The sequence below is a fragment of the Phyllobates terribilis genome, unplaced genomic scaffold, assembly GCF_046119375.1.
Source record: "Phyllobates terribilis strain yellow unplaced genomic scaffold, ASM4611937v1 Scaffold_3__8_contigs__length_932513732, whole genome shotgun sequence".
Lineage (NCBI taxonomy): Eukaryota > Metazoa > Chordata > Amphibia > Anura > Dendrobatidae > Phyllobates > Phyllobates terribilis.
The window spans coordinates 744,890,389-745,034,567 of NW_027362763.1; the positions used below are offsets into that span (position 1 = coordinate 744,890,389).

Below are 144,179 nucleotides of genomic sequence, written 5' to 3' on the forward strand. Positions count from 1 at the left end.
AACAAGAAAGAGGCGAAAATGCAATAATGAATCAGGCCGTTTATTTTTACAATTAGATGAGTTTATGGAACGTGTTTGTGGTCAGTGAAAAGGAAACCTATTTATTGTGCCCTCCTTCCAGTTTAAAAAAAATTACATTGATGTTAACTTTTCTGCTGTAAACTTAGCAATTCTGTCATTTTATAGATGTCTTAAAAAATAAACTTACTACGTATACATATCTCCGTCGGGTGTCCAATGAAACCCAAAAAGAGCCCCAATCTATATAAGGACCAGATAAACGATTCTGGACAGCTGGCGCTCACACTTGACCATCCGAAATGAAATAGAAAATCTAAATATGCGAACAGTCAGGGCGAGCCACAGCCAGTTATGCTTAAATTAGATGGATTTATATAGAATTGTACAAGCCCAACACATCAACAGGTTATTGTGATTTCCGTCGGGGAATCAGTCACAGGATTTCACACCCCAAACTATTTATGGGGGCATGTACATCTTTTAAAGACAAGTCCAGCAATACCTTCACATGGCTAGTCTGTTTCTGTTACTCAGAAATCAGCTTTTGATTTGATATGCAGATGGATATGGTAGAGCTAAAGCCTCAGTCACTCCAGCTCTATTACCTGCCCAGATTTCCTTTAAGGCTGCGTGCCCACTATGCGTTTTTCAAGCGTTTTTGCCACGGAATTTCCGCAACGAAAACGCTTAAACACTTAGCAACACGTGCCCCATGGTCCCCAATGATAATCCGCATGTGCTGTGCACATGCTGCGGAAATTTCCGCTGCGGATTATCATTGCGGAAAAATCCGCAGCATGTCCATTATTTTTGCTGTGACATTGGCTGCAACACAACCCCAAAGCATGATTGGTCCACCCCCATGCTTAATGGTTGGCGAGATGTTCCTTTCCTGAAATTCTGTGCCCTTTTTCTCCACACATACCTTTAATCATTGTGGCCAAAGAGTTCTATTTTAACTTCATCGGTCCACAGGACTTGTTTCAAAAATGCATCAGGCTTGTTTAGATGTTCTTTTATAAACTTCTGAAGCTGAATTTAAGGCCACAGCCCCGCTACCAGTATTTGGTCAGTATTTTTTCTCAGGAGTGGGAGCCAAAACCAGGTGAGGAACAATCAGAGAAAAGGTATAATAGAAACAAGTCACCAATTCTGCATTTATCACCCACTCCTGGTTTTGGCTCCTGTGAAAAAATACTGATTGAATACTGACCAAATACTGATAGTGCGGCTGTGGCCTTTGGGTGAGGACGCAGGAGAGGTTTTCTTCTGATGACTCTTCCATGAAGGCCATACTTGTGCAGGTGGAAAATAAAAACATACAGAGAGGCGGCCTTTTATGTAACCGATGGTCTAATGGGGACTAATTTGGGGGGAGGGGGTTCATGAGATCATCACCTTTCGTGGTTGTGCACCTCTGCACAACCACAGTGAGGGCCTCCGGTGTATAGTCACACAACACACGATACTCTGGCGTTCAGGCTTAACCGGTCACGGGGGGTGACGTCACCTCAGGTCCTTCACTCACTGTGCTCCAGCGCTGTAAGATGCAGCACTTACCGCTCCCAAAGGGATATGATTGATGAAGTTGGTAAATTTGCGGTTTTAGTGTGGCGCATGAATCCAGCATCCAGGTACAGATTATCCTTTAGGTCAGGGTTCCCCAACTCCAGTCCTCAAGGCCCACCAACAGGTCATGTTTTCAGGATTTCCTTAGTATTGCACAGGTGATGTAACTATTGCCTGTGCTGATGATGGAATTATCACCTGTGCAATACTAAGGAAATCCTGAAAACATGACCTGTTGGTGGGCCTTGAGGACTGGAGTTGGGGAACCCTGCTTTAGGTATTACGTCTTTATTTAACAAATGTGGCACTCACAACATGTTTTGGCGGGTCAACTGAAAAAACTGAAATTTTGCTTGGTCTTCTAGACTTTATCTTGACCTCCACTGTTCCTGTTAACTGCCGTTTCTTAATTACATTTCGAACTGAGGGAAGGGCAACTTGAAAATGCTTTGCCATCTTCTTTTAGGCTTCTGCTTTGTGGGCCTCGACCATTTTCAGAGTGCTAAGCAGCTGCTTAGAAGAACCCATGGCTACAGTTTTTTGGCACAAGGTTAGAGGAGGCTAGGTTTTTATAAAGCTGGGAAATTTGCATCACCTGGCGTTTCCTAACGATGATAGTGAATGAGCCATAACCCTAACAGACTAATTAAAGTCTGAAACCTTGGTCAAAGGTATCTCAGCACACACAGCTCCAAGGGTGCCCAAACTTTCGCATTGGCCCATTTCCCTTTTTTTTTACATTTTAAAAATTACAAAAAGAATATATATGGACCCATGCATTATTGCATGAGATCGGTATTTCTGTAGTACAATGTAGTCTACATGAATGATTGGGTAAAAATAAAAAAAAATATTGTGGAGAAAATACATTTCAAATTTATAAGAAGTCGGCATATAAAAAAAAAAAATCCAGTGCACCATTGTGACTGTGGTTATATATTTAATGAGTAACTGTCATTTTAAATTTTATATAAATCTATAATGCAATAAAACAAGAAACTCTGTAATATATCTTATTCGAGAAATCTGCTTCTTTATCCTCCTGGACTGATCAGTCATTCTCAAAATTCTCAATTCAGGGTGTAAAATGCATCTTCCATTCATACAGATTTTCCCATTACTGAGATAGGAGATGACGGTTGGTGCTCAAAGTTATCTCCTTATACTCACCTTCTGATGGCCCCCGCTCTGCTCCTGGCGTCGCTGCTGGCTCTGTGGCGGGCATCGGTAATGTAAAAGGACCTTCCATGACGTCAGCGGTCATGTGACAGGTCACGCTACCCGGGTACCATCCGCGCATTAATCGCACAAGATACGCATGGCTACATGTAGTCATGCGGATCTTATGCGATCCAATGCAAGTCAATGGCGGCGATTTCGCAGTGAAATGGCACTAGAGTTGGTCTTGCTGTGGGTTTTACCGCAATGCGAATTCGCAGCAGAAATTTCCGCATGATGTGCACTGCACATGCGGATTTGCATTGCAGTAAATGGCAGACCAATTACAAGCGATTTTTCTGCGTTTTCGCGGCAAAAATAAACCGCAAAAACGCATTAAAATCGCTTTGTGTGCACTCAGCCAAATGCTGAAATAAGCGAGTATTTTACGCAGCGTTTTCCCTGCCAGCACATCAGGATTTGCAGCAGAATTTTCTGCTGCAAATCCTGACCGTGTGCACAAAGCCTTAGGGTCTGTGCACACATTAAGTATTTGGTGCAAAAATTTCTGCACCATTTCTGCATCTCTTGGCGGTAAACACCAAGGTTACTTACCGGTAGCCGGTTTTTCCAGAACCCATGACAGCACACCTGAGAGAGGATCCGCCCTTCAAGGACAGGAAACCATCTGAAATAAAAGGGCGGCACCTCTCCCCTGCTTCAGTTGGTTACAGAGCATTGAGAGGACCTCCATAAAAAAGAGTTATATGCAAATCCAACACCACATCAAATAACACCCAACACACGTGCACACCCATATGGTGAGAAAGAAGGGGGGGCATATACGGGTGCTGTCATGGGTTCTGGAAAAACAGGCTACCGGTAAGTAACCTTGGTGTTTTCCCTTCACCCACGCCAGCACACCTGAGAGAATTTTGGAGAAAGAAACACCTTAGGGAGGGACCACCGCTTGTAGCACCCTTCTACCAAAGGTTAAGTCAGATAGGCAGGATTGATCCAAACGGTAGTGTTTGAAAAAGGTAGATGGTGATGACCATGTAGCGGCCTTACTGATTTGATCTATCGATACCTCTGCCTTCTCTGCCCAGGAGGTAGCCACGGCCCTGGCGGAGTGAGCTTTGATGCAGTCAGGGATCGGGGTGTTACTTGTAGAGAAGGCTAAGAAAATGGCCTCCCTAATCCATCTGGCTATAGTTGCTTTCGTCACCCCATACCCCTTCCTACTCCCCTGGAAGGCTGCGAACAGGGATTGGCTACGCCTCCACTGGCTAGTTACTTTTATGTATTGTAATAGAGCCCTTCTAACATCAAGGTTTTGAAACGTTTGCTCCCCTGGGTTCTTTGGGCTATTACAAAAGGAGGGCAGAACAATTTTCTGAGATCTATGAAACTTGAGTGCAACCTTAGGAAGGTAGGCTGGATCAGGCCTCAATACTATTCTATCCTCAAATATTTGCGTATATGGAGGATTTATGGATAGGGCCTGTAAATTGTGGCGCCCCTGAGGGTTCGACCGCCACAGGGATGCTGCACCTCTTCAATGGGGTGTGGTGTTCCTCCTTCGAGGTAAGAACGGTGCAATGGTCAGGACCCCACCTCCACATCCAACACCACACTTCTACCACCAGAGGGGGCTATTAGGCACTAGTGTGCTGTCCCTACTGGGAAAATGGGAGACTGGGGAACCAAGAGATAGGGGGAACCATGTAGTGGGTGAGGGTGGAGGACGCACATTTAGTTACACTAAAGTTGTTATGTATATATTAATGTTTGCCATGTTTTCCTCCCGGTTTTTCTAGAGACATTTGTCCCTGCGGACTTGCAGTAGACAGACTATTTAACTGTAAATAGTTTGCATCTCTTTAGGTGCTCCTTATTGGTTTTATGTAAAACCGCGGCTATTTCTCCCTCAGACCTCGGAAGAAAAACCTGTCTGGAGTGGCTCTCTTGGAGGTCCAACTCGGGATCTTCATGCCCTGCAACCACCCCCGGGCCTATGTTGGGGGTTTGGGACAGGTCCCTCGCGCTTCTGAACGGACTCTTCGTCCTTGCACTTTTACCTGTCTGTCTATGCATAATGTCTCTGGATGGTTTTATACTTTTATAATTTGTGCAGTTTGTAAAGCTAAAGGAGAAGTGCCTCCCATATGGGGAAGATTGTTTACGGTTATCAAAAATATAAAAAGACTGTACCAGGTTTTGCTCTCTTTGCAACCCGCGGACGTGCTGTGTTTCACCAGGGGTGAATGTGGTGCCCCTGAGGGTTCGACCGCCACAGGGATGCTGCACCTCTTCAATGGGGTGTGGTGTTCCTCCTTCGAGGTAAGAACGGTGCAATGGTCAGGACCCCACCTCCACATCCAACACCACACTTCTACCACCAGAGGGGGCTATTAGGCACTAGTGTGCTGTCCCTACTGGGAAAATGGGAGACTGGGGAACCAAGAGATAGGGGGAACCATGTAGTGGGTGAGGGTGGAGGACGCACATTTAGTTACACTTAATATTTCATATTTAATAAACAGCCATCTTGGGCTCATGTGTTCTTTGATAGTGATCTCCATCCCTGAACGTGGCTTCTGGGTGAACCTGCAGCGGATGGAGACACGGCCCTCGTACTCCGGCCTTGAGTCGAGGGGCAGGTTGGAGTTAACGTATGTCTCAACCCGGTCAAGGACCATACCCAAGAAGGCCTGGAGCTTAGGAGTGTAGCTCCACCGCAAAAGAATCCCAGGGGGGTGCAGACGGAGCGGTATACGCCACCTGTCCTCGCTATTCTGGCCTAGTCAGAGGGATTCCGGCTGCAAGAGGGGTACCGGCCCCCGACACCTGACTTTGCTACTCTACATCCTAGTCAGGGAAGCCCGGCAGGCCCAGAGGATCCCACCGGGTAACGGAAGGAGCAGAGCTGCCACCCATACCCTTTTTCTGAGCGTAGTCCAGAGGGAGACCCGGCCTATCTACACACACAGACAGGAGAGGACTCAGTCTGAAGTCTAGGAACACTCTGGTGTGGGGTCCTGATTAAGCACTTGAATTACTCGGAGGTTGTCAGACCCCCGTCCCTGGTGACTGCAGAACTCCGTGAGGAGCAGGGAGAAGCCTTGCAGCTGTACTCTCCACCGTGAGTAAAAACCCTGGAAGTCAACCCCTATGGCCTCCGAACTCTTTATTTCTGCACTGCACCGCACCACGCAGCACCAGACCTCCTACACTACAACTCCCTCCATCCTCGTCTCTGCCCTGAGGCCCTGCTCTGCCTGTGGGGAGTAGTGTCAACAACGGCTGCCACAACATCCCGCCTCAGAGGACTGCAGCAGCGCTGGTGGCCTTCACCAGGTACCACAGGTGGCGTAGTCGATAAGAACCACTCAACCCTGTAAGCCCATTACTTTTATGTGACGGCCCTGGGCACGGAGCGGGTCCAGGCCACGACTGCTCCCCCAACATCTGACCCAGCTCCGAGTTCCGAATCTCCCAGGGAGGGCTGTGAGCGTCACAAAATCACTTACTCTACGGGCCGATGTTAAGGCTACCAAAATAATTGTTTTGAGAGTTATGTATTTTGTGGACAACTCCTGAACTGGTTCAAAGGGTTCCATAGTTAGTGCGTCAAGCAGGGCTGTGGAGTCGGTAAGCCACAGTTGCGACTCCGACTCCTGGATTTTATCAGGTTCCGACTCCGACTCCTTCATAAATGGCCAATTCGTAACAATAAATTTACTGTTGTAAAATATTAACATCGTGCTTATTCAGTTTCTCACCATCATATAAGTAATCAGACCACTTAGAGCAAAAACTATATTTATTAGAATACAATTAGAATATAGCAAATAACTTTTATAAACTTTTCTAAACTCTTGTAAGTAAATATGCAATAAACACTGTTATGCAGTTAATAAGAAGAAATCTATACATTTGTCCTCAGAAAAAGTATTGCCTCTGTCAGATCCTCTTTCATGGATGCCCTCAAATCTGATCTAATTATTTTGAGAGCAGAGAACAACCTCTCTACACTAACTTGGGTTGGTGGCAAAGCAGTAACCACTCGGGCAACATCTCTGACAATGTCAGGATACAGAGGAATCGCTTGTTGCACTGTTATTTTTGATGAACGGTCAAATTTCTCAATTTCTTTTAGTGCACATGAAAAATTCTGCTGAAATGTACTGGCTGTGTTCTTTGATGGGGATGACTCTTCTTCTATGCAGGAACACTTTGCACGTTCCTAGTGATCCAAATATTTTTCGAAATTAAATTCTTCATCAGTTGATGATGAGGGTGAAGATGTGGCAGGACGACCAAATTCTTCTTGTTCCTCCTGACTGTTCTGCAACCCTTTCATCCTTACTGTTATTTCAAACAGAGCTTCTTTTCCGTTAGTTAGCTGTTGATCATCTAGAAGAATCCGATGCATTGGGTCTACATAAACAGCTGCCAAAAGATTGCTATTTTGTAATAGTAGCTCCTCTCTCCGTTTCATTGATGTAGCAATGCCACTTGCAATTAACCCTCCTCTTTGGGACAGGTGAAACATCAGGTTCTTCCACTCCTTTAAGAAAATACCTGGAGTTAATTCCTCTGCTTGTAATTTTTTAGTCCCTGTAAATGGGTGCTCTAGCAATTTTTCCAGCTCAGTCACCTGATTCCACTGACTTTCATTTAGCGTCAGTTGAGGGTTAGCCATGTCTACAAGAAAGGTTTTCAGTTCAACCAAGCGCTGAATCATTAAGTAAGTACTGCCCCATCGTGTGGCTTGATCAATAATTGCCCCTTTTCCAGCACGTCAATTCAAAATTGAGTCAACTTTAGGGGTTCTGGTAACAGTAGCCAATTTTCTCACCTTGCCAATCAGTGCAGCAGCCTGTCCTTCTTGCAGACTGTCTCTTATAGCCAGCTGTAGCGTATGCACAACACAGCGCATGTGATGAATGAAAGAACGTATTGACACAGTTTCAACAAGATCATCTAAACTATCATGTTGCTGTTCATCTGAAGCAACTTCAGTTTGCTCCTCAGTTACAATACTGTGTTCCTCTATTTCAAACATTTCTGTGTCTGTGGACCCAGAATGTTCTTCTAGCTGCTGGTCACCATCATTACTCTCATTCATTAGCTTAATAGTACTCATCATATTTGAAGCATTGTCAGTTACGACAGAAAGAACTTTCTCTTTAAGTTCATAGTCTTGCAGAACCTTTTCCACCAAGACCTGGAGAAACTCACTGGTGTGATGAGCTTTGGTGTCTTTTACTGCCAATGTCTTGGTAACTATTTCATTTTTGTCACAAACAAATCGGACCTTGATGGCAAAATAGTTCACTCTGTGACGTGTGCAGGCATCCATTTTAAGAAACAAAGCATCCCTTGAGAGTTTTTTTTTAAGTTCTTCCTTTTGTTTAAAAGCTTCTTCGATTACTAATTTTCTAATACTCTCTCTCTCCAGAGAAACACCAAGCTTGAGGGCCATTTCCCCATTCAGACACATAAAAGCTGGACGTGAAAATAATGAAATAGGCACACTATCCTTTACAACAAGCTCTATGATCTGTTTTTTAAATGTATCTACTGTCATTGTCACAGTAACTTTGTCACTGACAAAATATCTTGCAACTGATGGCTGCAAAGTTCTCTGCTCCTTTGTTTGGCTGGAAGAGCTGGGCACTGGTTCATTGGTTTGGATGCAGTCTTTCTCATCCACTGCTTTCAGTACTTCTGGATGAAAGCGCTGTAAATGTCTCTTTAGATTAGAAGCTCTGGTAGGAGCATTTTTATCTTTGCCTGAATATGCACTGATCTTGGCTTCACAGCATTTGTTTTCGTCTGGATCATTTGTCATACACTGACAGACATAATGTTTTCTATCTTGAGTGATGGTGAAATGTTCAAATACAGCTGATTTAATGTGACGCTTCTTTGACATTCTCAGGTTTTTAATTCTGCATTCACAATCCAAATGACAATTGTTTTTCCTAAAAACAATTGTACAAAATTATTGCCAGGTCGTACAACTGATATAGTGGTCAGTAATACTGTTATTCCTCATGTACTCACAGTTAACTGATGCAAAGTTTGTTGAAAGGATAATACTTCTTACAGTCTTCCTCTTCTGAGTAGCAGCTGTGAGATGCTTGGAAGACGCACACCTAGTAAACATCTAGTCTAGAGGAGGAGCTTTACTACTAAGAATTTGCAACACATTTTCACTTTCAGTTTCATACATTGTAAGTAGGGGGGTTGGGGCAGCATGAGGTTAACCAAGTATAAGATTACATAATGGGCAGTGGAGAACAGTGACATACAAGAAGTAAGAAATGTCTATCTCCAGCAGAACTGCTTATCACTGTTGTTCATAGTTTGATAGAACATATATATTTGAGTAACATTTATAAAATTCATATGAAAGTTCAATTACAAAATATTAATAATTTTTTTTTTAAAGCTGGAGTCGGAGTCGGTACATTTCTACCGACTCAGACTCCGACTCCAACCAAAACTAATTCAGAATCCACGACTCCGACTCCACAGCTCTGGCGTCAAGTCCTAAATTTAGGTTCCATGGAGGAACTTTGGGTATTGAGATTGGCCTAGATCTACCGCAGGATTTAATGAACCTTGTAATCCATTTATTGGCTGCAAGGTTATGGTTATATAGCGCACCCAAGGCAGAAACATGGACCTTAAGTGTACTGGTAGCTAGACCTAACTCAAACCCCTTCTGTAAGAACTCCAGGATGGATTTAATTGGAGGTTTCTGGCTTAATGGCTTTCCTAGAAAATGTAAAAATTTTCTCCATGTTCTACCATAGATTTTGGTGGTTATGGGCTTTCTACTTTTTAATAGAGTAGACACTAAACCTGGTGAAAATCCTTTGACCATCAATATTGCCCTCTCAAATTCCATGCTGCTAGGTGCAAACCCTTCACTTGAGAATGGAATATTGGTCCCTGAGCTAGAAGGTCCGGGGTCTCTGGTAGGATCCATGGGTCTGATTGTGACATTATCCTCAAAAGGGTCTCTTTGGCCAGAAGAGGGCTATGACAATCACTCTCACTTGATCCTTTCTCATCTTCCTCACCACCAGAGGTATCATAGCTATTGGCGGGAATGCATAGGCCAACTTGAAGCTCCAAGGAATCTAGAGAGCATCTATTGCAAAAGGGTTTCCCCTTGGGTCTAGTGAGCAGAATTTCTCCACTTTCCTGTTGTTTTTGTCGGCGAACAAATCTATCTCTGGTAGACCCCACAGCTGTACTATCTGATGGAATACTCTGGGATACTCAACTTGTTGCGGCTTAGGAAGTCTGCTTTCGCGTTGTCTATGCCTCGTATGTGTAGCGCTGTGAGAGATAGAAGATTTTTCTCTGCTATTTGAAAAAGCCTGCCTACTGCTTCCAGAAGAGAATAAGATCTTGTTCCACCCTGGTGGTTTATGTAGGCCACAGTGGTTCTGTTTTCCGACATAACCTGAACATGGCGACCCTGGAGTAAAGGGAGGAAGCCTTCTAAAGCGTTTCTCACCGACCATAGTTCTTTTAGATTTGATGACCCCTTTTTCTCTAGGAATGACCAAGGGCCTTGAATCATGTGATTTTCTAGGTGTGCGCCCCACCCTGAGTTGCTTGCATCGGTCGTGATGATGTCTTGTACTGGTGTGTCCCACTGGACCCCCCGAGATAAATTTGACCTGTCTGTCCACCACAAGAGGGCGTCCCTGGTTCGCAAGGAGAGATGTACCTTTCCTTCTAAATACCCTTTTAACAATCTTTGTGCTGACAAGATTTCCCACTGAAGGTTTCTTGTGTGAAATTGGGCCCACTTGACCGCCGGAATGCAAGATGTTAGAGTACCTAGCAGGGACATAGTCTTCCTTAAGGACATGTCTGGGGTGTGTATGGCTGCTGACACCAAATTTGTGACTTTGTCTATTTTGCTGTCGGGTAGAAGACAAGTCTGACACTCTGAGTTTAGGGTAAACCCCAGAAAGGCCTGGATCCTTGCGGGCTCTAGCCTTGATTTTTGGGCATTGATCATCCAGCCTAAGTTCTGCAAGACAGCCATGACTTGATTCAGTTGTGAAATACAGTGGCTCTCTGAATTCCCCACTATAAGGAAGTCATCCAGATATGGTATTATAACTGTATTCTGAATGTGGAGAAAGGCTGTTACCTCGGCTATCAGCTTGGTGAATACCCTTGGAGCAATCGACAACCCGAAGGGAAGAGCTGGAAGTGTCTGAGACTTCCTTGAATGTAAAGAGCAACCCTTAGATACTTTTGATGACCTGGGTGAATTGGGACGTGATAGTACGCGTCTTTGAGATCTATCACTGCCATAAAGCAATTGTGAAAAAGAAGCTTTATTGTTGAGTTTATTGATTCCATTTTGAACGTATGGTTGTTTACAAACCGGTTGAGGCCCTTTAGATTTATAATAGTTCTGAATGAACCGTCCGTTTTTTTTATTGAAAAGAGAGGGGAATAAAATCCCCTTCCTTTTTGACTGACCGGTACCTCGCATAGCACTTGCTTGTTCAACAGGTTCAAGATCTCTGATTCTAGGGCCAATTGTTCGTCTGGGGATTTTCTTACCGGAGTTATCACAAACGAGCGGCATGGCTGCTGAAGGAATTGAATCCTTAGTCCATCTCTCACTATGTTGAGGACCCAGGGACTGGAGGAAATGTTTTCCCAGGCATGAAAAAAATGAGAAAGTCTCCCTCCAACTTGTGGCCTGGCGTCATTGTGGAGGCTTTTTGGAGGCAGCGGAGGGACCCCCGAACATATATCCGGACTCTTTTTTGTTCTTAAAATCCCACTTTCTTTTTTCTCCCAGGGGGCGACCTCTACTAAATTTCCCCCTCCGAAAATAGGTCTTTCTGGCATCCGCCGAAAACCCAGGGAACCTTCCTTTTCTGTCACTTGCTTTCTCAAGGACATCGTCAAATTTTTTGCCAAAGAGAAATTGGCTGTCACAGGGGTTAGAACACAGTCTAGACTTTGATTGTAAGTCCCCAGGACATCCCTTGAGCCACAGAGCTCGCCTAGCCGCGTTTGATAACCCAGCCGACCTAGCTGCCAGTTTTACTGAGTCAGCAGAGGTATCTGCTAGGAAGGCAGCTGCACCCTGCAACAGGGGGAGGCTGGCTAGAATTTTTTCCCTTGAGGTCTTTTTATTTTTCAGCTGATCTTCCAACTGCTGTAACCATATCATAAGGGAACGAGCGGTACATGTTCCTGCAATGGCCGGTTTTAGACCTCCTGCTGCGGATTCCCGGGCATGTTTTAAAAAGGTATCCGCCTTCTTGTCTAAGGGGTCTCTAAGTACCCCTGAGTCTTCAAGAGGGAGTGCTGATCTTTTTGATGATCTAGACACCGCAGCCTCAATTTTTGGCACCTTGTCCAAGTTCTCAGAGTCCTTTAGGTCAAAGGGATACTTTCTCTTTGAGGATGAAGGCAAGGCTCCTACTTTCTCAGGTTTCCTCCATTCTCTATTGATAAGTACCTGGACCTTAGCGTTCACCGGGAAGGTGCGTTTTTTCTTTTCTTCTAACCCTGCAAACATGATATCCTCTAGGGACTTAACGGATTTATCTTCCTTTAGCCCCATAGTGGTTCTGACGGCCTTTACCAATTTGTCTGTGTCTTCTATAGGGAAGCATGGTCTCCCCCCTCTATCGCTGTCTGAAGAGGAAGAGTATGAGGATGAGGCCCCACTATGACACTGTACATCCGATAATACAGAGGAGTCAGAGTCAGAAGAAGGATCAGATATGATTTTCCTTTTTTTCAAAATTGTTTTAAAGGGAACCCTCTACCTCCGATCTGATAACCGATCTGAGGCTGGCTGCAAAATCCGGGGTGCCCTCACAAATAGTTTTCTGAATGCAGTCCGAGCAGAGCTCCTTCTGCCAGTCAATCGCTAGCGGGCATTTGCATATCGCATATTCCCTGTTCCGCTTCTTGGCGGTAACTTTCCTGGGTTACTCCTGGTGATTTAAACACACAGTAGGAGCCCATTAGCAAATATATCTAGTGACATTCACGAAGATCACTCACCCCGCCACTGCGGATACCGGAATTGAAGGCTTTTTCAGGATACGCGACGCATCCCTCCTGGAGACTGTGGAGTCCTTATAAGCTTTACCCCTCTGACTCGGACGACTGCTGCTCCTTCCGCTGGACCCTCTAGATCGGCGAGCAGACAGAGGTGGCGATGAAGGTGGTAGCGACTGTGGCCATGGTGACAGCTGCTGTTGCTCCATGTCAGACATAGCAGCGTTCTGACCCCAGGTGCTCCTCTTTATAGGGAGACGGGCGAAATCAGCCACCTCCTGGTCCCTGCGGTCTCCTTCCGGTAATTAGGCCCCTCCCCTGGCGCCATTCCTCGCAAACGCCGCCAGCGTTTTTGCCATGCCGGCCGGCATTATACAGGGCGCCGCCATGTTTCCTTTGGCGCCGCCCCCGACGTCATCGGGCACGCCCTACCCAGCGTACCCCGCACCATGACGTCAGAGGCACATGACCGCGTTCACATGGGCGGCGTGGCGGTGTACGGAAGTCCAGGACCTCTGCACTGCCTGCGCCAGCACGTGCGACAGGTCCCCGGGGAACCTGCGGACGGCTCTACCAGCACCTGAAGGCCGGCGCCACGGATAAAACAGCCCGCTCTTCCAGCGCCGGGACAGGCCTGGGTAAGTCTTCTTCAGCATAACAGCCGCCTGATTATTTCGTGAGGATTCCCATCAAGGACAGGAAACCAACTGAAGCGGGGGAGAGGTGCCGCACTTTTATTTCAGATGGTTTCCTGTCCTGAAGGGCGGATCCTCTCTCAGGTGTGCTGTCATGGGTGAAGGGAAAAAAAGCAGTGCATAACTCGCATTTTGGCAGTGCACTTGGTGCAGATTTTTTCCCACACATTAGTATGAGTGAAATCTGCAGCAAAAAATGCTGGAAGAACTGACATGCTCAGATTTAAATCTGCAAGGAAAAAATAAGCAACGTGTGCATGAGACTTCAGGATTCTCATTCACTTTCCTGGCATCAGTAAACCCTTCAGGTCTTGTGACAAATCTGTGCAGAGAAAAAGCAACAAATCTGCAACATGTGCACAGGCCCTAACTCCAGTTTCAAAACTTGCAGCAAAATGTCTGTCTGCCTCTAGCTCCTCCATAGAATCATATGAGCACCAACTGTCGTCTCCTAACTCAATAATAGGAAAATCTGTCTTCACTGAGTACAGATTTTACTCATGAAATGAGAATGAATCATCAGTCCAGGATGAGAAAGAAGCAGATTTCTCTTATAATATCTATTACAAAGTTTATTGTCCTGTGTACTATTGATTTGTGAAATTAAAACAACGGTTACTCTTTAAGGCTAGGCTTACACAATAACTTTGATAACGTTGCAACAATTTGCATTGATGTTACATAACTTTATTTTTGTCTTTAATCTGTTTTGAAACTTCTTAATGCAAAAAAGGTTGCATGTTCCACAAAAATATCACAAAAATTGAGCCAAAATTTTATTTTAAGCATACATAACATCACTGCAGCAGAGGGGAACTGGAGGACATTTGCCATAATTCTCACTTTTTCAAAAAACTGCAAATGATGAATCAGGCAAAAACATCGAGTTGGAAGGGACCTCCAGGGTCATCTGGTCCAACCCCCTGCTCAATGCAGGATTCACTAAACCATCTCAGGCATCTGTCTGAGATGGTTTAGTGACTCATGCATTGAGCAGGATGTTGGACCAGATGACCCTAGAGGTCCCTTCCAACTCTAACATTCTATGATTCTTATCTCTGCCCGCAGTTTTGAACTAAAAAAAACAATGACAAAACACACAAAAAGTGACTTTAAAAAAGGGGCAAGTGAAAAGATGAAAATGGCGCAAACATAAAAAAGGCGCAAAACATTAAAAACGCAACAAGAAAGAGGCGAAAATGCAATAATGAATCAGGCCATTTATTTTTACAATTAAATGAGTTTATGGAACGTGTTTGTGGTCAGTGAAAAGGAAACCTATTTATTGCGCTCTCCTTCCAGTTTAAAAAAATTACATTGATGTTAACTTTTCTGCTGTAAACTTAGCAATTCTGTCATTTTATAGATGTCTTAAAAAATCCACTTACTACATATACAAATCTCCGTCGGGTGTCCAATGAAACCCCAAAAGAGCCCCAATCTATATAAGGACCAGATAAACGATTCTGGACAGCTGGCGCTCACACTTGACCGTCCGAAATGAAATAGAAAATCTAAATATGCGAACAGTCGGGGCGAGCCACAGCCAGTTATGCTTAAATTAGATGGATTTATATAGAATTGTACAAGCCCAACACATCAACAGGTTATTGTGATTTCCGTCGGGGAATCAGTCACAGGATTTCACACCCCAAACTATTTATGGGGGCATATGCATCTTTTAAAGACAAGTCCAGCAATACCTTCACATGGCTAGTCTGTTTCTGTTACTCAGAAATCAGCTTTTGATTTGATATGCAGATGGATATGGTAGAGCTAAAGCCTCAGTCACTTTAGCTCTATTACCTGCCCAGATTTCCTTTAAGGCTGTGTGCCCACTATGCGTTTTTCAAGCATTTTTGCCACCGAATTTCCGCAACGAAAACGCTTAAACACTTAGTAATACGTGCCCCATGGTCCCCAATGATAGTCCGCATGTGCTGTGCACATGCTGCGGAAATTTCCGCTGCGGATTATCATTGCGGAAAAATCCGCAGCATGTCCATTATTTTTGCGGAAACGCGGAGTAATTGCCGCTATTGACTTGCATTGAATCGCATAATATCCGCATGACCAAATGCGGACATTATGCGATTCAATATGTGGATGGTACCCGGGTCTGGAGAAGAGGAGACTCTCATCCAGACCCGGGTACCATAGTACCTGTAAAAAAAAAGAAAATAAAAAAAAAACAAACATTATACTCACCTTCTGATGGTCCGCGGTCTTCTCTCCGATGCGTCCTAGCTCCCTGGTGGCTCGCGATGGTGTAAAAGGACCTTCCATGACGTCACTTAGTCATGTGACAGGTCACGCGACCGCTGACGTCGGCGGTTGCGTGACATGTCACATGACTAAATGACATCATGGAAGGTCCTTTTACACCACTGCGAGCCGCCCAACACACCGGACGCACCAGAGAAGATGACCGGGGGCCATCGGAAGGTGAGTATAATGTTTTTTTTTTTTTTTCATTTTTTACCATTTTTATTCTTTTTTTTTAAACTATTAACTTGGTCACACTATATAAAATCCATGCCAGTTGTATGAATTTATATAGTGTGACCAAGTTGACAAGCACTTTTCCAAGTGATGCTAAAATCGCTTTTCTGCATCGTGGGCACTTAGCCTAATTGTGCCTAGGTAGTTTTGTTACACACATTTCAGCTGGAAGGCAACAGAAACTATTATGAAAATAGACTCCAAAAGCTTAAAGGGGGTTTCCACCTTTTGAGACTTTTTTATTATTACTTACATGCATGTATCGGTCTGGAGACTATTTGGGCTATGACATTAAGAGGCCTTCAAGAGGGATCATCAAACTTGTCCTACTCTTGAGGATTATGGTGTGCGGTGGTGTAATGTACAGCAGCAGGACCCCTCTATTCTTCATTCCAGGTACACTAATAGCATATTACATTGATTTAGTCATGGAACCAGAGGTTAGGCCATTTTTCTAAGGTGCCCCAGGGGCAGTTTTGCAACACAATACCACCAGGCCACATGTTGCTTGTGTGAACAACCTGCATGGACTAAATGTGCTACCATGACCTACAGCATCTCCAGACTTGTCTCCCATATTCAGGACCTCTTTGGTCTGCAATTGCAAAGGGAGCTGGAAGCAACGGATCTTTCTGATTTGCGTGCCAAGTGCATTCATTCAGCGTAGCCGGAACATCCCTCAGACAAGTACTTTTATACTGATGGCCTATCCTTAGGATAGTCAGAGAATATGAATAGCGGTACCAGAGCGCCAATAACAGGGCAAAAATATTAAAAGGACAGATTTATTAATACACACACAACGCGTTTCGGTGGACACAGCCACCTTCATCAGGTGTGACAAGCAGCAAACAATTGATCCTTATATACATTTGACTAGGTATACAATTACTTAAAAGGGGCGGGGCCAGATACAGAGTAATACCTCTATATTAACCCCTTGAGTTCATATATGCTCAATAGAGTAAAAAGGATGGTTATAAAATAATGCCTAATGAAGCATATAGGGTTCTTATAAAAAGGATTCGCTGTAAAAAAAAAAAAAAAAAAAAACTTGTGAATCCTATAATCTTAATACTTCATAGGATATGTTGTCATCTACCACCCTATATTTTAGATTATATAAAAAAATAATAATAATAATAATTTTTACATACAACATAAAACAATGCATAAATATAAAGTTATAAAATTACAATCAGTTTCTATCATTGTAATTAAGAAAAGTAGACGAAGAAAGGAAAGAGAAAAAAAAAAAAAAAAAATTCCCAAAAATTAAAAAAAATAAAAAAATTCCCAAATTTTTTTATTTTTTTTTTTGGAATTTTTTTATTTTTTGGAATTTTTTTTTTTCTTTCCTTTCTTCGTCTACTTTTCCTAATTACAATGATAGAAACCCTATATGCTTCATTAGGCATTATTTTATAACAATCCTTTTTACTCTATTGAGCATATATGAACTCAAGGGGTTAATATAGAGGTATTACTCTGTATCTGGCCCCGCCCCTTTTAAGTAATTGTATACCTAGTCAAATGTATATAAGGATCAATTGTTTGCTGCTTGTCACACCTGATGAAGGTGGCTGTGTCCACCGAAACGCGTTGTGTGTGTATTAATAAATCTGTCCTTTTAATATTTTTGCCCTGTTATTGGCGCTCTGATACCGCTATTCATATTCTCTGATTGTCCTTTTCCCCCTGTTGGGGTGCGGTAGAGCTGCCTTTAATCTATTGTTTTTTCACCTGTGGGAGCAATTTAATTAAAATTACTACCCTGGTTTTCCAAGCTGCGCTGCCTTAACCCCTCCGGAACGCTGCCGGGGGTGTTGGTGAAGCTGGGCGTCTATCTCGGCATTACATGCTACTAACCTGACCACGTGATATACCACCAAGAGATCAGGATCTGTGAACGCCGCTGGAAATAGATGACAGCCACCAACAGAGCGGAGCTTGTGGAGCTTTACGCTGGGGTTGTGCAGAGGTGCACAACTTCATAAGGTTAGTAGCCATCCCCACACCCCTCTACAAATTGCAATACTGAGTCACCCATTGCGCCTTGTTCTCTCCTCTCTTTACATATCCTTAGGATAGGTCATCAATATCACAGCAGTGGAGGTCCAACATCTGGCACCCCGGGGAATCAGATGTTCTTGGTGCCAGTTGTGGAGCTGCACAGCTTTGTCAACTGTTTAGTAGCCATGGCCGGGGACTGGACTGAGGTGGCTACCACACAGTTGACAAAGATTTAATGTTTCGCAACTGTTCATATCTGGTTGCCGCCAGCATTGAGAACAGCTGACTGACTGGGGTGCTGGATGTCGCACCACCACCTATCTGATATTGATGACCTATCCTAGAAATAGTCCATCAATATAAAAGCACTGGAAACCCCATTAATAACCTCACTGATGGCAGCCAAGGTGAATAAGTATGTTGAGCTCATACTCTATACTGACTAAATTGAGATGCTTTGAAAATTTGGTTTCCATTTTTTCACCATTTCCAGATCATTAACAAATCTATCGATACTGTGAAATTGCAACACCAAGAAGGAAAAATCCTGGAGTTATGGCAGTCAATGTTGAGGAGTGTATATACACCAGACAAACAGAACAAGCACAAGCTGACTATGGCCTCGAATCATAAGGCAGTTTTTGCTAGAATTCTAGTGTAAAACGTCATGAAGCATCAGAAATTTTTTGTGCTCCTTGAGGTTCAGCAAAAAATTTGTGCCTTCTGGCAATTTTTTTTTTTTTTTTTACGCCAGTCCCAACCAGTTTCACCATCAACTTTTTGAAAAATGGACGGAGCTCGGGCAGGACAGGGGATGACCAAGAGAGAGGGGGGAGAGAGCCCAATTTAAAACACCAAAGTTTGGATCCCCATTGACTTCTATGGGGTTTGGGTTCTGGTTAAAGTTCATGTAGAGTTCTGGTAACCATACTTTGGACTAAAGTTCAGTCGAACGAGAACTTCTACTGGTCCACTCATTCCTACTTACTACACCTAGAAAATGACCCTACCTCAATGGCTTGATGTGGACGCACTGCAAATCAAAGAAACATCATTTCGGTTGGAGTGCTTACACTTTATTGCAACTTCAATACACGTTGCCAATAGAAGAGGCACCTAAAATTACTATACATTTGTACATAAACTTAATGTTCACCAAACTTGAGATTTGTCAATAAAAAGTAACTTAAGACAAACATTTGTCATATTATGTATTTATATTTACATGGTAAAGCAGTAACTATGTTGATCATACATATTAGAAACAATTAAAAAAAGTTAACTAAAAATGTACATCATTACACTTGTATAGATTTTTGTTTGCTTTTTTTGTTTTCTTTTTTTTTTTCTCTTTTTTTCTTACACAGAGGTAAAAAGGCATATAAAAATTACTACAACAGGTTTGACTTTTTTTTTTTTTTTTTAAGAATACAGATACATAGTGAATATACTTTAGGCACTTTAATTTGTTAATGTAAGCAATAGCTGAAGGAGAAAACAAAAACACAAAAAACAAAACAAAAAAAACAACAACACATAACCCCTACCGCCACCTTCACCCCAAAACCACATCCCCCCCCCCCCAAAAAAAAGCATTTTCAAGACACCAACTGTGAATGAAACTGGTTAATCCCTTACCACAGATACAAAAGAAAATCAAATGGTTCTGGAAAGTGCAGGAAAGCAGATGAAAGTCAAAGATATTATGATTTACACTTCTTTTTGCGGAACATGATAAAAAAAGGGAATGACAAATTAAATCCCACATTAATGTAGAGGAACAACTCCACTCATTGTAATATATTAGTAGTGACCTTCTGTCCTCTCACGGAGCACCGGGGGTCTCAGGTCTGCAACCTTTGCAAGGAAAATAACTTTTTTATCAAACATTTTGTTCTTTTTTTTTTTTTTACCTTGATGGTCGAAGCATTTGCCAAGTAACAACTGTTGCCATAAGAGATGCAGAAACCAAAAACACTCCTAGTTTTTAAGTAGCCGACCCTTGTGCCTCACTAGGAGTGCCTTCACTTCTCCTTTATGGAGATTTGTTAGTAAAGTCTTACCATGAGTGGAGTTTATAAATGGGTCGTCCAATTTACAAAAAAAAAAAATATATTGAAGTATGCTTATAATTCTAAGCTGTACAATTTCAAAAACAATTTACTTATCCAAGAAGCCCCGATCTTGGCACATCCCTAACAATCGAAGGAGCGCTTGAGTTTTTTTTTTTGCGTCGGCATGTTATTAGTGTGGTGTGGGAAGTTGGCCAATTTCAATAGCTAAGCCAACCCCCCTCTCGGACTCATTTCCATGGGCAAGTCTGGCCCTTTAATGTGTCAATCAGCCAGCCTCCTTCCTTCCTTCACAGCAGCCGAGCAGCCAGGGTTCGTACAGGATATCTGAAGAACTGGCAACATTGGATAAGTAGAGGATTAAAGGGAATATCTGCAGGTTTTTGCTATTAATCTGCGAGTAGCATGATGTAGAGGCAGAGAGACTGATTCCAGCGATGTGTCACTTGCTCAGCAATTTGCTACAGTTTCAATCCAAGTGTGTTATCAGCAGGAGATCATCATTAGAGGACTAGGTGTCGCGTGTCAGGTAGTCCCGATGTTTAATCCCGCCCCCACCACTGATTGGTAAATTGCTGTGGCTGCAAGCTGCCAATCAGTGGTGTGGGCGGGGTTGTACATGGCTCAGCAGTCATAGTACTGCTAAATCTACAGAAGAGAAAACAGGGATTTTATCAAAACTTCACCAAGCAGCCCAGTAAGTGACACATCGCTGGAATCTAGTTCTCCGCTCCTACATCATGCTGCTCGCGGATTCCACAGCAAAAAACTACTGACAGCTTCCCTTTAAGTTGCACACCTTAATATATTAAGCACATTTCAGTATAACTTTTTTTTTTTTTTACTGGACAACAGCTTTAAGTTAAGGCTAAGTTCACATTTCCATATGGGATCAGTTTGTAACGGATCCAGTTCGGCATAAAAATGGAAGGAACAAAAACACAAAACTTTGTTATCCATGGGAATTGGTTTTTATTGTTTTGACGGGATTAGTTTTTACAAGAGGTGTCTCAGTTTCCTATAGACTAATTTTTTTTTTCCCAAGTGTCCCTTTTTTAGTCAAAAAAATGGATCGAAGACAGTACAGATACAGAATGAAGGCATTTTAAAGGGAAAAAAGGCAGATAAATGGGTCCTATAACAAATTTTATTTCCATTATTCTGCCAATCAAAAAGGATCATAAAAACAAAAAATACAAATGGAAATGGAAACAGCCTAAGCTGAGGATAGGTAACCAGTGACCGGCAGAAGAGGAAGCAGAGGGTAATTTGACAACAATTGTAGTGCAAAAGATAGCCTACCCCTTCCGGTAAGCCTTGTGAAACCATCACTGCAATATGATCAGCACAGCTTTCCTTACACTGTATGTAGAAGACATCAGACTAGTCAGAACAAATATTCTGTACTGAGATATGAAGAAGGGATACAGACAAACCCAACTGGCTTAGTGTTGTTCCCCTTAAATTTAAGGGGTTGTACAAGATCAAAAAATAATCTCTTCTCCCAAAAAGAGCACCACTGTTACCAATTGGTCGAGTCTGAGCTGCAATACCAGCACCGCCCTTATGATGAGTGGCGCCGTTTTTTAAACAGAGGTTGGCCCTTAAAGGGGTATTCCTATCTCCAAGATCCTATCCCAATATGTAGTAGGTGTAATAATAATATTAGCAAATCCCTCCAATTAGGAATGTAGTATAGCTTTTACGATTCACTATGTCGCTTACCCCATGTGCAGGGCACTGTAGTACCTTAGGTATTCAAGGTCACGACCCCTCCTAGTGACAGTTAGCTAGTTGTTAGTGGTGGTAACCATGGATACCTAAGCTACTGCAATGCCCTGCACAAGGGGTAAGCGACATAGCGAATCAGAAGAACTATACTACATTTCTAATTGGAGTTATTTGCTAATATTATTATTATTATACCTATTATATAATGGGATAGGATCTCTGAGACGGGAATCTTGCATAACTCCACAGCTTAGTTCAGGACTCACAGAGTGAAATTAAAACTCAAGGACATTTAAGAAGTTGTCCAATATATATAAAAAAAAAAATCGGGAGTCTTTAACATTCGCAAGCTCCATCCGACACCCATAAACATTTCCAGGAGGAAGCAAAGAGGAAATTTGCATTTCAAGATGGAATTACAAAGCTGATCATTCTGGCAGTGAAAGTGTAAAAGAGGATCGAGAAGCTCCGACCTGTTTTGGAAATATTCGTATTCCCTGTGAAAGAATTTTGGAGTGTCATAAAACTTTACGCTGTGTCTCAGTTATTGCTCCTGGAAATGTATGAATAAACGGATAACCATTAGCATATCCCGCCTAAAATTCCCTATAGACTCTGATAGCATCACACTACCCTAGTAGAGTCCAGGATGCCGACATTTGAGTGCCGGCCGAGAAAGTCTGACTGCTCTGATCCTGCTAGCGAGTGGATGCCGGACGGGGGTAGTGCGAGTCTTTTTTGCTCATCTTTACCAAATGGCAATTCATTGATAGATTTTCAGGCGGAATAACAGGAACTGCGGCAGAACTCACAGAATACAAGTATTTGCTAAACAGATATTTCCGGGGAGCTTTTAGGTGTAGGCTAAGCTCCAGCCAGGCACCATGGTCATGTTGGGTAAAGGAGTTTAGTTCTCTAAATTTAGGCTGGGGCGACATGAAGATCATGATGATACATTGCGACATCGCATTTAATGATTGTCAATGGGGTTGCAGGATTTTGCCCCCTGTAGACTTTATTGGAAGTCACTAAGACATGCATCCAACCTGTCTAAAATACGAGATCGTTGCATGAATATATTGGATCACGCAACCAATGTCTCCATGTAACCCTAGCCTAATTAAAAAATAAAAAATCAAAAAAAAAAATCAAGGCAATCACATTTCAGATTTTGCAAAAAATAAATAAAAATAAAATAAAGCAACATACTGCAGTCAGTGACGAATGGGTTAAAAGCGGACCACTTATCTTATACAGATCTTTCTAATGGGAAATCAAATCTACTTGGCATAAAACAAAAAAAAACAAAACAAAAACATCTCTTTAATAATAATGTCAATGTGCAATCAGAGGATGGGGAAAGGCATGCACCCGCTGGCAATTTACTGCAAAGAGAAGTTTATGGCAGGAACAGAAATGCCAACTTTAGGAAGCCAGTCCCCAGCTGCCTCGTAATATTCAGATTGTACTATGCTAGTAAGCTAGAGCCGTCTCACGATATATAGATTTATATATATTTATAGGTATAGTTATACTTTCAAAGATACAAAAATTATTTGGCTAATCTTGCAATATAATTTCATTTAATAAAAAAAGTCACTTTTCCACTTTTTTTTTACCCCTCCCCTGTGTCCGTTATATACAGGCCTCAAAGAAATTGGACTGACATGGGTTAAATCACAACAACATTAGTCTACGTGCGCCATTGTTCTCATCCTCATGGACAGTATTACCGCCAGATACATTGTGCACAGCTGACCATCACTGCGGATCCCGGCAGTCTGGCAGGACCTGCTGGTATTTGTAGTTCCTTAATAGCTGGAGAGCCATAGCTTGCCCAGATCAATGAATTTGCTGCACTGAAGAAATCTCGCACCACAATTAAAAGGGGTAGTAAACCTAAAGTTGGAAGATTAACATACAAGCTCCATGGAAAGGTCTCAGAATAAGTAGTGATGATGGGGGCAGATATTTTTCTGGCCTTCACTAACCCTACTAAAGGCCGTTGCAGTCAGCTTTTCCCTTACCTTATAGATTGAATACAAATGTGGAATAATTCCAGGCTAGGTTTAGTGTCCCTTTAAATGGCAAAGAGCAGATTGAAAGGCGGCCAGAGCCGCCCTAATGCCTACAGATTGCAATGTCTGTCTGCATGTGGAAACGTCAGCGACATTGGAGGTGCTCGGCAAAATAGCCATGGCCAGCGATATTAGTGTTTAAAATAATTTTCAAATTTAATCTAAGGCCTCCCACACTGTGTGAGGTCTGAGGGAAATACCTTAAAAAGGGATATTCCCATCTCGGCCATTTATGATCTATGCACAGGGAGTGGCAGTTCTAAAATTGCTGATCGAGTCTACGTGTTTATGGCCAGTCCGCCTGTCATGCAAAGAACATCGGGATCTTAAAGAGGCTGGATGAGAATACAACATAGGGCTTGGTTGCTTTCCAGGAACAGCACCACTCTCGCCTATAGGTTGTGTCTGGTATCGCAGTTCAACCTCATTCGATTGGATGAACTGAAATACCAGACCAGGCCGATTGACAAGAGTAGCATTGTCAACCAGTATCTATTCTCATGTAACCCCACAAAGGACAATACAGAGCATTTGTGGGGTCACCATCGGGAGCCAATAATAAGTGGTTAACTTAAGCCACCATATATAGGGGTTTACATCACACAGTAAGGGATTGCTCGTTTGCATTTCCTGCACACTGGCAATAACTATTGGGCAATTGAATTACTGGAGTGTGCATGGGCGGATATGAAGGTACTCTCTGCTTGCCCACAATATAAGCCGGGGTATGCCCATATTATCCACTGCATTGTCTAACCTGTTCTTTCAGAGCAAAACCTGGCACTTATCTTGTGGAGCTGAAGTTACGTGTCCTGTATACTGGCTACACACAAGTCACAATTGGCTATCCAAGAAGAAATTGTGGCTCTTCAAAAATGTCCAAAATTGTTTTGTATCTGTTGGCCACAAGGTAATAAAAATTTGTCAATTTAGTTCTGGTACTTTAGAATATTGAATCCTGATCTCCTTTATTAAAAATTAATAAGAGCATCAAGAAGGTGGCTACTGTTTTAGTCAGTGGCAACTTTGGAGCGAAATAAGGTAAAAAATTGCAGTACATTGCAACATGATGGTCGAGTTTGACATAATGTGACCCAACAAGTTGGCATGATGAAAGAATCCAGTGACATGCGTGTTACAAAGCGACTGCAATCACTTATTACATTGTAATGTGGCAATCTACGACATCGCGCCCAAAGTTGCAGTGTAGCCACCGGCCATAAAGTTTTATTGTTACCAACAGGTTCTGGCAAAGTGCACAGGAAAAATCACAAGTGAACTGCGGCACAGGGATCTCAGAAAAACAGAGTCTCCCTTTGGGTGTTCTTTAAAGTGTGCCTCCATTTTTTTGGGATCATTGAGACAAAACAAGATGAAATCATGCGCGAGGACTCTCATCAATTAGTAGAAAGTAGGAGCCGGTGGTGCCGTATTTGGCTGACAGATTTACAAATATCCAGTCTATGCCAATTGCAGCTGGTGTGGTCCCATCCATCATGTCTCAGTAGAATGAAGGCACACATTAAATCACTCTAGAACGTAATATTATTGTAGACCTAATGTCCGGTCCACGTAGGTGAGAACGTTGAACAAGAGGGCACAAATTCTTTCACCAAACCCTCTCCTTTATTTAAGGAGAAGACACTATGTTGATAGAGCAGACAGCTCGGCACACCTTCACCGTCCTCTTTCACCATCAGTCCATTTGTCAGGGTTCAGGCCGCCATGCAACCCAAGGCAGATTATAAAAGTGCTATACTGCGCTATAACGTGAGGGCCGAAGGTAAACCCGGAAAGCCAGGAAAAAAGTCTTAGTATAAAATTTTGCAGCAAAAACCCAGGAGCAGTGCAAAGCAAACCCACTGTATCATCATATGCTGGACTGTTATCGTAAGGCAATTATTTACAAGTTAGTGTCTTAAACTACAAGAAGCTCGTCTAGAATAGAAAGTTGGGACCTAAGAAGCGGGGAAAACTCCCAATACAATAGACTGGATATTACAAAAAAAAAAAAGGCACCTTGTGCCGTCAACACTTCTTTGTGGCGTATTACTAGATAATAAAAAGAAGAGCACTAGAATCGAGGTGCATAAAAATGGCGGACGCAAGTGGAAATTGGAGCCAACAGCAGCCAATGGGACTCCAGCTTTCATTTATCTATCAATCAAAGAAAGCAGAGATTTGATTGGCCGCTACATGCCAGGTCCTCTTTGCGCTATTTATCATAAACCTTCCCCATAGTGTACAGGAAGGGGGGTAAAAAGAATTGCAAAATGAAGCAGGAGAAAGGAAAAACTGTAAAAAAAAAAAAAAAAGCAGAAAGAAATATTTAAGCTCTTACAGGTCGTTGATAGAAGTACATTTTTTTTTTACATAAAGGACTGTGAACAGTAACACATTCTCTTAATATAAGAACAAATAATTTGGCTACACCAGCAAAGGTTCTTCCTTAATTCTGGCCTGCCTCACGAGTCTTCAGGAAGTGTGGGGGGAGGGTAGGGATGAGAAAAGTCTATTATACAAACTGCAGAATACAGGTTTTATCTACAATAGCTTTTTTTTTGCAAATGCAGCTGCCATTTCATCTTTCTGCAACATAACTTATACTACTATATTGAAATTGTAGTGTCTGGTAGGAAAAAAAGAAAAAAAAAAACAACAGACACACAGACCCCTATACAGATTGGAAACAAATGCAAAAGGACAAAAAAAAATAAAAAAAGAAAATAAATGGGTAATTGGTTTAGAAAAATATTAGGATATTCCATTCCCTTTCCAAAATAACCTAGAAAACAAGAAACACAAGTTTTGGTTGAACCATAAGAAAACCCCCTATGGAGTCACCATGATTATGAAACTAAAAAGGGGAAACATTTAATTACTAATAGTAACAGGGAATAAAAGTCAAATATGTATGACAAAACCAACTATATCCAAAACCCCTAAATAATCAAAAGGGGTTTTCCAGGATTTTACAAAAATTTGGCCAAAAATTAGAGAATGCTGACCGCCCTGCCGCTCCGGTAGTCATTGCCGGTCCTGCAGTGATCAGAAGTTGTACATCATTTTTTGACCTCAGCGGTGAAGTTTTCATGTACGGCATGTGAAAGCCAAAGCCAGTTGATTGGCTGCAGGGGTCAGGAGCATGAAGGACAAGATGTGATTATTCAATGACCAATGCGGGGCAGAGGAATGGTGGAGGCCCATAAGAAATAAAGAAATGAGCATTATATTAACATTCCCTACTCGTGGCCAGGATTTGCAAAATCCCCAGAAACAACCCTTAAAAGGAACCAGTAAGGATAATTTCACTACTAAATCTATTGGTATGGCTGTATGGATCCTAGTCCACACGTTTCGTAGTAATACGATGTGTCAGTGCAGAGAAATCAAGCATTTAAGTCAATGGAAATTAGCCTAGAAGTGCATTGGGGGTGTGTTGATGCACTGACATACCGCCAATGAGGGGGTGCACAGATACACCCCCAATGCACATCCAGGCAAATTTACAAGTGGCTTTAAAACTTGATTGCTCAGAGCTGGCACTTCGGATTACAACAAAGACCGCTTAATTTGATTAAGAAAATCGTCCTGACACTTTACCTTTAAATGAGTGCTAAGGTTCTTCCAATTCACCAACACATCCTGTATAAATGGAGAAAATCTGGGATTTTAAATTAACGTAAAGTATTGGGGAAAAAAAAGGAAATGGTAATGGACATCAAATAATACATATGCATAAATAAATTGGTTTTGGCATAATAGAGAAATAGCAATACTGCAAGATGGTACTCCGGTGACTCTCGGTTATAAGCACAGAATACCTAGCTGCAGATTAAAATACTCAATAGTTCAACATTAACCATTTTCCTTCCAGGACTCTACAATCCTCCCCTCTGGTATATGGCGTTTGGATACCACATCTCTGGAAGTGCCAAAACTATTTACAGGTGACGTTACCCTGCCAAAAATGGCTTGACAGAATTAACATGTCCGCATTTCGGTCACACAGCTTAGTTCCCACTACAGGTTTAGTAATGCAGCTTTTCAAGCTCAAAGAGAGTTCGCTAAAAGCCTCCACTGAAATGTTTTGAGGCTCAGTGCATCCGGCCTAGAAGCTTGGGCCCCTGGCACCCAAAATTGTTGGGAGTGTTTGGTGCCAAAACGCTTCCTAGCAAACAGCTACCGGAAACACATGGTAGAATGTCCCGGTCTTGCGTTCGGTCACCCCACCGCTTTGTGTTTGCCACCACAGCACCCACACATGACACCACAGTTATAGCAAGCTCGTAGTGGGAGGTAACAGCACATGCAGGGAGCAATGATTGACAAGGGAATGAGCAGCATCCACCGGAGGCAAAACTTTTCATCACTGGTATCACATGAACAAGCATCTGTGTAATCCCCTTCTGAGTCTGACATGCAGTGGTAAAGGACACAGTCTGCAAATCCCATGCAGCTGACGCGGCGGATGCAGTTTCGGACAGAGTCGGGAGCATCCTGACATTTTCCCCGGCCGTTCTCGTCATGGTTAAACATGTCTCTGCAATATACACATCTGGACCTTTCACCCTCTTTTCTCCTGGGCTTACATCGGCTAGGTTGTGTATTTATAACGGGGCCTTTAAGGTCCTTGCACGTGCCAAAGTCTGTGTGATCTACGTAAGGATAGTTGTAGTCGTGTTTCGAGGATTCGTTTTTGGCAAACCGAACGTATGAGTCCGCGTTCTCTGTCTCCAGGTATTTGCGTTGGACTGGTGCCTGGCGGTAATCCTCATAACCGGTGAGCCAGTTTCTTTCCCTTGGGTTGATGCGAACAATCTCATCGTCGTCATCTGGAAAGCTGACATGTCGAGGTGGCCTAGGTAATGACTGAAGGAGAGAGACCATGGTCAGGAATCTAGACATTGTCCGGTGTGTTAGAGTTTTTTTTCTTCTCAATTACAAGTCATTGAATGCATTGTAGCTTTGTGTCTATAACCTTTATGCAAACTATGTGTCACCATGGTAAAAGAAAAACTGTATGGTTTGAGTTTGCAGTCACATTGCCATCTGTTCAATTTTATAATCTCCCAGGGCCGCACAGAAGGCAGGATCAGACTACGGTGCTGTAGTCTGTTACCATGGAGACCTATAAGTCTGCCTAAATTTTTTTTTAAATGGATATTCGCAAGGTTGCTTTATTTAAGATGCAGTGGAACAATCATAGAAAACGTGTTGAAGGCAGGGCTGTGGAGTCGGAGCTCATTTTGGTGGAGTCGGTATAAAATGGACCAACTCTGACTCCTAATATATATAATAAATTGGGTACAGTAGTTCAATGCAGTTTGTGGGGAATATTTTTTCATAAGAATTTGGGAAAATTATGAAATGTCCTATAAATGTCTGTCCTATTCCTGATCTAAGGGTCTAGATTTTTATCTGAGATGTATCTGTGCTACAGTAAATTTATCACTTAAAGGGATAGTCCAGTACTTTATATTACCCCCCCAATGTATCACCCCGGGGCCCCTATGGATTTTTTGTAATTAGCTTACGTTGCAGATACTGCCGGTGAGTGGCGCTATCACTGGCCGCTCACAGGCATCGCGTGACCCCCGGCTGCAGCCGGCTCTGACATCTGCTGACATCACGACAAGTGCTGGCAGCAGCCAGGGGTCTCTCTTCTGCGTTCCAGGTGGATGCCAGGCTGTGGGCGGGGTTACCCCCCGCGTCACACCCAGAATCCACAGCGCGTTTTGCCTCTCCCCATTCATTGGGAAAGCACGCGGTGGATGCTGGGTGTGACGCGGGGGGTAACCAAACCACAACCCAGCAGCCACAGCGGGGACCCCAGCACCGAGTCACGCCTCACTTGACGTGACGTCAGCGCGGGGTCACGTGATGCTCACAGGCAGTATCTGCAACGTAAGCTAATTACAAAAATCCTTAGGGGTCCAGGGGGGATACATTGGGGTGGTAATAAAGTACTGGACAACTTCTTTAAACATGAGCCATGTATGAGGGAGTCAGAGTCATGGAAATTGAGGAGTCGGAGTCTGAGTCGGAGATTTGGCTAACTGACTCCACAGCCCTGGTTAAAGGTGGACTGTTACCAAAACAGTCATAATTCCATATGTTTCTATATATATTTCATTAGGCAGGGGGGGGATACCCACTTGTTCTGGAGGATAGTGTTCGGTGCTGTAGAAATCAATGTGACTCAACGTGCTGTATCGACAACCTCCACCCATCATAGGAGATGAGATGGTCCTCACTGGTGCCTCTCTTTTCTGTGACGAGTTCGAGGAGCTATCTGTACCAGTCTGAAAGTGGCAAAAGGAAATAAAAATTACATTCTTAGGCCAGAAACATTTTATAATGCTCTGCAATTTTAACAATTTAGCTTCCAAAGCAGTTTTGATGTTGTAGACAAAACTTATGCTGACTATAGTCAGGTATCTATAGTAATGACCGACATCCGAGAACATTACAGACCACATGAGAATATGAAAAAGCAAAAAAAAAAAAAAAAAAAAGGTATCAACCACATGTTAGAGTAAAGCAGAGTTAGAAGATAATCAGATACTTGACTATTTTTTGTTAATCCACGATCTCCTATTTGTGACTGGTGCACAGATGGTCCTTACGACTGCCCAAACACTTTGGCTGAAGGTCAGCCTGCTGATTTTGTTGCCCATATAATGTGTATAGAGGTGTCCCAAACTCAGGATTTCAACATACCCCAGAGAGATAACCCACAGTCAGGAGTCTCTGGGTTGTTTATCCCCCCCTATACCCATTTTTAATGTGAGCACACTTGGCTGAGCATACATGTGTATGAGAAGGTTATGAGTAATGGTGCTAGTTCGGCTGGCAATCATCTGAGGTGTCTGTTTGCACGTTCAGTTTGCTCCGTTTTAGGAACAGACAATGGAATCAGATATCTATTGTCACGGTTAGGCAAATGGAAGTAGAAGAGTGATTATTTTTAGGGTTCCGTTTTTTAGAATGGAAGAAAAGGAGGTTCTTCATGGAGGACGTTTTTTCCCCCATCCAAATATTTGCTCACCAATCGGAACCCAGACAAAGCCAATAACATTGGGTCGCTCTGCTTCAGTTTCCATAACTAATGCAATGGATCACCTATTCCGTCTGCCTGTTCCTAAAACGGAACAAACTAAATGTGCAAACAGACATGTGAACAGAGACTAAGGTATATGGCCACTTTTACCATTGAGCTTGGGTACTTTGGATTCAGGATAAGAGAATGCCTACTTCTTATTGCATCGTACATCACATACACACCATATGTCAGAAGCTAATGAGAATGTGAAGTGGGGTTCTCCTTCACTGAAGTTCACCGGCCATTTGGGTATTGTTTGTGTGTCAGAACCTGTTCCCACCAGAGGATCCAAAGGATTAACTCCATTAACCAAATATTAGAGGAAGAGCAAAAGTGAGATTGATGAGGCAGGAGGTGAAGAGGTTTGAAAATAAAATCTAAGAATTTATTAAAAGTTCATCTTCATCATTATTACTAGTAATGGGGGATAACGGGAAGACTTTGAGAGGCTATATTCCGGTAAAAGGGATACAGAGGTGACTTGACTGCATTTGATAGAGAAGGTGCGAGACGTCCTCTGTGGAGCCCCATATTCTTTGAAGTAGTCATTAAAGGTCATATAACCATAGGCTGAAGACTACCACTTCTGGACAGCACAATTGCCCATCTAATATCAGTAATTCCACACATGCTTGACCCCCATTTGCAGCCAGCAGGCATTTCTGCAATTGTAAAATGAGCGATAATGAGTTTCAAGATGCCAGTCATTGAGGACGCATTCACATTCCAGCATTTATCAAAGAGCAAGGAGAACAGACGTTGGGTAGACATCCGCAGCTTGCAAACTATGAATCACTGCCTGCATTTACAAAAAAACGCTACCATCTACAAGAACATCTGAGGCTCTGGCCACCAGCAGAGACCAGGAAGCGTCCACCCCCTCCCATAATGATAGCTGTGGTCCTGGTAAACAAGGAATGGCATTATCGAAAATAACCTGAATGAGCCAAAATATCCTGCAATTTGGGATTCAACTGAAAGCAAGTACACCCCTTGTTATATTTCCAGACCTCAGTAGGACATGATTACCAGATCCCTGTATGTTTTATACATGGAAGTACACAGTATTGTGGCCATTTAACTGTTGCAGTATTTTACTACTGTTATTTTGTGTTGGTTTTAGAGCGGGCACTTTTCCTTTTCCAGATTTACCTAAAATATCTGACTTAAAGCTAGGTTCACATGAGCGGATGCAAAAATCCCCAGTTTTAGGCTGGATTCACCCAAGTATATGCAAAATCATCAGTTACGTGCAGAAATAAAAGATAATTTTTAATCTATACTGACATCTGTATGCCATCTGTGTGTCCATTTTTTCATGCCCTTCCTGTTCATCCGTATGGCATCTATTTTTTACATGAATACTTTAATTCATACAGGATAAATCCAGTTTCCTATCTTTATAGTTGTAAATAAAGGATTTGCGGATGATAGCCCACTTGATCCTTTATTTGCACACCAATAGACTTCTAATGGGCGAGTGATTTAGAATTTGGATCAACAGAGTGCAATTTTTTTATTTTTTATTACATGCAGACCACTGGTCATGTGGAAAAAAAAGTTCATGTGAACTGCCACATTGACTTGCATTGGTCACTGTGCTGTCCGTACGCTACCTGTTTTGCGGTTACAAAACTAATGTACTATTGCTGGAAACCAGTGGCTGAAGGAGCATGAGCAGAACAGCAAGCGGTAATAAAAGTTCTTGTAGATAGCAAAAAGGAGATGTAGGAAACAATCCGTAGATAGGGGAGAACAATCTAGGCAAGAATGTTCAGGAGCTGGAGACTGCAATTAAGCTAACAGCTAGACACAATACTCAAGCATTGAGTGAGAGATCAATAGGCCCAACCAGGAAACAAGATGGCAGATTCTGAACCTGTGGGATCCATCTTAGTAAAGGGCAATTGCAGAACACAGCAGCCTCCAGTGCCAAGAAGTGGGATTGCAGCACAATTAAGGCGAACAATAGCAGCCACTAATGGTCAAACTGTAGAAGGACAACTGGAATTCTAACATTTGCATACACACAGCACACAAATCTGTGTCTGTGCCTTGATCTAACCAGATCACATCACATATCTCACACTGCTCAGTATAACCCGCAGCTGTCAGTTAAGCTGGCTGGGCGGAGACTGAATACACTTGGGACTCCTGAGCTCTTTAATGGACTCTTAAAATGCTCAGCTTAATATACCGCCATTCTGACATGGATTTTTAAAGTAAGTACATCGGCATCATGGGGTCTAATGGATCCAAATAATAATCTATGTAATTTGTATTCTGATGTACAGCTGGATAGTATTTATATACCTCTCTGCAAACTCTCCAATTTTTCCAAAATGTGCTAAAATTTCCCAGCTAATATTCTTGAACTAGGTCAAAAGAATTCAGGCAATTTCAGAGCCCTGTTCATAGGATCGGTGCAGCTCACAGAGGTCGAACCCACGCCGATCACTAAACTATCAACTATTCTGTGGATAGATGATCACTTAGTACCAAGAAAATATACAGTAGTCCAGCACTTAGGGATTCAACTCTCAGAACTTTATTCAAACCTTCCTAGAATGCTATTAACAAGAACTGCTCTAAGCCCGAAACGCGTTGGCGGTTTGAACATGTCAATATGAAGATGTCCATAAAATTACAAGAAGTTTTAATCCCCAAGTGCTGAACTACTATATTTTTTTGGATTATCTTTTGCTGTGGACAAGCAAGGACTGTGCACTGGGCGATATAGTCTTTTCTGATTGATAACCCTTAATGTCGGGAATTATTCTCTAAGTATAAATTCATTAAACTGGACAACTCGTAATATTTAGAAATGCTGATATAGCACCAACTTACTACGCAGCGCTGTGCAGAGATTGTCATCACATCAGTCTAATGTACCTGTAAATTGTAATTTTTTGGTTGTAGGCGGAAACCACAGTACCAGAAGGAAACCCATGCAATCACAAGAAATTGTCCTTGGTCAAATTAGGATCCAGGACCCCAGTGCTGCAATGCAACAGTTTCTCCCTGCAGCTTCCCAAATCTATACTACACTTTAATTATACTAGATCGATAAATAAAATACATTTAAATGGAGTTTTCAGTCTATAAAAGAAAAAAAAAAAAAGAGGAAAAGCAATCCCTTTATGAGGATTTTTAAAAACAGTCTAAAAAAATGAGCGACAAATTATTAGTTACCAGTAGAGTTACACGACTAAAGGACTCAATGTCCTTCAGAACGATAGGAAAACAAATCTGTGGCGACTTCTAAAAGCTTCTCGACACAAGCATTTCCCACACTGCAAGCAGAGGTGGTATTTTAAGGTCTGCCAGTGGTCACTTATGGAGGGCTGAGATCACTACCCTGTATTTTCATTTGGCAATCCTTAAAATAGAAAGCAACAGCTGATGCAACCCGAAATGCTTAAAATATACTAGTACTCCGATTTTAAACCAGAGGAAATAGTTTTACTGAACAATGCCAAGTGGAACACAAGATATTTTAATATTCACGGTGCTGTGAACCAGACTGCCAGCTCACTAGCCCAATAGGAATTACATTACTCACCAAAGCGTCTCTCCCTGGAACAGAATACCCCCGTACTGATCTAAGTTCATACTGGAGTTTATCCTGCATTTCATGTCTGTGCAGGCAAAACATGCTTTACTGCAAATCCTGCAGGTGCTAGCCAATATGGGAAGAATGATCTATAAAGGGAAGGGTACCCATTCCCTTAAAGCCATTCAATACCTGCAGGCAGGCAGATCATTTTTGGGACCTACTGACTAACATGTATGGAATTGTCCCAAATCTCCTCCCAATGGCAGCTATATGGGGAAAAAGTATTGGGCATGTCAGATTTCAGAATGCCCAATCTTTTGTTCCAATGGGAGATAAAGTGCTGCCAAATGTGTTTGACAGCAGCTTATTCCTCTCTCACCATTAAAAATATATGCATGCATTGCTCAGCAAGCACGTATTGGAGGGAAGGGATTGTGAGAAATAGCTGATGGCCAAATGAGCTGTTTTTCCACCTTCTCTATTAGGTCAGTCTATGAAAATCGGATCGCACTTAGATGTCATCCAAGTGCAGTCCATGTTTTTTTTTTATTCCACGGACCCATTAACCTGAATGAGCGAGAGCCATCTGATTCTCGAATGCAAATCATGCATGCTGCGATTTTTTAACTACAATCACTCGGTCCAAGAAATAATAAAAAAAAATTGGGCATGTGCAAAACCACATAGAATAATATGTGTACAAATGATACCCGTCAAAAGCATGGCTAGCACTAGTCCAATTAAAACAGTGGTCTGCACAAGCCCTAAGGCTGCATTTTCAAGGGCATCTGGGGGCCACAGTGGGTTGTGTGGTCGAGAACCACGTGGTAAAACCACCTGCAGCAAATCTAGATGAGACACAAAAAAAATCATGTGCTTGACTCGGTCTTTTGTTGGATGATTTTATTTTAGGTGTTTGATGAAAAATCACCGAAAGTCGTGAGCAGTTTTGCCACCCCAATATGAAAACCCAGCCCAAAGGGCACTCAATTGTCATGCCTGGCTTTATAGCACTGTATTCATCCAATAAAGCAGAGGGGCTTTTCGTTCTCTCTGAGGCTTTAGGTACCAAGCTGCGGCTCTGTGCCCCCTCTCCCCCCTATTGTTACAACCAGTGACGGACAGACAGACAGATAGGAGCCCCTGTGGAAGAACAGTACATGGGCCCTTTGCCGTCCGATAGCTCATCATAATTCACAGGTGCACCTGATTTGGAGGTAGAAATGGCCCCGTCACCTCTTGGGCCACTGCGTGGCAGCACATGTTGCACCTATGATCTGTCCGCTTCTGGATACACCCTACAAGGAGTGAGAATATTGCAACATCTGCAGCCCCCAAAAGCCCAGTTATTTGCAAAAACGGTTTCCGACAAGCCTAAAACACATAGCTGCCAGAGCTTTAATACAGAAAAGTAATGTTCAATGTCTTGGGAGAGAGGCACACTGTTTTCCAAGATCCAGATGTCTGAGCGTCTTTCCACACAACTGGGGAGTGCAGTTTAGTTCTGTGGGCCAAAGTGCACACTGCTGCTTGATACAATGATGCAATATGTACATAGAGGAGAGACTCCAGCATTCCTATAGCTCTTCTACTCCCTCTGGCTGCTGCTGCTCCACGCACTGAAAAGCAGGTCTAATCTGCTAACAGGAAGTTGTCAATCATCCCGCTGTCACCGGGCCAGCATCCACTGCTCACAGTACTGTATGCAGGGCCTGTGCACAGTGTCACCTTCACAACTGCACAACCCAATCCTGCAACGCTGACCTCAAGAACACAGATTTCTCTGCAATCTTTACCGAATTCAGCAGACACATCTGTGATCATTGCTGTGCTGAACTTGTAACTACGAAAGCGTAAAGGGAACCAGTCACCAGAAATAACACTATTAACCTGCAGATATGAGGTTAATCTGCAGGTTATTATGCTGCCCGGCGCCTGCACGCAGCCCAATGTAGCGGGGAGAAAATTAACTTTATTCTCCCCGCCAGCATTCGATTTCAGTCATGGGGGTGGGGGCAGCACTGGTTCACTCATCTTCGGCCCTGACTGACAGTCGCAATACAGAGCCAGGGTCAGTCAGGGCCGGGGGCACGGTTACAGCGGCCACTCTGTATTCTCAGAGTGATGACTGAACCGGCACTGCCCCCATGACAAACCGAATGCTGGTGGGGAGAATAAAGTTTATTTTCTCCCCGCAGCTTTCGACTGCGTGCAGGCGCCGGGCAGCATAATAACGCTGTTAACCTGTAGATTAACCGCATATCTGCAGGTTAACAGCGTTATTTCTGGTGACACGTTCCCTTAAATGCGATCCTCAGCATTTATATACCGTATGGTGTATACGGACCTATCAGCACTCTATACAAGACACAAGGGGGTCAAACTGGAGAGGAGTTACCAATGTCACCCTATTGCCTGCACCGGTAATTGTCAAGTTGCCAAGGATGTCCGCTGATACTATGGCCTAGTTGGTCTCATGCTAGAATCTTATCAATAAAAAATATATTGGTACATGAAGAGACTAGTTTTTGGGGAGGGACGGCTAGAATAAAATTTTACACACAAAAATAAAAAAAAATTAAAATTAAATTTATAGCCCAAAAAGTTGTATCAGTAGTAAAAACAAATTTCTAAAACTATATTTAAAGTAGGCAAATGAGGTCTTCATTATAGGGCAGATTTATCAAAACTGTCTAACAGAAAAGCTTCGTTGCCCATAGCAACCAATAAAAAAGAAAGAAAAAAAGAAAGCTTTAATTTTACACAAGGCCTTTAAGAAATGAAAACTAAGCTATGGTGGCTACGGGCAACAAAGACAGCTTTACTTTTAGACAGTTGTGATAACGGAGGCCTGTGTATCCCTATTACTGTACTCTGCTCTCACTTCAGTGTTGGAGGCTGCGCTCCATTTTGTCATGTACTGGAAAAGATTAGTGAAGCCTCAATATTTTTTCCAATAAAAGAGCAGACCCCATAATGGAAACCAGATGGATCCCATTAGAAGTTATTGGGGTCTGTGTTATGTGATGGATCTGACCCTTACCCAATTTTGTTGAATATATATATTTTTGTTGACTATGGCCGGCACTCATAGCAGATGATCAATTAGGATACATATAGCAGGGCTGAAGCCCTATATGTAGCACAGGCGATGATCGCAGCTTCAAGTCTCCTATCAAGACTATTGAAGCAGGCAAAAAGTAGGAAAAAAAAAAAGTTTTAAAAATATTAAAAAAAAAGATACCTATAAAAAAGTTCAAATCGCCCCCCTTTTGCCTCATTCAAAATAAAACAAAAAATACACATTTGTTTTTGCCGCATTCAGAAACGCTCGATAAAAATATAAAAAGAATTAATCTGATCAGTAAACTGTGTAACGAGGAAAAAAAATAAAAAAACGCCTGAATTAAGTTTTTTGGTCGCCGCAACATTGCAATAAAATGCAATAACAGGCAATCAAAACATCGGATCTACCCTAAAATGGTATCAATAAAAAAGGTCAGCTCGGCGCGCAAAAAATAAGCCCTCACCTGGCCCCAGATCTAGACAAATGGAGATGCTAGGGTCTCAAAAAATAGCACTTTTTGTGTAAAAAAAACAAACAATCAAAAAAAAAAAAAAAACTATGGATTTTTTTTTCACCATTTAAAAAAAAAAAAAAAAAGAACCTAAACATGTTAGGTATCTGCGAACTTGTAATGACATGGAGAATCATAATGGCAGGTCAGTTTTACCATATAGTAAACTTGGTAAATAAAAAATCAATTGTGGAATTGCACTTTTTTTGCAATTTCTCCACGCTTTGAATTTTTTCCCTGCTTTCCAGTACAAGATATGGTAAAACCAATGGTGCTTTTCAAAAGTAAAACTCTTCCAGCAAAAAGCAAGCCCTACATGGCCATATTGACTGAATATATAATTTAATACGGCAATAAAAATAAATATACTAGCATTGCAATTAAATAATACATAGAAAATAAAGCTTAGATAGTTACAATATCATTTTTTTTCCAGCTAAATTCCAATACTGCCAAACCACTCTATGGAGTGTGCTCAGTATAATGCGAATGGGATTTTCTTATGGGCAAATTGGGGTGCAGTTTTAGTAGGTACATATGCATCAACTATCTTCTTTGTCAGGGCCTCATACTTTTATATTGAGGCCTAGGAGCAGATTTCTTTTTAGAATTCAGGGAGCCTTTGTGCAATCCTCCTGGACATAGACTTGGGTCATTTTTAGAAAACTGCAGCTGCTAAAGCCAGACAGCAAAAACTGGAGTAATAATAATAATAAAAAAAAAAAGTTGTTGGAGAAAACAGGATGTTTGGTAACAGAGTTAATAGAAACAAAGACAAGTCACATAACAAGTGTCGCCTGCTGGAGCTGGTGATGTGGATACCATTTGAGGTCATTGGCGGGAGATGCAGGGTCGTAAACAAGCTTTATCCAGCAGGAGGTTAGGCAAAATACTTTGTAGGTTAGTTTAGCAGTCAACATGTTTTACAAAATTGCTAAATTACAATATTTTGTCAATTTGTAATGTCAAGAAATAGGACTTTGTAAAATCCTGCCGACAGCGGCTTTAGCAAGTCAGATTGTGTATTTGGCCCCGACTAATAGAGGATCATGTCAATCCAATTCAATTTGGGAAACTAGATCTTTGCCACAGTGACAGGCAAAAGGTACTTCAAAATAAATGTAATATCTAGCTTTCTAGTTCCCCCTTTATAAGGTCAAAAAGTCTCAAATGTGATATAAACCCATCATAGAAAAAAAAAAATGAAGTAAATTTCCAAACAAGCAAAAACAAACCTACCCCCCCACCCACCCCCCCCAAAAAAAAAAAAAAAACTTTTTTTTTTCTATTTCTTGCAATCTACTGAATGTATGTTACCAAAAGTAGTGGACGGATAGCAGGCCATTTGGCATAATATTCATGGAAACACATAAGTCTACATAGGAGCTGCATACGCAAATGGTGGTATATCTTTTAATCAAGAGTATTTAAAAAGTTGCTCCACTTGTTTTAGTTGCACTGGAACAATATAATAGGATTTTCCCCTCTGTTTCCCTGGGAGGAGTTGAACGGAGCAGCACATTTGCTCTTGCACTTTAATCAAGTCTATGAAATGCATGAAAATAGCCAAGCGCCGTGCTGGTGTCAAACTTTAAGAGTTCAGTTTGCATGTCCGACCCCACATTCAGCTCCTCTTGACCAGAGGAGGACAATTTGCCAATTGTGGCGTTTGGTGGTGACCCCAGCAGTAGGATAGGTGATAACTTGTTTAGACTGGAAAATCTCTTTAAATAATTGCTATAAAATAGCCGATATATTACTGTTTTTATTTTCCTTTTAGTCCTGTGCAAGCAAGTCAACTCCGTACAGCCTATACTATAGAATAAGCCAGGTAGTGCTGCCATTACAGTGTACTGACATAATGGATAACCAGGAGGGTTGCACCCTCATGGACAGGTGTAAAGTTGCATTTTAGGAGGCGATAAAAGTAGCTCTTTATTCTGTCCTAGCTATGCGGTCCCACCTGTGTTTTCTTTGCTGTATTGAATTTCAATTTTATTTTACCTCCATAAAGAGCCGTGTGCAGCGAGCGCTGAGTAAATAAAATAAGTCTTATGGAAAACGTAATCCTGACAGCAGATTGCATTGTCTCTTCCCGGAATCCACCAACCCAACCGGCTCTTGCTGCAAAGTTGGACTGGATGACACCCTTTCCTGCTTCACATGACTGTTGATCCTGTATAATTTCCTGCACCTTCAGGAAATCCTTCTGCACAGACTACGACAATTATTCACGTATACTAAATGGTGTGCTAAGTCATTGGAAAGTGGGTATGTTCTGTATTCTCCCATGTTACAAGAGACAAGGCTGCTAAAAAGCTCAACTGACAGCTACACTGAGGCCACTGCTATAAAAATAATAATAATAATTAAAAAAAATAATAATTAAAAATGGGTCAGAAAGTTAAATAAAATGATACCTTGATATCTGCGATCTGATGTCTTATTCCAGAGAAATCCACTTTTTTTTTTAAATATGTAAATGAACTATTAAGATCTACGGAAAAGACATAGATCTCCCCGAGAATGACTGACAGGCCGCTCTCCTGATCTCACTGCAGAGCTGTGCCTGATTCTAACTAACACAGTAGAGCAGAACTGAACTTTGTAATATTACAAACACATTTGCAGCGACAGAGGTCTTCTCAGTGCTTTAGTTTCTATCTTTCACAGGAAGCCAGTGTGGGTGGAGGGGTGGTACAGTAGGGCTGACAGCTCTGTGAGAAGAGAGCTACAAATGTGCCTATAACGATAAAGTGTTCGAAAGCGCAAGTTGTAATCACACACAGCTCTGCAGCGAGACCATGAGAGAAAAACTGTCAGCTATAACATGTCTTACACTGGTAACGCCCCCTGTTATTAAAAAAAAGCCCTCAGGGAGATCCATGTTCGGTCCATAGTTCTTAACAGCTCATTTACATATTAAGTTAAAAGTGGATTTCTCTGGAACAAGACATTTGATCGCAGATATCAAGGTTTCATTTTATTCAGCTTCCTATGATCAGCATTCCCATATAGACAGGCTAGGAGGATGAATCTTTTCGACAGATTCCCTTTAAGAATTCATGTCAGGATGGCCGTTTAATCCTTCATAAAAGTTGAAACTCAGTCTCTGCCCACGTCGCTTGATTGACAGCCCCTCAGTGTCCCTCTTTCCTGCAGAGATTTCACACTGCTCAGTACAAGCTGAAGATGTCCGTCAGGCTGGGTGGGTGGAGACGGAATACACTTGGACTCTTAAGTTTTAGCGGGAGTCAAATCACTCATCTTAAAATTTGGATTATACTGTCTAACATGGATTGGAAAAGTTCTCATATCTAGGAGCTATTTAGTAATGTGTACAGTTTGTATCGTGGAATCTGGTGACAGATTTGCTTTAAATGAGTAAGTTATGCTACTTGCTAATATAGTTCACATCTGAACGGTGCCTTTAGCTACAGGCTGTAGTTCTGTCACTGCAGGTCCTCACTCCTCTTGTGTCCAAACCAGGACAGGTTTCCCAAGGCTGTAGCGGTGGGTGAAGGGAGCCAGCTAACTGCTCATTTCAATAGTTAAGCTAGCCCTATTAATACATGGGCGTAAAGAGGTTACCCGATCTAGTAAAAAAAGAATAAATAACTATGGGCCTAAGAACTAACTACCTGTGTATTGTGACAGATGCAAATTTCTGCCAGCACAAAGTGGTCACAGACCGCACCTGCCGGCGATTCAGCGGCTTCCGATGTCACGTTGACAGAGCAGCAGCTTCTCTTCCGCTATGAAGACAGGGTGTGACTGCCGACATCATGCTGATTGACAGCCAGCTCATTGCAGTCATGCAGTGCCAACAAAGCAGCTGAGAAGAGGAAGAGCTGCTCTGTTAACGCAGAGCAGCTAAATAGCCGGCAGGAGCGGTCACTGACCTCACTGAGCCGGTGTTGGGTAAAACGGGCAGGTACTTAGTCTTGAATAACACAGACACAGGAGACGGCTGGCTAGGTATTAAATTGAGCAGCCAGTCCCTTCGCACAGTGCAACAGTCACAAGTAAACACTGGAAATGTTGTCTTGTGTTGGATGCAAGCTACAAGAGAGCTTGCAGGGGCCCGAAGCTTATAACTGAAGATTGGGGCACCTTTCAGGTGTTAGGCTTTGTGCCCACGATACAGAAATGCTCTGGATTTTTTCCTGAGCGTTTCTGCATCTCCCCTGGCAGAAAAAAACACATGCGGATTGTACATGCGTTTTCCTGCCAGGGACATGCGGAAGTGAAGCGTTCTTCATATGCATTTCTGCATGCGGGTTGACAAGCGCTTTCCAAGCGATTTTAGCATCACTTGGAAACAGCTTGACAACTTGGTCACACTATATAAATCCATGCAACCGGCATGGATTTATATACTGTGACCGTAAAGAATGGTAAAAAATAAAAAAAATAAATCTATACTTACCTTCTGATGGCCCCCGGAGTCTTTATCCGATGAGTCTTGGTTTGCCGGCAGCTTGCGGTAGCTTAAAGGACCTGCCAACGTCAGCGTCGCGTGACCAGTCACATGACTAACTGACGTCAGTGCAGGTCCTCGAGTTCACCGCGAGCTGCCGGCAAACCAAGACAAGCACACCGGGGGCCATCTATGGTGCCCGGGTCCGGAGGAGAACCTCCACTTCTCCAGACCCGGGTACCATCTGCATATTGAAACGCATGGATTCTGCATGTACAGATGCAGTGATGCGGATGTCATGAGGTCCAATGCAAGTCAATGGCAGCGAAAACGCCGCGCTTCCGCAAAATAATTGGTAGTGCTGCGGATTTTTCTGCAATGATAATCCGCAGAGGAAATTTCCGCAGCATGTGCACAGCACATGCGGATTACCATTGGGGAACATTGCAGACCTTCTACCAAGCGTTTAAGCGTTTCTGCAGTGGACTTGCCACTGCAAAAACGCTTAGAAAACGCATAGTGGGCACACAGCCTTAACTATATTAGCCAGTAGCATAATTTACTCATCTATGGATATATAAAACTTTTTTTTTTTTCTAGCTGGACAACTTACTTAAAGAGGTTGGCCACTACTTTAACATTGATGACCGACACCCGGAACCCCCCGTCAATCAGCTGCCTGGAAATACTCACTTTCGGAGCTGGCCGTCTTCTGGTAGTGGCTGCCCCAGGGTACTGCACATCCGCCTCCTATTGATTTGAATAGGAGGCGGATGTGTAGTACCGTGCGGCGGCCATTAGCAGAAGATGGCCAGCTCCGCAAGTGAGCACTGCCGGGCAGCGGTTGCCGACACCGATAACAGCTGATCAGTGGAGGTGTTGGGTGTCGGACCCTGACCGATCAGACATTGATGACCTATCCCAAGGATAAGCCATCAGTGCTAAAGTAGTGGACAACCAGTTTAAAGAAATTAACAGGCACTAACATTTTTGCAGACAGGTGACTGAAAGCCTTCTGCATGAGCTGGAAGCCTGGCTCAGTGTCAAAATAAAGTTGCAGCCGACCAATGATAAAATAAAGGCACAATATGCCTCACACGCTACTGGATCCACCATACAAAATGACTAATAATATACAAGGAGGAAGAGGGTGCATCTTCCAAACAAGCAAAAATATCTTGTGGCAGTGCAAGGCGGTGCTGTATAGATAGAGATTACATCCAATTTTAGCGAGCCATTACTCTAAAGATTTTGTGCGTGACTTAAACGAAATCCTGGGCTGACACACACACAAAAAGGCCAGCTCGGCCCTACTGCAAGTTTACTTTTTATGCTGTTTGCATAAGGAAACACTGCCCTATTCATTGAGCCTTCTGCTTCAAAGACTCCAGAGACACAGAACAGTGAGTTGCTTCATCAGCTTTAGCAGAGAAAGACAATAGGGCTGAAATCTCACAAATCCAGGAGCCAAGCTGGAGATGTAAAGGACGTTCTGAGAAGGATGTCTGTGGGATCTTCACAACCACCGACTTCAAGAACTACTACCACCAGCATCATGCTACAATCCACTATGTGTGTGAAAGAAGATCTGCGGGATAGGCTGCAGGTACGGTTGGAATGGTCTTTCCAGCTAACAGGTCCAAATGGGAATGTTATGAAAAAAGTTACTTTAAAGGCCACCGAATTTGGTACAGTAAAGCAAACGAATACAATTGCCAGATTCCAAAATGGCCTGTGGATTGGCTAATGTTGGGGCAGGTGCTTTTCCTCATTAATGTCCTAGCGTTTATTATGCTTGCTTAAAGAGGGTGTCCACTACTTTTTGATTGAGGACCTATCCTAAATTTGATCGGCTGGGGTCCGGCACCCAGCACCCCTGCCGATCAGCTGTTTTCGGTGTCGGCGGCCAAAAGTACTCAGTTGCGGAGCTGGCCATCTTCTGATGGTGGCCAAAGCTGGGTACTGCACATAAGCCTCCTATTCAAATCGATAGGAGGCGGATGTGTAGTACCCTGCAGTGGCCACTATCAGAAGACGGCATCTCCAAAAGTGAGTACTTCTGGCCGCAGACACCAAAAACAGCTTATCGGCAGGGGTGCTGGGTGCCGGACCCCAGCCGATCAGACATTGATGACCTATCCTAAGAATAGGTAATTAATCAAAAAGTAGTGGACAACCTCTTTAATTATTATGCTTGGTCATATAACGCCAACATATTCCTCAGAATAATAATAATAATAATATTATTATTAATAATAGTAGTCATCGTCATCACTGGGTATCACAATCTAAATTCCCCATCAGTTTGTTATTCAGTTATTTTTTTTTACCATACTGTGTTTTTTTTTTAATAACCTTTTAATTTCACAACGTCAAGGATGGAGGAATCCAACAGAAAGAAGTGACATTTCTTTGCTTCCTGTGGCAGGGTTTTCATTCCATTGTTGGAAAGTAAGGAAAAAAAAAAAAAAGAAACAATGCTCAAAAAAACTTATGAACAGCAAAGTCGATTTATCAATCAAATGAAAAGAAAGATTATTCAAAGTGTACTTAAAGTGGTCTTCGATATGGATTTTGGAGTGGAAACACTTCAAAATGCTCCTTTAAAAAAAAAAAACAAAAATAAAAAACTAGGAATTCTGAGTTTTCTGTTCACAATATTTATGTATTGGAGAGAGGAAACAAGGAACATCTTTATTTTTGCAGGACTTGTCTGGTCCTGCATTACACAAGCCACATATGGATTTGAATGCTTGATTTCCCCTGTGGGGATGAGAGGCTCTGGACTGAGGTCATGGTTCACAAGGAGAAACGTTACCCCTTAGACCTCAGGCCAGAGCCTCTCACATAGCCAAATCAGTTCTCATACTTTGCACTGACAAAAGGCAATACCCCGAAACACCGTGTCTACAAATTGTGATTATGATTTGGCTTTTATCCTAAGTCCTATTGCAAGACTTGTTAAAGGGTTGAAAGTGACTTGTAGGATTGCTGCTTCCAACAGGTGGCGCTATAGTGTTCAAGACCTCTTCCTCTCTGAATAGGCAATTTGCATATTATGGTTCTAGGGAACAAATTCTTACAAATATCTGGATCTTTCTCAAACTCCCTCTCCAAAATGTATCACATAATTGCCAACTATGATGGAGAACGTATAAAACTAGTGAAGCGCCGGTTTACACGTCAGAGCTGGGAGTGGTAGAATTCAGAGGCGTTGAGAACTGTGGCGGTAGAGCAGACATTTTCGTTCATAGAAGGAGAGCCCTACATCCCCTCCCCTATGGGGTCCCATAAATCAATCTGGCAGGTAGCTGGGAAGCAGCTGCTAATGATAGCTTAACTCTGGAGCAGAGGAAGTCACCTTTTAACCCAGCCTGCTGTTGTTTGTCTTTTAAAACTGGGACAAAAGAACAGATGGGAAGAGAATGCCAACTGCTGAAAGAATGTGGTCAGCGAGCGCTAGGAACCTGAAAGGACCCTCTAACCCGCACCTCTCAGTACCACCACACCAGGACCCCCGCTTTTGCTGCAGCTCGCCTGCCAAGCACTTGCTAATGAATTATTGGTTAGCTATGCAGTAGTCTCTCTCTTTCAAGTGCATTTGATATGCCTGCGAGGAAGAAAGGGTGTTACATGGAGAAGGAAGCGGATGACTCACTGATTCAACAATACAGATAATACGCTCCTCCCTTGTATTGCCTTGACCTTGGTTGATCTGACCATTAAGATCATGTTCACTTCAGCTTTTCAATGATTCATCTACTATGGTGGAGGGGAATGTGATGCGGCTTTACAGGCAGAAGCATTTTTATCTTCTGTTAAGTTACTAAATGTGCACAGGATTCCAGGCTGACAATAAAGGCTATTTACATGGGCAGTGTTCCCACAGGAAAAGCACCAATCAGTACTTAAAGGGAATCTGTCAGTAGGATCAACCCTCCTAAGACATCTACATGGGCATGTAGGTCATAGGAAGCTGATTAAAATGATACCTTGATATCTGCAATCCATTGTCTTATTCCAGAGAAATCCACATTTTTCTTATAAGCAAATTAGCTGTTAAGATCTATGGGCCGGACATAGATCTCCCTGAGAATCTGCCTCCAAAGCATATTGTGATTGATAGGGGTGTTACACCAGTGTGAGACATGTAATGACTGACAGTCTGCTCTCCTGATCTACACGTCTCACACTGATAACACCCCCTTTCATTTAAAATAAACTCTGGAGGCAGATTCTCAGGGAGATCTGTGTCCCACCCATAGATCTTACCAGCTCATTTACATATTAAGAAAACTGTGGATTTCTCTGGAATAAGACATCGGATCGCAGATATCAAGGTATCATTTTATTCAGCTTCCTATGACCTACATACCTATATAGACGGCTTAGGGGGGTTGTTTCTACTAAAAGGATTCCCTTTAAGTTCCTAGAATAAGTTTTTAACATTGTGAATTTTCACTGTACAAAAAGTGCAGGTGCGCTGAACTTTATGTGCAGATTTTCCCTATAGAGCTGCATTAGATGCAGAAAATCTGTTAAAAAAAAGTACATGTGCATTAGTACGAGTCTGTTGCAAAAATGCATTAAAACACAAGTAGTCCGCACATGACTATCAAAGTTTTGTCAAAATCAAATACCAGGAAGTATCAAAAACAAGCAGTTATATTTAAAACACAAAATACTAAAAAGACAAAAACTGCAACCAAAAAACGCGATAAAAAAATGCAAGCAACCCAATTAACATAATAGATGAAGAAACGGTGCAGAAAACCTGTTATATCACAAACTCCCCAAGTACTCATCGTGGGAACATAGCCTAAAAGGGTCTTAAAGCCCAATGATCATAAAAAACATACGGTTTACAATAGTGTAAAATAAGGAAAGCAGCAATAGCCCCTTAGCAATTCCTTGTCACTACCCCATCGATCATCCGACTCCAGGAATGATGTGTTGACGCATTTCACAGCTGGATTCCATCATCAGCAGCAGTGCGTTGATGTGTCACTGCAACGAACGGGCGATTGGCTACAGAGGTCACTTATCAGGTTCCTGGGGTCAGGTGAACTATTGCCATTTTACACCAATGTAGGAGAGTTTTAAAAAAGATCACCTGGTTGGACCACCCCTTTAAACATGCATGCTCGGCCGGATAGAGAGCTCAGGTTTTGAAAATGCGAACTCCGAGGTTGTGAACAATTGGTAACTCTCTTCAATAACCACAACACAAGCACCGCTAAGAGAAGGCAAATCCAAGGGACAGGCAATTATAACAAGAAGCTCACCAAAATGTCTGCCTTCCCCAATGATGATGGCGTTAATGCACATATCGCCATTCTGGGGACTCCCAAAACAAGTACGTGCATGTTTTGGGAGTTTGTTCTAGGCTGTACCTTTATAAAATGTAGGTTCACTGTTCCTTTCAGAACAAAAATTTATTTAAACCCCGGAAATTACTTACAGCAAAAACGTCATCGTCTCCAAGTTCAGCCTCATTGTGGATCGTGGAAGATGAAGTGGTGGATCCTAAAAAAAAATAAAAAAAATAAATGATTATCAATGGTGGGAAAAAAAAAAATGTACAAGCTGCAACCAAAAGACTCTTCACACCTTGTAATAATTTAACATGTAAAAATACTTGGAGTAACTGTCGTTTTAATTATTTCATAAATCAATAGTACACAAGAAAATAAGCAACTTTGTAATATATCTTATCAGAGAAATCTGCTCCTTTTCTCTGCCAGAATTGATCTCACTTCTGAGGTAAAATCTGTATTCAGTGAAGACAGACTTTCCCATTACTGAGATAGGAGATGGCAGTTGCGATGGATAGAATTGTATCCATACCAACTGCCATCTCCTATCTCAGTAATGGGAAAGTCGATCTTCACTGAATACAGATTTTGCCTCGAATTTTGATAATGACTGATCAATTCTGGCAGAGAAAGAAGCAGATTTCCCTGATAAGATATATTACAAAGTTGCTTATTTTCATGTGCACTATTCATTCATTTATGAAATAAAAATTAAAACGACGGTTACACTTTAACCCCTTAAGCCCCGCGGGTGGTTTGCACGTTAATGACCGGGCCAATTTTTACAATTCTGACCACTGTCACTTTATGAGGTAATTACTCTCGAACGCTTCAACGGATCCCCCTGATTCTGAGATTGTTTTTTCGTGACATATTGTACTTCATGATTGTGGAAAAATTTCTTCGATATCACTTGCGTTTATTTGTGAAAAAAACGGAAATTTGGCGAAAATTTTGAAAATTTTGCAATTTTCAAAATTTGAATTTTTAAGCCCTGAAATCAGAGCGATATGTCACACAAAAGAGTTAATAAATAACATTTCCCACATGTCTACTTTACATCAGCACAATTTTGGAACCAAAATTTTTTTTTGTTAGGGAGCTATAAGGGTTAAAAGTTGACCAGCGATTTCTCATTTTTCCAACAAAATTTACAAAACCATTTTTTTAGGGACCACATCACATTTGAAGTCACTTTGAGAGGTCTTTATGACAGAAAATACCCAAAAGTGACACCATTCTAAAAACTGCACCCCTCAAGGTGCTCAAAACCACATTCAAGAACTTTATTAACCCTTCAGGTGCTTCACAGGAATTTTTTGAATGTGGAAGAAAAAAATGAACATTTAACTTTTTTCACAAAAATGTTAATTTAGACCCAATTTTTTTTATTTTCACAGGGGTAACAAGAAAAAATGGACCCCAAAATTTGTTGTGCAATTTCCCCTGGGCACGCAGATACCCAATATTTGGGGAAAAAATACTGTTTGGGCGCACGGCAGGGCTCGGAAGGGAAGGAGCGCTATTTGACTTTTTGATTGTAAAATTTGCTTGAATAATTAGCGGACGCCATGTTGTGTTTGGAGAGCCCATGTGTGCCCAAACTTTGGAGCTCCCCCACAAGTGACCCCATTTTGGAAACTAGACCCCCCAAGGCACCTTTCTAGATGCATAGTGAGCACTTGGAACCCCCAGGTGCTTCACAAATTGATTCGTAACAATGAAAAAGTGAAAAAAAAAAACACTTTTTCATTTTTATGAATCAATTTGTGAAGCACCTGAGTGTTCCAAGTGCTCACAATGCATCTAGATAGGTGCCTTGGGGGGTCTAGTTTCCAAAATGGGGTCACTTGTGGGGGAGCTCCAATGTTTGGGCACACAGCGGCTCTCCAAACGCAACATGGTGTCGCTAACAATTTGAGCCGATTTTCCGTTAAATTTGTTAGAGGACACCATGTTGCATTTAGAGAGTCCCTGTGTGCCCAAACATTGGAGCTCCCCCACAAGTGACCCCATTTTGGAAACTAGACCCCCCAAGGCACCTATCTAGATGCATAGTGAGCACTTGGAACCCCCAGGTGCTTCACAAATTGATTCGTAACAATGAAAAAGTGAAAAAAAAAACACTTTTTCATTTGTATGAATCAATTTGTGAAGCACCTGAGGGTTCCAAGTGCTCACTATGCATCTAGATAGGTGCCTTGGGTGGTCTAGTTTCCAAAATGGGGTCACTTGTGGAGGAGCTCCAATATTTGGGCACACAGCGGCTCTCTAAATGCAACATGGTGTCCGCTAACAAATTTAACGCAAAATTGGCTCAAATTGTTAGCGACACCATGTTGCGTTTGGAGAGCTGCTGTGTGCCCAAACATTGGAGCTCCCCCACAAGTGACCCCATTTTGGAAACTAGACCCCCCAAGGCACCTATCTAGATGCATAGTGAGCACTTGGAACCCCCAGGTGCTTCACAAATTGATTCGTAACAATGAAAAAGTGAAAAAAAAAACACTTTTTCATTTTTATGAATCAATTTGTGAAGCACCTGGGGGTTCCAACTGCTCACTATGCATCTAGATAGGTGCCTTGGGGGGTCTAGTTTCCAAAATGGGGTCACTTGTGGGAGAGCTCCAATGTTTGGGCACACAGGGACTCTCTAAATGCAACATGGTATCCGCTAACAAATTGAATGGAAAATCGGCTCAAATTGTTAGCGGACACCACATTGCGTTTGGAGAGCTTCTCTGTGCCCAAACTTTGGAGCTCCCCCACAAGTGACCCCATTTTGGAAACTAGACCCCCCAAGACACCTTTCTAGATGCATAGTGAGCACTTGGAACCCCCAGGTGCTTCACAAATTGATTCGTAATAATGAAAAAGTGAAAAAAAAAACACTTTTTCATTTTTACGAATCAATTTGTGAAGCACCTAGGGGTTCCAAGTGCTCACTATGCATCTAGATAGGTGCCTTGGGGGGTCTAGTTTCCAAAATGGGGTCACTTGTGGGGGAGCTCCAATGTTTGGGCACACAGGGACTCTCTAAATGCAACATGGTATCCGCTAACAAATTGAATGGAAAATCGGCTCAAATTGTTAGCGGACGCCACATTGCGTTTGGAGAGCCCCTCTGTGCCCAAACTTTGGAGCTCCCCCACAAGTGACCCCATTTTGGAAACTAGACCCCCCAAGGCACCTTTCTAGATGCATAGTGAGCACTTGGAACCCCCAGGTGCTTCACAAATTGATTCGTAATAATGAAAAAGTGAAAAAAAAAACACTTTTTCATTTTTACGAATTAATTTGTGAAGCACCTAGGGGTTCCAAGTGCTCACTATGCATCTAGATAGGTGCCTTGGGGGGTCTAGTTTCCAAAATGGGGTCACTTGTGGAGGAGCTCCAATGTTTGGGCACACAGGGACTCTCCAAATGCAACATGATATCCGCTAACAATTTGAGCCGACAATTTGTTAGCGGATATCATGTTGCATTTGGAGAGTCCCTGTGTGCCCAAACATTGGAGCTCCCCCACAAGTGACCCCATTTTGGAAACTAGACCCCCCAAGGCACCTATCTAGATTCATAGTGAGCACTTGGAACCCCAGGTGCTTCACAAATTGATTCATAAAAATGAAAAAGTGTTTTTTTTTTCACTTTTTCATTTTTACGAATCAATTTGTGAAGCACCTGCAGGTTCCAAGTGCTCACTATGCATCTAGAAAGGTGCCTTGGGGGGTCTAGTTTCCAAAATGGGGTCACTTGTGGGGGAGCTCCAAAGTTTGGGCACAGAGGGGCTCTCCAAACGCAATGTGGTGTCCGCTAACAATTTGAGCCAATTTTCCATTCAATTTGTTAGCGGATACCATGTTGCATTTAGAGAGTCCCTGTGTGCCCAAACATAGGAGCTCCCCCACAAGTGACCCCATTTTGGAAACTAGACCCCCCAAGGCACCTATCTAGATTCATAGTGAGCACTTGGAACCCCAGGTGCTTCACAAATTGATTCATAAAAATGAAAAAGTGTTTTATTTTCACTTTTTCATTTTTACGAATCAATTTGTGAAGCACCTGGGGGTTCTAAGTGCTCACTATGCATCTAGATAGGTGCCTTGGGGGGTCTAGTTTCCAAAATGGGGTCACTTGTGGGGGAGCTCCAATGTTTGGACACACAGGGGCTCTCCAAACGCAACATGGCGTCCGCTAACAATTTGAGCCGATTTTCCATTCAATTTGTTAGCGGACACCATGTCGCGTTTGGAGAGCCCGTGATGTGCCTAAACAGTGGAGCTCCCCCACAAGTGTCCCCATTTTGGAAACTATACCCCTCAAAGATTTTATTAAGGTGTATAGTGAACATTTTGAACCCAGAGGTACGGCACATTATTTGTTTACATTAGGTCATCATATTGAATAAGTTTTCATTATTCTTGAGCGCAAGTGCTCGCTACTTGAGTTTGCATCGGGTACTCAGGTATGCACCATGTACAGCGTGTGCTCGAGTGACATGCTCGAGTCCCTGCTCCGCATGTTTCACGGTTATTAGACACCCAAAAAAAAACATGCGGGGATCGCTCGTGCATGGCAGGCAATCCCCGTAAAGTTTTTTGGCCGCGAAGCATATGGGGCAGAGACTCGAGCATGTCACTCAAATACCCACGATACTAAATGCATACCAGAGCACCCGATGCAAACTCAAGTAGCGAGCACTTGCTCTCAACACTAGTCGCCATATCGTCATCTTTTTTTCTTACTTTTGAAAAAAATCCCAACCCCAGCCCTAACCCTAGCACAACCCTAGCCCCAGCACAACCCTAGCCCCAGCACAACCCTAGCCCCAGCACAACCCTAGCCCCAAACCCAGCCCTAACCCTAGCCCAATCCTAACTCAAGAGTTTATTTTTGACGCCGTTCCTTGTGCGGTATAAGTGATTAGACGACTTTATTCTTCGGGTCGGTGTGATTACAGCAATGCCAGAATCATATGGGGTTTTTATGACTGACAGCTGTCACACACTAAAAGACGCATTTTTTGTAAAATCTAGTTTTTGCATCGCCATATTTTGAGAGCTATAATTTTTCCAAATTTTGGCAGACAGTCATGTGACGGCTCGTTTTTTGCGGGATGACTTGACGTTGTTATTGGTGCCATTTTCAGGCACGTGACATTTTTTGATCGCTTTCTATTCCGATTTTTGGGAGGCAGAATAAACAAAAACCAACAATTCAGGAATTGTTTTTTTTTTTTTTTTTTATTCTGTTCCGCGTGTGGTAAAATTGATGAGGCAGCTTTACTCTTCGGGTCAGTACGTTTACAGCGGTACCACATTTGTATAATTTTTCTATGTTTTGGCGCTTATACACAATAAAAGCTATTTTATAGAAAAAAATATTTTTTAGTATCGCTTTATTCTGAGAGCTATAACTTTTTTATTTTTCGGCTGATGGAGCTATATGGCGGCTTGTTTTTTGCGGGACGAGATGACGTTTTCAGCGGTATCATTTTTATTTATATGCGTCTTTTTGATCGCGTGTTATTCCACTTTTTGTTTGGCGGTATGGTGATAAAGCATTGTTTTTTGCTTGGTTTTTTTTTTTTTTTTTTTACCGTGTTCACTGAAGGGGTTAACTAGTGGGACAGTTTTATAGGTCAGGTTGTTCCGGACGCGGCGATACCAAATATGTGTACTTTTATTGTTTTTTTTTTATTTTTTTTATAATAATATTTATTGATGGGTACATTATATTTTTATTTTTGGTGTATTATTTTTTTTATTTTTTTATAATATTTTTGCACATTTTTTTTTTTTTTTTTTTCCACTTTCACACAGTTTATACACTTTATTACTTTGTCCCACTCTGGGACTTTAACTTTTTTTTTTCTGATCGCCTGCATGGCACAGGAATGGAGCACCATCCCTATGCCATGAAGGCTGTCAGAAGTGCACAGTGTGAAGATTGCTTGGAGATGCACTGCGCATGTCCAAGCAATCTTCCTGCTCTCTGGTGACCCGGATGTTGTCATGACGACATCGGGTCGTCATGGCAACACCCGGGAAGCCTTTGCAGACTGCGCTGGAAGCCGGAAGAGGAGGTGAGTATCGGCGATCACCTCCCCTTGCCCCCGCAATGCCGCGATCGACTTCGATCGACTTCGATCGCAGCATCGCGGGGGTTAATGTGCTGGGAGCGGTGCGTGACCGCTCCCTGCACATAGTACCGGGTGTCAGCTGTGACAATCAGCTGACACCCGGCGGCGATCGCGCCCGCACAGCCTGTGTGCGCGCGCGATCGCCATGACGTACTAATACGGGTCTGGCTCTTAAGTCCCAGGGCACAGACGCGTATTAGTACGTCAGATGTTATTAAGGGGTTAAGGAACAAAACCTTTTAGTTACTAAACTAGGGTGTGGTATACATAGAACTACAAACAGTATTTTTTAGCAATTTGATACCTGCAGGGCAAGTAATGGCATATTGCCCAGTATACACAAGTAACCCAAAACACATAAACGGAAACTGTGTGAACAAGAACAAACACCACAAGGAAATTCACTTTTGCCTATACGATTCCTAAAGATTCTCTGCCTTATTTCCGGATTCTTCTGCACTCATCACTTGTTGCAGATGTGTTGAACACATTAATGAATAACATTACAGTCGTTGCGTCTTTACCAACGGAACGGCAGCACTAATGTTGGCCAATGTGGTCGAGTAGAAATCCAGCAAGTTTGGATTTTTAACGGTTGTCTACCGATTTGTGCATTCGCTGTCATTAGTTGCAATTATAGCAGCACAATACTGTGATGCCGGGGTAAATGCACATTGAGCATTTGCTGGAAATTTTCCTAGTGAAAAATCCACATTGCAATACAGTACGAGCCGAGTACATGAGGCGTTGTGAATATTCTCCATGTGTAAATGGACCCTGCTGTGCAGTACATTTTTTTTTCTTGTAAATTCTGCATCTAAACACATGCGGATTTTGCTACAGGTAAAAATCCACATCAAATCCCCAGCCCATGTAGCAATAAAAAAAGAAAAAAAAATTTAAACCCCAATTTTTTTTTTTTTTTAATAAAAAGCACATATTAAAAAGATTTTGCTTAACAAATATACCCGTCCTCTTTGCCCTCTCAAAAAAGTAGCAACTGATACAAACATCATAGTCAAATGAATGGGGTATTTTCATCTTTGTAGGTGATGGCTTATCGCTATGATATGCCATCACTTTATAAATCACTGAGGGGTCAGACCTGGGGGACCCTCACCAATGCTGAGAGTCATAGCAGTGTTTCTTACTTGTTACCTTGACCGTTTATTTTCCTGCACAGCGGTGGTCCCAGTCATCCAGTTGTGCAGGAAACTACAGCCAGCCCCACTGCAGGGGGTGGCCAGGAACACCCCCTTCTGTACAGGATTAATTGAGCAATCATTAAGTAACATCACTTTTATATGAAACCCCTTTAAAATGGGCAGAAATACATATGGACAGTTCAAAAACCCTGAGAATCACGTTGTACAGTAATATAAAATATACACAAACTGTAAATGGATTGAACTTGTACTACATGTGCACCATTGTGGACTATTAATAATCTAGAGCAGGCTTAGCCACACACAACTTTTGGCTCTCCCCAATCTACCAGTTTGGTCTGGAACATTGACTCTTCGTATGAAGGATCCACAGATGACAGATCATCCGCATTCGGACTGACCATTGTCTTATATGAATAGTACTGAATGCAATGGAAAAAGATGACTAAAAGTCCAGCTTTGCTGTAACACTAAGCTTGATACACGGGATTGTGAATACGAAGGAAATGCATGCATAGGCACAAGTCCTTGGACTCTTTTCTAAAAACAGTGAAAAACCACAATGCAACGGACTGGAAAAAAAACTAAAATCCGAGCATTTATAAAAGTACTAAACAGCTTTGTTGTAATGATTAGCATGCAAATACTCCATCATGGGACAGAGTTGTTGCTATAGTAAGAAAAACCTATATCCATGTAAAAGAAGGCATAAAAATTGTCAAATATACTAAAGGGGTTTCTATTCTTTGTGCAGAAACTCTGCAAGCAAGTTGGTTAAAAAAATATCTCTGGGGACCCCACTGATCACCAGAATAAGAACATTCAGACTAGACATGCGCGACCTCGCTCAATACAAGAGAACTGAGTGAGGCCACTCACGTCTAGTCTGCATGTGACCGCATGTATGCAAATTGCATATTTGCGGTCATACGAATGCTTGCTCCCGGCACTGGAGAATCCGAACAGCGTGCAGTGTGTGAGCTGTGAGGATTCACAAGTCTGCAGTTACATAGAATGACTGCAGACTTTAATCCCAAGCCTAGGCAACCCCTTTAAGGGCTTTACTGGGAAAAAAAGTCTAATGTATAAAAAGTTTCCTGAAATGTTTAATGTAAACTGAGGTGGGTAGTGAATCCCTTACTGTAATGAACATTGAAACGTTACCCCTTAGACCTCAGTCCAGAGCCTCCTATCTAGCCAAATCAGTTCTCATACTTTGCACTGAAGAGGGCCAACAGCCCGAAACACTGTCTGCAAATTAGGATAAAAGCCAAATCAGAATCTCAAGTCATATTGCTAGACTCGTTGAAGGGTTGATTGTGACTTGTAGGATTGCTGCTTCCAATAGGTGGCGCTATAGAGTTCAAGTCCTCTTTTGCTTTGAAGAGGCAATTTGCACATGTAATGAACATTTACAGGCTGACTTTTTCCATATAGAAATTTGTGTCTACATATTCACTTCCACACAAAGTACAGCATTCTCTATGGTGAAGCCTGCAGAATCCTTCTAGCCACCTAAATAAAAGTGGAGACACCAGATTCTGTGCAAACTCAGTAGCCATAGCTTTATTATGTTATGGACTAACCTAAGGGAAATAGATTAAAAAAAAACAGGCACAAACTTATTGCTTTAACGTAACACTCAAGTTCTTCAATAGGAGCCGATCCGTATTATCTGGCTGTAGCCGCTAAATAGTGGCGAGCTGAGCAGTTCCACTTCATTTTCCGTTTATGGGCTGGAAATAAGGTCTGTATGTATCTATCATGCGCTTATTTCCTTATCTATAGTTGGTCTTCTCTTCCCTCTCGGAGAGAGTAGATTCTTTCTCCCCTCTCCACAGAGATTGGCATACACCCCTCTTCAGGAAGAGCTGAAGACAGGGGATGGTAAGAATATTTCTGATGGCAGGGAACTTACATTAGTGATATCATTTTAGCAGTGAAATAACACCCCGCTGGAGTGGCGCTTTAAATGAAAGCCCTTTAACAGGTGCCGCAAACAATCATTTGTATGAATCCCTGTCCCAATGATTGGCCAGTGTAAATATGGCAGTGACCAGATTAGGAGTCCTGTTTGCCATCTGATCACATCTTCTCAGCCAAACTATGGTATGTCAATGGCACATCTTCCCTTGTAAACTAGGGATGGACTACTGACAAAAATACCAATGATATGGGGAGACTAATGATCATGGTAATCAGTAAAGCATGAGCGTGACGTGACATCATTGATCGGTGCATGCTTGGGCAGGAAATCTGCCTGTGTAAATATACTTCCATAAAGGAGGTATATGGTACTTCCAGGAAAGATTGTGCCACTACTCAGCACTGGCACCAGAAAAGATTAATTGGCCCTGCACGACCTCAAATTTTGAGGGATTTGTGTTTACTTAATCCTTTCGTCATAAATACCACGTAGACAACACAAAAAACAAAAAACAAAAAAAAACAAACAAAAAAAAAACTTTTCTTTGCCTGCCAAGGTTCATCCAGCTTCAGGGTTTTTCTGGTATCACCAGCCAAGGTTTCAAGAAAAAATGCACACCAGGACACGGCCGGCCCCCTTTTGTTAGAAGGAGGTAACACAGGTGCAGAATGCTAATGAACAATCGCCCTCACTCACTCTCACTGGAGGGGCGACTACCCAGCACTAAAACTGCACACAGATGAAACTTGCAGTAGGGTGCAATTCACACACTCGCGGCACTGTGCCTAGCCAGCATCCTATTGCACGCCCCTTTTTTCTTGAAACCTTGGCTGGTGAGTACCATTGCCTTTTGCTATTTTCTAAAAATTCTGTCTATTGTTCTGGCTATGCTGTCTGTTTTTTCTGGTATCACCAGCATTTAAAAAAAAAAAAAAAAAAAAAAAAAAAGAAAGGAACTACGGAATGTGACGGATCATGCGAGCTCCACACCCCAAGACAAAGAATAGCAGGAATGCAGGTCTTAAGTTACATTTACCTTCTGTGAGGTCTTCAATTGCCTTCCGTACTCCTCTGTCAAAGGCTCGTGCATCAGCAGGACTCTGAAAGGTGAGACCGAACCTCCCGTCATCAACAGACCAGTGGTGGAAAGTTGGGGTTGCCTTCTGATACACCAAGTCCTTCTTTAAGTAGCATTCCAGCAACACCTAGCAGCAAAAACAAAGAAGCACGACATTAAGAACAGGCTGAAAAAAAAAAAAAAAAAAAATGAACGCACTTACTAACCGAACAGAAAATCCGAGAATAATAATAAAAAAAAAAATAAAAAAAAAGTGTTTTACAGGCAGAAAGTATTTAATTTGCCTGTAGCTCCACAACAGGGGAGGTTAAAGCATTGCAGACTTCTCAATTTTTTATTTATTTAACGCAGGACAGGTCTTCCTGAGACATAAATGCTCTTTGTAACCACTATCAACATTGGCCAAGAGAAGAAGATCTTCAACATCGATCCTTAAAAAAAAAATAAAAATTTTGAAACTGGACAAACCCAGTAAAAGGAGGCTGCAACAATGACAGTTTTAGAGAGTAACTTAATTTATATTATATACACACACACACTGTTTTTTTTAAAATAATAAATTTAGTCCAGCATGGAAAGTTAAGCAACTTTGAAAATTACTTTAATTGGGGATTTTTTATTTTTTTTTTTTTAAAGGGATAAAGACAAAAAGTTGCACACACGTGGCTTACCCAGTCTATTGCTCTGCGTTTAGCTGCACGGATATCAACACATACTGATTTGGAGAACAGATGATGGCAGTGAGTGTGTCAGCCCGTCTCCTCCTCTTAGTATTATGCTCATCAGAACTGTCTCCTGCAGAAGCTTATCCCCAGAGTTAGTGATACACAGGAGCGGAGCTGACACTTACACTGCAATCATCTGTACTCCAAATGAGTACCCTCTGATATCAGTCAGTTACAAGCAGGCAAATAGACTGGGAAAGAGCAGGTGTTGGGAAGCCACTTAAAAGCAGTTTTTTTTTTTAAAGGAATGATGACAAATCTTAAAATAAAGTGATTTGCAAAGTTTCTTTCCATGAGAGACAAAATGAAAAAAATAAAAATAAATAATGATTAAATACCTAGTAACTCTTTAATTCCCTAACATGTATATAGATGTTGACCTGTACAGTTTCACTCTGTGACAAATTAGAATAAGACAGGGTTGATTTCCAACCTGTCCAATCTGAAATTGTCAACAAGCGTCAGAGGACCCCTATTTTCCCAAAAGGTGAGCGTCTCTAAGGTGGAAGCCCCACCTATTAGGCATTTATGGTATATGCGGATATAGAACAAGTAGTCATTATAGCATTACCCATTTTTAATATAATTTACAGTTATATGAAAAAGTTTGGGCACCCCTATTAATCTTAAGCTTAATGTTTTATAAAAATTGGTGTTTTTGCAACAGCTATTTCAGTTTGATATATGTAATAACTGTTGGACACAGTAATGTTTCTGCCTTGAAATGAGGTTTATTGTACTAACAGAAAATGTGCAATCTGCATTCAAACAAAATTTGACAGGTGCATAAGTATGGGCACCCTTATCATTTTCTTGTTTTAAATACTCCTACCTACTTTTTACTGACTTACTAAAGCACTTTTTTTGGTTTTGTAACCTCATTGAGCTTTGAACTTCATAGCCAGGTGTATGCAATCATGAGAAAAGCTACTTAAAGTGGCCACTTGCAAGTTGTTCTCCTGTTTGAATCTCCTCTGAAGAGTGGCATCATGGGCTCCTCAAAACAACTGTCAAATGATCTGAAAACAAAGATTATTCAACACAGTTGTTCAGGGGAAGGATACAAAAAGCTGTCTCAGAGATTTAACCTGTCAGTTTCCACTGTGAGGAACATAGTAAGGAAATGGAAGAACACAGGGATAGTTCTTGTTAAGGCCAGAAGTGGCAGGCCAAGAAAAACATCAGAAAGGCAGAGAAGAAGAATGGTGAGATCAGTCAAGGACAATCCTCAGACCACCTCCAGAGAGCTGCAGCATCAACTTGCTGCAGATGGTGTCACTGTGCATCGGTCAACTATACAACGCACTTTGCACAAGGAGAAGCTATATGGGAGAGTGATGCGAAAGAAGCCGTTTCTGCAAGCACGCCACAAACCGAGTCGGCTGAGGTATGCAAAAGCACATTTAGAGAAGCCAATTTCTTTTTGGAAGAAGGTCCTGTGGACTGATGAAACCAAGATTGAGTTGTTTGGTCATACAAAAAGGCGTTATGCATGGCGGCAAAAAAACACAGCATTCCAAGAAAAACACTTGGTACCCACAGTAAAATTTGGTGGAGGTTCCATCATGCTTTGGGGCTGTGTGGCCAATGCCGGCACCGGGAATCTTGTTAAAGTTGAGGGACGCATGGATTCCACTCAGTATCAGCAGATTCTTGACAATAATGTTCAAGAATCAGTGATAAAGTTGAAATTACGCAGGGGATGGATCTTTCAGCAAGACAATGATCCAAAACACTGCTCCAAATCTACTCAGGCATTCATGCAGAGGAACAATTACAATGCTCTGGAATGGCCATCCCAGTCCCAAGACCTGAATATCATTGAACGTCTGTGGGATCATTTGAAGAGGGCTGTCCATGCTCGGCGACCATCAAACTTAACTGAACTGGAATTGTTTTGTAAAGAGGAATGGTCAAAAATACCTTCATCCAGGATCCAGGAACTCATTAAAAGCTACAGGAAGCGACTAGAGGCTGTTATTTTTGCAAAAGGAGGATCTACTAAATATTAATGTCACTTTTCTGGTGAGGTGCCCATACTTATGCACCTGTCAAATTTTGCTTGAATGCAGATTGCGCATTTTCTGTTAGTACAATAAACCTCATTTCAAGGCAGAAACATTACTGTGTCCAACAGTTATTACATATATTAAACTGAAATAGCTGTTGCAAAAACACCAATTTTTATAAAACAATAAGCTTAAGATTAATAGGGGTGCCCAAACTTTTTCATATAACTAACTATTTCACTCTCATTGTATTAGTGGGCACATTATGGTTAGTAAGCTCATCTAGTGGTGGATTTACTGGGCTGCATGGAATAATTTGATAAAGCCAACGCCTCACAAAAACAAATCCAAATAAACGCTCAATCGAAATATTTGCGAAACTTCGTCTGTGTAAATGGCCATTTTATGACCCCTTGCAGAGGTTTATTAAAGGCTCCAGGAACAGGATAGGATTTAAAAAAAAAAATCGATATATCTATATAATTTTTTTTTTATCTCAGAACAATCCTTGGACGCATTAAGTTTTAAGGACAAATGAAGGAAAAGGGAAAATGGCATTATACTTAAGGTAATGTTTTATTAAAAAATTATAGATTGTTAAAATAAAGTTTTCACGTAAGGCCATTTTCAAACTTCTGACATTCACAGTCAGAGTACAGACCACATTGTCATGATTGGTCGCCATCATTAAGAGCGAGTAAGCCGCTTGAAGAGAAGATAGAGAAGGCGCTCTCTCATTTTTATGATGTTACTCTGTCACAACAAAGTTTTTATTCAATAAACAAGATTTTATGCTCTATTCCTGTGGCTACACTAAAGATGTATTTTTGGGCTAACTCAAATATGCTTATGAGTATGGCACGTTCGGGTCCGGAGAGCTGCAGCTGGTCTGGACATTGCGGTGTGTACGCAGACTGAGGATGCCATGTGTAAAACCGAAGTTAAAAGGTTAGCGTCATGTTGTATCATCAGGAGCACACCGCTCCCCATTTCCCGGGGGGAGTGGGGGGTAATAAAGTGGAAGGGGGCACTGCGCTCCTGAAGACTGTCAGCTTGGGCTAGCTGCATGGCTGAGCAGTTGGTTGGAACTGTGCACATTCCTTATCTGGAGCCAGAGGCAGCATGAGACGATAGCAGTGACAGACACTGGTCGGATCAGAGCACAGGTTGCAAGTGATTGGCTATACAGCTTACACACTCCCCAACACACTGTTAGGGATATTTGGCTTTCGGGTGAAATTTCAGGATGATCCTAAAATGCACTCTACCCTTTTCAGGTGAACTTAATGTGACCGTCTCTAAACTTGATTTCACGTGTCCACCTGTTCAATGTTTCAGTACTTTTGCACAACTTGTTGTTCTCCAACAAGGAGCTTAGTGATAGGGGAAACATACAGAGAAAAGCAGTACACTCCATATTAAGTACTGCCCACCTAAGACTCAGCAAATGACTGGATCATCATATCAAGCTGACAGATGCTCCAAAAGGGCAGACAACATTATCTATGTAAGCATGGTTTCCTGTTGACCCCTAGCTGTTGTACTCATGGACATATGGTATATATATAGGGGCTATGAACACTATTGAATTTTCATTATAGAAACTATGTTTCTGACCCCTGTGTATACATGGAGTATATGATGCTTTGGCCGTGTGCTTCATCGCTTTCCACAAGTGTATCCCTGTGTGTGTATCACATCCACCTCATTTGTATGCTTTTTAATAAAATCTCTTTTTTCATTCATAATTATGATGTCTTGGTTCATCACTCTTGTGGCTTTTGGCCTCTCCCCTCTTCTGTCAAGGAGCTTAATGGCAAAATTCACAACAGGTGTTTGATCTCAATACATTTCAGGGTTCAATTAGAATTGGTATTGAACAGTCCTCCTCATGCTGTTCACATTTTGACATGAGACCAAGATGACACCTAACAATTGATGAACAGTACCTCGCCATTGTGAGGCTTCAAGCAGGATGTTCTCAGACAGAAGTGGCCACTGAGCTTAGAGTGTCATCGGAGGTTACAACAGAGATACAGAGACCGGAAGAGTCACAGAAAGGCAGAGACGTGGACGTCCTTTGGCCACATCCGCTTTATTATGAACAATGCCCTTTGGAACAGGTTGATGAATGCCACACAACTCCAGGCACATTAAGGGAGCTGAGAGGCACCCAAGTGTCACGTCAGACCACTTAAGACCATTTACATCAGCGTGGTCTGCGTGCTAGACGACCTGCAAGGGTACCGGACCACACCACCAAGCACAGCAGTCATCGCCTAACATGGGCTAGGGACCAGTGGGCCTCAGCGCTGTTCACTGATGAAAGTCGGTTCATGCTGAGCAGAAATGATGGCCGCCAACAATGCTGGAGACGTGAAGGAGAGTGCTATGCATCAGCCACTGTTGTCACCAGACGAGCCTTTGGTGGTGGTGGTATTAAAGTGTGGGCAGCTGTGTCTAGTCAATACTGAACTGCCCTACACTTTGGGAATGGTACAGTGACAAGCCCCTACTACTTGAATAATATCATTAATCCAGTCATTGTGCCTCTGCTTCAACAATACAGGCCTAATTTCATCTTCATGAACGAGAATGCTCCAGCTCATCGAGGTCGCATCATTAGGGATCAGCTGCTGAAGACTGGGTTCCTCAAATGGAGTGACCTGCACTTTTTCCAGACCTAAATCCCATAGAAAACCTATGGGATCAGCTGAGTATCCGTGTAGAGGCTCGTAACTCTGTACCTCAGAACCTCAATGACCTGAGGGCCGCCCTTCAAATAGAGTGGGATGCCATGTCTCAGCAGACAATAACTCGCCTTGTGAACAGCTTGAGATGTCGTTATCTAGCTGTAATTGATGCTCATGGCCAAGTGACAAGTTATTGAGACATTGACATTTTTTGTTGGGGGTATACCCACCACTGTTGGCTTTTGTTTCAATAAATGCCCTACTTTCATTATAAAATATCACTGTAGAGTGAACTTAAGTTTTTCACAAATTTCGCCCGAAAGCCAAATATCCCTAACTTTTTGTGAGTCTTCGTTTTTACTATGATTACTGATTCATATAATAGGCATATCACTTCCTTTTCTGTAGAGATCATTTTGTCAGCTGTCATCTCATTATCATCACAACCAGAATCCCCTATACATGGATAACACAGGAGTCAACATTCACAATTGTGTCACTCTGCCATTGAACTCACCAGATTTTATGGACCAGCTGCCATAGCGGACTGGACGCTAGACCAGGGCAACACGAATCAAATTGCTCATCTCTATTGTCTACATCCCAAGTCATTGACAATGGGTAAAGAATGGCGGCTCATTGTGCTCCTCTACATGTTTTTTCAGGCTTCTTTTTTTAAGCCTCATGTTTGGGCAACTTGTCAAACTATTGTGAAGTTAAAACGTTTTTGGTGGTTCCTAGCCACAGATTTATTCCCATTTATCTAAATGTGAAGATTTCTTGGTAGGGAAAGGAAGAAACCTATGTAAATGGACAGAAACAGAAAGCACTGAATGATGATGGTCCCATGGCAAGGGCACCTCATGTCTTAAAAGGACTGTCCAGTGAAAGCAAGTTATCCATCAAGATAGGTGACAACTTATTGATCGGTGGGGTCCGCTGCAGAACAAGGCACTCGCATGCTGCACCGCCGCTCCAGCTCTACACTTGAGTGTTTCCAATAGCCCCACAGAGAATGAATGGAACGGCAGTCGGGCTCCAGTTTGTAACAGGGATAAAAACTCCCTGTTCTGTCGATCAATGCAGATCCCAGCGGTCAGACCCCCACTGATCAGCCTGCAGATAGGTAATAATCTGGTGAATACAAGTTACGGTAAGTACTGCAGAACAATTATATAGTAAATGACAGAGCAAGAAAGGAACAACACATAGCAGCAAGGAATTGCTACAGGCAAGAAAAATACTTGCTTCAGCTATAGGTTAGGTTACTAAATAAAGGATATTATAGGTGGGGTGTGTCAAGTCAAAATCACTCGCCCTTAGGGTTCAACAGCAGCCCACACCTAGGGTGTGTATAATATTCTGGTTACGTTCAGACACATGAATAATCCTGCAGGCAGAATTATACTTTAGTCCTTCTACTTAGCAGAGATCCTTTTCTATTATACTGCAAAACACACACACAAACTATGTACAAAGTGCTGACACGGATCCCGCGGAGCGCATGTGTCGTACGGCACGTTGTGTAACCAGCACCGGAGGACAAGACGACTGTATAGGAGAAAAAACGCAATGCTTCATTCATTTATCATTCTGTTCTATGATATTTTATTAGTGAGGTCATTTTTGGTGCAGTTGTCCGCCCGCTCACCTCGTACACAGCACTAATGATCATTATTGGTCAGCCTTACGCTCCAGAGCACAAGTCCAAATATAATATTTTTCTGACCCTGAGCTGGACCTAAACCCCTGTTCACACTGTGCGCTGTGGGTAGTTCTTTATTTATGGGGAGCATGCTCACAGGATATTCCCTGAAAGTGAACAAAGACACCTATGACATCAGAGGGTCCCTTAATCATCCACTGAGGATGAATTTTCCTAAGCAGATTTGCATTTTACAGGAAAAGGAAACTTTAAGAACTCATTCACACGTAGAAAAATCCACACTGAAAAAGGACCTACGCTGCGGATTTGAAACTTGCAATGTACGAGGAGGATTCTCAAAGTGGATTATATCCTTTGCAATGCAAAGGTTGAATCTGTAACAAATCGGCAGCATTTTGGCACACGGTGTAGTCCCATATGGTTGTACCCCAAATGTAAAGTGGATAGAATCGAATTACCTGTGGGATACCCACTCCTGTAATTGGTGGGGAACTCAAGCATCAAAGTAGAGCAGAGCCAACATCCAATCAAGTCAACAAACTACGGCAAATGGATTTTTGCATTGGCCAATAGTCTGGGTCATTAGGTGCGAGTTTGGGTTGTGATTTGCAGCTGTTATACCAAAGCTAAAATGCTCTGGTAATATGGTGGTCTGACAGTACCCTACGGCAGATGAAGTAAGGCTGAGCTGCCATAAATTATTTGTGTGCGAAACAACTTCAAAGTCCAGAGAAATGGCGGACTTTTTGTAAACCTGTAATTTTGGCCTGAAAAAGGCCCGTCATGGCCGAAACGTTGCTCGATTCATCTACCTTATTTGTAACCATTGCCATATGCTTTCAAGGACAGAATAAAAGTTATTTTTTATCCCAATGAGAATTTCTTCTGGTGCCTTGGATTTCTCAGGACTTTGAAACCGCTTTGGACCTTGTGGGGGGTTAGAAACGTCCACTGGAGTGAAAACAAGGGATATGTTGTGCACTCTCCATACTGATCCAACGTCCATACTCCAATAACGAAAACCCCTCTGCATACAAAGTACTTTTGATCTGGCTCTGACTGATCCAACAGAAAACTATTCAATCGGTTCTGGAATCCGTTCCCATCCAGGGTGTCACTAGCATGAAGATAGACAGAATAAGCCACGTTCACACGTTCAGTATTTGGTCAGTATTTTACATCAGTATCTGTAAGCCAAAATCAGGAGTGGAACAATCAGAGGAAAAGTATAATAGAAACACATCACCACTTCTGTATTTATCACCCACTCCTGGTTTTGGCTTACAAATACTGAGATAAAATACTGACCAAATAAGTGTGAACGTGGCCTAACCGTATAACTAGGAAGGGAGCACTTCCTATAATTTAAGGGGGTCTGTCAGGACATTTAGTAAAGCTAAACCAAAGATATGGCTGTCTAGGTCATAGAAATACAACTTCATGAATAGCCCCAAAGTGATGTGCCATCATGTATAACGAATGTGCTAGGCCGATGCAAAAGCAGTCCTAGCCAGCCGGCCCCCAATGCATTTCCAGGCTCATTAGCTGTTTTCCTTGGCACATCACTTTGGGGCTATACAGGGAGGCACAAACTTTTATTTCTACCACCTACAGATTCAAGTATTCTGTTTAGTGACACTATATGACCCGAGAGATTCCAATTAAATCAATAACCAAACTGGGGCTGTAAAATGCATTTGTACTATGCAGATTTCTGTTTCCACTGGAACTACAAGGATAATATGAAGAGTCAGCACAAAGAAAAACAAGGAGTCCTGGAAGTGACGCTATGACCCTCACAGATCCTGGTTCTCATCATCAAGTGTCTGGGATTACATGGAGACAGAAGAATTTGCACAATTGACATCCACAGAAGAAGATCTGTGGTCAGTTCTCCAATATGTTTGGCACAATCTCCCTGATGAGTTCCTGCAAAAACTGTATGCAAATGTATCTACAAGTATTGGCCTGCCTTTCACCAAATATTGATTTGCGTTAGATTTATTTTTTGTTCATTCACTTTGTATTTCGGTAACTGATTAAAATAAAATAGTAACTAATTTTTTAAAGCATTCTACCTTTGCAGCATTTTTTCCACACCTGTCAAGAACTTTTGCCCAGTGTTGTAAAGTTACCTGTATACATTTGCACCTTATATTTCTTTTTTAATGTATAATCCTCTGCTAAATTATATCTGCTGTAAAAGGTTTTGTAACCTCAAAAATGTTATTAGTGGTGTAGAGAGTATTGCGGAGAATAGTACGATCTAGACAGTTAAGCAGTTCTTCATCTTCTCGTGTCTATATCCCTTTCCTATACATGACGTCAGGTCTAATAGCTCCTGCATTGTTTGAGGATTACCACCTTTAAAAGAGCGACAGAAGAGCAAAAACAATGGGATTTGGGAGAGGAGAAAGGTATGAATGGGTCTGATTCAGGCAGGCTGACTTACTAGTACTATCCTGCTGCAGAGCTATGCACGGCATTCATCTGGTGGAGAGGTTATACATCCGGTTCTTGTTTAGCAGACATTGTGCTCGCAGAGGATCTGCACTAAGGGCCTGGTCACAGGGGATGTCCGAGCCGTGGAAAATATCCACAGAGCGGAGGGCTTGCACGGACACGCTGTAATCTGCAGCAGACAGCTGGCGAATTTTACCCTCGTCATTACACAAAGATGGAAATCGGCACCAGCGCGGTGAGGATTATTCATGGAGATTTGCTGCAGAAATAAATGCAGCAAATTCGTCCTGTGCAAATAAGTGTCCATATTTTACTGCAGATCACTTATTCACTGCTTCTTACCATGTTTGTGCAGAACGGCAAGGGAAATATAGGTTTGGGTACACTAAACTGAACTAACCTTACTACTCAAAGAGAAATGGATCTAAGGGGTAAGGTTTCTCCTTGTGGAGAGTGACATGCTAGGTCTGGCACGACGTACAAGTCTCCTCACTCTGACATGCCTGGCAAGTCACTCTCCACAAGGAGAATCCTTAACCCTTAGATCCCAGTCTTAGCCTCTCACCACAGATCTCATACTTTGTACTGACGAGGGGAAATACCACGAAACACCGTGTCCACAAATTGAGATTCTGATTTGGCTTTTATCCCAAGTCATATTTCAAGGCTCATTAACCCCTTAATGACAAGGTCGCCTCCACCTCTGAAGTGGGCTCCAGCGACGAGCCCGCATCTTTTTCCGGCACATAACAGCTGAACCGTGGCTGTTAACATGTTAAATGTTGCTGTCAAACTCCGACAGCAGCAATTAACATGGCCGCGCCAGAAGCGCGTCACTAATCCCGCCCATCGGCGCGCCCGTCATATGATTGTGGGTCACCAATGGGTTAGCATAAAAACATCAGCTCGATGCGCAAAAATAAGCCCTCACCCAGATCCCGAAAAATGAAGATGCTACAGATCTCAGAAAATTGCGCTTTAATTTTTTTTATTATTTTTCTTTTACAACTTTGGATTTTTTGTCACCACTTAAATAAAAGAAAAACCTATACATTTGGTATGTGCGAACTCGTAATGACCTGGATAATCATAAATCGCAGGTCAGTACAACTCGCCCCGCAAAAAACAAGCCCTCACATGACCATTTTGACCAAAAAATTAAAAAAAAAGTTATGGCTCTGGGAAGGGGCGCAAACAACAAAAACGCAAAAACCCAAGGTGGTAAAGGGCTTAAAGGGTCTATAATGACTTTTAGGATTGCTACTTCCAATAGGTTGCACTAGAGTTCAAGTCCTCTTCCTTTCTGAAGAGAGCATTTCTATGAGAGAGAGAGAAAGTAACACTATAAGGATGAAGGGATTACGGTAAGGTTAAAGGTCACCACTTTGCTGTAATGCTCCCTATGTTTCACCCTCCCCGAGTCTCCTCATGCCTCCACCAATCATCTGTACACTGTATAGTGGCCGCGGCTGGTACTGTACATCCACCCCTAAAGCTGCGTGCCCACTATGCGTTTTTGCCGTGGAATATCCGCAGCGAAAACACTTAAAAAAAAAAAAAGCTTGGCAATACGTGCCCCATGGTCATTGCGGAAAAATCCGCAGCATGTCCATTAATTTTGCGTACACGCAGCATAATTTCGGCCATTGACATGCATTGAAACGCATAACATTAAGCGATTCAATGTGCGGATGGTACCCGGGTCTGGAGAAGAAGAGACTCTCCTCCAGACCTGGGTACCATAGTACCCATAGCAAAAAGAATTTTAAATAAAAAATAAACATTATACTCACCTTCTGATGGCCCCCGGTCTCCTGCATGATGCGTCCTGGCTCCCCGGCGGCTCGCGGTGGTGTAAAAGGACCTTCCATGACGTCATTTAGTCATGTGACAGGTCACGCGACTGCTGACGTCGGCGGTTGTATGACCTGTCACATGACTAAATGACGTCATGAAAGGTCCTTTTACACCACCGCGAGCTGTACAATAGACCGGACGCATCATAGAGGAGACCGGGGGACATCGGAAGGTGAGTATAATGGTTATTTTTTTTTACCTTTTTTTTTTTTTTAACTATTAACTTGGTCACACTATATAAATCCATGCCGGCTGCATGGATTTATATAGTGTGACCAAGTTGCCAAGCACTTTTCCAAGAGATGCTAAAATCCCTTGGAAAAGCGCTTGATAACCCGCATGCAGAAATGCATGCAAAAACGCGTGACAAACGCTTCTACCTGGCATGAAAAATGAATGTAAAATCCGCATGTGTTTTTCCTACAAGGGAGAAGCGGAAAAAATCTGCAGCATTTCTGCATCGTGGGCACTTAGCCTTATTCAAATCAATAGGGGGTGGATGTGCAGTACCTGGCCACGACCACTAGTCTATCTACGAAGCTGCGCAGCTTCACAACTGAACAGTTCCAGCTGTCACCGACAACGGGAACACACTCCTACCGATCCCAAGGATAGGTTATCAGCGTTAAAGTCCCGAACAACCCCTTTAAGGGGAACCTATCAGATTATTCATGCTGCCCAAAACGTGGGTATCATGGATCACATCCTGGCTGCACGATTTCTGCCAGCTATATCATGCTTTAAAACGCTCCAGTATGTCAGAAAAAAAATATATTTTGAAGATCCGACCGGGGACCATAGGCAGAGATCAGAGCTGGACTAGTCAGTTCTTCAGCTATGAACCCCTGCTGGATCTTCAAAGTAAATTATTATTTTTTGAAACACCACAGCTTTTCGGTGGATAATAATCACAGAAGCAATTCAGCAGCCGGGCTGCGATTTATGCTGCCAGCGGTTTAGGCAACATGAATCACCTGAGAGGTTCCCTTTAAAATACTCATCAAACGCCACCGTCCCCAGTGCTGTACCGCTCCTCTTCTGGATCACACGGAGGTGAGTGTGTAGACCCGACGTCAAAAATGTAAGTTTGCAGAGCAGACAATGAACACTTAGGTGACCCAAAGGAGGAGCGGAGCCATTCTGTAAACCGGGGAAGACAGAGATTGGCAAATATTTTAAAAGTATCTACATTACATAAAAAGATTAGGGGACAAAAATTTTGCCAGGAGGGCTTCTTTAAATAGGAGCTGTCAGCTCTTTGGACATTTCTATTCTGGAAAAAGGTTTAAAGTCCCCATAATGTAACAATTTTGGATCATTTTTTCTTCTAATGCTCCACTGTACCGTTCCTCTGTAACCCCTCCTAGAAATCTATGAATAAACTGATACCTGGGTGTTACAAGATGGGCTGCCCAATCAGAGCTGTCAGAGAAGAGGGAATGGTTAACACCCATCTGTCAGTTTAGTCTTACACTTCCAGGAGGAGCAACAGAGGAACAGCACAATGTAGTGATACAAGAGAAGATGCTCCAGAATGGTTATTGCTTGGTCAATGCAAGTATTTATTACAACGTGTGTGTCAGCAGAGCGGATCGTCCTCCTCCATAAAGTGGTGATGCAAAGTTTGAAGTTTACTAGACGTCAGGAGAGAAGAAAAGTGGCCCCGAGCTCAATCGTTGAGTCTTCGCCAACTCAGAAACAGAATGTTGTAATTAAATGGCTGACGTCCTCCTGGATGGTTACTTAACACACCGTTTTATTTTACCTTCCGCGCCTTTAACCAGAACATTTCTATTATCATGCACAATGGAGTGTTATGAAACAGCTCAGCTATGCTCCCTGAACAGGATACAACTGTAGCCAGGGAGCACGTTTGTGCCAAAAATGTATAACTATGTTTGATTTGGACACAGAGGGAAACTATGGAAGGAGGAACAAAAAAAGCACAACAAAAATAACACAGTATTTGGTGAAAGCAGCAGTCCTATGTATAAAGGCCATATCTGGATGGGAAGAGGTCACAAGAAACATAAAAAAGTTTCCATTACCAGTTTATCTTTTATTCGTTCCCCATGAATAAGAAAGTCACTTCTTCCGGTGCCTTCTGGGTACACTTTTGAGACTCCAACCCGACTAATTCCGCCGCCTTCATGTGGTAACCAACCCCCGCTAGAGTCATCTCTGCTCATAACCACAGCCTTCACACGCACTATGTAGTTGTCACTGTGAAAGAGGGAAAAAATACAAAATTAGTAACGGAAGCGGCAGATACAATGTATACGGATGTGAATAGGTAAAAATAATCACAGTCCCCAGCGCGGACAATGTAGAACAACTGTGAATTATAGGGACGGACAAACTCATCCCAAACTTTTAGGGTGCGGGGTATCCCATGTAATCATCTGTTATTGGCAGGGGAACCCAGCAGCCATTGAAATCAACGAAACGTGCAAATTAACGCAGACATGTGCCCGATTTTCCAAAGTCACCGATGTGCTCTACTGCATCATAAAAATGAATATATGTAATGGATATCAAATATCCAAATTGCATAGTTTGTATTCAAACTCTTCAAAAGTACCCCAAGTGCTACCAGTGTTTGCACAGTTGCCACTTGTTAGACTACGTTCCCACAAAGCGTTTTTTTTGGTGAGTTTTTTTTTTTTTTATGTCATGCATTTTTGAAAGAATTCAAGTGTCCTATTTTACTTAATGGGTGCAGAAAATCTGCAAAAACTCACCAAGAGCTCATTGTGGGAAAATAGCCTAAGGCCGGGGTCACACTGGTGTATGTTCTCTCATGCGAAAGAATCGGGCCGATTATGCTAATGACACTCGGATCAAACGCTGTTAGCTTGATCCGATTATCTCGCATGAGAGAACGCAGCCCAGGTGTAGAGAAGACGGAGGACTTAATTTCTCCATCTTCTCCATTGTCTGTGTCGGCGGAAGTTGGACTGCACTCGGTAGACATGAGAGTGCAGTCCGATGTTTCACACGCACCCATAGACTTGATCTGAATATCAGAGCCACTTGCAGCAAGATGGAGCTTAGAGAATACAATCCCGAGCACAGCGTTGTACACAGGCCAGAACCAAATGGAAACAGAGAAACTGAGCAAAGACTCAAAGAAAAACCAGATGTTTGGCTGATGCCTTCTAGTCACCTGACCGCTGCAGCTAATCACAGCCTGCAGCAGTCCTCACTTATGAATGGAGCAGACTTGCTTACAGAGTCAGTGCGGTTTGCGCAGGAAAGAGTATGTTACTTTTGTATTTTAAAGCACATCCAAGCCCTACCATTCAAGAACATGCACTGTGTTGTGATTTTATGGGGGAAAGGTGACAAATAACCATGTGCAACATAGTAATGTTTTCCCATTGAAATGAATAAAAAACATTTTCAAAGTATCTGAAACAACTTTTCAGGAGGAGTTTGGAGAATAATCAGCTTTAAAATCCACAGAAGAATAAACCCCAAAACCTCCACGTGAACATATACCAAGTTTCGTCACGAAATCTAGCATGACTACTTTTACGGGCCAGTCCCCTATAAAGTGTTTGCCACTATATTTCCGCACCCTGTACACACAAAAGGAGTTTTTTTTTTTTCCTGTACACAACACAGACACTCCCCCATTGAGAGCGGCAGGAAATTAAGGATTACAAAAACTAAAAGTGTTTTGTAAAAGCAGCTGCTCAACAACATTGCCGAAGGCGTCCTCAGAAATGTCACCCGGCCCGATAGCGGTAAAGAGCTGCAAGGAACATACAGACTGTGTAATGAGGGCCAATGTGTGCAGAGCAGACCATGAAGCCTCCCCATAGGGAAGAAACATGGGGTCCGACTCCGTCACTGCTCCACTGACCAGTATGCAAAACGCTTTAGTCGCTCACGGATCATTAGAGAAATCTCTTCCAACTTCTGTAGACAAACACAAAGTGAGTGCAAACCCCGAGCATAAAAGGGCCATGGCGATATAAGATTTACAATTAGGACAATTATGTGGCAAAATTACAGTCATTTAAACTGGTCCCGGTCCAGCAGCAGAATACAGGCTGTAGCCTCTGAAGAGGATGCAGATTACTGCACAATATGAGAAGCATGGAGGCAGCAGGGACCTGCCATGCAAACACGGCCAGTGCACAGTATCATCCAGAGCAATTGTGCTGCAATATTGCAAATATCCCTTGGGAATGTGTGCAACTTTCTAAACTTTGGAATCTAAAAGGAAAGAAAGTCAAATGTTTCTTTAGGCGTTAAGCTTTTGATTCCCCAAAGTCCCCTCATTTTACCTTGCTGATACCTTTACATCCCCATGGCATTCTCTTAAGCAGCTTCATCAGTCCAGTTCAGTCACCAGGAATAGCTTCCGGATGAACATGTATGCCTCAGTAATTTGTAGATTCACCAGCCTTCAGAAGAGGTTTGTAACCATCAGGCAGATGCAGTGTTGGCACATAGTTCCATATAGCCCTGAGCCCTAATTCACAAATGTTCCAAGCCATAACATATCATAAGAACCACTCAGCTAAGATAAATGACAGCCTTCCAACACTTTAAAAGATGAAATTCTGTCAAATCTGGGAAATTGCTAGCTAGAGCCTTGAAGGTACCCCAAGTGAAGTCATGAAAGCCATCAATCACTATAATGAAACGGGCTCTTATTATGACCACCCCAAGAAAAGAAGACCAAGAATTACTCCTGCTGCAGAGAAGTTCATCAGAGTTACCAGCCTCAGGAATTGCAATTTGACAGCACCTCAGATAACCTTCATAAATGATGCACAGACAAAGTAGCAGACACATCTCAACATCAACCACCGAAGCAGGCCTTTATGGTCAAACTACGGCAAAGAAACCAAGACTGAGGACAGAAAACAAGAAGAGAATTACTTGGGAAGACCAAAATAAGAACTGGGCATTAGATGAATGGAAATCTGTACTGTGGTGAGGGAGTCAAAATTTGAGATTGTTGGTAACAATTGCCAATGTTTTATGAGAATTGTATCTATGTGTAGTGTCGACTGTCAAACATGGAGGAGGAGATATGATGGTGTGAGGGATCTCTGCTGCCAACACTGTTGATTTTATTCAAAATTGAAGGCACACTAACCCAGCATGGTCAACCCAGCATTCTGCAATGAGGACATCCCATCTAGTTTGCAATTAGTGGGACCATCATTTGTGTTGCAACAGGACAATGATCCAAAACACCTCCAGGTTGTGTAAGGGCTATGTGATCAAGGAGAGGGATGGAGGCCATCTCCTTCACATGGACTCCACAATCACATAACCCCAACCCACCTGAGATGGTTACGAATGAGTTGGACCCCAGAGAGAAGGCAAAGCAGCCAACAAGTATTCAGCACCACTGGGAAAACCTTGAGGGCTGCTGGAAGCCATTCCAGGTGACTATTTGAGAGAATCCCAAGGGTGTGTAAAGTGATCAGTATAAAAAGGAAAGTGGATACTTTGAGAGATTTAAGATTTAACAAATTTGGCTTTATTTCACAGGTGTTTCTTTAACCATAGTTTCCTTGAGGTTTTGCTGCCTTAGGTCTGAATCTACAATGTGCACATTCCAATAAAAACAAAACAAAAAAAACACTCCATGAACAAGTGTGACCACACTTTTCACTGGTACTGAAGATATATATCTATAAAAAAAATTCTAAACTTTGATGCATGGACTGGCAACTGAAGCACAAACTCTCTTGACAGTGATTGAAATGGGCATCTAAAAGGATAAACAGCAGCGGTCGGAGCTAGCTCCAATCTCTGCTGTTAGTCACAGGTGTCGGCTGTATATTACAGATGGCACCTGCCCTATAAGGAGCAAACGCAACACGTGCAATCTGACACTGATATACATGTATGTCAAGGGGTTAAAACAACTGATCGCCCATGGTGCCTAAAGTTTTACCCCTACTCATCTGATGTTGATGGCCTATCCTAAGGATAATCAGTTTTATAGAAGTGGAAATCCCCTTTACCGCATCCAGACATCCGACCATACCTCTTCAGCGTAAGGAGCAAACTGTGAAGCAGAGACCGCACCATACCGGGCAGGTGTTGGCTGTGTTTCTAAGTTCCTATGTTAAGCCACAAATACAGAACACACAAGGTCTATTCTGTCAGGGTAAGGGTTAAAATAACCTGTCTAGAAGGATTAGCCGCATAAAAAAAAAGCTACCTGTCAGAGCTGAAAGGACAGACATGTTTAGACATTAAAAAGTAGAAAGACAGCCATGTTTACAGCACGGAGAGAAAGGTCAGGGTGTAGTTCAGTGAACCACCGAGGATGGTCTACCAGCGGGACTGTTAAAGTGTAGGACGAAAAGAAGAAGACGACGGCGGACGAGGAAGACTCCTCCAATTAAAAAGGAAAGCAGATATCATAATACTGTTGAATTCAGTAAAGTTTCTTTAGTACTTGCCCATAATGAGAGACAATCAGCGTTCGCATACTTTTACTTGGCAATGTTCAGAAGGGGAGGGGGGCTCATACTTATGATCGGTCCTTCCATACAGTTACATTATTGTCAGCAGCACAAGGGGATGGGATTATTTCTATCCCGCAAACAACAACAAACAAGCTTCAAAGATTGAGAACAGACGTTCAATCTGCTGATCCATTGCACCATGTAAATGGAGTTTAAAGGGATGGTCTCTCTTGGAAATTATGGCTCAACAGGGTCCCATCATTTGCTCGCCAATGAATTCAGAGTTCCAAAAAGATCCAGACGGACACGCTTGAGCAACTATTTACAAAACTCCAATGGAAATTAATGGAGAAAGTTGTGCACTTATCCATTCACAGCAGCAAGAAGGGACCCTAATCTTGACATCAGTGTAAGTCCCAGATGTTGGAATCGCACCTTTTAGATATTCATGGCATGTACTGATATACAGTATATATGCACACACACACTGCTCAAAAAAATAAAGGGAACACTCAAATAACACATCCTAGATCTGAATGAATGAAATATTCTCATTGAATACTTTGTTCTGTACAAAGTTGAATGTGCTGACAACAAAATCACACAAAAATAATCACTGGAAATCAAAATTTATTAACCAATGGAGCCTGGATTTGGAGTCACCCCCAAAATTAAAGTGGAAAAACACACTACAGGCTGATCCAACTTTGATGTAATGTCCTTAAAACAAGTCAAAATGAGGCTCAGTATTGTGTGTGGCCTCCACGTGCCTGGATGACCTCCCTACAATGCCTGGGCATGCTCCTGATGAGGTTGCGGATGGTCTCCTGTGGGATCTCCTCCCAGACCTGAACTAAAGTATCCGCCAACTCCTGGACAGTCTGTGGTGCAACGTGACGTTGGTGGATGGAGCGAGACATGATGTCCCAGATGTGCTCAATCGGATTCAGGTCTGGGGAACAGTGGGCCAGTCCATAGCTTCAATGCCTTCATCTTGCAGGAACTGCTGACACACTCCAGCCACATGAGGTCTGGCACTGTCCTGCATTAGGAGGAACCCAGGGCCAACCACACCAGCATATGGTCTCACAAGGGGTCTGAGGATCTCATCTTAGTACCTTATGGCAGTCAGGCTACCTCTGGCGAGCACATGGAGGGCTGTGCGGCCCTCCAAAGAAATGCCACCCCACACCATTACTGACCCACTGCGAAACCGGTCATGCTGAAGGATGTTGCAGGCTGCAGATCGCTCTCCACGACTCTGCCACATCTGTCACATGTGCTCAGTGTGAACCTGCTTTCATCTGTGAAGAGCACAGGGCGCCAGTGGCGAATTTGCCAATCCTGGTGCTCTGTGGAAAATGCCAAGCGTCCTGCACGGTGTTGGGCTGTGAGCACAACCCCCATCTGTGGACATCGGGCCCTCATGGAGTCGGTTTCTAACCGTTTGTGCACACACATGCACATTTGTGGCCTGCTGGAGGTCATTTTGCAGGGCTCTGGCAGTGCTCCTCCTTGCACAAAGGCGGAGGTAGCGGTCCTGCTGCTGGGTTGTTGCCCTCCTACGTCTCCACGTCTCCTTGTGTACTGGCCTGTCTCCTGGTAGCGCCTCCAGCCTCTGGACAGTACGCTGACAGACACAGCAAAACTTCTTGCCACAGCTCGCACTGATGTGCCATCCTGGAGGAGATCCCACAGGAGACCATCCGCAACCTCATCAGGAGCATGCCCAGGCGTTGTAGGGAGGTCATACAGGCACGTGGAGGCCACACACAAGACTGAGCCTCATTTTGACTTGTTTTAAGGACATTACATCAAAGTTGGATCAGCCTGTAGTGTGTTTTTCCACTTTATTTTTGGGGATGACTCCAAATCCAGGCCTCCATTGGTTAGTAAATTTGATTTCCATTGATGATTTTTGTGTGATTTTGTTGTCAGCACATTCAACTTTGTACAGAACAAAGTATTCACTGAGAATATTTCATTCATTCAGATCTAGGATGTGTTATTTGAGTGTTCCCTTTATTTTTTTGAGCAGTGTACATTAGTGCTGAATAGCCTTATATAGTAGCATTTTGACTGTATTTTGTAATTTTTACTTGGCAGGTTGAATTTTTTGCTCTATGTAGTACAGTTTATATATACTTTTGACAGCGATTTTTACAGGTGTTTTTTTTTTTTTTCTTTTAAGAGAAGTAGGGGTGGGGGTAACAATGAAAATTTCATCACAAAGGTGAAACATTGAAACATATAGTAAGCATACGAGTCTATAAAAGCTGCCTAATGGCGGGTGTTCAGGTTCTTGCATGTCAGGCTGCACGGAGAGGCTTGCTACAGAGATATGGCAATAAATCCGGAGGATTAGCGGGATTATGAAGATAATGGTGTTTTGAAAAGTGAATACAAAAGACCCAAAAATTATAAAAAAAATGGTAGAGGGGGAAGAGGCTTTTAGGATATACATAACATTCCAGAAAGAGTAACCAATGGAGCAACTATTAATATCTATAGGGAGGCCAACCCCATGAAAACCAACAGTATCCAGTGAGAATTGTGGTAGCAGTAGTGTCACTAGGACGGATTTCACAGCAGGAGACGTGACCGAGGTTACAGCAGGATTGTAACAGCCATCATAAAACCTGTCTTTGAGAATATAGCTTCCTTCCTCAGTGCAATTCTACATCCTCAAGCAACAAAGAGTGGCATGTGAATGATTCATCACCAGCCTGGATTATGTGCTCCTATGTGGATAGACATGGTCACCGTCGGTCTATGGCGCTACAGTGACCACAAAGGATTCAAAAGAAAAAAGCTGCATCCTTCTACGAAGGATCCTGTGTGAACAGATCTATAAGGGACACACTTCCTCTATGGAACAAGGTGTACAACCCTCCAAACGAAGTGTATAAGGCTGGCCATACCCATTAGATTAGGGACGTCTAACTCAAACACTAAAATCGTGGGCCAAAATCATGGGTCAACCAGTATACAAAATGATGGGCCCCACACACAGTCCTCCATACAGAATAATGGGCCCCACACACAGTCCTCCATACAGAATAATGGGCCCCACACACAGTCCTCCATACAGAATAATGGGCCCCACACACAGTCCTCCATACAGAATAATGGGCCCCACACACAGTCCTCCATACAGAATAATGGGCCCCACACACAGTCCTCCATACAGAATAATGGGCCCCACACACAGTCCTCCATACAGAATAATGGGCCCCACACACAGTCCTCCATACAGAATAATGGGCCCCACACATAGTCCTCCATACAGAATAATGGGCCCCACACATAGTCCTCCATACAGAATAATGGGCCCCACACATAGTCCTCCATACAGAATAATGGGCCCCACACATAGTCCTCCATACAGAATAATGGGCCCCACACATAGTCCTCCATACAGAATAATGGGCCCCACACATAGTCCTCCATACAGAATAATGGGCCCCACACATAGTCCTCCATACAGAATAATGGGCCCCACACATAGTCCTCCATACAGAATAATGGGCCCCACACATAGTCCTCCATACAGAATAATGGGCCCCACACATAGTCCTCCATACAGAATAATGGGCCCCACATGGAGGTGGTGGCACTGGTGTCGGGGGCCAAATATAATCACCCTGCGGGCCAGAGTTTGACATGTATGCATTAAATGCATGTAGACTTTACAATCGATCGGTTGTGAACTGTCCCGATCCCCAATACATGTACACTATTGGCTCTGGCAAGCGTGCATGTTTTGTAGGAAGAAAGGGGAGCAAGTCGCTGCCTGACACTTTTGACAGCAGCTTACTGCCCCTTATATCAATAATGATTGGTCAGTTGGATGTCAACATGCCTATCTCTCCCTTTTTTTAGGGTAGAGTTGGGAGGCCTTCATACAAATTGGATGATCAGTCAGTTGCAACAACAGCCACTGATTGCCTGCAGCAGTCACATGATGCCACCAGTCATCAGAGGAAGCCAGAAAGAATCAGGCAGCACAATGGGGAAGCAAAAAAAAATAAAAATTATTGGACACGCCTTTTACGCCTCTGTTCACATTTGCATTGGGGCAGTATGTTACTGTCCTATCAAAGCTTAAGTCACTATTGACAGAAAGGGCTACTCTATTCCTTTATAAGTAAACAAGGGTTCACCTGGTTCTTTTTGGATCAGTTATATGATGGGCCAGTCTTAGATCCTGTTCTAAATGTAAATTATCAAACCAGTATGAATAAAATCAGGATAGCAAATTTATGAATGTAATAAATATGTAAATTTACCCCTCAGACTCTAGTATGAGGACTCATACAGTCAAATCAGATTTCTTGCTTTGCACTGAGGAGGGGCAAACACCCCAAAACACAGTATCTGGTTTGGCTTCAGCCCAAGTCATGTGGCAAATCTTGTTAAAGTTGATACTGACTTTTACGATTGCTTGACTTACACTGGCATGTCACTTTCTACAAAAGAGATGTTACCCCCCTTAGACCCCAATAAATGCATTAAGAAACCTAGTACAAAAAATATCATAATCTGGGCCTGAAACTGTAGGAAAAAGGAGAAAAGATGCCCATAGTGACAGCCAAGTCTTAGGCAGATTGTACCTGTCTATGTTCTGGATGTAACAATCTAACTACAATTTTGCTTTTGTGGCTGTTGTAACCTGAAGGTAACTTGTACTATGTACAGACAAGCTATCATCAGGTCACAACAGCTGCTCAGCATTCAGTAAGACAGGGCGGACAGCAGTGCAAGCTGCCTCTTAGCCTCGACCTGTGGCGTTTCCAGAATTAGATCAGAATATCCACATGCAGCATTGTGGACGCTCTTGCACATAACCAGGATATAAGTGCCCCCCTTCCCCCCACAGAAATGCTTAGTGTTTTTGTGTTGCACATGCGCAGCCACCTCTTCATTCCTGGTTGTGCAAGATGAGACTCTTTTTGGAGATAGGTTTGGATCTCAGACATGAGATTCTGTGGATTTGCCATACATGTCCCAGATGGGATAACCCCTTTAACTCCTTATCTCTTATTCAAAATTGCAATCACAACTGTACACACCCTGATGACCGTCATTTACAAGAACGACCATTCCCAATTATCAGCTGGTGTAAACAGGCGCTGCGTTTCGGAGGTTCAACTCTTGTGGCCCATAGCATTGCTGAATGTGTGGACCTTGTACAACAATCCATAGAGGTGACCCTCAGTGACAAGATTTTCTTACACATTCTAAGGAACCCTTTACATTTATGTGACTTAACTACACAAGTCACCTTTCCGTCTTTGTCAAGTATGTGACTGCGGAGATGCCGATCCAGGTGGTTTATCCTCAATACAACGCAACAAAGCCGCCACTGGACCGTGGTCAGTTTTCGAGCCATTCTCTGATGTACGGCGTTATCTGGGCGACAGAGGACCAAGGGATGTTTCAGCCGCAGGTTCAAGAGGAGATATTTAAAGAACAACATTGGCCGGAAGGATTTCTCATGTGCTTATTGTCTACAAGAAGCAGCAATACTGATAAAAAGACGTAATGTGGAGGAAATAGGCAAGCTATAAAAACAGGAAGAGCTGGAAGCTTATTTTTATCACTTTTGGGTGGGTTACAAATTAAATGTTAGGCTGGTTTCATCCTAACAGCTTGTTGCTGCTTAATGAAAAACAAGACTACAATGAGGCAAAAGGCGCCATGGAACAGAGGAAAAAAACCGCCACCCTGCGTCTGCAATGTCTTATGGGAGCCTTAATAATAGGCAATTTCACAAAACTCTCTACCACCTGTGTTTTGTGCCTCTCCCATGGTGCAATTATGTGCCCTGGGGAAATGATCCAAGTAATAACCAGTGTTGTGCCGCCAGCTGTAATACAACCAAAAGGGGGGATGGGAACCACTGGCCGCCAGCTACACACTAAGATTGACCCAACATATCACAATTCGATTCCTGCCACCCCCACATCAAGTAAGCTCAGACCCATCAGTAGATTGTCGAACATAGCTATAGACGAGAAAGTAGGATGTAAACTTCTGTGTTATGGTCTCACCATTATCAAAAGAAGTAAAAGTTGGTATAAAAGCTCGATAAGTCAGGGACTCTCGGCCAGCGCCATTGGGCGCATGTGCAGTGAAGCAAGGGGATGGTGCTCTGCTTCATCAGCCTCAAATGCCGCCGGAGTCACTAGGGGGTAATTAATACTTCTTCAATTCCCATTTTAGTAGCCAATTTTTGAAAAGGAGGTTTAGTAGCTCCCAATCCTAGTGACCGGTTCCCTTTAAAGAATAGGGCAGCACGGTAAAAATAAAAAAAACGAAAAGCAGCCGTACACAATACAGTACCCCACCTCCTTCACTGACGTCCATACTGCAGCTAGGTTGGGTTTGCAGTATGAAAGGCAAAACCCCTGGATTCCCCATGATCACATATTTACAGCGAATCCCAAAAATAGGTAATAAATTTAAAATCCCAGAAAAATCCTTCAACTATTTTCTTTATTACATGTGCCAATTGTTACATAAAAAAAAAAAACACAAGCGTATCCGCCACTACGTAAAATAAAGCTGGTAAAGTTTTATCCCTACTCCTGTGACCGTCCGCATTTTCCATGCTAAGAAAGCAGGTTTTGAGGCATTTAAGTTAGAGGAGCGGAGCTTCATCTGCTCTCAAAGTTGTACACCATATGCAATAATAATCATGCTGCCCCTACATTTCCTCACTTCAAAAGACATATCTTTAGGGGATTCTTAATCAAAAACACATGCCCTGGATTTCTGAACTAAACTATTTTTTTTGCTTTTGGGATAAAAACACAAAAATAAATAAAATAGAAATATTGTAATTAGCTGCAGAATTTCATGGAAATCTGATCACGCTGACGTGACAACGCTTCCACATTTAGACACTGAAACAAACCCCAGACCCCAAAGGGGTTTACAAATAAAGTGATTCTATATGACCCCCATTGATCTCATATGACCCAGAGAGGAGTCGCAGATACAAAAGCACTTCACATGGGCAATCCAGAACGTCAAAATCCCATCACTTCAAACGGGCAACCAACCTGACATTTTTTGCCAGCATTAAGAAATTTCAGGTCTCAGCAGTAGTATAAAAATGACTATAGCCAAATTGCACGATTGGTAGCCAGCCTTGGCTTCCAGCAACCAACATTTTGTGTCAATGAACATATACCTTTCCAAGTTTCTTAATAACAGATGTCTCCAGATTTCACAATGAAAACTGCATCCATTACCAAGTAGATGTTGGTCCTGATGATGATGGTGTATATACTTAAAAAAAAAAAAAAAAAAAAAAAAAAAAAAGAGAAGTGCTGTATAGTGCTTTATTAAAGTCGTTGCCCACAACTCCTCAGTGTCCCTCCTCCTGCTGAGATCTCACACTGCTCAGTACAAGCTGCAGCTGTCAGTCAGGCTGGGTGGCTGGAGACTGAATACACTTGGACTCATGAGCCAATTTATTCTACAGTTAGACTCATTTTAATATCTGGATTATTCAGCCATTCTGACCTGAATTTTCACAGTAAGTACACAAGTCTCATCAGGTCTAAGATCTATTTAATAATGTATTGAAAAATCTGGTCCACTTTAAAGGGGTTGTCCAGGTTGAACACAAATCACTAAATGTGCTTAAGTTTTGTTTTTCAACTTGCTACTACACTGCTCAAAAAAATAAAGGGAACACTACAACAACAGAATATAACTCCAAGTAAATCAAACTTCTGTGAATTCAAACTGTCCACTTAGGAAGCAACACTGATTGACAATCAATTTCACATGCTCTTGTGCAAATGGAATAGACAATAGATGGAAATTATTGGCAATTATCAAGACACACTCAATAAAGGAGTGGTTCTGCAGGTGGGGACCACAGACCACATCTCAGTACCAATGCTTTCTGGCTGATGTTTTGGTCACTTTTGAATGTTGCTTGTGCTTTCACATTCGTGGTAGCATGAGACGGAGTCTACAACCCACAGAAGTTGCTCAGGTAGTGCAGCTCATCCAGGATGGCACATCAATGCGAGCTGTGGCAAGAAGGTTTGCTGTGTCTGTCAGCGTAGTGTCCAGAGGCTGGAGGCGCTACCAGGAGATAGGCCAGTACACCAGGAGACGTGGAGGGGGCTGTAGGAGGGCAACAACCCAGCAGCAGGACCGCTACCTCCGCCTTTGTGAAAGGAGGAACACTGCCAGAGCCCTGCAAAATGACCTCCAGCAGGCCACAAATGTGCATGTGTCTGCACAAACGGTTAGAAACCGAATACATGAGGGTGGTATGAGAGCCCGACGTCCACAGATGCGGGTTATGCTCACAGCCCAACCCCGTGCAGGACGCTTTGCATTTGCCACAGAACACCAGGATTGGCAAAGTCGCCACTGGTGCCCTGTGCTCTTCACAGATGTAAGCAGGTTCACACTGAGCACATGTGACAGATGTAGCAGAGTCTGGAGACGCCGTGGAGAGCGATCTGCTGCCTGCAACATCCTTCAGCATGACCGGTTTGGCAGTGGGTCAGTAATGGAGTGGGGTTGCATTTCTTTGGAGGGCTGCACAGCCCTCCATGTGCTCGCCAGAGGTAGCCTGACTGCCATTAGGTACCGAGATGAGATCCTCAGACCCCTTGTGAGACCATATGCTGGTGCGGTTGGCCCTGGGTTCCTCCTAATGCAGGACAATGCCAGACCACATGTGGCTGGAGTGTGTCAGTAGTTCCTGCAAGATGAAGGCATTGAAGCTATGGACTGGCCCGCCCGTTCCCCAGACCTGAATCCGACTGAGCACATCTGGGACGTCATGTCTGGCTCCATCCACCAACGTCACGTTGCACCATAGACTGTCCAGGAGTTGGCGGATGCTTTAGTCCAGGTCAGGGAGGAGATCCCACAGGAGACCATCCACAACCTCATCAGGAGCATGCCCAGGCGTTGTAGGGAGGTCATACAGGCACGTGGAGGCCACACACAATACTGAGCCTCATTTTGACTTGTTTTAAGGACTTTACATCAAAGTTGGATCAGCCTGTAGTGTGTTTTTCCACGTTAATTTTGTGGGTGACTCCAAATCCAGGCCTCCATTGATTTCCAATGATTTTTGTGTGATTTTGTTGTCAGCACATTCAACTTTGTACAGAACAAAGTATTCAATGAGAATATTTCATTCATTCAGATCTAGGATGTGTTATTTGAGTGTTCCCTTTATTTTTTTGAGCAGTGTACAGTACAGACCAAAAGTTTGGACACACCTTCTCATTTAAAGAAATTTCTGTATTTTCATGACTATGAAAATTGTACATTCACACTGAAGGCATCAAAACTATGAATTAACACATGTGGAATTATATATTTAACAAAAATGTGTGAAACAACTGAAAATATGTCTTATATTCTAGGTTCTTCAAAGTAGCCACCTTTTGCTTTGATGACTGCTTTGCACACTCTTGGAATTCTCTTGATGAGCTTCAAGAGGTCTGAAGTTGCAGATAGGGTCACCTTTCAGATCTGTAGAGAATTGCATAATTCAATCTAAAAAGTGTTGTCCGGAACGAAGACAGGACAGCCGCCAGAAGTTCAGTGTACAGAACCAGTGAAATACTGCTCTGCATGTTGTATAATGGCCGCTCTCAGGTACTGTAAATTGGTGCTTAGTGAAGGGAATGCGATCTGAACTGCAGTACCGGAGAACGACCACTACACCGTGTACAGAGCTGCAGTGGTCTGGCAAAGAACTAGTAGCCAGGCTCCAGATATCAGCTAAGCAGTCGTACCATCACCAACCTGATCCTAAGGATTAGTTACCAATATTTTAGTCTTGACTATCCCCTTTAAGTGCAATTTTTTTTTTTATTGCAGGACAACCCCTTTAAATACTGAAAAAAATGAAATGTACACTATTATTTTACATCCCCTCTCACCATTCTCCCAAGGAGAGGGTTTTGCCATTTGGCGGATACAGAGACTTCCTCTGCCATGTGCAGTAAGTCGCCTCCTTCACAATCAGCCCAGGCTGAATCATAAAACTGCCCAAGGAAAATTCTTCCTATCATATTAAAGATTGCTACAATTACTTCTCCCCTTGCTGCACACCATGAATCCTGTTTAACCATTAACGTTATGATTGCAACTAACGACCAAGTTTTTAAGCAATTCTAATAAACCTTTGGACCATTGGAATCAATTATGAAGGGCAGAAGAATCTACTCTGGACCTTCACGTTAGAGGCAGAGATTACCTCTGTTCTCAGCTAAATGCCACTGCACATTAGGACGTCCCATGGCCATAGACCCCATTAGGGTCCATCAACATCAAAAAAGCCTCAGCACCATCATATACTACATGGTCGTCCACTCACTTCAACAGAGACCATGTACTACCACAATTTTTCTGAAAATTAATCATATGTACATATTAATCATTATTACTAACATTTACCTAAACTGTGAGGGAAAAAAAAAATGATGCTCATAACTGGGCTTTTGCCTTTATGAAGGCACCATTCCCATTTCTGGTAGTCTTTACTAGAAGCCAGCTAGTAAAGGCTATGGTCAACTTAAAGAGGTCCCTATAAACCACATTTATCACCAATCCCCAGGATATGTCATGATTCGGTAAGGGTCTGACCACTGGGACCATCACCGATCATGACAATGGGGGTCCAAAGTCCCACTGTGGTTGTGTGCATGCGTTCCCATCTGTGCGAATCCTGAAGCGATGATGCACATGAACACCACCGGTCCAGTCGCAGGGGACTTTTGGATACCTGTTCTTGTGATCGCTGAAGTAATAGTGGTCAGATCTTGAGAAAAGCATGTCGGTTTGAAACAAATTAAAACTACCTCTAATTTTACAGAAAAAAAAAAATGAATTTGCTCAAATTGCTTTGTGCATATCACAAAAAATTCTGGTGGTCTTCTGCGGCCTCTTTCTGTCCGGTGTCTTCTCCAACTCATGACATTTTTGGCGCTGACCCACATTCTAATGACATTGAGTGAGGACTAGAATGTGTGGGAACATCATGATGATGCCTAGAAGAAGATGCCATGAGCCCGAAGAAGAGTCCATACAGGACTGAATACCACCACCGGATCCGGGTTGCACAGCAGGATGGTTGAGGCCTAGTGGTCTGTTTTGGTCTAGTGGAACATTTGTATTTTCTGGAGAAACATAATAAACGGTTTATATAATACATTAAACTCAGAAATATGTGGATTACACAAGACTTCAGTAAATACAGACTGGACATTATCTGAACACCCGCTATCGGGGGGGTGGCACAAATTAGATGTATATATTATTAGGAACATATAATGAGTATGCTTCTGTCTGAGAGCGCAGAGAATTCCTGCAATGTCAAGCTTACCAAGAACTTAATTCAGTCTCATCATATAACTGCACCACACTGGGAATATCTGGAGATGCCCGCAAAAGACCTCACTTAAAACTGGGCCTCGACATCGTGACTGATGCTCAAGAAAACGGGACTGATCAAGTCCTGAAAATCTCAATTCTGTGAAAATTTGTAAGAACATTGGCATCCAGCAGCTAGTGCAGGTCTGCAAAAGATGGAGGTGGTCTTGTGTTGAAATCTAAGCTCATGTTCACAAGGGGCAGATCAACAAATTCCCATGAACCTCACGCAGATTTGATCATTGATATGCTGCCGCTCTATTTGCATCCTGTGTGGACATACCCTAGAAATAATTTCATATACAGCAGATTTGGTGCAGAAATATCTGCAACTGTAAATCAGTTCCATAAACCTAAGGCTAAGTGCCCACGATGCAGATAATCCGCAGCGGAAATTTCCGCAGCATGTGCACAGCACATGCGGATCATCATTGGGGACCATGGGGCACGTATTACCAAGCGTTTTTTAAGCATTTTCGCTGCGGAAATACCGCAGCAAAAACGCTTGAAAAACTCATAGTGGGCATGCAGCCTAAATGTTGCCATTTTGAAGGCAAGTACGTGGATTTCTACAAGCCTTCAAATGAACAAATCTGTGTGTGAATTCGCCCCTGCATGCAGATATTGTGAGAGAATATACTGCAGCAGGTGATAGCCCAAGTAAAATTCAGCAAGTTTTAGAAACCACGGACAACTGCATACTCAGGATTTTTTTTTCCCCCAAATACAGAATTTCAGGTGGGCAATCTTTAGTCTGTACAGGCTGTTCATCTGTGAGTTTTTGCACATTTTGTAAGCAGACCATTAGAGATGTCAAATTGATTAGTAGGACCCTTAAAAAGGCTTGGAGAAAACTGCAGACTTGTGAATCCTCACAGTGCGGATTGTCAGAGGGCGGGTGCATGACCACAAGTACGCGATTTGCTTACATGCAGTCACGTGCCAACTAGACATGCGCGGCCTCGCTCAATACTGTACAAGTGAACTGAGTGAGGTGGGACACGTCTAGTTGGAATGTGGCTGGAAGTACGCAAATCTTATATTTGTGGTCACGCGTCCGCCTGCTTCTGGCACTGGTGTATCCTGAGTGTGCTCACAATGCGTGCTGTGAGGATTCACAAGTTTGCAGTCACATTGAGTGACTGCATACTTGTGACCAAAGCCTGGACAACACCTTTAAAAGGGAATGTGCCAACAGAAAATTAGCTGTTGGTTAAATCAAGTTTTAGGTTTTTTGTTTTGTTTTACAAAAAGTCCTGAAGTGTTGCAGTTTTCACTTTGGCCACTGAACATCATAGTAAACTGACACTTCCTGTTCTGTAGAAATCAATTTTTCAGCAGCCTCATTATCATCACAGACAGGATTACAATAACAGATATCTACTGTACATATAGGTGTTAACAGGATTCACCATTCATAATAGGCAATGGCATGGCTGACTTCCTCCCCCTTCTGCCTGCACAATAACCTCTACAGAGAGCATACCCACAACACTCTCCTATAAAAGTCAGTGAGCAATTCCAGATGTCGATGGTCCATATACACATACGAATTCTGCACAGAGAAGACAAAAACAACAGCTGAAATCTATGTTGAGCCCGAAAATCCATTTAATTACTTCTTTTACCCAGTCGTTTTGTATAACTGAAGATTGCTACATTGAGACAGTGTGCAATAGCAGGATTCCCCTCCATTTTTGGAGCTGGAGCAAACGGGGTCTTATGACGGCAAGGGTTGCTAACTTTATTATTTTTTTCTGGACAGCATCTCAAAAAAAAAAAAACAAAAAAAAAAATCATACAACTTTTTTTTTTTTTTTTTTTAGACACATTAGATGACCATAATAAATCATTAAGATTATAAAAGAGAGCAATCAGCTCACTTGTCCGGGTGCACAGCGAGATACTCCAGTAAGGCTTGACAAAGGACCATGCAGGTCTGAAACATGTTGCCTGGGAGCGCAGCGGATATTTTTTTGCCTTTTTAATTTTTGTGCTGTTGAGTTCAACCATTTTTTGAGCCTTTTATACTACAGGATCAATAAAGCAATTCTTTCAAGAAGATGTGAATGCCGGCTATTGTTTGGACTTTAGTTATGAAAATCTATACAAATTTCTCCAGCTTCAAAAAAAAAAAAAAAAAAAAAAAATCATAGACATTTCAATATTATATATATATATATATATATATATATATATATATATATATATATATATATATATATATATATATATATATATATATATATATATATATATATATATATATAATTTTTTTTTATGGTCCGGGGCAAAAAAGTGCCTTATTTTTATAGACTGTCCAGGAATTTCAGGACAGTTAGCAACCTGATGATGGCAAGTATGTGAATTGCATGTGCTCATATGCTGACTGGCTCCTCATCCTCTTCCCTCAGTAAAATCCCTGAGATAAGAAACTAGTTGGCATTTGACCGGATGTGACATACTAGCAGTCAAATGACTGATTGGACTGGAAATACAGGGGAATCCAGACCGTGTGCACATTGCACACAGTCAGGATTAGGCAATCCGCAGTCATTACCTTTAGGCTATGTTCACACATGTTGTGTTTTGCTGCGTATTTTGCCGCAGATTTTTATGCAAATTTTTAGCTGTGTCTTGCAGTACCAGCAAAGTGTATGAGAAACCAGAATTCTTTCTTCATACATGCTTTTTGATTGCTGGGTATTTTCTGCCTTGCTTGCGTATTTGGAAAATAAAGCATGTCACTTCTTTCAGCGTTTTTGCAGCGTTTTTTTCTCCCATAGGAAGTAATGGGTGGTCAAAAAACCACAACAAAACCTGCGTTTTTAACGCAGCTGTTTTCCTGCCTGAGAAAAGTTAGCAGCAGAAAAAAACATGTGTTTGAACATAGTCTTACTGGCACAGCCAAGCAAATTACTGGAAGCAAAGATTTCAGATTTTTTCTATAGGCACCTTTTTATTTTTCTATTTCTATTGCACGCTAACTTACTCCTAAAGTCTATAGTAATTGGTGCATCCCAACTAAGAATAGAAAACATTAACACCAGCATATTCTGTTGCTATAGTTTAAGAAAACCTATCCTAAATAAAAAAAACAATTGCATTCAATGTAGATCTGCTGCAATTTCCATCAAAGGCCAAAAAAATTGGTTAATGTGAATCCAGACTAAGCAAAGAGACTAAACCCAGCCGGAGCACATTCCTCTGATTATTGTCGCCATGCTTAACACAGCATCCTGCATTTCAGCAGGACAAAGTCTGTCAGGAAGCAATAAGGCTTATCTATCGATCACAAGATAATTATATGTGATCCCGGAGGGGAGGAAAAACTTAAAAAAAAAAAAAATTGCTGGGTATTTTAAGTGATTTCATTTCCTGTGTTTTTCGTGTACCACTTTAATTACGGAGTCTGCGAGATTAGAGCTGACCTCTGGCAGAAATTAAATACTCTGCAAAATGACGGAGTTTTCTTTAAGTAGATGTAATTCCGCACAGATGTCATTAACGTACGGAGCACAAACAATTGCTTACCACGCAGAATTCAGCCACTTTATAAAGTCTGTGTCTATACTTTACAGATTTCCTACCTTCAGACTTCAGTCTAGTTTTACACATTTTAGTCATTGTACTACTGTATGCAACCAACCCCGGAGCCCCCATGGTTTAACTAAGACCCCCACAAAACAAAACATGGGGGTCCAATCTTCCCATAATTCAGCACTCGGCTATCTTTGCCAGTCACAGATTATAAGTAGAGCAGCATTGCATAAAATTATCACTGCTCCATTCAAGTGGTAGACACAGGATCCCCGTTTTTTGGACTGATGGTTGTCCCAGCAATCAGACACTTATAACCCATGCTGTAATGATTAATAAAAAAAATTACATTATTTCAATACATCTCTATGTATCTTATTAGGATTTCTGCAGGAGCGCATAGCTCCCCTGCCTCCTGGCTTTTTTCTTGCTGGGGGCCAGCGCACTCCTGCTTGATTGAGAGTTTGCACCAGTGGCATCGTTGCGCTGCTGTCCCGCACTGTGCACTCTCCGATGCCGCTAGCAAAAGCAGCTTAGCCTCTGCTGCATCGGGGGAGCGCAGGGACACTGAAGGTGGCAGGATCAGGAGCCAACAGTGCACTCCAGCAATCTGGCAAACTTCACAATAAAATAAAATGTAAAAAAAAAATCACAGACAACGTTTTGTTCTGTAGAGAGTAATAAGTAAATTGTTAAATTTGCATTTTCATCAGACACCTTGAGACAACCCCCCCTTTAAGCATGTCAAGGAAGAGACTTTAAAGAGCAACTAACAACATATACACCTTTTTGTCACCTGCGCCATTCCAGCGATGCCTGCGCTAGGTCCTCCGGCGCTTGTGTGACACTCTAATGCTACGAGGGCTGCGACACGCGAAGGCCAGGAAACCTGGAGGCAACATCTCTGGAACAGCACCAAGGCAGAACAGGAGTATATGTTTTTTAGTTCACATAGAAGACTAGAGAACTTAAGGAAAGGTTGTCCCAAGTAGTGGATAACGCCTCTGGCTAGTTGCGGCTTCTTCCAGTAAAATTAGTCATTTGCCAAAAATTCATAGTTCTGATAGCTATAAAGAGTTATATGGACCCAAAAATTAACATGGTGCACATCCATAAGAAAATTGATCTGTAAATGAATAAAGCAGCACAGTGAAAACAGATGAAGGATTTTCTTGTAAGGATCGCCTTTCAGCTGGAGGTAAGGAGTCTACTGCTTCCAGACTGTGACCATATAGTGCATTGAAGACTGTAAGCAATTACTACACTGAGGCATGACCCAGAACGCCGCAGGCAGACGCTTTCCCCCTTTTGTACTCCAATCATTTCTTTCACCTGATTGTATATCATCAAGACTGAAGCTTTCCATCCGGTGGCCATTCACATAAATTTTTAGATATCAGCAGATAATTCAAGAATGACAAAAGAACACAACGCCCGGAAGCACAGCCGGATACAAATTGAATTAGTATTCTATTTAAAACTCGGCACAATGATACACAAACACCCAAACTGGTACTTTTCTGGGAATAGAGAGGTTCATAATAAGTTAGGGCTCCTATAGAGAGCTACATACAGATGGGCGCAAGCCAGAATATGAAGGCAAAAAAAAAAAAAGGGGGACGATGGGCACAGAGTGTGTGCCTACAGAGGGCTTATGTCGTGTATGTGAACCTAAGAGTTGCAATCTACTTCTCCCACAAAGGAAAAGTGTAAACCTCCTAGCACCTCGACTTAAAGATAACCCGTGCAGAAATAGCTATCAATCGGTCAGTAGGGTCAAACCTTCTAAGCCGTCTATATGGGATGTAGGTCATAGGAAGCAGAATAAAATTCTATTTTGATATCTGCGATCCGATGTCTTATTCCAAAGAATTCCACATTACCTTAAAGATCTATGGGTCGAACATATACACACGTGGTTAAAATTGTTGGTACCCCTTGTTTAATGAAAGAAAGAAAATTCCCACAGTGGTCTCAGAAATAACTTGAATCTGACAAAAGTAATTAATTAAAAATCTATGAAAATGAAAGTCAGACATTGCTTCTCAACCCTGCTTCCACAGAATTAAAAAAAATTAAACTCATGGAATAGGCCTGGACAGAAATGATGGTACCCCTGAAAATAATGTGATAAAAGGGACATGTTAAATCAAGTTGTGTCCACTAATTAGCATCACAGGTGTCTACAATCTTGTAATCAGTCAGTGGGCCTGTATATAGGGCTACAGATACTCACTGTGCTGTTTAGTGACATGGTGTGTACCACACTCAACATGGACCAGAGGAAGCAAAGGAAAGAATTGTCTCAGGAGATTAGAAAGAAAATTATAGACAAGCATGTTAAAGGTAAAGGTTATAAGACCATCTCCAAGCAGCTTGATGTTCCTGTGACTACAGCTGCACATATTATTCAGAAATTTAAGATCCATGGGACTGTAGCCAACCTCCCTGGACGTGGCCACAGGAGGAAAATTGACTACAAATCAAAGATATTACGAATGGTAACAAAAGAGCCCAGGATAACTTCTAAAGAGATCTAAGGTGAACTTCAAGCTTAAGGAACATCAATGTCAGATCGGACCATCCGTCGTTGTTTGATCCAAAGTGGACTTCATGGGAGACTACCACGGAGAACACCATTGTTGAAAAACAAAATCATAAAAAAGCCAGACTGGAATTTGCCAAACTACATGTTGACAAGCCACAAAGCTTCTGGGAGAATGTCCTATGGACATACGAGATAAAAATGGAAGTTTTTGACAAGGCACGTCAGCTCTATGTTCACAGGTGGAAAAATTAAGCACATCAAGAAAAGAACACTGTCCCTACTGTGAAACATGGAGGAGGCTCTGTTATGTTCTGGGGCTGCTTTGCTGCATCTGGCACAGGGTGTCTTGAATCTGTGCAGGGTACCATGAAATCTCAAGACTATCAAGGGATTCTAGAGAGAAATATGCTGCCCAGTGTCAGAAAGCTTGGTCTCAATCGCAGGTCATGGGTCTTGCAACAGGATAATGACCCAAAACACACAGCTAAAAACACCCAAGAATGGCTAAGAGGAAAACATTGGACTATTCTGAAGTGGCCTTCTATGAGCCCTGACCTAAATCCTATTGAGCATCTTTGGAAAGAGCTGAAACATGCCGTCTGGAAAAGGCAACCTTCAAACAAGAGACAACTGGAGCAGTTTGCTCACGAGGAGTGGGCCAAAATACCTGTCGAGAGGTGCAGAAGTCTCATTGACAGTTACAGGAATCGTTTGATTGTAGTGATTGCCTCAAAAGGTTGTTCAACAAAATATTAAGTTAAGAAGAAGAACCATCATTTCTGTCCAGACCTATTTCATGAGTTTAGTTTTTTTTTTTTTTTAATTCTGTGGAAGCAGGGTTGAAAAGCAATGTCTGACTTTCATTTGTTCATTTTCAAAGATTTTTCATTTATTATTAAATTAGTCAGATTCAAGTTATTTCTGTGATCATTGTGGGTTTTTCGTTCATTAAACAGGGGGTACCATAAATTTTGACCACGTGTGTATCTCCCCGAGAATCTGCCTCCAGGGCTCATTGTAAATGAAAGAGGATATTACCAGTGTGAGACATGTAGATCAGGAGAGCAGACTGTCAGTCATTACATGTCTCACACCCTTTCATTTAAAATAAGCAGTGCATGCAGATTCTCGGGGAGATCTACGTCTGGTCTATAGATCTTAAAAGATAATTTACATATTAAAAAAATGTGAATTTCTTTGGAATAAAACATCGGATGGCAGATATCATTCTAGTCAGCTTCCTATGACCTGCATGCCCATATAGCCGGCTTAAAAGGGTTGATCTTACTGACAGATTCCCTTTAAGGCTCACATGCACATTGGATAGCTCTTGGCCATCGTTCGGCCAACAGCCATCAGTCCAGATTCCCCCCATATACAGCAACACTTGGACAAACCAACATACAGGATTCTTCTTTGCCCCCATACTCATTACGTTGTAAACAGATCCAGCCGATATTAGCAGGTTTGGACAACTTTAGTGTAATGTTTTGGGGGCCTTTGCTAATATCAGAACACTGAAGGATTTTCCACTAATCTCTTAAAAATTGGGATAAGACCTTGCTTCATTGAGCATTTTGACCCTTTGATTGCGGTCATCGTATTACTAGAGCAACAAGGCCAAGAGACAGCTTTAGCAATCCACAACTTGCCGATAAATATGTCACTCGCAAAGCATATGCACCTGGCATCAAATACAATTGACAGGGGCCATATATAAAAGATTCTAGATTACTGAACAAAAAAAAATTGCCACTAATGACATGTTCACACAGTATTTGATGAGGATTTCAGCAGAATCGTCATGCCTAAAACCTCATCAAATCTGCGGACTTTCTGTATCCAGTGCAAGAGTTTCAGGCAGCACATACATCCAGCGGATTCACGCTGTGGACTGTAATATCTGCTGTAGCTTATTACTTAGGAGGAATTACATCGAAAAGCCGTGGTCTAGTCCCATTAAATTACTCATTAGGGTCCGCGGGAACAAACACCCCAAACATTCTGAGTATCAACATCAAATTTCTGCAGAAAAAAAACGAACAATGGATTTGCATGTGACATTTCTTGAATGGGTAAACACGGCCAAACTTTTTTTTTCATTAAGGCTGTGTGCCCACGATGCGTTTTTTTTTTTAAGCATTTCCGCAACAGCAAAAACACTGCAGAAACGCTTAAAAAAAAGCATGGTAGAAGGCCTGCCATGTTCCCCAATGATAATCCGCATGTGCTGTGCACATGTTGCGGAAAAAAACGCAGCACTACCAATTATTCACTGTCACTTACCCCATGTGCAGGGCATTGCAGTAGCTTAGGTATCCATGGTTATGACCACTAACAGCAAACTGTCACTATATAAAAGTGGTCTTAACCATGGATATCCAAGCTACTGCAATGCCCTGCACATGGGGTAAGTGACATAACAAATCAGGAGAACTACGGTATACTACATTTCTGATTGGAGGTATTTGCTAATATTATTATTACACCTACTACATAGAGGGATAGGCTCGTGAAGATTTTCACGCGGCGGATTTTCAGCACAAAAAGATGCAGCATTTATGCTATGTGGGCACAAGGCTCTAAACAATATTTATCAGCTATTGTCAAGATTAATAAATATCCATTGGAGTGGGAGTGAGGGGGACATCCGCTAGGTCCCTGACCAATTACAAAAACAGGATAATCAGAGTCCCTTATGTGAATTAAGTGAGAGCCATAGAGCAAATGTGGCAGCACTGGTCCTATAAAGAGCTGATCGGGAGCGGTCACTACTGCTTCAATTAAGCAGGGGACGTTCTTGTGATCGGAGAGGGTCCCAGCGGTCGGACCCCCACGAATCATCTGTCGATCACGTATGCACACGATAGGCAATAAATGTAGTTTATGGGACAACTCTTATAAAGAGGGAAATGAAAGAGGGGGTCTGTGAAACTTCAGCCATGTGCAGACTCTCATTTAGGGCTTTACACACCGTAACGGGATGCTTTTATGAAATCCAGAAATAACCTACCAGGAGAAAATCTCCGTTTTGCTATGATCACCGTGCCCCGGGGTGTGCACAGCCAGTATTAGACCGCAGCATCAGGTCTTCCCCTGACCGGCACTGTACAATTGCACCACGCTTCCACTGTGATTTTAGAAAAAGCTACAGAAATCCGGGGGATTGTGTTTCCTATGAGCCACAACTTGAAGAAACTTGTCAGAAGGTGATAGTAGGTGTGGAAATCAGTGAAGAGAGGCCCGGGGGGGGGAATAAACTGAGCAAACACATGTGAAAGCGAGGCTTCTGTATGTATCCAACCTGTAATTATGAAAGATCCAGACTGTTCGTATAAATAGCGGTGAGGACAGCGGGCTGCTATGAGCATTTCACTATAAATAGGGGAAGCCGAGCAATAATGTGAAGAGTCAATACAGGTCAGTGGAGGAGGAAGGGTAGAAATGACAAACGATTGCCGCGGTCGTGTGGAGTGCAGCACCACGAAAAAAGACAAGGATGACTAAACTCAACAAAACTGCAACCTAAAACCTCTGACGAAGGCCACGTTCAGATGCTGTAGGTTTCCACCTTCAAGCTATGTTCACACATTGCAGCTGCAGTTTTGCGTATAAACGTCACAGAGTATCAAGGTACAAACTTTGGAAAACTCCAGCGCGGAGGACGGGAACTCCAATTGACTAGAACATGTGAACGCAGACGGTTTCACGCCTCCTTTTTCTTTCTCATACTTTTGTTTGCGTTTCATTCATAACATGGATGAAAGTGGTTAACTTTTTTTTTTTTTTTAATTAAAAAAAAAAGACAACATATTTATTGCAATTGGTCTATAATCTCTGCACCAAAATAATGGATAGCGCTCATTTAAAAAAAAAAAAAAATTGTTGATGTGAAACCGGCCTAAGTGTAGGGAATACTCTGCAGAATCCACATCTGTAAAGAAAAACGCTCCTGATTTTGGAGTGGAAATAGTGGATTACCAAAAGGTGAAATCCCAGGTGACATCTGTAGCGTGCCAATTTAGGAATTAAAAGATGCAGTGTGAATGAGATTGTGAAATTGTTATTCAGGAGCGCTGCTACTGTAATATGCAAATCTACAGCGAAAGCCACAGCGTCTCTGATCCATGTGCACACGCCCCAAAACTGCAACTGGACATTACCAATGAATGGGGGTTTATAAACTCTAGATAAACAATGCAAAAAAATAATAATAAAAAAAAAAAAAAAGCATGGAAAGAGGGTTATACTACAAAATATATATATTAAAAAAAAATTATATATATATATCTCGCCCCTTGCACTGCTAATGTACACAATATTACATACTGCGATTACAGTTAGCTGGAGATTCTAAAGTCACTTTTGGAGCTGAAATTTTCCACAGTATGTGAACACGCTCTTACGCCACGTTCACACGTTGAGTATTTGGTCAGTATTTGTAAGTAGTGTTGAGCGATACCTTCCGATATCAGGAAATATCGTATCGGATTGGATCGGGCCGATACCCAAAAAGTATCGGATATCGCCGATTCCGATACCGGAAACCAATGCAAGTCAATGGGACACAAATATCGGAATGAAAATAAACCCTTTCTTTCCTTGTAGGTTAATTCTACATGAAGTAAAACAACTAAGAATAATGTAAAATGACATGAAAAGCCGGCAATTCATCAGCGGCATACACCGGTACCCGACAATTTACAACAGACAGAATAGAGAATCACACATAGATTAGATAGATAGAAACATGTCAGTCACATATATATGAAGTACAGTGACAGTGTTGCTTACTGTACTTGTCATTTAGTGTAAAGGATTTATTAAAAAAAATATTAGTGTTTTCGTGCACCGTCTCTTTAAAAAAGCCGGCCGGCAATTCAGCAGCGGTACCCGACAATTTATAACAGAAAGAATAGAGCTTCACACATAGATTAGATAGATAGAAACATGTCAGTCACATATATATGAAGTACAGTGACAGTGTTGCTTACTGTACTTGTCATTTAGTGTAAAGGATTTATTAAAAAAAATAATAGTGTTTTCGTGCACAGTCTCTTTAAAAAAGCCGGCCGGCAATTCAGCATCTGTACCCGACAATTTATAACAGACAGAATAGAGAATCACACATAGATTAGATAGATAGAAACGTGTCAGTCACATATATATGAAGTACAGTGACAGTGTTGCTTACTGTACTTGTCATTTAGTGTAAAGGATTTATTTAAAAAAATAATAGTGTTTTCATGCACCGTCTCTTTAAGAAAGCCGGCCGGCAATTCAGCATCTGTACCCGACAATTTAGAATAGAAGGAATAGAGAATCACACATAGATTAGATAGAAACAGGTCAGTCACATATATATGAAGTACAGTGACAGTGTTGATTACTGTACTTGTCATTTAGTGTTAAAATAAAGGATTTATTTAAAAAAAAATTGGCGTGGGGTTCCCCTTAATTTTAGGCTCTAGCGGAGGTTAAGCAGACAGCTGGGGCAGATGTTTGAAGCCTGGGAAGGGGGTAATACCCACGGAGCTTCCCAGGCTACTAATATCAGCCCCCAGCTGAATACCTAGCCTTTACTAGCTATTAAAATGGGGGAACCCCCCCAAAAAATAACGTGGGGTCCCCCCTAATTTAATAGCTAGCACAGGCTAGGCAGACAGCTGGGGGCTGATATTAATAGCCCAGGAAGGGTGCCATGAATATTGGCCCCCTCCCAGGCTAGAAACACCAGCCGTCAGCCGCCCCAGAAATGGCGCATCCATAGGATGCGCCAATTCTGGCACTTAGCCTCGCTCTTCCACGCTGCCCTGGTGCGGTGGCAGGGGGTAATAGGGTTGGGGTTGATGTCAGCTTATAATGCCAGCTGACATCAAGCCCAGGTTAGTAATGGAGAGGCGTCTATAAGACACCCCCATTATTAACCCCATAGTCAAAGTTAAAAGAAAACACAAACACCCAGAATAAAGTCCTTTAATTGAAATAAAGACACAATTCTTTATTGTTCTAAATTAAACCATACTTACCATCACGCCCATTCCAGCTGAAGCCAACGATCTCCTGCAATAAAAGAAAAATAATAAAGCAACCTCATCCTTACCTTTCGATGGTTCCCAGGACAGCTCCAGCTCTGCTACATCGAGATGACAGGCTGGACCGCAGCAGAAAGCTGCCATCCAGCCTGTCATCCCGCAGACACTGAGAAGCGCAGGCATGCTTGCGCTCCTCAGTGTCTCTCTGTGACGTCATCCAAATGAGCCGAGTTCATGTCCAATGAACTCAGCTCACCTCATGCACGTCACTGACAGCGTGGGAAAATTCTCCTGCACTCAGCGCTTCAGCGTGAGAATTCTCCCACGCTGTCAGTGACATACATGAGGTGAGGTCATGTCCAATGAACTCAGCTCACCTCATGCACGTCACTGACAGCGTGGGAAAATTCTCACGCTGAAGTGCTGAGTGCAGGAGAATTTTCCCACGCTGTCAGTGACGTACATGAGGTGAGCTGAGTTCATTGGACATGACCTCGGCTCATCTGGATGCCGTCACAGCCAGACACTGAGGAGTGGAAGTATGCCTGCGCTTCTCAGTGTCTGCGGGATGACAGGATGGATGGCAGCGTTCTGCTGCGGTCCAGCCTGTCATCTCGATGTAGCAGAGCTGAAGCTGTCGTGGGAGCCATGGAAAGGTAAGGATGAGGTTGCTTTATTATTTTACTTTTATTGCAGGAGATCGTTGGCTTCAGCTGGAATGGGCGTGGTGGTAAGTATGGTTTAATTTAGAACAATAAAGAATTGTGTCTTTATTTCAATTAAAGGACTTTTTTCTGGGTGTTTGTGTTTTTTTTAAATACTTTACTAGAAATTCATGGCGGTCATGTCTAATATTGGCGTGACCCCATGAATTTCGGGCTTAGGGCCAGCTGATAATGCCAAGCTGGCCTTAACCCCTTTATTACCCAGTGAGCCACCGCACCAGGGCCCTGGATGAGTTGGGTACAGCGCCAGAAGATGGCGCTTCTATGAACGCGCCATTTTCCGGGGCGGCTGCGGACTGCAATTTGCAGCGGGTGGGGCCCAGAAAGCTTGGGTCTCCCTGCGCTGCAGATTCCAGCCCCCAGCTGCCTAGTTGTACCTGGCTGGACACAAAAATAGGGCGAAGCGCCACACATTTTTTTTTTTAATTATTTCATGAAATTCATGGAATAATTAAGAAAAAAAGGGCTTCCCTATATTGTTGTGTCCGGCTAGGTACAAATAGGCAGCTGGTGGTTGGGGGCAGCCCGTTCCTGCCTGCTGTACCTGGCTGGACACAAATATAGGGCGAAGCCCCACATAATTTTTTTTTAATTATTTCATGAATTTCCTGAAATAATTAAAAAAAATTGACGTGGGGCTTCACACTATATTTGTGTCCAGCCAGGTACAGCAGGCAGGAACGGGCTGCCCCCAACCACCAGCTGCCTATTTGTACCTGGCCAGACACAACAATATAGGGAAGCCCTTTTTTTCTTAATTATTCCATGAATTTCATGAAATAATTAAAAAAAAAAAAAACGTGGAGCTTCTCCCTATTTTTGTGTCCAGCCAGGTACAACTAGGCAGCTGGGGGATGGAATCTGCAGCGCAGGGAGGCCCAAGCTTTCTGCCCCCCCCCCCCGCTGAAAATTGCAGTCCGCGGCCGCCCCGGAAAATGGCGCGTTCATAGAAGCTGGATGCTGTACCTGGCTGGCATACAAAAATATGACGAAGCCCACGTCAAAAGTTTTGGGAAAAATTTATTAAAAAATAAATAATAATTTAGGGACTGCATCTTTATTAAGTCCTCAAATGTCATTTAGTGTTAAAATAAAGGATTTATTTAAAAAAAAAATGGCGTGGGATCCCCCATAATTTTAGTCTCTAGCGGAGGTTAAGCAGACGGCTGGGGCAGATGTTTGAAGCCTGGGAAGGGGGTAAAACCCACGGAGCTTCCCAGGCTACTAATATCAGCCCCCAGCTGAATACCTAGCCTTTACTAGCTATTAAAATGGGGGACCCCCCCCAAAAAAATGACGTGGGGTCCCCCCTATTTTAATAGCTAGCAAAGGCTAGGCAGACAGCTTGGGGCTGATATTAATAGCTCAGGAAGGGTGCCATGAATATTGGCCCCCTCCCAGGCTAGAAACACCAGCCGTCAGCCGCCCCAGAAATGGCGCATCCATAGGATGCGCCAATTCTGGCACTTAGCCTCGCTCTTCCACGCTGCCCTGGTGCGGTGGCAGGGGGCAATAGTAGTGGGGTTCATGTCAGCGCCAGCTGCCATGAAGCCCAGGTTAGTAATGATGGCCGTCTATATGACACCCCCATTACTAACCTACAAAGTGTTAAAAAGAAAAAACACACTACACCCAGAAAAAAATAATTTATTTGAAATAAAACACCATTTTATTTAATTCTTAGTTTACTAAAAAAAAAATAGTTACCTGTCCACGTTCCTGCGCTGATCTCCCATGCACAGCTGTCACATCTGGAGATGGTGACAGCTGTGCATGGCTGCTGTAAGCTCACGCTGCCGGGAACACGTCCGCTCCCGGCAGCGGGAGCCACTGACTGAGGTCACCGGAGTGCATTCAGGCAGCGCTGCTCCGGAGACCTCCTTTACGGCAGTGCTGTACCGTGGGAATTTCTCACGATACAGCAGTGCCGTAAAGGAGCTAACCGGAGCAGCGCTGCCTGAACTCCGGTGAACCCTTACGGCCCCGTCATTCTAGCGGCGGCAGCGGTTCAGAGCGGTCACATTCTATGTGGCTGCTCTGAACTGGAGATCTTCGTGGGACACTCGTGGACTACTACGGAGGGGTAAGGATAAGGTTGTGGTTTATTATTTTATATTTTATTACAGGAGATCGATGGCTTCGGGGAATTAGGTGTCTAGGTGAGTATAGGTGTAGTTTTTTATTTTTTACTTTATTTTAGGTGGCGATCGGCGGGGACAGGTAATGTATGAACTAATTTCTTTTAGGTAACCACTGGCCACCAATGACATGTATTTAAAATTTATTGGGGACACAGTAGGGCAATTTAAATAGCAGGATCAGGCTGATGGGAACTACTGCTCCCATCGAGCTGATCCTGCTGGCACGAGTGGACGGGGGACAGACATAGGCCGATGGGAGTAGTAGTGTCACATCGGCCTATGTCTGCCTGCACGCACAGACACCCCGCGCACACACACACCCCGCGCGCGCACACACACACCCCGCACACACTAATCATGACGGGTCTGGGAGGAGTGGCTGACCTGTGCGGCCGTGGGAAAGTTGATGTGAGTTCATGCAGTCAAGCATGAACTCACATGAACCCTCTGAGGGCACCGCGGCGACTTCAAATGAACAGCTGATCGGCATCACCTGATACCTCAGCTGTTCATTTGAAATAACCGGCGGGAAAGCGCAGCACAGAACGGGAAAGCCGGCGGTGAAGTCTTTTCACTGCCGGCTTCCCCGCCCGGGTCCTTCGCTCCTTGGTGCTGCGCTCCCCGCCCGGTCCTAACTTACGATCGGGATGGGAGGTGGCGAGGGGAGCGGAGAATCGGGGTGGGAGGCTGCGGGGAAGCAGTATGGGGCTGCGTGATTGTTTAAAAGCCGGCGGCTTTTTACCGCGCGCCGGCTTTTAAACAATCAGGAGAATTCTCCCACGCTGGGATGGCATTCTGATGACAAGCTGGATCGCAGCTGAGCGCTGCCATCCAGCTTGTCATCCTTCACAGACACTGCAGAGCGCAGGCATTATGGGAACTTCCGATTCCGGTATTCGATATTGTAAAAGTATCGGAATTAAGTATCGGAATTCCGATACAGTGAATATCGGCCGATACCCGATATTTCAGTATCGGAATGCTCAACACTATTTGTAAGCCAAAACCAGGAATGGGTGAAAAATGCAGAAGTGGTGACGTGTTTCTATTATACATTTCCTCTGGTTGTTCCACTCCTGATTTTGGCTTATAAATACTGAATATGTGAATGTGGCCTTAAGGAAACATAAAAATGATTTCACCCAGTTTTCCATTGGCCTAACAGCGCTCACGCCCAATAATTGGCAGGGGTAAATGCACCCATATGATGTCACAAGCAGCAGGAAAACTTTTGATTTTTTTTTTCTTTTTTTTAACAACCATTAAGGCTAAGTGCCAAAGATGCAGAAATGCTGCAGATTTTTTCTGCATCTCCCTGGCTGGAAAAACGCATGTGGATTTTACATGCGTTTTTCCCGCCAGGTAGAAGCGTTTGTCAAGCGTTTTTGCATACGTTTCTGCATGCGGGTTATCAAGCGCTTTTCCAAGCGATTTTAGCATCTCTTGGAAAAGTGCTTGACAACACTATATAAATCCATGCAACAGGCATGGATTTTATATAGTGTGACCAAGTAATAGTTAAAAAAAAGAATAAGGATGGTAAAAAAAAAAACCCATTATTCTCACCTTCCGATGGCCCGCGGTCTTCTTTCCGGTGCGTCCAGTCTCTTGTACGGCTTGCGGTGGTGTAAAAGGACCTTCCATATCATCATTTAGTCATGTGACAGGTCACGCGACCGCCGACGTCAGCGGTCGCGTGACCTGTCACATGACTAAATGACGTCATGGAAGGTCCTTTTATACCATCGCGAGCAGCCGAAGACATCGGACGCACCATATAGGAGACCAGGGGCCATCGGAAGGCGAGTATAATGTATATTTTTTATTTTAAATTCTTTTTTTTTTTACAGGTACTATGGTACTCGAGTCTGGAGGAGAGTCTCCTCTTCTCCAGACCTGGGTACCATCCGCACATTGAATCGCTTAATATCCACATGTAGTCATGCGGATATTATGTGATTCAATGCAAGTCAATGGCGGCAATTACGCTGTGAGTCCACAAAAGTAATTGACATGCTGTGGATTTTTCCGCAATGATAATCCGCAGTGGAAATTTCCGCAGCATGTGCACAGCATGCGGATTATCATTGGGGACCATGGGGCATGTATTACCAAGCGTTATCGCTGTGCAAAAACGCTTGAAAAAAGCATAGTGAGCACGCAGCCTAAAAAAAAAAAAAAATTTTTTGAAATTACAAGTCACATGACCATGTCATTTTTTTCGCCATGTCTTATCTGCACCGCTCACTCAGTTCGTCATTTATTTTCCTCCAATGAGTAGTTTTTAAAGCTCGCCCCGTCCACTGCTGAAGACCCTTGTTAACATACAGATGGCATCCGAGTTCTATTTGTTTTTTTCTCATGGACCCACTTTACAGAAATTGATTTGCCCCAATCCCACCACAAAAAAATCAATCAAAAGACTGAAAATCAGTTCATATAATTGAGACGATTTGGGCAGAACTTTCTTCAGCGAGGTCTCATGAAACAAGCGGTGTCAGCATAACCCAATAGTAAAAAGAAAAAAAACGCAAACACCTCAAAAGAAGAAAAATTGCAAGATATTGTGTTTGTCTCAGGGGCGCACAAAAAAAAAGTGTAGGTCCTTTTGTTTCACTATTTTTTTTATGGAATTTGCAGAAGGTGAAGGACTCACAAACGCGCAGAGCCGGGGTGCGAGCTGTGTGCACGGCTGGTCGCATGCGGCAGACACCCGCCCGCAGGCTATAAGGTGCCCGGCGGAGTGAGGACAATACCCTGGCGCGGGGCAGGCTGGGAACAGGCCGCAGGATTTATGAATGGCCGCGGTCATGTGACCGGGAGACTCCGCTCTATTCACAAATACGGGGCTGCGGCCGGAGACACGGGCCTCCTCCTCCTCACCTCGAACTGCAGCTCCGGCCCCGCCCGCAGCCGCACAGTGTGCACTCGGGACATGGTCACCGTGACAAAAGGCAGAGCCGGGTGGGGGAGGAGAGGAGGCGGCGGCCTCGGAGTCTGCAGCTGCCGTCCTCGTCTTTGCCTGTGTTGTGTGCGTGGGTTTTTATGAATGAGAAGTGCAGCATGCAAATCAATAGAGAAAAGACGGCGGCCGGAGGGGGACAAACTACAGAGGAGGCTGTCTGCTTACAGGCAAGGGTGTGGCTGTGCACCCCTCGCTCCCGAGTGTGTATACACGACAGCCGCTGTGCACCCCTCGCTCCCGAGTGTGTATACACGACAGCCGCTGTGCACCCCTCGCTCCCGAGTGTGTATACACGACAGCCGCTGTGCACCCCCGCTCCAGAGTGTGTATACACGACAGCCGCTGTGCACCCCCGCTCCCGAGTGTGTATACACGACAGCCGCTGTGCACCCCCGCTCCCGAGTGTGTATACACGACAGCCGCTGTGCACCCCTCGCTCCCGAGTGTGTATACACGACAGCCGCTGTGCACCCCTCGCTCCCGAGTGTGTATACACGACAGCCGCTGTGCACCCCTCGCTCCCGAGTGTGTATACACGACAGCCGCTGTGCACCCCTCGCTCCCGAGTGTGTATACACGACAGCCGCTGTGCACCCCCCGCTCCCGAGTGTGTATACACGACAGCCGCTGTGCACCCCCGCTCCCGAGTGTGTATACACGACAGCCGCTGTGCACCCCTCGCTCCCGAGTGTGTATACACGACAGCCGCTGTGCACCCCTCGCTCCCGAGTGTGTATACACGACAGCCGCTGTGCACCCCTCGCTCCCGAGTGTGTATACACGACAGCCGCTGTGTACCCCTCGCTCCCGAGTGTGTATACACGACAGCCGCTGTGCACCCCTCGCTCCCGAGTGTGTATACACGACAGCCGCTGTGCACCCCTCGCTCCCGAGTGTGTATACACGACAGCCGCTGTGCACCCCTCGCTCCCGAGTGTGTATACACGACAGCCGCTGTGCACCCCTCGCTCCCGAGTGTGTATACACGACAGCCGCTGTGCACCCCTCGCTCCCGAGTGTGTATACACGACAGCCGCTGTGCACCCCTCGCTCCCGAGTGTGTATACACGACAGCCGCTGTGCACCCCTCGCTCCCGAGTGTGTATACACGACAGCCGCTGTGTACCCCTCGCTCCCGAGTGTGTATACACGACAGCCGCTGTGCACCCCTCGCTCCCGAGTGTGTATACACGACAGCCGCTGTGCACCCCTCGCTCCCGAGTGTGTATACACGACAGCCGCTGTGCACCCCTCGCTCCCGAGTGTGTATACACGACAGCCGCTGTGCACCCCCGCTCCCGAGTGTGTATACACGACAGCCGCTGTGCACCCCCGCTCCCGAGTGTGTATACACGACAGCCGCTGTGCACCCCTCGCTCCCGAGTGTGTATACACGACAGCCGCTGTGCACCCCTCGCTCCCGAGTGTGTATACACGACAGCCGCTGTGCACCCCTCGCTCCCGAGTGTGTATACACGACAGCCGCTGTGCACCCCCGCTCCCGAGTGTGTATACACGACAGCCGCTGTATACAGCGTCTGTTCTCTGTACCCTCCACTATAGTAGAAGCCGCTTGAAGAATGTGCATGCTACTTCTTTTAACCACCTCATGGTTTCCGAAACCTGAAAGGGTTAAAAGTAGCAAAAGACGAAAATGGTGTACAGCAATGTCGTTTTTACATTGCTGTGCACCGTGTTCAATTTCTGCGGCTGGGTTGTGCGCTATTTCAGGTGGTTCTAGGCGAAACACAACGCTGTGTGTACATACCCTTAAAGTATGTTCAGTTTTTTCCACCATTTTTTGAGCATCTCTGCTCCTTAAATGCTAGAAAAAGCACTGACAAAACGCTCAAAAAGTATTTTTGCATAGAAATGAAAGATTACTTGCTGCTCATATGATCAGGCTTTTGAGCATCTATTAAACACTCCAGGCTTTGAAAAACACCTGGCCGGAGAAAGGAAAGTGAAGGTCACTCCTTTGAAGCGGCTTGTGGCAGAAAATGCTACAAATTAGGTATGGTTCAATCAAATGATTGCAAAAAAAAACCCTTCAAATGCTAGGAGGCACAAAGCTCCTCCAAAAAGTCCCCAAAGGGTATGCATAGAGATTACTTTTGGAGTGTGTAAGAACCTTTAATTAAGGGTATGTGCACCCAACTTCTTTTTCAGGTGTATTCTGTTCTGAAACCCACCTGAAAAAGCTTTCGGCGAACCCTCAAAAGAATGAACATACGCATTTCTATTTCTTTTGAGGGTATTTAAGATGCCCCTCCGAAGATGCTCTATATCGAAGACAAGTCAATGTGAAGGCTAAAAAGACACCCGGAAGATGCTTTCCCAGTTTTTTTGCTTGAAAAAACGTTAGGGGTATCTTCATCACTGACTAAAGTTTAAAAAAAAAAAAAAGTCTGGTGGTCAAAAATGTTGAAAAAGCATTCAGGAACAACAAAAACAACAACATGGATTTCATAGTGGAAATGCTAAAGGTGAAATCCACAGCGTTGACATGCTGCGGATGTGAAATACGTAGTGCTGCAATTTTTTTGTGCAGCATGTGAAGGAGAACGATGAAGATTTAAAAAAAAAAAAAAAAGAAGACCACCACAAGAAGCGATAGGCGCCTATTTTCCAAGCAAATTTGTCCCCTCGCAATGTATCACACACAATCGCCTTGATAAATACATATATGAATGGGTGTTTGGGTGGTGGCTACATTGTGGCATTTTTGCCAGCATGCCTATAATGTGAGGATGAGGCTGGAATTCTGACTTTCTACAAGGTTTAGCATAGTTCATTTCCATATAAAGAGCTGGAAATGGAGTGGGATGTTTCTCCAAACACTTTATTGCCAGATGTTCAATCAAGGCCTCCCAGGCGATCACATAGCTGTGCGCTGTACACAACACCTACATGCCAGGGCACTTGTCACATTCACCAAAAGGTCTAATACTTCAATATTTACCCCTAAAATTAAGTTATAAAGTCAATACCTTTTCTCTGATTGTTCCTCACCTGGTTTTGGCTCCCACTCCTGAGAAAAAATATTGACCGAATACTGATAGTGGACTGATAGTGGGGCCGTGGCCCAATAGAAACAAGTCACTGCTTCTGCATTTATCACCCGCTCTTGGCTTACAAATACTGATATAAAATACTGACTAAATACGTGTGAACGTGGCCTTAGTACACTTCCACATCAGAATTATCCACAGTGGAATTTCCATAGTGGAAAAAAAGCTGCAGATTTTGTTGCAGAAATGCTGCAGCTTTATAAAAAAAAAAAAAAATATGACAACTTTCCTTGCAGGTCTGGATATTCCTGTCTGTATACGGACCAAGATGTGTGCCTAAGGCTAAGCGGAGACACTTAATTGCTTGTAAAATAACCACTTGATTTTGCAGAGCAACAGCCGGTCATATGGTTTCATAGGTGAAATGGCTGTTCCCCTGTAAAATCAGGTGATTGCTTGTTAAATAATTGCCAATGCGATTTTTTGTCTCCATCAATGCCGCTATATTTGGTCTTATCTTTAGGATACCCCATATACACAGCTGTAGTGTGCCATATAGTTTTAAGTTTTTAACACTTAATTTTTATTGTAAAATTGTAATTAGTGCTATACATGTGGGCAAAAAAACAGCAGTAATTCGCTACTCAAATTGGTATATGCCACCCCAAAACTTATAGGAAACTTCAAGAATGATTTCCAAACTGCCCCTTCTAGTTGTTAAAATTTCCTCCTTTGTCCTTATTTGCAAAAAAAAAATAGAAGCAGGAGTTTGTCAAAAAAACAATTTAAATCTCAGCGACCAAAGGAAACATGGGAGAAGGGACATGTTTATGTACTGTCCTAACCCTATATTCTAAATACATTGGAGCCCCCCGTGAAACTCAAAACCCAAATTACCCAGTTGTTTCACCCATCTACCCTGTGAAAATGAGACGCGAACACAGCCCAAGAAGCTCGTTTTGTATTTCAAGGCTTCTTCATAAGATTGGTATTTAGTCTAATTATGAAAGACTTATTGGCATAAGCACACTTGGTCAATCAAGGCAGTCCAAAATTGTGTGAGCCCGCCACCCACTGGACTCCTAAGCCCCTAACGTGAAGAAGCTCATGAATTAATAACTAGTTATTGTTCAGTTTAGCTCAGTTTGCTCTAAAACACGGAATTGGAAAGTTAGAAAGGTATTAAAAAGCTGACAACTTCAATTTTAAGCAACTATTGGGGTAGCGTCAAGCAATCCCCAAACTACCAACTGGATTGCCAGTTGATCGCCTATATAGGTAGCATCCAGATGTAGCAATTCTAAAATCATTGCTCGATGCGCTACCAATGACATTACGCATTTCGCATGACTGATGTAATACAAATAAGATTTACAAAGGCGATTTACGGCATCACTGCCTGGCGCCACACAGGTTCTCTTACACTTTGTTCCATCCATATTACAGGTAGGCTGTATACCAGACATGTACGTTTGGACCTCCAAGGTATGCTTCTGGGCGTTCGCGCATAGACTATCATAGTATATTAAAACTACTAGATAATTGGTCACTATCTGGTAATTCTGCACATTTTCTCTGTGCTGGTCTTTAACCCTATTAAAGGAGGGCATCCACCTTTTGAGAGCAATTTCTTTTAACTTAAAATGCATGCATTTTGGGTTACAAAAATAAATTAAAAAAAAAAAAAAAATTGATACTGAGTTTCATTAAAACATTTTTCCAGTTTGCCTTTTATAGCTTCTGTGTAGCACGGTCCATTGCTGCCTGCAGAATGAGATAACTGAGAATCTGTCGGTCAGCTCGTTATGACGGTCAGTTTGTAACCCTAAGGCCACGGCACCACTATCAGTATTTGGTCAGTATTTTTTCTCAGGAGTGGGAGCCAAAACCAGGAGTGGGTGATAAGTCACCAATTCTGCATTTATCACCCACTCCTGGTTTTGGCTCCCACTCCTGAGAAAAAATACTGACCGAATGCTGACCAAATACTGATAGTGGGGCCGTGGCCTTAGGACTCATGTAGACGTCCATGCCAATTGGATCATATTGCACGGACCGGGCCATGGGTCTCCCGACCGGAGCGTGACTGCTTCATGTATGTCTATGAGGCCGTCACGGGCGTCTGCATTAGCCCTAATCTGCCCTTTTCTGGGCTCCTCTCAGCTGATTTATGACCACACCAAAGTAAAATGTGCAGGAAAGCAAGAAGCCTGTAAGGCTGTGTGCCCACGTAGCATTTTTCAAGCGTATATGCTGCGGAATTTCCGCAGCGTAAACGCTTGAAAAACGCATGTATATCCGCACCCCATGTTCCCCAATGGGATTCCGCAAGTTCTATGCACATGCTGCGGATTTTTCCGCAGCGTTTATGCCGCGTTCAAAAATCCGCAGCATGTCATTTAATTTTGCGTTTCCGCAAGCGGAATTGCCTTTGTCCAATGCATAAAAAACGCAAGGCAATTCCGCATGTGGAAAACGCGTGATAAACGCGCGAAAAATGCGCGATAAACGCGTGCGGAATTCCGCATGCGTTTTTCCGGGAGAGGACTTGCATTTATGCAGCAGAAATTTTCTGCTTCATAAATGCAACGTGGGCACATAGCCTAAAAGCAAAATGATGCAAAGTTTTTATTGAAACCGAAATGCAAAAATTTCAAGCTACAAATTTATACATTTAAAGAAAAAAACAAAACAAAAAAAAAAAACACAAGTCCCCGTAAGGTGGACAATCCCTTTAAAGGTAAAATCCTGCTTAAATAATACCTCAATAAACAAAGATGGGCAAACTAGACATTAGAAAAAAAAAAAACACATAGGCACCTGCGGCAAATTTGCTGGCACATTGGCTACCTGGCTTGAGGGAAGTCCGGCCTTGAATGACCCTCACTATAAGGCTCCTGAGGCCAAGCACATCTTAATAATAATCACTGTTTCACCGGCCAGAAGAAATCCACAGGAGAACAATCAGCAGAGAGGACAGACATTTTATTAATGACAAGCGGCACAATATCTCCCCTCAGGGGCTCTCGATGCGCTGAACCCAGTGAATGGTTCATAATTACACGGTAACCAAATGCTTGGCCTGAATGGGAGGCCTACAGGTAACCCAAACACAAGGTCCTGCGCCTGGACAGGGAGGACAATGCCAGCAGAAACAATGCCTAATAGCAGAGTCCTGCACCCGGGCCGTGCCATCCCCAGCAGCAGCTCCGCTCTAATCTGACATCTTTTTGTGAATGGCGGTGGCTGCTCAGTGTTTGGTCTACGTTCACTTCCTGAGGTAAAGTCACATTTACCACACCTGATACACAACTACATTTCCCACATATATAAAAAAAAAAAAAATCACAGGAAATACAAGTCACGAAATCATCTACTCATATAAATATCCAAAAACCAATGCCTGTAACAGCAGGGCAACCGGTAATATGGCTACGTTACTGCTCACTCGGGATGTTACCCAGCTTTCCAAGAACCCTGAACATCAAACGCTCACACAGCATTATCATACATGTGAATATGGGCTTTTTCTGCAAAATAATCGCAATCTGCTCTGAATAATGTTTTTTTTTCCCTTGAAATATTTAATTTTTTACTGGTTTTTGGTGCGATTTGATGCAACTTTTTTTTGCGGAATTCAAGCATAAAAATTCAATCAATTTGTCACATGCATTTTTTCATACTTCCAATAAAAGCCTATAATAAAAAAAACAAAAAAAATTTTTTTTTGGGCCTTATCACAAAGTGATGTGTGAACTCTGTGGACGTCGTGTGAGAACAGTGCCGGTGGCCATATTTGGCATCACCCATACTTTATCCGTGCGGCCGATGACGATATTATGTCGCAGATAATGGATCACATCGCAACTCGCAAGGTGCCGCGACAAGCAATTGCAAAGACTCAACCAGCTGAATACTTGGTTTGTTGCTGGCAGGTCGCAACGTGACCCCATTCATTGTACTATGCAGGGCCAAGCCGCCATGTAACCCCAGAGTTAACGATGCAGGAAAAAGTTTTGCTTTTACACTCAGAATTGTTCATTAAAAAGGGGGGGGGGGACTTTGCGACTGTGCCCCCACACTTATCGAAATGACGAATGGCAGCGATTATTTTCCAACATCCGTCCACATGGATACCATATATCCACGAACGTAATCTCACACAGCAACCTATGTAGCGTTGACACAATAACAATGAATTTTTTAACGTAGCCATAAATCTGGACACCAAAATTGGCACAGAGTATCAACCCTTACCCGGCAGAGTACACAGGGGTGTCTTCTTAAGGTCGCGGCCCCAGTATCAGTATTTGGTCAGTATTTTTTCTCAGGAGTGGGAGCCAAAACCAGGAGTGGGTGATAAATGCAGAATTGGTGACTTGTTTCTATTATACCTTTTCTCTGATTGTTCCTCACCTGGTTTTGGCTCCCACTCCTGAGAAAAAATACTGACCGAATAATGATAGTGGGGCCGTGGCCTTAATGAGATATCAGTGCACGTCAGTGTAGTAAGCAGACATGTCTGTGATATCGAAAGTCATTAAAAGTATATAAAGCGGGTGTAATGATGGTAACAAGTGAGTGCACCAGCATCCTATAAATTCTCAGTGGGGTGGTGGTGGTGGGGGGGTGACATGAACGACATCAATACTGTGCACAGAAATGAGCCACAACCCGGCCGTAGACCACAGTTGGCAAAGCATCCCTGCAGGTATATCCTATCCTGTACATGTCACATTATAACAGCCTAGGAGGGTGTGAGATATATATCATATGCATACACTAATAGCCATAATAGGGCAAATGGATGCCAACATACAACCTAATGGTTGCACACTGCAATACTCATCATCAGCATGAATGAATGCCCACTGTCCAACAGGCGAGCGAGACCCTCCCAGGCACACGCAAAGTTATGTCTACTCTTATCAAATATGTAACACCGGTATTTACTTTAAGACTCATAAGAGGTTCTGCAGCAGCACAGGTCCATTGCACTGTAATACATTGTAAACACAAATACTTGATGCAACAAGGAACCTTTCACACGTAATATATTTGTAAAAAAAAAAAAAAGGGTCAATCGTCAATAACGCAAGCTTCAATGTCTAATTGACTTATAATAATCCCTTCTGTAGTCGCTCGCCTTCACTCCGCTCTATTTGCTGATGTCACTTTAGAACGTCAATAAAATTTTGGGCCATCGTACAACATACGATCAGTGACAAACAATCGAAATCTTGGGGCTTTTTTGTTTTTTTTTCACATGATGATCCTGGCGTAAACGGATTTCTACGGCCGGTCTGTGCCCTATAGGGGGCAATTACTAAACACAGGGCACCCACATGGGACAACAGATATATGCGCTCTACCGGATTTGGCGTACAATGGCAGATTACTTGGCAGTTTATGTAAAAATAAAGCATAAATGTAATTTTATTTTTTTGGGTGGGCAGCTGTGTCCATACAGGTGATACATACAGAACACAGCTATGTTCTATAGTGCGGGGCTCACCTGTCGCTCATATGCCACCGACGCCAACTTTGTAGCATTAATCATAATCAGACAATAATCAGCAAGCAAATACATTCCAATGGCTCTGCCGCACTGTGCTACATGTGCCACCATAGTCTGGGCACAAGATTGGTGTCCTGACAGGAGTGCAGAAGAAGCTGCCACAGGTTGCCATCTGATGCCCACCACCATTACTGCTCAGCATGCCCACTGGTTACAGCTCTGCAGCACGATTACAGCTCTGCAGCACGATGCATGCCCCGGGGCTGCACACTGTGCCATGCTGCACGCATCCTGAGCTCCACATCTGCAGCCATGCAGTGCAGCCCGGGAGGGGAGCTCGCTGCCAGCCCACCCCGTGCACCCAGCAGCCCCCCGGGCAGTGGCCGGCACTTACTCCTCAGGGGGGGCTTCCTCACTCATCTTGTCCCGATCACCGTCGTCTTGTACCCGCCTCGGGGGGCTCCGAGCTGCTCATCTTTCCCAGGCGGTGTATGACTCGCTATCCCCCGGCTTGTGCAGTCGTGCTCCCTCCTCCCGTGTACGAGCAGCGGCGGCGGCGGCGTGTACCTCCCGGGGACTGGCTTATTATAAGCAGGCGGCTGCTGCGCCCCGCCCGTGTGGCTGCTGGTGGTGGCCCCGTCCGAGCCCCATCTCCTGTTACTCCATGTTGGCTCCGGGTCTGGCAGTCACTATGTACTGTGTGTGTGTATGTGTGTGTGCGCCTCTCACCCGCCGCAGGGACGAGGAGGAGAGAGGGAGACGGAGAGGAAGTGGGGCGGAAGCGATGACGTCACCCTCCCCAGCAACAAGCAGCTGCGAGGACACGGGGAGGAGGGAAGAGCTCAGACACCGCACGGGGAGGGGGGAGAGCTGGGGGACAGGGCAGGGGAAAGGGGAGAGCAGGGGGACAGGGCCGAGGAGGAGAAGGAGAGGGCAGAACGGGGGACTGGGAGAGGGGAGACCAGGGGAAAAGGGCCGAGGAGAACTGGGAGAGGAGGAGGAAAGGGCCGGGGAGAGAGGAGAACTGGGAGAGCAGGGGGAAAGGGCCGAGGAGAGAGAGCAGGGGGAAAGCGGAGAACAGGGGGACTGGGAGAGGGAAGAACAAGGGGATGGTGAGTACAAGGGGGACTGGGAGAGGGGAGAGCAGAGGGACTGGGAGAGGGAAGAGCAGGGGGATAGGGCTGGGGAGAGAACAATGGGACGGTGAGTACAAGGGGAGAGCAGGGTGACAGGGCTGGCGAGAGAACAGGGGGACGGTGAGTACAAGGGGAGAGCAGGGGGACTGGGAGAGGGGAGAGCAGGGTGACACAGGGCCCTGGAGAACAGGGAGAGGGTAGGACGGGGCCTGGGTGAGGGGAGAACAGGGGGCCTGGGAGAGGGGAGAGCAAGGGGAAAGGGCCGGGGAGAGGAGAGAGCAGGGGGAAAGCAGAGAACAGGGGGACAGGTCCAGGCGGGACTGGGAGAGGGGAGAACAGGGGCACAGGGTCGGGAAAAGGGAGAGCAGGGGCACAGGGCCGGGGAGAGAACAAGTTGACGGTGAGTGCAGGGGGACAGGCCTGGGGAGAGAACAAGGGGACGGTGAGTACAAGGGGAGAGCAGGGTGACAGGGCTGGGGAGAGCAGGGTGACAGGGCTGGGGAGAGAACAAAGGGACGGTGAGTACAAGGGGAGAGCAGGGTGACAGGGCTGGGGAGAGCAGGGGGACTGGGAGAGGGAAGAGCAGGGGGACAGGGCCCTGGAGAACAGGGAGAGGGTAGAACGAGGACTGGGTGAGGGGAGATCAGGGGAAAGTGCCGTGGAGAACAGGGAGAGGGGAGAGCAGGAAGAAAGGGCCGGGGAGAGGAGAGAGCAGGGGGAAAGCAGAGAACAGGGGAACAGGTCCAGGGGGGAATGGGAGAGGGGAGAACAGGGGCACAGGGCCGGGAAAAGGGAGAGCAGAGGGACAGGGCCGGGGAGAGAACAAGGGGACGGGGAGTGCATGTGAACAGGGCCGGGTAGAACAAGGGGACAGGGCCGGGGAAAAGGGAGAGCAGGGGGGACAGGGCCGGCATGAGAGGAGAGGAGAACAGTGGGACAGGGTTTGCCGGGCCGGGAAGAACAGAGGTACAGGGCTGGGGTAAGTGGGGGGTGCATGGCCTGGGAAGACATGGCTAGAGAGAGCAAGTGTATATGGCAACTGAGAGGGGAGAGTAGGGGTACAGGGTCAGGGAAAAAGAGAAGGGAGAGCAAAGGTACAAGGGGAGAGGGCAGGAGGATACAGGGCCAGGGAGAACAGTGAGACAAAGCTGGGGAGAGCAAGGGACAGAGCTGGGGAAAGGAGAAAAAAGGGGAACAGGACCAGGGAAAGAGGAGAGTAGGGGTATAGGGCTGGGGAAAAGAAAAAGGGGGACAGGGTCGAGACAGGGGAACAGGGCCGGGGAGAGCAGTGGGGCAGGGCTGGGGGGAGCAGGGGAACAGGACTGGTGAAAGGGGAGAGTAGGGGACAGGGTCGGGGAGAGCAGAGGAACAAGGTTGGGAAAAGGGAAGAGCATGGGGACAGTGCTTGGGAAAGGCGAGAGGAGGGGGACAGGACCAGGAAAAGGCAAGAAGAGGGGAAAGGGGAGAGCAGGGGAACAGGGCCAGGGAGAGCAGGATGAAAGGGAAGAGCATGGGGACAGGGCCAAGGAGAGAGCAGGGGGACAGGGAAAAGGGAGAGTAGGGGGACAGAGTCTGGGAAAGGGGAGAGCAGGGGGACAAGGCTGCGGAGAGCAGGGAAGGGGGAGAGCAACTGGGAATGGGGAGAGTAGAAGGACAGGGCCAGTAAAAGGAGAGAACAGAGCGAGAGGGCTGGGACTAGGGGATAACATGGGGACAGTGCCGGGGAAAGGCAAGATGAGGGGAACTGGGCTAGGGAAAGGGGAGAACAAGATGACAGGCAAGAGCATGGGGACAGGGCCAAGGAAAGGAGAGAGCAGGGGGATAGGGTCGGGGAAAAAAAAGAGCAGGGGCAGGGAGTCGGGGAGAGCAGGGGGACAGTGCCAAGGATGGCAGGGCTACAGAGCCTGTGAAAGGAAGAGAGGGGAGAGCATGGGATTACAGGGTAAGAGAGATACAGGGCTGAGAGAGAAGGTTAATCAGATGTACAGGGCTTCGGGAACATGGGAGAGCATGGATACAAAATTTGAATAGAATAGGGTAAAGGTAAGGGGGATACAAGGCTGGGTTAGAGAGTTATACAGGGCTGAGAAAAGGCATGAGGAGGGATACAGGGCAGGCAAGAGCAAGGGTACACAGCCGGGGGAGAGAAAGTTTCCCGGGCTGGGAAGAGCAGAAGTACAGGGCTGGTGGTATTAGGGGGGTGCATTGCCTGAGAAGACATGGCTAGAGAGAGCAGGTGTACAAGGCAACTGAGAGGGGAGAGTAGGGGTACAACAGAAGAGGGAGAGCAGGGGTACAGGGTGGTGGAAAACGAAGAGAGAGCAAAGGTAGAAGGAATAGGAAAGATGAGAGAGCAGGTGGTACACGGCTGAGAAAAGAGGGGAGAGAGCATGGGTATAGGACTGGGGAGAGAGGTAGTAATAAGCCAGGGATAATAGGGATACAGGGCCTCACCAGCTATTGTTTTGTATACATTGCTCAAATATTTTACTTAACGGGGTTGTCCACTACTTTATATGATCCCCCAATGTATTCCCCCAGGGCCCATAAGTGTTTCTCTAAATACCTTGTGGTGCCTTTTCTGCCTGTGAGCGGCGCTATCACTGGCTGCTCACAGGCATTACGTGACCCCCGGCTGCAGCTAGCTCTGACATCCGCTGATGTCACGTCAAGTTCCGGCTGCAGCAGGGGGCACTTACTTCTGTGTTCCACGGTGGACGCTGGGCTGTGGGCGGGGTTACTCAGCACATCACACCCGGCATCCACTGTGCACTCTCCCTCTCCTCATTCACTGGGAAAGCGCATGGTGGATGCTGGGTGTGATGTGCTGGGTAACCCCGCCCACAGCGCAGCATCCACCACGGGGAGCTCATCACTGATGTCACGCCTCACTTGACGTGACGGTCACATGATGCCTCTGAGCGGCCAGCGATAGCTCCGCTCAGAGGCAGAAAAGGCACCACAAGGTATTTACAAAAACACTTCTGGGCCCTGGGGGGATACATTGGGGGGTTCATATAAAGTAGTGGACAACTTCTTTAATATTGACCCATCGTTTTTCAATTTGCACCCTTTCCACCTTGCAATACCTTTTTCTCCTTCCCCCATAACAGCACCACAGAGAGAGGGGATCCGCCCTTCAAGGACAAGAAACCTATAGACAAAAAGGGCGGTACCTCTGTCCCGCATAAGTTGGTTTCCTGTCCTTGACGGGGAACCTGCAGTACGGCGTACTTGTGTAAGAAGAAAGGCATACCCATGTGGCAAGAAGATGAATCCTCGTTGGAACTGGGCCCGACCAGTCTGACTCAGGCAGCGGGTGACCCGAGGCGCCACCACTGGGATCAGTGGGCCTCTAGGGTGTGCAGGGGGAGAGTTAGCAGAAGATGGAGCGATGCACATGCTACCTCTCCCTGGATTTTCATGGCGGCAACGGTGAGCTGAGGTCGTGCTGAGAAGACGGGCACAGGAACTTCCAGTGCGTGCACAGGCGCGATACGCCCCCATGACACGTCACGCCCATGATGCTCGCTCCCAGTTATGCGTTGCGCTCTTTTGGTGGGTGCTCCCCTTGCTTATGCAGCGCCGCAAAGCCTGACTGGGAGTACAGTCAGGTGCAGATGTGGAACTTCTGGGGGCAGATGCATGGCGTCCCTTAGGAAAGGGATATGAGGACCCTATTTTTGCCCAGGCGGGGAGGAGACCAGGTGTATATATATATATATATATATATATATATATATATATCGCCAGAGAGCACTGCAGAGTGCTTCTGATAGAGCTGTGGCAGTCTACTTCGGTCATGAGTGAACAGGAGCACTAGGAGGTGCGGAACCAGCATCCCCAATCATCACTACCACCCCCTTCACCATGGCAGCCTCAGTCACAGCAGCAACAGAGGAAGAAGCGGGATAAGGAAACAGGACATCAGGAGGACTTTTCCCGTCATCACGAGTGTGGTAACAGCGAGAGTGGGATGTTCGTGAAAGTTCACCTTATAATTGGGTCCCCCTTTTCTCTTCTCTCATTTGGGAAGGAAAAGTGCGGGGAAGACAAAACATTGGAACTGTGCTCTTTGCGCAGAAGAGTTACCCACTACGTGGGAAAAGAGACTCTGCGGCTCTTGTATAGAGCAAACTATTTGTGAAGAGACCCCAAAGTTTGCAAAATTTAGGTCGATTATAAGGGTACAGGTAGAAGACACTGTTTGGTCCCTCCAAGGGAAGGGGGAAAAACAGAAAAATCCCAAATATGTGTCCCCTGAATCCGGATCTAGTAGCCCTGAGGATGATGACGAAGATTCAGATCTGTCCAGTTCATCGTCATCCTCATCTAGGGATAGAAGCAGGTGTAGCTGCTTTCCCATAGAAGAAACAGATGGTCTCATCAGGGCAACTATGGGGCTGACTGACCCCCGTCCCAAAATGTCTGTCCAAGGTATGATGTTTGGGGGTCTGGAACAAAAAAAAAAAGAAGATCTTTTCCCCTTAATGAAAAAGTCCACTCTTTAATTAAAAAATAGTGGAAAAGACCAGAGAGAAAGGCTAAGGCCTCCAAAAAGGTTTCTCTTCCATTTGAGGATATGGGGGTATTAAAAAATCCTATGTACAAAAAAGCAGACACCTTTTTAAAAGGTTCATGGGAACCCACTGGGGGAGGGTTGAGTCCCGCGGTAGCTGCCACTTGTGCGGCTAGATCTTTGATGTTCTGGTTGGATCAGTTAGAAACATAACTGAGGAGAAAAACTTCTAGGAATACTATATTAGACTCCATCCCTATAATGAAGGGAGCTGCTGTTTTTTTGGCGGATGCCTCGGCTGACTCAGTCCGGTTAGCAGCCAGTGCAGCAAGTTTTTCCACTGCAGCCCGGCGGGCCATATGGCTTAAAGGAGTATTCTCATCTCAAGGATCCTATCCCAATACGTAGTAGGTGTAATAATAATAATATTAGCAAATACCTCCAGTTAGAAATGTAGTATAGTATTCTTGATTCGCTATGTCTCTTTCCTCATGCGCAGGCATTGCAGGACCTTGGGTATCCATGGTTACGTCCACTGATAAAGTGACAGCTAGCTGCTAGTGGTCGTAACCATGGACACTTAAGGTCCTGTATTGCCTGCACATGAGGTAAGTGGCATAGCGAATCAAAAATACTATACTACATTTCTAAATGTAGGTATTTGCTAATATTTTTATTATTGCACCTACTACATATTGGGATAGGATCTTGGAGATGGGAATACCCTATAAATGTTGGCCGGGAGATCTCCAGTCAAGATTATGCTCCATTCCCTGTGAGGGCAAAATTTTTGTTCGGTCCTACTCTGGGCGATATCCTGGACAAAGCCGGGGATAATAAAAAAACGTTTCCCTGTCCTGTCCAACAATTCCTATAGAAAATCTTTTCGGAGTAAGAAATATATCCGTAGGAAACCCCACAGGGACCTGGACAAGTGGGAGGATAGAAGGGAAAGGCCAAGGATTCCTGTTCAGCAGACCCCCCAATGATGATAGAAAGCCCTCACAATGAAAGTTTTCCCGGGTGGGGGGAAGGCTATCCTTGTTTCTCCCGACCTGGGAAGGAATATCCAACAGTTCCTGGTTCCTAAACATAATAAAAACAGAGCTGAAATTCCAATCCCACTCCATTCCCCATCCAAATTTCATAGTGACTCCCAAAAGATCCTCAAACGAAGAGCAGCTAGCCTTAGAGCAGGAAGTTTTAAGCCTGATAGAGAAAGCAGTCTTTGAAGAAGTCCCTGCTCAGGAAAAAGGTGAAGGTTTCTACTCCCCTCTGTTACCACCAGAAAACCAGACGGGACTTACAGGACAATTGTAAATCTCAAAAAATTGAACAAGCTGTTGAAGGTTCAAACCATCAAAATGGAGTCCATGAATACGTCAGTAAAAATACTGTTTCAGGACTGTTTCATGACTGTTCTGGACTTAAATGACACTTACTATCATGTCCTTATCCACAAGGATTATCAGAAGTTCCTCAGGGGAACAAGACGTGCTGATTGTCCCATACCTGGATGATTTTCTGATAACAGGCAGTTCCAGCATAGCAAAGACCAACTAAGAAAGGTCATGGATTCCTTGAGCAGCTTAGGCTGGCTTTTAAATCTAATCCAGGACCGAGCCGAATCAAGTACAGGAATACGTAGGCATCATATTAGACAAAGAATCAAGAATGTCGCCTCCCTGCAGGAAAGATTCCAAAGATCATAGCTCAAATTTCTCGAATAAAGGATCACCCATCGATGTCTCTACAAAAAGCAATGTCCCTCCTAGGTTCCATGACGGCCTGTTTTCCGGCAGTTCAATGGGCTCAGATACATACCAGACAGTTGCAGTGGGAAATTCTAGGAGCCGAAAGCTCGCTAAACTGGCATTTAGAAGGTCAGCTAATCTTGTCATCAAAAACTACATTTTCTCTGGGATGGTGGATGAGGGTGGACAATTTGACCCGGGGTGTTCTGTGGGTGATTTCAGTCCATCAGATCCTGACCACAGATGCAAGCCCCAGAGGCTGGGGGGCTCACTTGAACGACCAGGTAGCTCAGGGGGTTTGGACAGAGGAACCAAGTTCAGCATACTCAAGTATGAAGGAGCTGCTAGCAGTGGAATTCACCTTTTTGGAATTCCTGGACACTTTGTGGGATCTCCACGTAAGAGTGTTCTCAGACAACTGGGGGTGGGGGCAACCTGGTCCCTTCCTCTGATGCTAGTGACAGAGTCTATCTTTCAGTTAGCCGAGAGCAATCTGAAGTGCCTATCGGCCCTCCACATAAGGGGGATAGAAAATCGCAGGGCAGACTACCTGAGCAGAACCCAGCTGAGACAGGGCGAGTGGGAATTGAAAGAATCAGTGTTCAATCAGATCATAGATGTGGGGATGTCCTACCATAGACCTATTCGCCAACAGTCAGAACAGAAAAAGTGGAGCTAAAGAGAACCCCGTAGCGTTAGACGCCTTCACGATTCCTTGGAAATTCCCTCTAGGCTATGCTTTTCCTCCGATTGCCCTGATTCCAGCAGTTCTGAAAAAGATCAGGGAGGACAGATGATGTCCATCTCCGTCCCCTGGGTTCTTCCTGAACTTCCGGACCTTCTTTCTCAGGGGCCAGTTTGTCATCCTCAGGTAAAAAACTTGCACATGACAGCCTGGAATTTGAAAGGGCTCTCCTGAGGAATATGGGGTTTTCATAAAATTAAATCTCCACGCTACTACAATGTAGGAAGCCTGTAACCACCAGACTTTATGGGAAAACTTGGAGGAAGTTCCTTTCATCGTCAGGTTCCGGGTTGAATGGAGGGGTTCCGTAGTCAGCCATTTTAGAATTTCTGCAGAAGGGATTAGAAAAGGGTCTAGCTACAAGTACCTTGAAAGTTCAGTTCACAGCATTAGGGGCCCTATACAACTGCGACCTGGCTAGAAATAGTTTAATTTCTAGGTTCATCAAGGCATTGGCCACATCTAGACCTATCCCCTCTCGGATCCTGCCTCCTTGGGATCTAAACTTAGTCCTCGCAGCTCTAACCAAACCTCCCTTCGAGCCCTTGGCAGACACATCTCTAAGAACCCTGTCCCTTAAAACTTCACTGCTAGTAGCACTCATGTCAGCGCGTAGAGTCAGTGATATCCAGACACTATCTGCAGGCCCTCCATTCACACAAATCATGGAGGATAGAGTTGCCCTTAAAACAGACCCAATATACCTACCAAAAGTGGCGTCATGTTTTCATAGGACTCAGGAGATCACAATCCCTTCCTTTTGCCCCAATCACAAAAACAAGGGAGAAAGGGACTTACATACACTAGACGTCAGAAGATGCCTAATCCAGTACTTTTCGGCCACTCAAGAGTGTAGGAAGGGCAGGGCTCTCTTTGTGCGCTTTCAGGGACCTCGAAAGAGGCGCGTTGGCGCGATGGATAAGAGACACCATCACCCTGACATACTCCTCACGTGGGGAAGCCACCCTGGAGAATCTGAAGGCTCATTCAATGAGCAGTGGCAGCCTTCTGGGCGGAAAGAGCTGGGGCTTCGATAGAACAGATATATAGAGCCGCTACATGGTCATCTCCCTCTATATTCTTTAATCATTATTGGCTGGACCTAGCCTCTTCTTCAGACCTTACTTTTGGTAGAAGGGTTCTGTAAGCAGTGGTCCCTCCCTAACGTTGCATTTCTCTGTAATTCTGTCCGTGGTGCCGTCATGGAGGAAGGAGAAAGATGTAGTTATTTACCGGTAACCGGATTTCTCAGAGCCCATGACGGCACCCGTACATTCCCTCCCTTCACTCGTGGTGTGCACACTTTTATAGTTTATACGTAGTCACATGGTGTTCCTAATAAGCATCATAATAATGATGTATATTGTGTTATTGACCTGGAGGTCCTCTCGTGCTCTGTAAACAACTGATGCAGGAGAAAGGTACCGCCCTTATTGTCTGTAGGTTTCCTGTCCTTGAAGGGCGGATCCCCTCTCTCCGTGGTGCCGTCATGGGCTCTGAGAAATCCCGTTACCGGTAAGTAACTACGTCTTTCCTGTAAGAAATTCCTCTTTGTCAAATTGGCTGCAGTGTCTAAGACCTATGGAGTGAGGAGTATACACCAGCTTTTTGGTGCAAATTGAGCAAGAATTCCTTTTCAACCAGACGTAAAAAGGCTTCTATAGACAGAATGATTGGTCCAGATTATATGCCTTATCCTATCATGCAAAATGTGTGTATGCTTCGAGTTTATCTCGCACTATGATCATCAGGCCCAAATTTATAATTTTGTATAGAGGTGAGTGATATTTTCCTTGATGCAAACAATACACTTCTGGCTAGAGGGAGCTTGGGTGCTTACTGTATGTCAATTTATTTTTGAGTTCAGTAGGAACTATATACATGTGCAGTAAAGTTGAGCAAAAAGTCTTCACCTTTGTTTCCGCCATCCTGGGCGCTTTTTGCTCTTATTAGACCATCAGCCTACGATTATTTTTCAAATCAGCATCTGGTTTTCCTGCATAGAAAAAACGGTCATCTGAGCTTGAACTTACGTTAAATGGAATTTGTCCAGCCGCTGATTGCTAGTAACCTGCAGATTTAGAGTTAATCTGCAGGTGAATAGCATTACAATGTTGTCCGGCAACCTTACTGAAAGTGCACCTACTGGGAAAAAATTAACTTTATTCTATCTGGGCTGGCTTTCAGTCATCGAGGTGTGCAAAGAGCAATTACTGTCATTGCTCATGCCCAAGCACTGCATTTTCATTTACAGCTTTCTCTGCGGTGCATCTGTGCAGAGTGAGCTGTCAGTCAATGTGCCAGGGTGTGGTTACAACCAGCACTCGCTGTGTACTGAGCGGCGACTGCAGCTGCACCAGGTACGACTCTATGAATGAAAGACAGTGGCTCCTGGGAGGAATAAAGTTAATTTTCTCCTGGATGCATGCTTTCATTGTGTCAGAGGACAGCATTGTAACTCTATTTACCTGCAGATTAACCCTATATCTGCAGTTTGGGGACAGGTTCCTTTTAAGATCTGACAAAATTGCCGCAGATTTTAACAAGAGATTTGCACTCGTCCCGGAAAAAGTTTGAAGAAATCCAGAGCTCATCGCATTGTGAAATCTGTGCAAAAATCCTCACCGAGCCCAAGAACGGAGCTCTGAAATACCAATGGTGGACGCTCGTGCACACCACCACTCCAGGCATTCTACATGGGACTGCCAAAGATGCATCGCTTGGCTATGTCTACCAGTCCCATAAAGGATAAATGGAGGGGTGGCGCATGTACGACCACCTTTCGATTCTGCAGAGACCCATTCTGTGGATAGGCAGTAACTTTAAATATTAGGAATACCTTTCTGGAGCTATAGTGCAGTCCTGTAGAGGGCGCTGTACATTACGGCTCCGTACAACTTGTTTGGAGCTATAATACGGCCCTGTGCACGAGCCGTAAAGGGTAGTATTATTAGCTTATTATAAAAGTGCAGGGCACACAGAGGAACAACTATCCTCCATTCTGACGGAGAACCATATCGTACACACTTCTTGTATACTTGGCACAATGGATCAGACTATAAAGTCAGAGGACATTGTTTAAACAATAGCAGGGCCGCTTCATTCAGCAATTCCTGCTTTTAATTAAGTGTTCCCTCCTAATTATATGGCTGAGAAATGTCCACATGTGTTGATGCAGCATTTGCAGACTATTTCCATGTATGCACTTCCAATGTACGTTTCTGCGTCCCAGACACCAAGAAATCTTATATTTTTGAGAACAGAATGTATAAATCTGCATCATTTACTGTCCCCATCGAATGAAATAGTGATGGAGTGATTAATAATCTGTTGCTGATTAATGCAAGAAACGACAGGTCCTGTTTTTGCCTTCATCTCTATTAAGTCCAGCTCTTTCTGCAGCCATGTAAAGTCCAGTATGAATAAAGTGGTAGCGCACGAGTGACACTGACCACTGATCTATTCACTTCTGTGGGACTGACGGAGAGAAAGGGAAGTTCAGTCGGTCCCATAAAAGTGAAGAAAGCTGGGATCAGGCATGTGTACTTCTGCTCTGTTCACACAGGGTACACTAGGCCCCCCACCTGTCTGACCCCCACTGAACATACTTGTATATGATAATATGTCCATGGATAGGTATTAAATTCTCTCTTGCCATAAACCGATTATTATCCTCCCACCAGCCCTTATTTCAGAGGAATGGTCTCCTTCCCACATCTTGAAGTACATACAGGTGCATCTCACTAAATTAGAATATCATCAAAAAGTTAATTTATTTCAGTTCTTCAATACAAAAACTGAAACTCATCTATTATATAGAGTCATTACAAACAGAGTGATCTATTTCAAGTGTTTATTTTTGTTAATGTTGATGATTATGGCTTACAGACAATGAAAACACAAAAGTCATTATCTCAGTAAATTAGAATAATTAACAAAAACACCTGCAAAGGCTTCCTAAGCATTTAAAAAGGTGCTTTAGTCTGTTGCAGTAGGCTCCACAATCATGGGGAAGACTGTTGACTTGACAGATGTCCAGAAGGCAGTCATTGACACTAAGTACCGTAAATGCAAAGTAAATTTTCCCTATGCCAACAAGCTTTTTGGAGATGGAAATTTCATTCTCCAGCAGGACTTGGCACCTGCCCACACTGCCAAAAGTACCAATACCTGGTTTACAAACAACAATATCACTCTTTGATTGGCCAGCAAACTCGCCTGACCTTAACCCCATAGAGAAAAGCAGCTGGAGGCTGCTATCAAAGCAATCTGGGCTTCCATAACACCTCACAGTACCACAGAAGGACGTCTGTGAAGGTTGAAGGGGCCTGGCTGGTTCATTTCATTAGCTAAGCCAGCCTCCTTTCTGTGCATCCGCTGTAAAGAGACAAGGGTTAGGTTTAGCTATTGAAATGAGTCGTCAGCCAGCCCCCTCCACACATAACACTGATCAATCAAATGCCGACACAGGATGCTCTCTCCTCTTGTGAACACAAGACAAAAATGGGACTGGCAATTATATCTGGATTTGTAACGTCTTTTTTAATGAAAGGATATTAGTAAGTTCTATATCTTGAACTGGCGATGAAGACACGGCTCGTCTAGTGTTTGGTCTTTTCTGTGGTAACATATGGATGTGAAACCTGGATGATAAAGACATAAGACAGAAGAAGAATCGACGCCTTTGAAATGTGGTGCTGGAGACGGATGTTATCAATACCATGGATGGCAAAACGAACAAACAAATCAATTTTGAAACCAATCAAGCCAGACCTGTCACTCGAAGCAAGGATCACCAAGCTATGACTTGCCTACTTTGGACATATCATAGTAAGAAAGCAATCACTGGAGAACATCATGGTCGGAAGAATAGAAGGAACAAGGTGAAGAGGAGAACAGCAACCCGATGGCTTCATACTATCAAGATAACAGCAGAGAATACCCTGGTGGATCTATCTAGACAAGCACAAGATCGTTCTTCCTACAGATTGTTCATTCATCAATTTGCTGTGGTTCGAGATCGAACCGAAGGCCATTAAAAAAAAAATCTTGTAATTTAAAACACATTTAAAGCTTCTTTGGAGTTGGACAATCCATTAAAGTCCAAAATTGGCTTAGTCCTTAGGGGTCCTGGACATAATTTGTATGATGACGAGAAAATGAGTTAATAGCTGTGATTAACATTTATTAGTTACTAGATGGTGGCCCGATTCTAACGCATCGGGTATTCTAGAATATGTATGCGGCCGACCGGGTGCGACTAATCGGCGAAGCCGTGTTTAAATGGGTTGTGCACTACTTTAAATTAACCCCCCAATGTATCCCCCGGGGGCCCCTAATGAATTTTGTAATTACGTCATGTTGTCAATACTGCTTGTGACAACATCGCTGACCACGCGGCAAGTGTGAAGGGAGGACCGGGGAGCGAGGCCGCCGGTCGGGGTACTTCTGCTGCGAGCAGCCGGGAGATGGCCGGCTAGCACCGGTCATCTCCCGGCTGCGTCGCTGCTGATCTCCCGACGGTGGCCTGCGTGTTTCAAATCCGGCGCCAATTCGCGGCCGGGCTGCACCAGTCGCTGATTGGTCGCGGCCGGCTGGCCGCGACCAATCAGAGAAGCGGTGTTTTAAATTTCGCGCCAATATTGCTGATTGGTCGCGGCCGGGCGGGTGCGACCAATCAGCGAAGCATGTTTCAAATCCGGCGCCAATTCACGGCTGGACTGCGCTCTTTGCTGATTGGTGGCGGCCGCCGGCCACGACCAATCAGGACAGCGGTGTTTTAAATTTCGCGCCAATATCGCTAATTGGTCACGGCCGCGACCAATCAGCGAATCGTGTTAGTGAGGACCGGGGAGCGGCGCTGCCTGTGCGGTCATCTCCCGGCTGCATCGCCGCTGACCTCCATGCGGCAGATGAGCCGCTAATGGCCGCCATCTTGTTCTGAAATCCCTCGTCATTGATTGGCCGCGGTCGGACCAATCAGCGACGCGGGATTTCCTGGACGGACAAACAGACGGGATAAGCCCGGAGACCTGTTTAATGAGGAAACGCTTGAATCATATTCTGTTTTATAAAGGGGTTCTCCAGAAATGTATAAATAGCGCCCAGACTTCCTGATAAATTCTACAGTAAAATTACTTCCTGAGACTTCGTCTCAGACCTGTGGAGATTCGGCTCACTGGGACTGAGCGGCACTTCTGCTATTTCCGGCAAGTTGACCCAGTCAAGACTTCCGAAGCCAAAAAAAGGTAGGTCCAAAGAAACCAGAATTATTTCTAAATGTAACAAATCTCAACAAAAACGGTCTAATTTGGTCTAAAGAAAAGGTGGAAACATCAAAATGCAAATGTGCATAATTGAAATACAGGAAAACTATAGAGCACAGAAACAGCAGTTACTTTTGTTAAAGAAGTTGTCCACTACTTTATGTGAACCCCTCAATGTATCCCCCCCAGGGCCCAGAAGTGTTTTTTGTAAATACCTTGCGGTACCTTGCCTCACTGATATCACGTCAAGTGAGGCGTGACATCAGTGACGTGCTCCCCGCAGTGGACGCTGGGCTGTGGGCAGGGTTACCCCGTGCGTCACACCCAGCATCCACCGCGCGTTTTCCCAGTGAATGAGTAGAGGGAGAACGCGCGGTGGATGCCGGGTGTGACGCGCGAGGTAACCCTGCCAACAACCCAGCAGCCACCATTGGAACGCGGAAGAGGGACCCTCGGCTGCAGCCTGGACTTGTTGTGACGTCAGCGGATGTCAGAGCCGGCTGCAGCCGGGGGTCACGTGATGCCTGTGAGCTGCCAGTGATAGCCCCACTCACAGGCAGAAAAGGCACCACAAGGTATTTAGAGAAACATTTATGGGCCCTGGGGGATCATATAAAGTAGTGGACAACCCCTTTAATGAGGTTGTCCGGCACTTTATATTGATGGTAGAGGTGAGTGGATTGACTCCGGTTCAGCGTCCAGGTCTGGAGTACCTGGAGGCTAGATGGAAGTCCCGCAAATCTCTTACCTTCTGGCGGCCCGGCATTTGATTTGTCAGGTCTGGTCTTGTGCTACATCATCTGTGCGATGTGACATACAGATAATATTGCGCCAGCCCCAGGTAATAAAAAGCCGTGCCAGAGAATCCAGAAGGTAAGAGATTCGTAGGCCTCCCATCTAGCCACCAAGTACCACTGACTGGAGTGTGCGAATCGATCTGCTCATCTCTAGTTGACCTTTAGGATAGGTCATCAATACCAGGGCGCTGGGGGTACGACGCCGGACACCTCTGCCAGTTGTTCTCGATGTCGCCGCCGTCTGTATGTGCTCAGTTGTGGAATGGAGTTACACAGCTCCGTCAATTGCATAGTGGCCGTGGCCTGGTACTGCACATCTGCCCCTATTTAAGTGAATAGAAGTGGATGTGCAGTACTCCACTGCTGTCATTATATATATATATATATATATATATATATATATATATATATATATATATATATATATATATATATATATATATGTGGTCCACAACTGAGCACATATAGCCGGCATTGCAGTAGCTGATTGGCAGGGGTGCCTGGTGTCGCACCCCCACTGATCTGATATTGATGACATTCTAGGAGCTCATTCACATGTCAGTGTTTTGCATATGAGTGCTGTCAGTGTTTTTCATGGACTGTTAGAGAGGAGAAGGTAGTAAAACTTTTATTTTTCATATATATATATATATATATATATATATATATATATATATATATATATATATATATAAGAAAATCTGATGAAAATCGGACCAAGCTATAAAACTCGGATGACACTCTAATGAAAATCACTAATGAGACTTGATCCGTTTTTCTAGTACATGAAAAAAAACTGATGTGTGAATGAGCCCTAAAGATAGGCCATCAATATAAATTATCGGACAACCCCTATAAAGGTTTTTTTTCATGTTTGGTCTCCAGGATCACACTGATACTCTGCCCCCCAGCTTTCTATTTTCCAGGGACTATGCACCCCTGAAGGTTGATAGGTCATCTCAGTGGCATAGTTGAGTGTTTGATCCAAACTGCGTGTTTTCCAATGCTACTAGCAGAGGCAGCTTTGCCTCTGCAGCAACGAAGCAGCTCAAGGGTCCAGCCAGCTTTGGAGCAGCACCTGCTAGTTGGCCACTGCAGAGTTGGCCAGTAGCATAAGCCATGAGCTGCAAACTGAAAATTTGATTTTTAATAAGAAAATTGCAAAGCTGCATTTTTTACAATTTTAACCATTTGAGTATGTAAAACTATCTTGGGTCGGGTATTACGGTACTTTCCAATTGCTTGGGGTCCGACTGCCGGGACCCCCATCATTCCCAAGAACCTAATCCCGAGAGCACTGACTGGAGTGGAGGCCAATCATGCGCACTACCGCCCCATCCATTCTTAATGGGAATGCCGGACATTACCAACTGCTCCACTCGGCTGATTTTCGACACTCCTATTAGAATGAATAGACAGGCAATGCGCATGATCGACCTTCGCTCCATTCAGCTGGTGTTCTTCAGAGCCCCAGTTCTCGTGATCGGTGAGGGCCACGGCAGTCGGAAAGTTGTTCCCAATCCCTTGGATACTTTTTAAACTTGAGAATCACTCTTTTAAGCTATTACTCTTTTTGCCTATGACCTTCTTCAGGCAAACTTATAATTATATGTACACAATACAGAGCCACAACACGGAGGTATTCTTAAATAGGATTCATTAGTATTTAATCAGTATTTGAAAGCATTGCTTTTATTTTCTGTTGGACAAAAATGGATCCATTTGTCTAATGATGCAATGAGTCCAAATACTGATGGAATACGGATGCTTCTGTAGTTAATGCAGTCTCCATAGAACTTAATGGGCATATTCTATCTGGAAAACAGATGAAAGTAGCACCTGCTGCGTTTTTACAAAATGGAAATAAAAAAAATTACCATGTGTAAAGCCCTAATGGTTTACACATCTACTTCAGCACCATTTCTTCCCACAAAAAAAAAAACAGATGAAATACAGATTATAAACCCACTCGCTCATCTGTAAGAGGCCCATGATTGGGAAAAGATGGTTCCCAGTGAACTTCTTCTTTGGGAAAATTGTGCTGTATAGCATACACACTGCTTCCTTTATTTAACCCTCTTGCAAAGAGAGATTACAGCTCCTTTACTGAGGACAACAATGGAGGCTGAACTATTTATAAATTATGTGAGCGCCCCCTACTGCCTTACAATGGTTATCACAGGTCAATAAACAGCATTTTGAGCAGTTTATCTATATATGCACATCTATATAAATAGTTATATGTATACTGTATATGCATATCTATATATACTGCATATATAGAGAGAGAGAGAGAGAGAGAGAGAGAGAAAGAAATAGAACATCTATAAAAAAATATATATATCTAGAAATCAGTTGCAGTTTTTTGGTCACCGCAAGATGCAATAAGAAGCAATCAAAATGTCATATCTATCCAAAAATGGTACCAATAAAATTGTTGGCTTGCCTCACAAAAAAAATAAACTGTAACACACCTCCATCAACCAAAATTGAAGATGTTAAGGATCGTGGAAAATGCCGGACAATAAAAAATTATTATTTCTTTTTTTTTACAAAGTTCCGATTTTTTTCACCACTAAAATAATAAAAAAAATTGGACTGGTTTGGTATCGCCTTAAGCGTACTGATGAGAAGAATTATATTGACAGGTCATTTTTGCCACACAATGTAATCCGTGAAAAAATTCCACAAAATACAATGTAAGAATTATTTTTTTTTGCAATCTTCTCCACACTTGGAATTTTTTTCACATTTTCCAGTACACTATATGGATAAATGGATGGTGTCACTCAAAAGTATAACTCGTCCTAGAAATAAAAACAGGCCATCCCTGTCCCCAGACCTGAATATCATTGAACATCTGTGGGATCATTTGAAGAGGGCTGTCCATGCTCGGCGACCATCAAACTTAACTGAACTGGAATTGTTTTGTAAAGAGGAATGGTCAAAAATACCTTCATCCAGGATCCAGGAACTCATTAAAAGCTACAGGAAGCGACTAGAGGCTGTTATTTTTGCAAAAGGAGGATCTACTAAATATTAATGTCACTTTTCTGGTGAGGTGCCCATACTTATGCACCTGTCAAATTTTGTTTGAATGCAGATTGCACATTTTCTGTTAGTACAATAAACCTCATTTCAAGGCAGAAACATTACTGTGTCCAACAGTTATTACATATATCAAACTGAAATAGCTGTTGCAAAAACACCAATTTTTATAAAACATTAAGCTTAAGATTAATAGGGGTGCCCAAACTTTTTCATATAACTGTATGTGGACAGAAAAATGAAAAAAGTTATGGCCCTTGGAAGAAAGGGAAGAAAAAATGAAAATGCAAAAACTGAAATTGACCATGTTGGGAAGGAGTTAATGGAGCATTCAGGACATTATAAACTTAAAAAGAGCACATGGGACATTAATATTTTCAAGTAGGCACAGGGAGGAATTAATGCTTTATATAGGGCACACAGGGACAATTATTACTGTCTAGAAGACACAAAAGGGGGCGCTATTACAGTGTGGGGCAGAAAAGATGACACTTTACTGTTCAGGGTACAAACGTTACCATTTACTGTGTGGTGCACTATTACATACCATCTATGTTCCGCTATTACTTTTAGGGTGCAGTCAGACGGCTGTATAACAGGGACAACTATCATATCGCAGTGCATGGACTGGCCAGCGGCTCTCCTGACCCCAGGGTGACAGCACGTATTTCTATACTGCTGTCATGTCAGGAGAGCTGCCAGCCAGTCTGAGCATTGCAATGCGATTGTCGTCTGTGTTATAGGGCCGTCTGACTGCGCTCTTAGGGGCCCTTTCCGGTGACTACCTCTTGAAGCTCATCAAGAGAATGCCAAGAGTGTGCAAAGCAGTCATCAAAGCAAAAGGTTCCTCACCAATCGCCGAACAGGAAACCTAAGCCCTGTATATCCCTAGAGCTAGGCCCTGGATAGGGAAATGGGTGATGAGCACTGGTCAGTCGCCACTATAAACTAAAGACAACAAGGGAGACAAACGCAAGGGGGAGAAACTTAGATTGAGCAGATTTCAGAGAGATTACACCGAACGTCCTCCAGAGCATCAGAGAGGAAGTAAGCCAACTGCAATAGCTCCAAGCCTTCACAAGGGAACATGTGAATATCACCGGCCCCTCCCTGCAGCAAACTGAAAGTATTTAAACACCCAGGCAAGGGTATCAATCAGAGCAGGAGGGAGGTAGCCGCTGGGTGCTAAAGTAAGACAGATTTAAGAAGGCGTCTGCAATGCCAAACGAAGTGATCTTCTGCAACCAGCTGCAGAGGGACTGTCTGTCACATCTGACACACCCATGACAAACTGTGCCAGTTTGATAGTATCAAGTGAATATACCATAAAGGTTCAAGTGAACCTTAATTACACACAGAAGCAGGGAGAGGGGACTTAAAGGGGTTTTCCCAGGAACAAAAGTTCATTTTAATCAATAGGTCTTGGAATAATAATAACTTCCACAATTGGATGTGTTTAAAACAAATGTTCCTGTGCTGAGATAATCTTATAAATGTGCCCGTGCTGTGTACTGTGTAATGGCTGTGTCTGACCATGTACAGAACATGGTCTGATCATATCACAGCTCCGAGGCAAGGGGGGACACAAAAGAGTATACAGACAGGACAGCAGGGGATCACAGCTGATTCTGTGAGGCAAAACATTGTTTAAAACAGGCAGAGAAATGTTTTACCTCACAGAAAGAATCAGCTGTGATCCCCTGCTGTAATGTCTGTATACTCTTTTGCTTCTTCTCCTGCCCAGGAGATATGATATGATCAGACCATGTTCCTGCACAGTCAGACACAGTCATTACACAGTACACAGCAGGGGCACATTTATAAGATTATCTTGTCACTAGATTCAAGTTGCCCAAACCACGAGCATCATATATCAGAGCCTGGCTGTGCAACTAAAGCTACAGTAGGTATGTTGATCTCTAAACCACTGCAGATTTTTATAGAAAACATAGTTTGAAAAAACATCCGGATTTTCCCAGCATCACTCCAGGTGATTGAAAGAGTCTTTCCTGACCCATGTTCACAAATGGGAGAGACCTGTCAATCTCTGGAGAGCAGCAGGGAGAAGCCAGCTGTGGCCACTCAGGACTAGCCTCACTTCTCCCTATAGTCCCCTATGTTTTCTTTGAAACTATGTGGCTGTGCGGCCGGGCTCTCACTAATGCTGCCCCATGAATCTAATGACAGGTTCCCCTTAACTATTTCATTGTAAGAATTTGTGCATATATTTTTTTTATCTTAGGATACTTGTAGTGTCACTAATTTAGTGTTAAGGCCCCATCACACTAAGCGATGCAGCAGCGATCCCGACAACGATACGACCTGTCAGGGATCGTTGCTGCATCGCTAATACATCGCTGGTGAGCTGTCAAACAGGCAGGCTCACCAACGATCAGGGGAGCAGCGACATCGTGGAAAGAATCGTTCCACGATGTCCTGCTCCCGTTACCAGCCTGCTGCAAGCAGGAGCAGGCTGGTAACTATGGTAAACATCGGGTTACTAAGTGCGCGTGTGCCCCTAGTAATCACTCTGCTACGGTGCGCGGGAGGTTACCGTTCACCTTAGCAGAGTCGTCTCCATGATAAACATCGGGTTACTAGGGGCACACGCGCACTTAGTAACCCGATGTTTATCATGGATACGACTCTGCTAAGGTGAACGGTAGCCTCCGGGCACCGTAGCAGAGTGGTATCCATGGTAAACAGCGGGTTACTAAGTGCGCGCGTGCCCCTAGTAACCCGATGTTTACCATGGATACCAGCCAGATCGTTGGTCCCGCTGGTCACACACAGCGATGTGTGCTGGCCAGCGGGAGGCCAACGACTAAAAAATGGTCCAGGACACTTTGCAGCGATCAGCGACCTCACAGCAGGGGCCTGATCGTTGCAAAGTGTTACACATAGCGACATCCCTGGTGAGGTCGCTGGTGAGTCACCAAAACCGTGACTCAGCAGCGATCTCGCTAGCGATATCGCTATGTGAGACGGGGCCTTTACTTTGTGTTGCACACCAGTCCTGGGTATCCCAAACTCCGCTTCCTTCCCCTGGGTCCACTGCACTCTGTTGTGCTCCACGTTGAGTTTTGCAAGTTGCCCGGAGTTGATCAATGATATCATCTCCCTATCTCTATATAAGGCCCATTTAGACACACACCTGTGTCTTGGGATTGAGACTCTAGTCCTATGTTTGGTGTGCTCCACCATCTGTGATTTGTGTGTTTGTGCTTGCATTCATCCTTGCTGGGTTCCTCTTCATCCGTCCTGCTGCTCCTGAGATGCTTAGTCCTCTCTGCCCACATGTCTTCCTGCTTGGTGCATGAACGCCTGGGGTCCGTGTGCCCACCCGCACTTGAGGCTTAGAGGATCCAACTCACCTACTGAGCCTAACAATTTGCTTTTTTGTATGAAACCAAGTCAAGGACTTTGACTGATGGAGTTATGGTTGCTGAAACCTCCAGTAGTGGATTAAAGAAGCAGAAGAGCTCAGAAAAGCACTGCAGTCATCCAAGGCAGCAGCCCATCTCAGTAGTGTCCTTGAGGCATGTCTTCATTGTTGGGGGAGAGCAGTACTAAACTTAACACTTATGCTACTTTGTATTAGCAATTAGAGGAAGTGTCAGCAACCGGACCCCCACTGTTTTAAATTTCTGATGTTTCAAAAGTTTTTTTTAAAATACAATTATACTTTAATGTTAATTTTCCAACATAAAAAATTTGCATTGCCAGACTACAATTACATATCTTTTCCAGCTTTGAAGGGTAAAATTGAAGCTGTAGAAAGAGTACTGTGTGACTGTAGACATCGATATATGAACTACATTTTATACTTGGTTTCATCAACTAGGGATGAAAACTAGTTCACGGACACTTTGTACCCAGATGAGAAAGAAATGGGACACTACTCATTTTAATCATTTTCAGAATGTACCTTTACATAAAAAACAAAACCTGACGGTGCTTCTTATGTGAAGCCTCTTGTTCAGTCTCCTGTAAGCTCAGTCTTTGTGATCCATTGGTCAGTTTTTCAAACAAAAAGAGTGCTGTATATTGTAAAATGAATATCTATAACCAACCAGCTTCAAAGTCTAAGGGGCCGATTAATTAAGACTGCCATTGTACACACCAGTCTTAACAAAGGGGAATTTTGCATGACTTAATGAATTCAGCACATCTTCTCAGTGGCATGCGCTTTGCAGAAATGCTACTCCATTCAGGGACTGGAGTAACCATTAGAATTTACGTTATGCTGTAACTTTTGTTGAATTTTCCAGGCGGGCACTGCCACATATCTTCCCACTCGTGCTGCGTCCACTGAGGCAGAGATGGCCAGGAATGGCATGAAAATGCCAACAGTCGCAAATTCGTGTGCAACTTCACATTGTGCAAAAATGTTGCCACTTTTCAAAGTGTTTTACGTCACTTAAATACTTTGATGAATAGGCCCCAATTGATCTAATTACACATTGTGCTGATATTCCATTTTGTGATAAGATTGCAGCACAATATTACCATTTTGTACGAATTTTTGTAAAAACCAGGGCCATAGTACAGTATGACCAAAACATGTAAATATACTCTAAATTTTTTTTCTTTATGTAATCACTAATGGCTTCTCATCACCAAAAACTTTGTTTCACACACAGTGAGAATACATAACTAATTAAAGGGAATCTGTCAGTAGGATCTACCAAGCAGTCTATATATGCATTCAGTACATAGGAAAGCTGAATAAAATGATACCTTGATATCTGCAATCCGATGTCTTATTCCAGAGAAATCCAAATTTTTCTTATAAGTAAATGAGCTGTTAAGATCTATGGGCCGGATATAGATCTCCCTGAATCTGCCCCCAGAGCTTATTTTAAATGACTGCATCATTTAAAAAAAGCTCTAGGGCAGACCTATGTCCGACCCGTGGATCTTAACAGCTCATTTACATATAAAGAAGGTGGATTTCTCTGGAATAAGGCATTAGATCGCAGATATCAAGGTATAAATGTATTCAGCTTCCTGTGATCTACATGCCAATATAGATGGCTTAGGAGGGTTGATCCTATTAACAGATCCCCTTTAAAGGGTTATTCCCAAAGTAATAAGTTATCCCTTGTCCTATGGATAGCTGATCACTGGTGGTCTGACCTCTGGGACACCCAGCGAGTCCCAATATCGGGAATATGGAAACCTGAGAAAGGAGGTATTTATGTACATACTTGACATTTTAACCAATCCAAAATAAAACATAGCTTTTAATTGTTAAATTTAAAAAAAAAAGAGTAACTAGTGCAAATCATATATTAAAGTGCACATTAAAATTACTCTGTTCCTTATTGGTCCTACCTATGTTTAGACGTATCCTAGAGGTCTAATTGCTACACTAGTTGAGTTATTCAATTGTAATATACATATGGATAGATCTACCTATCTGTAGCTATATATGTATACAAAAACAAAAGGGCTGTCGTCTATTATCTAACCAGCAGGGATTGTGTCCTATTTTGTACTGTCTAATGGCCAGAGGAACAAGGCGCTATTAAAATAGAGAAGGAGCCTCTCCAACATGTTTCACCCTTACAGGCTTCATCAGGGTAATGAAGCAAAAAATATATATTTTTTTCAATATACTGACAACTCTACTGGCAAATAAAATCTTGTACAATGAATATATTCTTAATTGTCAAACATCTTTGCACTTTTAACCCTATTTCCATGTGCTGACTTAACTTTCCCAATGATAGCAGATGTACAAACTCTGACGTGGGCTACAGTTAGGAAGTAGAAATCAGAAGTGACTGTATACCTGCTCTAGAGGTTGTGATGTTGCCAAGTGTAAGAAATGATTGTGTTACTTTTGGCTACGTGTGTATTTTTGTGATACTTTTTGTAAAAAAAAAAAAAATGAAACGTAAACACAGAAGATGCACAAAAAATATCCCAGTACATTCTCCCTTAATTTTTCAATTTTATTTGATTCTTTCTTGTGTCTTATTACTATTAAAAGTCAGAAATATTTAAATAAATCTTCTCTGTGTCTCATGAGATCTGCCATGTTCCCCCTCCTGCTCCTTCTCACTGTTCTGTGTCTGGCTGTAAGACATCTAGCTACAGCACAAGTCTTCCTGCTGTGTCCTGTCTGCAGTGGGACACTATCATACCTAAGCCCCAATCCCTTAACCATGGGTGCAAGGCTTTTTGGGACACCTGCAGAAGATGGAATTAATCAGTAGAAGATTAACCTATATTCTCTGCCAAATTTCGACAAGACTGACTATGTCTAGATCATTACAAAAATCCAAGTGTAGAGATCAAACCCCGGCACTCACTAAATGATAAAATCCTCTTTCTTTTATGTCATAAACCGTTAGATAAAGGCATAAAAACAGAGAGGACAAATAAGACCCAGCCATTACATTGTTCATTGGTAAAATGAAAGATGTCATTCAAAACTACATCTCGCCCCCCCAAAAAAGCAAGGCCTCATAAGGCTATTCTTACAACGGAATAAAAGAAATATAGTTCTTAGCAATGGAAGAGGAAAAAACGAAAGAGCCAAGTTGTGAAATTGCTGGTAATGAAGGGGTTAAAATATGCTCTTTTTTCATAAAGGATATGTCAACCTTTGCACTTCACTTTTGTTTCATGGTCCCTATTTATCTATAATAAAAGTGAAAAAGAAAAACCCTTTGTAAATAGATTTAAAATGATATATATTTTTTTGTATACAGCTCCTATACAAATCTATATGTCTGTTTGGTTACTCCTATACGTCTTCCCTCCTTTTTATGTGTAGTCAGCAGAAGGAGGCTATAATGGTTTATTTGAACCAATTATCTCCAATGGAACAGAGTAACTTTTGACATCAGGATCATACTACACACATGGGCCTAATTTTTAGGCCATTATCAAAGAGACTCATAGATCTTCATGGGAGCGGTATGTATTCTATGTTGCAACTCTCCCAACCATACCAGATCCAGGGAGATAGTTCCGAGTTGGGAGAGCTGCCCCCCGAGGTCTGTGCAATATCTTGTTTCCTGCCGTGCAGACTTCACTGAGTGTTACTGAGTTCATCACTTCGTAGTTTCTCCTCCCCAGGGAGAAAAACTGCTGTGTACATACTTATATTAATTTAATTAACTAATTATTCTCTTTTTTTGAAGAATGTGTAGTAGAAGGCAGTAACACATCAGAATAACTCTTGCAGGATGTGCCATTAGTGAGAAAAGACTGCCATCTGCTGGCCAGGCGAAATCAAGTGGAACCAAATTGTGCTAGAAGATTTGAAGCGGGAGTAAATTCAGATGCCGGACCTGATCAGGTGACCCACAGGAGGGATTTCCTGGATATAAAAGCCCTGCGCACCAAACAGCAGACAGATTTGGCACCAAGCAGGAGAGCAGAGCAGACGTGCTCCAGAAGGAATGCAGAGCTGAGCGTGACAGGTCTCAGGAGGAGGCCCACGTCACCTAAGTGTCAGACACTGCCTGACAAGGTCCGGATCCCTCATAGAAGTGCCCCGAGTTCTGCATATGCTGGTCAAGAACAGGACTCACACTACATTGATTAATATTCTGGAACCCCACGCCGCCTGTCAAGAGCCAAGGTCTGGGTCCCCCTGCCCAAGCCTGAGAGACTACCCTCGACGGTCAAGCCGAGAAGAGCTGAGAGAAGACTGCGACAGGAGAGGCGCGCTAGCACTAGCGGAGGAACAACGCGAGTGAGCAGGGCCGTCACTTCCAACTTTCACCTACGGTACCGGGGACAGTTGGGATTAGGACTTCAAGTTGGGAGGAGGTCGGTATTAGAATCTATGTTGTTTTACTTTTTGGCCATCTTTTTGTGGTTTGCTGGCTTCTAGTCTTTTCCTCTGGTGCTAGGTCTCTTGGTCACGTGATCTCCTCACTCTTTATTACTCAGCACCTGTCTCCCATTCCTTGCTGGACATCAGTGTTGTTACGCTTGTGCTCTGGCTAAGTTGCCTTGTTAGTTCTTTGTGCTTTGGACAATTGTTATCCTGGGACTTCTTGTTCCACCAGTTTTGTTCACTTTAATGTTCGTTTCTGCAACTAACTTTTCTGTTAGGAGGTCTCCTGTTTTTGTTCCCAGTCCTTAGATCTTTTAGGGACCCCTTTCCCCTTCTTTCAGGTCTTCTTTTGAGTTTAGTGCAGGAGTGTCGGTGGGGCTATTCACAAGGAATAGGGCACCCACCCCAGTGTAGGGTTTAAGCTGAGTCTCAGTGCAGGACAGCTTTTCCCTCCTATTCCTTAGTTCTTAGTTGCAGTACATAACAGCCGGTTGGTGCATGGAGGCTCAACGGGACTTGATTGACTATATCTGAAAGAGACTTGCGGCCTAGCGGAAAGAACCGGTAACCCCCGCTAGGGCCATATAGAGAGGAAGAGAACTTACACGGTGACTCCCACGACTGGGTGCATCACATTTTTGAAAAGAACTTTACTGTAACTTATTGAAAAGACTTCTTATTGTTATTCAAAGTTATTGTTGTTTCCCATTGTTACTAACCCCTTTAAAATAATTGTTATATATATATATATATATATATATATATATATATATATATATATATATATATATATATAAAAAGGGATTATATCAATCCCTGACTGCTTCCACCTCGTGGTCTCTGTGCATTGCATTCTGGCTCCTGTGTTACATATGGACTGCCCCAGAATTCAAACACCCAACCTGTAACATTGGAGGCAGCAGAAATGACTATGAGACACAGGCTGCACTGTCAAGTATAGGAGAATGTTCTGCACATAAATGTGCATCGTATTTTTCTTCTTAACAGTCACATTGTACTGGTCCATAGAACTACTGCCCTCTACGGTTCATCAAAACGGCCGCTATAGCAGGCCGTCATTTTGCTTAATTCATACAGAGTGAATTACCAAAAACCTGTATTTTGGATAATTCAAATTTTTGTAAAATTCGAGAATTCAAATCCACTTGAATAATTACACTCATCTCTAAATACCGACAAACTCCAATAGACCCAGTTGACTTTAATAGGAGCAGTGAAGAGTTCTAGTATTTTTGCCTGCAAGTATTGCACTAAAAATAGTGAAAGAGCCCAGCGGAAACCCAAATGAAGGTTATTATTATAAATGTGAAAAAAAACATTAAAAATTATTTGGAAAACTTTTTCATTAACCGGATAAAGAAAAGGAAAAAACAAAACTTAATGTGAACAGAATGTTATTATTCTGTAAGGATTATTTTTATTTTATACAAGAATATTAAAAATACATGAGGCCAGATTCATACTATTCCTATATTATAAAATCCCAGTATAGATATGAAAAGTAAGGCTGGGAAGAATTGGGAACATTATTACTGGTTTACCAGTCTCTGATCCTTCGTAGAAAAGTTTTATCTTGAGGCTAATGTCACATATTGACATTTATAGGTGGAACTTTCCAATAGTGACCGCGCCTTTCTCCACCGTTCACCTATACTCCAGATTCACAGCCCGAAAACTTGAAAAGACTTCTAAACACGTGGAATATATAATATGCACTTACACTGGAAATGGCCTAACAAATGAACAGACAATAAATGGTGTGATTACCGAGATAAGGCACACAGAAATTTCCTTCCTAGTTTTTATCTTGTTAGAAAGGCATTTTTATTGCTTCAGTGACTGACACTTACACAAACCTGAAAAGTCACTCTGCTGTTTTGCGTCACTGCGTTTATAACATTCGACATGAAAAAGAGAAGGAAAAGCAGAGAGTTGTTGGAGAAGGATAAAGAGAAGGTAATAGGTAATCATGGCTGTAGTAAGGCTATGTTCACACATTGTGGAAAATTTCCTCTGCTGATTTGATTATAAATCCGCATGTGTTACTTGCCGATCTCCCCCTACTCCATTACAAATCCTTGTGTAGGGTAAAATCGGGGCTTATCAAAAGGAATACCCATTAAAATATAACATTAGATCATTTAACCCCTTTCCGACATGTTCAGTAATAGTAAGCACCACGTCGGAAAGGCTGGTTCAGCTGGTGTTCTGGCGCTGAGCCCGCACTTAACCGAGCACATGTCAGTTGTTTTATACGGCTGACATGTTCCCGCAACAGCCGCGGGTGGAATCGTGATCTACCCGCGGCTGTTAACCAGTTAAATGCCGCTGTCAATCTCTGACAGCGACATTTAACTCACGCTTCCCGGAAACGCATCCAAGGTCCCGCCCACCGGTGACCCCGTCACGTGATCGCGGGTCACCAATGGGTTGGCATAACAACCCGGGGTCTGCAGCAGACCCCTGTGGTTGTCATGTCTCGATTGCTATGAGCGCCACCCAGTGGTCGGCGCTCATAGCAAGTGAGCATTTCTACTACATAGAGGCGATCTGCTCATCGCCGCTATGTAGCAGAGGCGATCGGACAGCTGCTGCTTCTAGTCTCCTATGGAGACAATTGAAGCATGCAAAAAGTGTAAAAATATTGTTTTTAAAAATATTAAAAAAATATAAAGATTTAAATCACCCCCCTTTCGCCCCATTCAAAATAAAATAATAAAAAATAAACCTCACATACACACATATTTGGAATCACCACGTTCAGATCTATCAATATAAAAAAATAGTTAATCCGATCGGTAAGCGGCGTAACAAGAAAAAAATTCCAACCGCCAGAATTACGTTTTTTTGGTTGCCACAACATTGCAATAAAATGCAATAACGTGCGAGCAAAACATCGGATCTACCCCAAAATGGTATAAATAAAAGCTTCAGCTCGGTGTGCAAAAAATAAGCCCTCACCCGGCCCCAGATCCCGAAAAATGGAGACGCTATGGGTCTCGGAAAATGGTGCTTTTTTTTTTTTTTTTTTTTTTTTTTTTAAGCAAACCTTGGAATTTTTTTTCATCACTTAAATAAAAAAAAAAACATACATGTTTGGTGTCTACGAACTCATAAGGACATGGAGTATAATAACCGCAGGTCAATTTTAGCATTCAGTGAACGTGGTAAAAAAAAACAACAAAAAACAAATGTGTAATTGCATTTTTTTTTTGTAATTTCACAGCACTTGGAATTTTTTTCCCGTTTTCCAGTACACAATATGTTAAAACCAGTGATGGCGTTTAAAAGTACAACTCGTCACACGAAAAATAAGCCCTCACATGGCCATATTGAGCAACAAAAAAAAAGTTCTGACTCTGTAAAGAAGGGGAGCAAAAAACGAAAACGCAAAAAACAGAAAATGCTCCGGTTTAAAATAGTCAAAAAACAGAAAAAACACCCCATATAGATCAAATACACACAATATACTTAAAATAATACAGAGCTAAATGCCCAAAGGATAGTTATGGGATTGTTAGTTATGCCCAAAGTGATTGTCCCTTCCTGGCTGTGGAGGTTGGCACCCTAGCTTGAATGCAGTATGGCGCCCCAGCTCTTCTACGGCTAGCCCTGGAATTCCCTATTAATCCCTCATCTGGGACCAAATAACTCCACCAGAGACAACTGACCGTAAGTACTCTATGGTTATTTGAGTACACTTTAGCATAGGATATACATTAGACTCTATTAGGGGAAGTCGTCGGTGAGCTGGGGCACCATACTGCATTCAAGCTAGGGTGCCAACGTCCGCAGCCAGGAAGGGACAATCACTTAGGGCATACCTAGGGTTAGACAATAATCATCAATTCCATAACTATCCTTTGGGCATTTAGCTCTGTATTATTTTATGTATATTGTGTGTATTTGATCTATGAAACTATGTAGCTATGAAACTATGTGTTTAACTCACCCTCCCCGAGTCCAGCGCTGAGTTTCTGCCGCTGCTTTTAGTGTGTGTTATTGTCCCCATGCCTGACTTCACGTTAACAGTGGAGCAGCCAATCAGTGTCACATCTCCACCAGGACCCGTTCCTGTGTTGTCTGCCTCTGTTGCCAGGTGCCACCATATTCTTTCTTG

At 43.4% G+C, this 144,179-nt stretch overlaps 1 protein-coding gene across 1 annotated transcript; it reads right to left on the minus strand.

The window, feature by feature from the left end:
- Positions 1-20,078: 20,078 nt before the first annotated feature.
- Positions 20,079-114,786, minus strand: SPRED2 (sprouty related EVH1 domain containing 2). Its single transcript, XM_073672172.1, has 6 exons — positions 114,367-114,786; positions 71,665-71,839; positions 58,162-58,330; positions 48,037-48,101; positions 30,075-30,221; positions 20,079-28,788 (listed from the first exon to the last, which is right to left on the minus strand). Exons 1-6 carry the CDS (start codon positions 114,390-114,392, stop codon positions 28,141-28,143), a joined length of 1,230 nt encoding a protein of 409 aa, XP_073528273.1. The 5' UTR covers positions 114,393-114,786; the 3' UTR covers positions 20,079-28,140.
- Between the last annotated feature and the right edge of the window lie 29,393 nt (positions 114,787-144,179).

Bases quoted from the DNA above. Each gene is read 5' to 3' on its own strand.
- SPRED2 (XM_073672172.1), bottom strand. From the start codon at position 114,392: ATGAGTGAGGAAGCCCCCCCTGAGGA. The intron at 58,331-71,664 runs GTAATGGAAACT...TTTTGCTGCTAG, and splicing joins AACGAATAAAAGATAAACTG to GTGTTGCTGGAATGCTACTT. The intron at 28,789-30,074 runs GTGGGTATCCCC...TCTCTCCTTCAG, and splicing joins AACACTATCCTCCAGAACAA to TCATTACCTAGGCCACCTCG.